Below are 136,368 nucleotides of genomic sequence, written 5' to 3'. Positions count from 1 at the left end.
AGGAGAGGTGTACAGGTTAAGGGGCGAAACACCGGTGACCCTGAGATGCCTGCTGAGGATGCAGAAGGGGGCCCTAGGAACACCACAACACTCCACCAGTTCGATCTTTAACTTCCACATCCTTAGCTGCTCCTGCAGTCTCTGCTTGTAGCAAAGCATCTTCGGTGTTTATTTCATCTCACAACCGTGGTGAGCAGAAAAGCATCTCAGCATACAACAGAAAACAGAAGACCACACTGGGTTCCACTCCTGCCAGCCAAGAACGGGAATCTTAAAACCCTGGACATATAAGAAAATAATAGAGAATTTTATAATAAAATATACGTCTGTTTGATTCTCAAATTGCTTGTCTTGCCTAAACTTTATTTTATTTAAAAAAAAAAAAGAAACCATACTGAGAGGTAGTGGCTTCATCCTGCATGTATGAGCAGATAAGCAGATCGACTCCACTGAGAAATATTCAAACGTGCAGCTTTAATTAAATGTGAAGCAGGGAATACATTCTCTGTGCATGAAATCATTGTGTAGACACAGAGGAAAGAGAATCCCTCTTATTAGCATTACCGGATCATTTGAATTTCTTATCCAAAGACTAATTACGAGCGAGCGATGCGGTCTTTATATTCATATGAAAAATCTTTCAATTGATTCAATCCATCTGAAAGTAACACAATGTGGATTGCATGTGAGGAAAGTCATTTAATTCCCCCCACACGTCCCTCCTTCACTTCGTTTGATGTTACATTAGAAAATAATGACTTTCTCCATGAAGAATGCCTTTGATATTGCAATTAATGAGAAGCAGCAGGGGAAGGAGTCGGCATTTGAACTTCAGACCCAAGAGCAGCTATTCATCTGCATTACTTTGCCTATGTTTTAATTTAGATGGAATTAACATTTTCAAACACACACACACACACACACACACACACACACACACACACACACACACACCTGGCACTTTGATGCAAACAGATTCCAGTGAACTGAAATAACACCATCATTACCACCAACAGAAATTTGCTCTTTGATTTAAATGGCATGAGAACGCTGTGTATTAAGGCCAAGGTAAAGTCATAAAAAATTTGGGATACTTTTGAAACTGAGATACCCTTGCAAGGTGCTATGACTGCTCGATGGTCTTTCAGGTTTTTCTTTTATGCTTTAGGTTGGAAGCAAACACGAGAAGTGGAATATTAATATTAATATTCCTCACATATTCCTCTTCAACATACCTACTACTTACTGTACTATGAAGTCCAGGACTTGGATGAGTACGTGGAGGTTGGGTGCAGCACATCAGAATCGTCTTCAGTTTTTAATAATTAGTTTGGTGGTGCAGTGGTTAGCACTGTCGCCTCACAGCGAGAAGGTTCTGGGATCGAACCTCATGGCTGACAAGGGGCCTTTCTGTGTGGAGTTTGCATGTTCTCCCTGTGTCTGTATGGGTTTGCTTCGGTTTCCTCCACAGTCCAAAAACATTCATTCAGTGGTCCCTGTCAGTTCAATGATGGGGAACATGTGGAGCCACTTCTTGCATCTCTCTTCTGCCATAGACGTCAGCCTGGCTTCACAGAGTTGCATTCCCTTATAGAGCTGTGATCTCCAGGCCTTTCAATCCAAGGAAGTTCTAAACCAGGACTGGCCATCAAATCCAAAGATTTTGAGATCTTCCTTAGTGCAGTCTTTCCATCTCTTCCTTGGTATTCCCCTAGAACGTATGCTGTGTCTCAATTCTCCAAACAGCAATTGCTTGGGAATTCTATGGTCATCCATCCGGGATACGTGGCTGAGCCGTCGGATCCTGTTGCCTCTGAGAATGGTCTCTATCCTTGTTGTTTTTGTCTGTTGCAGCACTTCAGCATTGGTCACCCGCTGCCACCATTTCACATTTAGGATCTGATGGACAGATCTTTGATGAAACATCTCAAGACGATGTAAATGATGGGCTAAGGTGGGCCATGTTTCCGAGCCATAGAGAAGATACAGATAACTTGGTGCGTATAGTTTGGTCTTGCCTCTCCCAGCACCTGGATTGTAAAGCATTAAAGGTTGCCGCACTTTGAGAAACTCTCCTCTGGATCTCCGCATCAAGTGATGCGTCATCGGACACATTGCCTCCGAGATATGTGAATGTATGGGCACGCTTTAGGCCAAGTTTACATTAGACCGTATCTGTCTCGTTTTCTTCGCGGATGCACTGTCCGTTTACATTAAACCGCCTGGAAACGCCGGGAAACGGGAATCCGCCAGGGTCCACGTATTCAATCCAGATCGTGTGTGGTCCGGTGTTGTGTAAACATTGAGAATACACGGATACGCTGTGCTGAGCTCTAGCTGGCATCGTCATTGGACAACGTCACTGTGACATCCACCTTCCTGATTCGCTGGCGTTGGTCATGTGATGCGACTGCTGAAAAACGGCGCGGACTTCCGCCTTGTATCACCTTTCATTAAAGAGTATAAAAGTATGAAAATACTGCAAATACTGATGAAAATACTGCCCATTGTGTAGTTATGATTGTCTTTAGGCTTGCCATCCTTCCACTTGCAAGTGGTAAGTGATATGCACTGAGATCACACACACAGCGGCTCAGTCCCGAATCACGGCTCGTGCGCTATACTCGCGCGCTCTGTGAGCTGCACAGGGCCGGAGTGCGCACCCTCCAGAGGGCACTCGCTGTTCAGGGCGGAGTGATTTGGAGCGCAGGATGCCTGCGGAGCCGAGCGTATCCGTGTATTGGTGTTGCTGTGTGCACGCGAATCGTGTATTGGTGTTGCTGTGTGCACACTAATCGTTTTAAAAACGTTAATCTGATGATCCGCTGATACGGTCTAATGTAAACCCCACCTTAGTTGGAAGTCATCAATCTTAATGGCTGGAGGATGGTCACACTGGACATGCATTACCTCTGTCTTTGGTTTGCTAATTGTGAGATCCCAGGCGTTGCAAGAGTTATTCAATGCCGTGACACCTTCCTGTAAGGATTCAGTCCAGAGACATGCAGTTTGGCTAACTGGCTACTCTAAATTGTCCATTGATCAAGCTTGTAGAGGGATGGGCTCCACCAAGTTTAAAATGCTCTAGACACCCCAATGACGGACTGTTAAAAAATGTCATCAGTGGTGCCTTTACAGCCCTTGCTGGCTATGGGGAAAGGAAGGAAGAAGAAGAATTAGTTTGTAAAGGTGGCAGTGAGACATTTTTGATCCATGATGACCCATGAGACTAAACTACTCTAAAAAGCTTACTGCATCGTTGAAGCTTTCATTCTGGCTACTTCAATGTGCTTGGCAAATATTGGCCATTAACTGTAGCCATACTGTGAAATAAATAAAGAAATGGTATCAGAGAGAGAGCAAGAGGGTTGGTTGACTCCTGTATTTGGAGCATTGATATTGTGAACCAAAGTCCTTGTTGTTGCCAAGGATTCATAAAACGGTAGAGATACATGTGGGTGTGCTGTAAAATGTGTGATAAAACCTACAACTGTATTCAACTGAGTAGTACGTCCTACTCCGCCCTCATTTAAAAAGGATTTTATAGTGGCCAGGTGTGATTACGGGTGTGTGTCAGTGCTGGAGGAGATTGGAAGGAGGGGGCTGCCTGACACACACTTGTGCACACAGGATATTGTGCAGTCACTGAGTAGTTTTGGTCCTGAATTTCCCAGCTTGACCGTCTGCGCTGCAAAATAAGTTGCGCTTCGAAGTTCAATTCACTTCGACAGCTGCTTGGGTTATCGGATTGTAAATTCTGTTATACGTACAGTGCTCAGCGTAAATGAGTACACCCCCTTTGAAAAGTAACATTTTAAACAATATCTCAATGAACACAAACAATTTCCAAAATGTTGACAAGACAAAGTTTAATATAACATCTGTTTAACTTATAACGGGAAAGTAAGGTTAATAATATAACTTAGATTACACATTTTTCAGTTTTACTCAAATTAGGGTGGTGCAAAAATGAGTACACCCCACAACAAAAACTACTACATCTAGTACTTTGTATGGCCGCCATGATTTTTAATGACGGCACCAAGTCTTCTAGGCATGGAATGAACAAGTTGGCGACATTTTGCAACATCAATCTTTTTCCATTCTTCAACAGTGACCTCTTTTAGTGACTGGATGCTGGATGGAGAGCGATGCTCAACTTGTCTCTTCAGAATTCCCCATAGGTGTTCGATTGGGTTCAGATCAGGAGACGTACTTGGCCACTGAATCACTTTCACCCTGTTCTTCTTCAGAAATCCAACAGTGGCCTTAGATGTGTGTTTAGGATCATTGTCATGTTGGAAAAGTGCATGACGACCAAGGGCACGGAGTGATGGTAGCATCTTCTCTTTCAGTATAGAGCAATACGTCTGTGAATTCATGATGTCATCAATGAAATGCAGCTCCCCGACACCAGCAGCACTCATGCAGCCTCACATAAGGACACTGCCACCACCATGTTTCACTGTAGGCACCAGGCATTTTTCTTTGTATTCCTCACCTTTGCGACGCCATACAGTTTTGAAGCCATCAGTTCCAAAAACATTTATCTTGGTCTCATCACTCCAGAGTATAGAGTCCCAGTAGTCTTCATCTTTGTCAGCATGGGCCCTGGCAAACTCTAGGCGGGCTTTTTTGTGCCTGGGCTTTAGCAGAGGCTTCTTTCGTGGACGGCATCCATGCATGCCATTCCTCTGCAGTGTACGCCGTATTGTGTCACGGGAAATAGTCACCCCAGTTTGGCTTTCTACTTTTTTAGATAACTGCAGTGAACTTGCATGCCGATTTTCTTCAACTCTTCTCATCAGAAGACGCTCCTGTCGAGGTGTTAACTTCCGTGGACGACCTGGACGTATCTGTGAGATGGCTGAGGTTCCATCTTTCTTAAATTTTTGTACCACTTTTGCTACAGTATTCTGACTGATAGGTAAAGCTTTGCTGATCTTCTTGTAGCCTTCACCTTTGTGGTGTAAAGAAATTATTTTCTTTCTCAGGTCTTGTGTCATTTCTCTTCCATGTGGTGCCATTGCTGACAGCATGAAATGGGAAGGGGTTTTCTTTAAGGCCAAGTTTACATTAGACCGTATCTGTCTCGTTTTCTTCGCGGATGCACTGTCCGTTTACATTAAAACGCCTGGAAACGCCGGGAAACGGGAATCCGCCAGGGTCCACGTATTCAATCCAGATCGTGTGTGGTCCGGTGCTGTGTAAACATTGAGAATACTCGAATACGCTGTGCTGAGCTCTAGCTGGCGTCGTCATTGGACAACGTCACTGTGACATCCACCTTCCTGATTCGCTGGCGTTGGTCATGTGACGCGACTGCTGAAAAACGGCGCGGACTTCCGCCTTGTATCACCTTTCATTAAAGAGTATAAAAGTATGAAAATACTGCAAATACTGATGCAAATACTGCCCATTGTGTAGTTATGATTGTCTTTAGGTTTGCCATCCTTCCACTTGCAAGTGGTAAGTGATATGCGCTGGGATCACACACACAGCGGCTCAGTCCCGAATCACAGCTCGTGCACTTCACTCGCGCGCTCTGTGAGCTGCGCAGGGCCGGAGTGCGCACCCTCCAGAGGGCACTCGCTGTTCAGGGCAGAGTGATTTGGAGCGCAGGATGCCTGCGGAGCCGAGCGTATCCGTGTATTGGTGTTGCTGTGTGCACGCGAATCGTGTATTGGTGTTGCTGTGTGCACACTAATCGTTTTAAAAACATTAATCTGATGATCCGCTGATACGGTCTAATGTAAACCCCACCTAAGTAACACCCTTTTTTAGTCAACTGTCTGCTGGACACCTGTGTAATGACTAATTAGACTCACGTGTGATTGTATTCTTGTTAAATTAGACATTTGTAGTCTACAATTTAGCTTTACTCCAGAGACTTTCAGTGGGGTGTACTCATTTTTGCACCACCCTAATTTGAATAAAACTGAAAAATGTGTAATATAGGTTATATTATTAACCTTACTTTCATGTTATAAGTTAAACAGATGTTATATTAAACTTTGTCTTGTCAACATTTTGGAAATTGTGTTCATTGAGATATTGTTTAAAATGTTACTTTTCAAAGGGGGTGCACTCATTTACGCTGAGCACTGTACATCAGCACACTATAAGGGCTTTTCAATCTTCTGTGACATCATTCTCACAAATACGAACACGGATAAGGATTACAAACACTGATTAACGAACGATATATAGATGATATTACATGGTGGCGCGAAGATATGAATTTTATCTTCGAGTGGTGAATGTATATATGAGAAGTGAGCGAAGTGCGGAGTGATATATTTTCAACACAAGAAGATAAACTTCATATCTTTGTGCCACTGTGTAATGTTCTTTATATTATATAGACACATCCACAAAAAAAAAACGCAAGTTAAAGACGTCACGCAGTGGCGATAAAAGTCGCATTATTCTGCACCAGAATGCTTTCGAGATTCGAAATAAATTGACCGTCGATTTTTCAAAAGCTTCCCGCGGTTGTAATCGGTCCTTATTTGGTCATGCCCATCACTTGAAATTTCCCGCGTTCGCAGCGCCCCCTCTCGGTCAATGGAACAGCTGCGTGACGTCATACCAGTAACCACTCGGTGCAGTTGCAATGGCGGACACACCAGAAAATAGGAGCGATGCTGAGGAAATTAGCTTTGATTTTACCGATACAGAAGAAGAAAATGGCCCACAAGTAGAGATTTTGACAGCTGAATGTCCTGGTGGTATCCAGCCTTACAGATCTGAACCTGAGCGCTCATCTTCAGAAGAAAATGAGGACAGTTCTGACGACGACAGAAACTTAGACGAGAATGAAGAAGACCGGCAACTTGAAGACTTGTTTTAGTTGGTTTCTCTGACTAAATCACTACTTGTGTGTATTTTTAAAGACCATTTTCACTTGAATTAGAATGCTGTGTGATTAATCTATGATTATGTGTAATACTGATAGCTGTAGGGGGTGAAAGTATAGCTAGAAAGATTGAATTCTAGCAACTTGACAGCTTGCGATCTCGCGAAATGCAGTGGGCCTTCTGATGCAGTAGACCCCTTGATATTCCAGTTTTCATCATTTTCCTTTTATTGCGGTTGATTTTAACTTGATATTCAGTATGTTATAGGCTGGGAGTATTGAGCTTTGTATTGTATTGTTTAGTAAACGTACAATCGTCAGTAATAAGTGATAATTATTAGTTAAAGGCAGCTCTGTGGCATAAATCTTTCAATTAATCTTCTGTCATCCATTTGCTAAAATTATGTGCCACATGTTATCAAGACAACACTTCATGTGACAAAGAAAGATATGACAAATACATAAATGTATGAAAATCATTTTGTACAATTAATGATTGATACATAGAAACACTTAAAACGTGTTTTTAAAAAAATATTTTTTTCTATCAATACCTAGCCATGACCTTGAAATCAGATCCACTGATAACAACAGTTACAAATAGTGTTCAGTGTTCGTTGTTACAGCCAAACACAATACACCGATTAGGCATTTTGTATCACAGAATATTAATACATCATTTCATAGTGTTTTGAGTGTTCAAAACTATCCACAAACTGAATAAATCCACAAAATCCGCAATGTAAACAACTCTGGTAAACGCACGCTATAGAGAAAACATGGCGACAGGCCAGCATCACCCAAGGGAGGTTACTGGTATGACGTCACACATAAGTTGACCTAGTTAACGGCTGGCTGCCTAAATTTGGCTGTGCGCGTCAACTTTAAATGCTTGTAGTGGGCGCATCGTGACACTGAGATCGCGGGAAACCGAGGGGCTTGAATAACCCACCAAACCCGACATTTTGACACTTGATGTAGCCTGATTGCTGAAATTACCGCACGACGCCTTTAATCAAAAGAATTTTAATTTTGAACTGGTTCACCATTTTGACAGTGCACATGTGTCAAGTCAGCGGGAAAACACTGGGAGTGACGTCATCAGAGTGAAATATCAGGAATTGTTATACACACAGGACACCTTTTTGATGGAATAAAAACGTGTTCTATTCCTTTCTAGCGGGTTTCATTCATTTGTTTTGCTAGCATGCAAAGCGTATCGCTTATCCTGCATGTATTACGTCACTCTACCCAATGGAGAATGAGCATTGAATATGGTTGACGTTATTGCATGGTTGTCAAGACAACATGACGTCACATGTCGGCGCTGATGCGAATATCCAATGAGAGAGTATTCTGCTGAGCATGTGCAGAAGCATTTCTTTATTCACCGGTGGCGCCCACAGTAAACTGTAGCAGTGAATTGAAAATACCAGAAGATATGTGTTACACGTAAAACTTCCGCATTAGCGAGCGACTGTGACAATCTGTAAACAAACATGGCTGCCAGAAAAATTTATAATTGTTCCATCGAATGTGTCTGTATAATAATAATAATAATGACTGTCTTTTTTTCATGGTATATCAGATATATTCCATTCAGCAAGCATGATATTGACTCATTCAGTATGGAATATATCTGATATACCACGAAAAAGAGCCAGACAATATTATTAATTTTTTTTTTGCGGTCCGGTTTCCATCAAATCGTGCGCTCTGATTGGCTCGCGAGCGGTCCGGAATCCTACAATCCGGTCCCCGGTTACGGACCTTTGGCGACTCGCTCGTTCACAACAACAACAAACATAGTGGCAATTTTTTGTTAACATTTATTTTCGCATTTCTCAGTGTAATAGCATTAATTTTACAGCATGGATTTTACAGCGATAACGACAGTGTTCACAGCGAAAGCGAGTTTTACTGCCCTGATGAAGACGAAATAAAAGAAAACATTTCAGGAGAAAGCCAAAAACCTGTAACTGTTGCTAACGCCGAGCAAATCCAGCAGTTTATTGAGGAGCAAAGGGCAGAAAATACAACAAAAAAGACGACCTACGACCTCAATGTCTTTGGGAAGTTCTGTCGAAACCTTAATGAAGGTCAAAAGGTGGAAAACATACCTGGCGAAGAACTAAACATGTTGCTGTGCAACTTTTTCATGTCCGCAACAAAGAAAAATGGCGATGTGTAAGAGCCGTCCTCGCTCACGTCTTTCCAGAGAAGTATCCAGCACTATCTGAATCAGGTTTGTTCTAAATATGGTTTCCCTTTCGGGCGCTCTCATTTTCTGTTAGAATTTGGTAAAGAAAAAAATTAATATATTATTTACCAGCTTAAGGTCAGTCCGTATCGTGAAATACCATGACCTTGGCCTTGGTCAGTATTTTCAAGACCTCGGTCACGGTATTTCACGATACGGTTTCAACACGAGAAGATAAACTTCATATCTTCAAACCAACATTGATTTTCTTTTTATTATATCGACATGCAGGTTAGGTTAACTGGTGACTCTAAATTGACCGTAGGTGTGAATGTGAGTGTGAATGGTTATCTGTGTCTATGTGTCAGCCCTGTGATGACCTGGCGACTTGTCCAGGGTGTACCCCGCCTATCGCCCATAGTCAGCTGGGATAGGCTCCAGCTCGCCTGCGACCCTGTAGAACAGGATAAAGCGGCTAGAGATAATGAGATGAGAATGAGATGAGACACTAGGGTGCATCAGTTGCTCCCTAAAAATGAAAAGTTCCTCTGATCATGATGCATTTTTGTTTTTATTTTCCTTTTGGTAAGAAAACACACTGGGTGAAATATTTTGACAAAATTCAAAAGTGTAATGGTGGCACCAGGAGCTCAAAGTTATGGAAAAAGCTGCTATTTTATGACTTTTATGACAAAATTTCGATCACTTTTCATGAAACATTATGGCACCTTATAGAGTATACCAAATATCTTAGATACACATTTTTAGTACATATTCTAAATATATTATCAAGCACAGTTTGAGTTTTCGCTGTTCATTGAATCATTGTTCAACTACTTTTAAACAATACAAATGTATTATGAATCACATTAATGCTTCTCAATCCCTTGCAAAGGTTCTTAACATGATCTCTGGCTCACAAGAAACCAATAAATGGAGTCCAACATTGTGATTCAAACCTTACGCGAAAACATAAAATAAGCGTTTTTTGGCAAAAAATGAACCTCATGGTGCCGCCATTAGACTTTTGAATATGGTCAAAAAATTTTACAGGATGTCTTTATTGGTGAAAAGGAACACCCGGACAAAAATGCATCAGATTTTATGAAAGTGAGGGCAACTGATGCACCCTAATCGACACATTCACAAACAAAAAGTATCCAAATTTATCAAAACAATTCATCGAATTCCTCATGAGTGACATATAGAGATATATTTATGTCACGGTTTTGGTTCTCCATGTCCCGGCTGTAGCTCGTATGACAAATATGAGTGGTGTATTTCCCAGTAAAACACTCATGTCCATATCATATACAATATTACACTATGTAACACAATTTTGTTTGTTTATCCTCTGTTCCTGGGTAGTAAGTGTTAGTTCTTCATTGCTTATCATCCAAAAGTGTAAAAATGGCGATCAAGCTTTGCTTTTAGTCATGAGGACTTTGATATTCTGAAATGGGCCTATTTTCATTGAGAAAATGACCGAATTTGTGTCTTTTCATTTGCATAAAGTCAAAGAATTCCAGGTAAATTTCAAAGTATGTTCTTTATTTTTATCCTCAAAGACGATTACAAGAGCATCAAGATTAGAAGAGCACCTTGCTAGATGCCTTGAGGTAGGAGTACAGCTGAGGGGTCATTTCAGACTTCAAAACGCCTGCATTCCTGAAGCCTCTGTGCGATCTTTGTCTCTGGGACAGCTTGGACACTGAAGCACACTACTAAAGGCGGGACTGGCCACGGAGGACCGAGTTCAATGGTTATCTAACTTTTTGCAGCCAGAGGGCTTTTCTAGATCAAACGTTCAGCTGTACAAATCCTTGCCACAAAGTTGGAAGCACACACGTCTTTGTATACATTTCACAAACGTCCATATGCCGTTACAGAGCGATTTACAGACGTGCTTTGAAATCTCTCTCAAAAAAGACATCCTAATCCTGATTCACTAAGTATGGAAGCCGCGAGAGGCCCTTCATATAATCTTTTTTTATTCACCTTGTTATCCCGAGATAACGACATAATTAATTCAGGATCTCGAGAAAACAACACAACTAATTCGAGATCTCGAGAAAACAAAACAATTATTTCATGATCTCGAGTAAACAGCTGAGAAATGGAAGCCGGGCCAGTCTTCTGCGGAGGTGCCGCGGACTAATTTTGAAATGATCCCTTATTAAAAGACTTAATGCAATCTCTCCCTGTGTCAACCCCTGATCAAAATATTGCCTTATTAGGTGATCGATTATTCCAGACATTCTAATGACCAAAGTTGCGTCTATACAGAATGAGAAATAGCCCCAAAGTCAGCATATCACAAGTCTCTTGACGCACCTGAATGAACCATTTCTCAGCTGTTTACTCGAGATCATGAAATAATTGTTTTGTTTTCTCGAGATCTCGAAATAACGGTTTTGTTTTCTCGCGATCTCGAATTAGTTGTGTTGTTTTCTCGAGATCCTGCATTAATTATGTCGTTATCTCGGGATAACAAGGTGAATAAAAAAAAGGATTATATGAAGGGCCTCTCGCGGCTTCCGTAACTAAGAGTCAAAGAGTAACATCTATCAGTCTAAAAACCCTGTTAGGGAGATAGTATAGTATGAAAGACATGGCTGGGATCAAATGTTTCGGCATGTCATTGCACAAAATTAGATCCATAAAGATATGTTCTGCAAAGGTTGGAGTAGAAAAATTCGAGCGGCCTGTGCAGAGCCGTGACCTCAACGGTATCCGGTTATTTAGCACGTCTTTTAGCACAAGTTCTAAAGTCTCTTAGCACAACTCTATGTTCTTTAGCATAAGTCTGAATTATGGTCACAATCAGGGTGCGATTTGTCAAAAAACCAGAAGGGGGGATGTTTTTTTTTTTAATCATGAAACGTCACAAAATTAAGGTAACAATAGGCTAACGGCTCAATAACATCCGATGATATCAAATGAATAACACTAAATGAAAACGAACACTAAACAAGAGATAGTAAATTCATCTTCCTATCTCTCTGACTAAATACACGAACACTAACACAACAAAGTTCGCATTGCTTGTCGCGTTGCTGTGATGTTTCTCTCCCTCCGGATTAAATGGACAGTGACTCGAAAATCACTAACGCTACGTTCACACTGCAAGGCTTAATGCTCAATTCCGATTTTTTGTGAAATCCGATTTTTTTGTGAGGTCGTTCACATTAACAAATATATGCGACTTGTATGTGATCCTCAGTATGAACGAAAAGCGACCTAAAAGTGTTCCGCATGCGCATTGCGGGATACGACGACGTCACACGCAGTGAGCATGGCCAGTGTTTACGGAAGTAAAACCGCCCGGTTGCGGTATGACCCATCCAATCTAGCTTGAATAGCTGCATCCCCCCAAATGGAAATCAGCTCCCTAACCTCTGCGTCCTTCCATTGAGAAGATTCAGAACCTTCACAGCCCGAAGCGTCCCTCGCATTGATGTCATGCGCAGGGGCGCAGATACGTTTTTTGAACTGGGGGGGACAAAAAACTGGGGGGGACAAAAAACTGGGGGGGACAAAGCTGCCAGCAAACCAACCCCAACCCCGATATGCCTGTCAGACTTGTTGTGGGTTACCATAGCAACCAAGCTCGAGCTCGCAACCTGTGCAGTCTGCGCAGCTCAACCAACCGAATATCAGTCTTTGTTTTATGTGAGTTGTTGCAACTATGTATACACTGCTGTGCACCTCAATAAACCGAATGGTAATTAGTCTTTTGATTTTTCCGTGAGGTTTGCCTTATGCAAAGAAAGACAGCATAGACGTTTTTTCCTCCCTATAAGTGGGGGGGACCGAGCGAGGTGAATTTAAATCTGGGTGGGACGAGTCCCACCCTCTATCTGCGCCCGTGATTATGCGCCATGTTGTTGTAACTTTTTTTGAGAGACCCGCCGCCTACTTCAGCGCAGAATAGTGACGTTTGTGGCTTGTTGATGACGTGTAAGTCGGATGAATGCGACCTGGCGGTTCAGACTGAAGTCGCATATGAAAAGAGCGGATAGGAATCGGAATTAGGACCACATATCCAAACGGCCTGGGTCGGATTTGAAAAAATCGGATCTGTGTCGTTCATATTGTCAATAAAAGATCGGATACAGGTCACATATGGGCGAAAAGATCGGATTTGAGTCACTTAAGCCTGCAGTGTGAACGTAGCCTAAAATACATGAATACTAAATGAACAGTTTGCTCTGATGGCGCAGTTCACATTGTGCGCAGCTTTCCGATTTAAACTGTTTTTTTTCTCATCCTTATACTTCCTGTTTCATGGACTGTAACGGATTTGCTTATTTAGTAATTTTAATACAGAATTTACTTTGAAACTATAATCAGACACTCCAACGCCCCCCCTAAAAAAAAATCGGCCGTGAAAAAGGCGGCATCCGCCAAAAGGCGCGCTGTTTGCATCCCTGCATAGAACGCAAAGATATTGTTATTATCTACAATGTATCTATTTGCTGGGGACGTTCGTGAACATCAAAGCTGCCACTTCCGGTCATTTTGAAAGTGAGTGCAATGTAGACCATAGAAAACTGTGTCACAACATGCCTGTCATGTCAACTTTTTTTTTTTTTTGGTTTGTTTGTTTTATTGACGGGGTTGTCCCCGAGGATTTTTTTTCAGCAGAGATAAAAACCAGAGGGGGGGATGATCCCCACCATCCCCCCCAGCAAATCGCACCCAGGTCACAATAATTGAAAAAAAAAACCCTCATCTTGATATAGGAAGGGGTTTATTATGCTTGCTTAGGGACTGGAAGCCGAAATTTCTTATTGTTTGTGTGTGTGTGTGTGTGTGTGTGTGTGTGTGTGTGTGTGTGTGTGTGTGTGTGTGTGTGTGTGAAGTGAAATTCCTCTGACTGATGTACATTGTTATCTTTACGGGTACATGGATGGTACATTTAAGCTCGTCAGACGCCCATTTAGCCAATTATTCACCATTAATGCCTTTCACAGCAATTATCTAAAATGTAAATAGCTTAATAAAATAATTGAAATAGCTGTATATAGTTTTCCTTTCTTTCAACCGTTTTTCTTTTGTAAAAGATTCAAATAAAGAACAAAAATCTTTCTTTAAACTCTTATCTGGTAAATTTCGCTTCACTTTTCACTCTTTATCAAATTAGCAAATTGTAAATAATAAATATGATCTAATTTAAGCTTAGCACTTTAATAAAGACAAGACAAACTTGGAAGTTGGCCGTAGCAGTGTACTGTATCAGGGTACGTGCTGGGTTAAGTCATTTGGAGGGAGGATTGGTGACTAACATACGGACTACGTCAAACACGGCGGTTTCAAGACAGCGGAGTGGGGAAATACAATCGCTTGTTTTTGATCAGAATCTCTGCAACTTTCATTAAAAAAAAATCCATCAAACATCTTTAAACATGGGGCGGCACGGTGGTGTAGTGGTTAGCGCTGTCGCCTCACAGCAAGAAGGTCCGGGTTCGAGCCCCGTGGCCAGCGAGGGCCTTTCTGTGCGGAGTTTGCATGTTCTCCCCGTGTCCGCGTGGGTTTCCTCCGGGTGCTCCGGTTTCCCGTACAGTCCAAAGACATGCAGGTTAGGTTAACTGGTGACTCTAAATTGAGCGTAGGTGTGAATGTGAGTGTGAATGGTTGTCTGTGTCTATGTGTCAGCCCTGTGATGACCTGGCGACTTGTCCAGGGTGTACCCCGCCTTTCGCCCGTAGTCAGCTGGGATAGGCTCCAGCTTGCCTGCGACCCTGTAGAACAGGATAAAGCGGCTAGAGATAATGAGATGAGATGTTTAAACATGATCAGGAAGTATTCATAATAACGATTAAGTGTTCTTGGATCTTGTGCTAAAGAACTTAGAGTTGTGCTAAGAGACTTTAGAACTTGTGCTAAAAGATTTTGGGGCTAAATAACCGTAAACCAACCTCAACCCCAGTGAACATTTTTAGGATGAACTGAAATGACGGCTGCGCACCAGGCCGGCTCACCCAGCACCGGTGCCGGATCTCTTGGCGCTTTAGTGGCTGAATGAGTACAAATCCAAAATCTAGTGGAAAGCCTTAACCGACGAGTGCAGCAGTGGTAACAACGTTATAATTATTATTATTATTAATGTCCATGGTTTTGAAAAGGGATGTTCAGTGCTCAGTTGGAGCTTAACAGCTTTTTATTGATTAACCTTTCACCCACAGAATGCAAAGCATTGTGTATAAAATGTGCATTTGAAACATTTCACAACATATTGACACCAATATGTTTTTCCCGGCTGTTGCACTCGGGTTGACATTATTAGGGGCCCATGCACTCCAAGCACTAGTGCTGATTTTCTTTCTTCTTTTTATAATCATTATCACTCTTTTTTTTTTTTTTTTAGTAAAACAAATCACAGCCAAAACTGTAAAGCATATAGACCTATACCTGTATTTCAGTTGCTTTTCGGTAAAATGAAACGACCAAATTGCACCTCTTGGTTTCACTGAGGTCTCCGCTTTATCCTGTTCTACAGGGTCGCAGGCAAGCTGGAGCCTATCCCAGCTGACTACGGGCGAAAGGCGGGGTACACCCTGGACAAGTCGCCAGGTCATCACAGGGCTGACACATAGACACAGACAACCATTCACACTCACATTCACACCTACGGTCAATTTAGAGTCACCAGTTAACCTAACCTGCATGTCTTTGGACTGTGGGGGAAACCGGAGCACCCGGAGGAAACCCACGCGGACACGGGGAGAACATGCAAACTCCGCACAGAAAAGCCCTCGCCGGCCACGGGGCTCGAACCCGGACCTTCTTGCTGTGAGGCGACAGCGCTAACCATGCGCTACACCACTGTGCCGCCCCTTCACTGAGGTCATATGCACAAATTTCTGCCATGAGATATTTTTTTTGCCTAACTTGCACAAAATGTATTGCATAATTGATCTCCACCACTCAACATCACACATCACATCACATTATCTCTAGCCGCTTTATCCTTCTACAGGGTCGCAGGCAAGCTGGAGCCTATCCCAGCTGACTACGGGCGAAAGGCGGGGTACACCCTGGACAAGTCGCCAGGTCATCACAGGGCTGACACATAGACACAGACAACCATTCACACTCACATTCACACCTACGGTCAATTTAGAGTCACCAGTTAACCTAACCTGCATGTCTTTGGACTGTGGGGGAAACCGGAGCACCCGGAGGAAACCCACGCGGACACGGGGAGAACATGCAAACTCCGCACAGAAAAGCCCTCGCCGGCCACGGGGCTCGAACCCGGACCTTCTTGCTGTGAGGCGACAGCGCTAACCATGCGCTACACCACTGTGCCGCCCCTTCACTGAGGTCATATGCACAAATTTCTGCCATGAGATATTTTTTTTGCCTAACTTGCACAAAATGTATTGCATAATTGATCTCCACCACTCAACATCATTCAAAAAACAAAAACAAGACGCATTGACTTCTGCTTTTCAGAAAGATCAATTCTGTTCCAGTTTACCTGCTTTTTTGTGTGAGCACGCCTATACATTGTGTATGAAATTCCCCAGCCAAATGATTGCAAAAGATTGATGACTGTCATGAAAATCTGCATCAAATTCTGTTTGCTGCTGTGACAGAGCACGAGCTAAAGGTCATCCTAAAGCAACACACACATTTGTAGCCCATGTCAGTGGGTTTTTGGGCTCGCGAGGCTCTCCAGCACAATTATATCGAATAAACAGGCACTTCTGAAGGCTTATAAATCTTCATCATGTAGACAGCCGGTGAAATATGTGACTGTCCCTGGTGCGTAAATTAATGCGCTCCAGCAGCCCGGACAATAAAGGGAAGCGCGCGGCGGGCGAGTGGCCGTGGACGCGCTCGCGGCTCCACATAAATCACGTGACGGAGCGGATGAAGAGCGCGAGCGGCGGTCAGTGGCGGCCAGCTGGCGTCTTCAATCACAGGGCAGACAGGTCAACCGGCAAACACACCAAGCTCAGGTACAGAGAGCTTTTCACACCCTGCCAGTCCACCACCACATTAAAGGTGTGGTTAGATAAATATATCTTTAAAAGATAATAATAATAATAATAATAGGCGGCACGGTGGTGTAGTGGTTAGCGCTGTCGCCTCACAGCAAGAAGGTCCGGGTTCGAGCCCCGGGGCCGGCGAGGGCCTTTCTGTGTGGAGTTTGCATGTTCTCCCCGTGTCCGCGTGGGTTTCCTCCGGGTGCTCCGGTTTCCCCCACAGTCCAAAGACATGCAGGTTAGGTTAACTGGTGACTCTAAATTGACCGTAGGTGTGAATGTGAGTGTGAATGGTTGTCTGTGTCTATGTGTCAGCCCTGTGATGACCTGGCGACTTGTCCAGGGTGTACCCTGCCTTTCGCCTGTAGTCAGCTGGGATAGGCTCCAGCTTGCCTGCGACCCTGTAGAACAGGATAAAGCGGCTAGAGATAATGAGATGAGAAGAGATGAGATGAGGTCACAGCGTAGCTTATGACCACAACTTCCCAAAATCACAGGTTTACCCCAAGCGACACCATTTTCCTTTATTTAACTCCAGGGTCAAAATGTCTTCCTCTCCACTTTATACTTTTGGTCCATTTTCAGAAAGTCTACTGTATTTCCCTTCCATTATTTGTTCACCATGTTTGCTTTTCTTTCTCCTGTGCAAACCTGAGGAAGCAAAACATACCATGGCTGACTTGCTTTTTGTTACTGAACTGTGTAATTTCCATCCATTATTCTTAACCGCTTACAGTATACTGTAGGCAAGCTGGAGCCTATCCCAGGGTTCACCCTGGACAAGTCACCAGGTCATCACAGGGCTGACACATAGACACAGACAACCATTCACACTCACATTCACACCTACGGTCACTTTAGAGTCACCGGTTAACCTAACCTGCATGTCTTTGGACTGTGGGGGAAACCGGAGCACCCGGAGGAAACCCATGCGGACACAGGGAGAACATGCAAACTCCGCACAGAAAGGCCCTCGCCGGCCACGGGGCTCGAACCCGGACCTTCTTGCTGTGAGGCGACAGTGCTAACCACTACACCACTGTGCCGCCCATTGTGTAATTTCTTTCTCCTCAGTGCTGTGCAACAGATAGGTCAGAGGTCATCTGCTTGCTTGGTCCATGCTTTTGTACATGGATAAGAACTCAATTTTGGAAATGACTGTTTAATTGTGTTCCCCCCGACATGAAATAATTTACTTATTTGAGTCACCATACAGTGTATACACAGAAACTGTTAATGTAATAAGAATGTATTGGGATATTTTCCATTTCAATCTATATTCCAAAGTTTTAATGAATATTATCCATTATTATACATACAGGGCGGCACGGTGGTGTAGTGGTTAGCGCTGTCGCCTCACAGCAAGAAGGTCCTGGGTTCGAGCCCCGGGGCCGGCGAGGGCCTTTCTGTGCGGAGTTTGCATGTCCTCTCTGTGTCCGCGTGGGTTTCCTCCAGGTGCTCCGGTTTCCCCCACAGTCCAAAGACATGCAGGTTAGGTTAACTGGTGACTCTAAATTGACCGTAGGTGTGAATGTGAGTGTGAATGGTTGTCTGTGTCTATGTGTCAGCCCTGTGATGACCTGGCGACTTGTCCAGGGTGTACCCCGCCTTTCGCCCGTAGTCAGCTGGGATAGGCTCCAGCTTGCCTGCGACCCTGTAGAACAGGATAAAGCGGCTAGAGATAATGAGATGAGATTATACATACAGGACACTTTTTCGATGGAATAAAATCATGTGTCCTATTCCCTTCTAGCGGGTTTCATTCATTTGGCTTGGTAGCATGCAATATTGTTAGCATATCGCTTATCCTACGTGTATTACGTCACTCTACCCAATGGAGAATGAGCATTGAATATGGTTTACGATATTGCATGGTTCTCAAAACAACATGACGTCACACGTCAGAGACGTAAAACTTCTGCACTAGCAAGCGTCAATTTGTAAACAAACAAATTGGCTGCCAGGTTTGCTTCGTTAAATATGAAAGATTTTGAAAGAATTTTGAAAGAGAAAGATGCACTGAACACCCGAAAGAAATGTGTATGTACAATAATAATATTAGCCAGCTTTTTTCCATGGTATATCAGCTATATTCCATTCAGCGAGTCTTCAACTCGTTCAGTATCATGCTAGATGAATGGTATATATCTGGTGTACCATTCAATGTCAGCCAATATTATTTAATTATTTCCCTGATCAAAAAATTCCCATGCAGGGATTGGCCAAAGATGGCTCATGTGACATAAAATAGTTCTATCACTGATGAAGCAATGTATCTCGTGATGTTAAAAAAAAAAAAGGATATGGTGTGAGTCAGTCAGTCATGGTATATCCTGGATATACCATGAACTGATGTCATAATTTCAAGCTATATGCCTGACTCGAGTCACAGCTATGGCTCTGCGAGCATTTCTGTTTGTGTAGCTCTACGTACAGCCCTGATTCCAAAAAAGTTGGGACAAAGTACAAATTGTAAATAAAAACGGAATGCAATAATTTACAAATCTCAAAAACTGATATTGTATTCACAATAGAACATAGACAACATATCAAATGTCGAAAGTGAGACATTTTGAAATTTCATACCAAATATTGGCTCATTTGAAATTTCATGACAGCAACACATCTCAAAAAAGTTGGGACAGGGGCAATAAGAGGCTGGAAAAGTTAAAGGTACAAAAAAGGAACAGCTGGAGGACCAAATTGCAACTCATTAGGTCAATTGGCAATAGGTCATTAACATGACTGGGTATAAAAAGAGCATCTTGGAGTGGCAGCGGCTCTCAGAAGTAAAGATGGGAAGAGGATCACCAATCCCCCTAATTCTGCACCGACAAATAGTGGAGCAATATCAGAAAGGAGTTCGACAGTGTAAAATTGCAAAGAGTTTGAACATATCATCATCTACAGTGCATAATATCATCAAAAGATTCAGAGAATCTGGAAGAATCTCTGTGCGTAAGGGTCAAGGCCGGAAAACCATACTGGGTGCCCGTGATCTTCGGGCCCTTAGACGGCACTGCATCACATACAGGCATGCTTCTGTATTGGAAATCACAAAATGGGCTCAGGAATATTTCCAGAGAACATTATCTGTGAACACAATTCACCGTGCCATCCGCCATTGCCAGCTAAAACTCTATAGTTCAAAGAAGAAGCCGTATCTAAACATGATCCAGAAGCGCAGACGTCTTCTCTGGGCCAAGGCTCATTTAAAATGGACTGTGGCAAAGTGGAAAACTGTTCTGTGGTCAGACGAATCAAAATTTGAAGTTCTTTATGGAAATCAGGGACGCCGTGTCATTCGGACTAAAGAGGAGAAGGACAACCCAAGTTGTTATCAGCGCTCAGTTCAGAAGCCTGCATCTCTGATGGTATGAGGTTGCATTAGTGCATGTGGCATGGGCAGCTTACACATCTGGAAAGACACCATCAATGCTGAAAGGTATATCCAGGTTCTAGAGCAGGGGTGCCCAAATTGATCCATAAAGGGCCATGTGGCTGCAGGTTTTCATTCCAGCCATGCAGCAGCACACCTGATTTGGCTCATTCAATCAACTGAACTGTCTTCACACAGTCAAATACTTGCAGCCACACCCACCCTTGATTAAAGGGTGGGTGTGTCAGTTGATTGAATAAGCCAAATCAGGTGTGCTGCTGCATGGCTGGAATGAAAACCTGCAGCCACATGGCCCTTTATGGATCAATTTGGGCACCCCTGTTCTAGAGCAACATATGCTCCCATCCAGACGACGTCTCTTTCAGGGAAGACCTTGCATTTTCCAACATGACAATGCCAAACCACATACTGCATCAATTACAGCATCATGGCTGCCTAGAAGAAGGGTCCGGGTACTGAACTGGCCAGCCTGCAGTCCAGATCTTTCACCCATAGAAAACATTTGGCGCATCATAAAACGGAAGATACGACAAAAAAGACCTAAGACAGTTGAGCAACTAGAATCCTACATTAGACAAGAATGGGTTAACATTCCTATCCCTAAACTTGAGCAACTTGTCTCCTCAGTCCCCAGACGTTTACAGACTGTTGTAAAGAGAAAAGGGGATGTCTCACAGTGGTAAACATGGCCTTGTCCCAACTTTTTTGAGATGTGTTGTTGTCATGAAATTTAAAATCACCTAATTGTTCTCTTTAAATGATGCATTTTCTCAGTTTAAACATTTGATATGTCATCTATGTTCTATTCTGAATAAAATATGGAATTTTGAAACTTCCATATCATTGCATTCCGCTTTTATTTACAATCTGTACTTTGTCCCAACTTTTTTGGAATCGGGGTTGTATCATGATCATGCTTAGCGAGGTAGGTGATAGCATGGTACATTGCACACGCGCAGGTCGAAGGTCGCGCCGATGTAAACAACAAACATGGCTGCCTCCAGTGAGTTTATTCCAAGATTCGAGCTTAACGCTTTTAGTTTGGAATTTTCTTTTTTTAAGATGAGCGATATAAACAAAATATACCATGCACTGAGAGGCACCGGGAATTATGGATTCTTTTCGGTGACTGCCGTAGTACTATTTTCTTCTAGGCTATGCCTCTCAGTCACCTCAGAGAATCCATAATTTCAACCAGAGCCTCTCAGTGCATGGCATATTTGATTATTATACAAGTGTGACAAAGAAGTAAGCCAACAACGGTGAACTGAGGTGTAAGATATGCAGCCTATATCATGCAAAATCTACATAAAACTCCATGCTAATTTTTGTACTACTTTTATGACACTTATCAGCTTTTAAATCACCTTAAATGAAATCTTCAAACTGTTTCAGAAAACTTTCTGGACAGCAGATCATTACTGCCACCTACTGTCATAGTGCTGCTGAGTTTTTGGAGGAAAAGTCCAAGGCTGCACCATGAAGATGAATTTCTGTCTCCAGCTTAAGGACCTTTCCAATCCTTTATAAGCAGAGGTGAAGTTTGTGAGATGAGCTCTCGCAGGGCCGAGACATTAAATCAGCTGGGATTGACTGGAGATGTCTGGGACATAAAAAAAAAGATCAATGGACCAAGATTTTTCTACACATACCACCATATGAGAGCTTCTCAGCGCAATATTTATTACAACAAATAGCCTATTTCAAGAATGATGGTCTAGAATGCTGATGCATTGCCGATTTCTATTGCACAAGAGGCCCATCAGTTGCTATTTACTGTCATGTGATTGAATGCAAATTTCTTTTGAAACAATATTTCAGAAATTTGCAAGCCTCACCAAATGGCCAACATAATCTACATCTGACAGGGTAGCTTTATTCTTGTTCATCCCATAGCCAGTCACGGGCCGTAGAGGCACCACTGATGACATTTTAACAGTCCATCATTGGTGTGATTAGGGCTAAAACTTGGTGGTGCCCATCCCTCTTCAAACTTGATCAATTTAGAGTAGTCATTTAGCCTAACTACATGTCTTTGGACTGTGGGGGAAACCAGAGCACACCCATGCAGACATGGAAATTAGATTAGACCATGCAAACTCCACACAGAAAGGCCCCCGTCAGCCACTGGCTCGAACCCAGAACCTTCTTGCTGTGAGGTGACAGTGCTAACCACTCCACCACCATGCCGCCCGGTAACTTAATAACTGGTCCCTAATTAGTATCATAGGATAATAGATTAGTGATATCTTTGGTTACATGAACACCTATTTGACAAAGATGGCAAATGTAGACACCTTAAACTTTTATGTTGCCTCTCATTAATAAATCCATCCATCCATCCTCTCATCCATTATCTGTAGCCGCTTATCCTGTTCTACAGGGTCGCAGGCAAGCACGAGCGAGAGACGGGGTACACCCTGGACAAGTCACCAGGTCATCACAGGGCTGACACATAGAGACAAACAACCATTCACGGTCAATTTAGAGCCACCAATTAACCTAACCTGCATGTCTTTGGACTGTAGGGGAAACCGGAGCACCTGGTGGAAACCCATGCAGACATGGGGAGAACATGCAAACTCCACACAGAAAGGCCTTCACCGGCCTCTGGGCTTGAACCCAGGACCTTCTTGCTGTGAGGCAACAGTGCTAACCAGTACACCACCGTGCCGGCCTCATTAAAAAATCTTTTTGAGATATTTACATATATATGCAGTTAAGGAAACCTTATATTATAATAAGGAGGAATGATAGTGCAAAGAGTATTGTAGTGAGAAGAAGAAACCTTTATTTGTCACATGCACACTTCAAGCACAGAGAGATTCATCCTCCGTGTTTAACCCATCTGAAGCAGTGAACACATGCACACACACAGAGCAGTGGGCAGCCATACTACAGTGCCCAGGGAGCAGTCAGGGATTAAGTACCTTGCTCAAGAGCACCTCACCAAAGACCATCATAAAAATAGTACCTGCTGCCATCTGGCAAGGCACGCTGCAATACAGATGTGAGTGGGTTGTCAAACTTTCGCGGTTACCAGACGACTAGCCCCCCACTGTAACCCTAGCTATGTAACAGGCGAGAGGCCGAGGGCTACAGAAACGGAGATTAGCGCCGCCCTATGCACCACTTGGCGTGGGAAGGACTTTGGCTTTGGCAAGGGCACCTCAACCCAAGGCCGTCCCATGTTAGCCTAACTGCATGTCTTTTAACTGTGGGGGAAACCGGAGCGTCCAGAGGAAACCCACACTGACGCAGGGAGAACATACAAACCCCACACAGAAAGGCCCCCGCTCGAACCCAGAACCTTCTTGCCGTGACTTGACAGTGCTAACCTCTACACCACCATGCCTCAGAGCACCATGATACCTAATTTGATCCTTTAATGAGCTTGAGATGTTTTGTGAGCTATGCATGTCATCTGTGCATTCATATGGCAAGGCAAGGCAAGGCAAATTTATTTATATAGCACATTTCATACACAATGGCAGTTCAATGTGCTTTACAGAAGTAAAAACAAAAACAGTAAACAATAGAGAAATAAAATTACATAAAATAATTTTATTTTTATTCTAAAACAATTAATTAAAAGAAAATAATAAGAATTAAACAATAATAAAAATAAAATAATAAAATGAAGTAGTAGTTCAAATAGGATGAGAAGAAAAAAACCCCCAGCAGAATAGAATAAAGAATAAAATAGGATAAAGTTAAAGTAAATTTAAAACATGCAGAGAAGATTATAAAGAATGTAAAGAAGACAATATTAATTATTTAACAGAAAGCATCTGAAAACAGCTTGGTCTTTAACCTAGATTTGAAGCTGCTAACAGCAGGAGCATTTCTACTGTCCTCTGGGAGTTGGTTCCATAGCTGCACTGCATAGTAGCTAAAAGCTGCTTCACCACACTTTGTTTTAACAACAGGTTTTAATAGTACATTTTTCTGTTTCGATCTGGTAGATCTGATTGGGTTAGGCCACTGCAACATATCAGAGAGGGGCCCTGTACCATTTAGAGATTTGTACACCAGCAGCAATGCTTTAAAGTCAATTCTGTAGCTTACTGGAAGCCAGTGAAAGGACCTTAGAATTGGAGTAATGTGCTCTGTTCTTTTTGTTCGTGTGAGAACCCTCGCCGCTGCATTTTGAACCAGCTGAAGTCGTTTGATGGTCTTTCTTGGCAGGCCCGTGAAAAGGCCATCGCAGTAATCAACCCTACTAGAGATGAAGGCATGTATTAGTTTTTCCAGATCATTTTTTGACATAAGTCCTCTTAGTTTGGAAATGTTTTTTAGGTGATAAAATGCCGTTTTAGTGATTGCTTTCATGTGACTGTCAAAGTTTAGCTCGCTGTCAATGAAAACGCCAAGATTTTTAACCATTTCTTTCGTTTTAATCCCTTTTGTGTCAAGAATAGTGGTAATCCTGAGTCTTTCAACTTTTTTTCCAAATAGAATTACTTCTGTTTTATCTGTGTTCAGCTGAAGAAAATTTTGTGACATCCAGCTATTGATTTGATCGATACACTGGTAGAGACATTCAAGGGGGGCATAATCATTAGGTGATAGAGCAAAATAAATTTGGGTGTCATCTGCATAGCAGTGATACAAAATTGGGTTTCACCCTACCTCCTAAATACATGCAGGTAGGTGGACTGACTAGTCTAAAACTGCCCATGTGTATCCATGGTGTCCTGCCATCCAGTGTTTCTGCATCGACTTTCACCCTAACCAGGATAAAGTGAAGAATGAATGACCTTTATGTGTAATGAAAAATAATAATAATAAAAAAAATCAAGGATATATGGTTTGCATCTCAGTGCATGGGTGAAAAATAAATAAATACACATAAAAGCAGTTCTTCACTCTGGGTTAAGAACCACGTGCAAATGAGTGAAGATACGCCTCGCACTGAGCATGCGCAGGTCCACTGAGCATGCGCAGTACGATGTAAATACAAAGGCGCTGCCGAACTGGAAAAATGACAGGAATGAAGGAATGAGTAATGGAACAAATCTCATTTTACCACAAAGTCTTCGTGAGACTTTATTTCAGATAGCGAAGCGTGGTTTCGGTTCACACGTCTGTATCCGTCGCGGCTCTGAGGTATGTTTTAATTCGTTTACACGCAACTTTTGCGTGATACTGTAAAACTTGTGCATGCTAATTGTGCGTGCTAACTCCAGTTCCTGAAACTGAAACGATTTGAGTCATTTTTACTGTTATAATTTTATATTTGAAAACTATACAGCAAATGAAAAGGTAAATAAGCTTGGTTAATAATAATTTGATCAACATTTACTTTGGGAATTTCATTTAGAAAGTGTAGAAATGGGACGGACGCGTTTTACCGTTTGGACTGAAATATCGCGATATTTCAGTCCAAACGGTAAAACGCGTCCCTCCCAATATCGCGATATTTCAGTCCAAATGGTAAAACGCGTTCCTCCTATTTCTATTTCATATCGCGATATTTCGTAATATTATCTCGGACCACATTGGAAATAAGTGTTTTCACTTCACTTTCATGTGTTCTACTGGTTCTTAATGTCTTTCATATTTATGTTTTCATTACTTATTGAATAAATCAAATCAAATGGAAAAAAAATACACAGATTGTTATTTTCAGACATGAGGGCAGTATGAACCAGAGGATTTCGACTCTAATTTAAAAAAATATATATCTCTAGGCTGGGCGGCACGGTGGTGTAGTGGTTAGTGCTGTCACGGGGTTCTAGCCCCATGGCCGGCGAGGGCCTTTCTGTGCGGAGTTTGCATGTTCTCCCCGTGTCCGCGTGGGTTTCCTCCGGGTGCTCCGGTTTCCCCCACAGTCCAAAGACATGCAGGTTAGGTTAACTGGTGACTCTAAATTGACCGTAGGTGTGAATGTGAGTGCGAATGGTTGTCTGTGTCTATGTGTCAGCCCTGTGATGACCTGGCGACTTGTCCAGGGTGTACCCCGCCTTTCGCCCGTAGTCAGCTGGGATAGGCTACAGCTTGCCTGCGACCTTGCAGAACAGGATAAAGCGACCAGAGATAATGAGATGAGATGAGATATTTCTAGGCTCATGAACTCATGCTTATTGTTTGATACTATTTCTCATCTCATTATCTCTAGCCGCTTTATCCTGTTCTACAGGGTCGCAGGCAAGCTGGAGCCTATCCCAGCTGACTACGGGCGAAAGGCGGGGTACACCCTGGACAAGTTGCCAGGTCATCACAGGGCTGACACATAGACACAGACAACCATTCACACTCACATTCACGGTCAATTTAGAGTCACCAGTTAACCTAACCTGCATGTCTTTGGACTGTGGGGGAAACCGGAGCACCCGGAGGAAACCCACGCGGACACGGGGAGAACATGCAAACTCCGCACAGAAAGGCCCTCGCCGGTCACGGAGCTCGAACCCGGACCTTCTTGCTGTGAGGCGACAGCGCTAACCACTACACCACCGTGCCGCCTTGATACTATTTATTATCCGTTAATATCATGTTGTATTAAGATATCCCTTTAATATTCCTTAGGGTTCAGTATAATGGAGGCAGTCCTGAACAGGCTGCAAAGCCTGACCCCAGATGAGCTGCGGAATGAGCTCACAAAGGCAGGACTGAAATGTGGACCTATAACTGCTACCACAAGGGGCATCTTTGAGAAGAGACTTGCCCGAGCCCTTGTGGAGGATCAGCCGGGAGAGTGCAGTAGGTCAGAGGTGGAAGGTGGAGAAACTGGTAGCTCTTCAGACGACGCTCAGTCTCCACCAGCTCCTTCGGATGTGCTGAGGTCGGACGCGAGTCCATCAACGCATCTTTCTGAAGATGCTACTCAGCAGACGTCTCCTGAATCTCCCCCTTTATTTTATGGGGTTTTGCCACCTCTAGATGATCCATTGCTCGATGATGGTATGTATGTAAGAGACATGATTGAGCCTGAGATTATTACTAATGATTCTTTATTTGGTTTTCAAGCAGAATTATATTGTTTTTCCTAACAGGTTTCCTCCATGTTTACGATGACAGGCAGAAAGCACTAAAAGCAGTGATGAAGATCAAAGGTGCACGGTTTAAAGCTTTCCATAACAGAATGGATGCTGAGAACTTCGCGAAGGGCTTGTCTGATGGTGGCGGGACACCCAGCAAAAATTCAACGGACAAACTCCAGGTTACATCTCCAGGTGGGTTTATTCACCTCGTATGATTATTTGCCATTAAAAGACAGAATAAAACACTAAAGGACATGCTGTTACTGGAAAATAATTAACTTTGGGGTTAATTAAAGGTCTGCTTCATGGCTGACTGCATGACACCACTGTATCATTGATTACTTTCCTATAACAGCATGTCCTATTGTGTTTTATTCCTTTTTAAAAGCTTACTTTGCTGAAATAACCATAAGTATTAAGTGCAAGGCACAAACAGGATGAATCAGCCAGGATAGATCACTTGGCTATAAATATTTCACATTTATTATTATGGCCTACTTTTGTGAAGAATAATAATACAAGTAGAATTAGACTACATTCAGACTGCACCCTGAAACGACCCATATCCGATTTTTTTGCCCATATGCGACCTGTATCCGATTTGTTATTGACAATCTGAACGACACAGATCCGATTTTTTCACATGCGACCCAGGCCGCTTGGATATGTGGTCCTAAATCCGATGCATATCTGATATTTTCACATGCGACTGCAGTCTGACCGGACAGGTCGCATTCATGCGACCTACACGTCATCAACAAGAGACAAACGTCACTATTCTGCGTTGGCTAATCCCGCCTCTTTGGTGGAAAACAACAACATTTGTACAGTTTTCAGAATTTAAATAGACTTTTATAGAATTGATCAAGCTAATGGTGGATTTGGTAGGGACCTGGATGTTAAACCATCCTGTATTACAAGATTATAAGATTGTTCTGGAAATTTCCAGTAATTTGACACCTTCGGTCTCATTACTCTGCTGTTAATCAGATTATTGTGTGAGTTCCGCCGCCGCCACAAAAACCACATCGCCAGGTCTCGCCTCATCTCCATAGCAAACTGCACTGGTGTTTCTGCACCTTGAGCCAGCGCTGAGAGAAGTTGCAGAATTCATCTGGCTATAAACAATCTAAGTAAATATTTATAAAAATGTAGAAAAAGTTTATTAATATGACGAAATAAATATGTGCAAATTATTAAGCCTGAATTAAGAGTTTGGTAATCCAGCGGCCGTATCCCAAATGACTGCCTACTGAAGCTCGAGTGCACTATATAGAGTTTAAAAATCCATTACTTCCTAGTAACATGCAGTGCACTTATATAGAAATTTGAGAGACATTTAGGAGTCAACCCTCGTTACCAGGCTACACGTTTTTATTTCAGTTCAGAAACAAAAACACACACGAGACCTCACACTTTAACACTAACCAGATAATTAAACAAACAAACAAAAAAAGAAATCATTAAACTTGAAGAGTGCGCTTTTTTTTTTGTTTACATATTACGTAGATGTGCTTTTTACGTGTCAATTTGCGCATGCGGGACACTTTTGGGTCGTTTTCCGTTCATATTGGAGATCGCATGCAAGTCTCATATAATTGGTAATGTGAACGGCCTAACAAAAAAATCGGATTTCACAACAAATCGGATATGGGTCGTTTCAGGTTGCAGTCTGAACGTAGTGTTAGTCACGATGATCCAATTGTGTTGTTAATAGGACCCTATTAGCATTTACTTATTTTTAACAAATGTGTTTAATATTTTTATTAGAAGCATATTCTTAAATCCATGGCATTATTAATTTGCGCTATTATCAACTAAGTATATCCTGGTTGTATGATAAGAAAGTAATTGGTGAAAAAAAAAAGGCACATCTATTAAAAAAAATTATTTATATATAATATAAAATATACACGCAATGGCATGCAAAAGTTTGGGCACCCTTGCTGAAAATGTCTGTTACTGTGAATAGTTAAGTGAGCAGAAGATGAACTGATCACCATAAGGGTAAAGATGACACATTTCTTTAATATTTTCCATAAGATTACATTTTTATTTCCATCATTTACAGGCGTAAAATACTAAAAAATGAAAAGGGCCTGAAGCTAATGTTTGGGCACCCTGCATGGTCAGTACTTAGTAACACCCCCTTTGGCAAGTATCACAGCTTGTAAACACTTTTTTTTTTTTTTTTTGTAGCCAGCTAATAATCTTTCAGTTCTTACCTGGGGGATTTTCACGCTTTTGTCCTTGCAAAAGGCTTCCAGTTTTACAAGTTTCTTGGGCTGTCTTGCATGTGCTGCTGTTTTCAGATCTATCCACAGATTTTCAATGATGTTTAGGTCAGGGGACTGTGAGGGCCCGGGCAAAACCTTCAGCTTGGGCCTCTTGAGGTATTCCATTGTAGATTTTGAGGTGCATTTTGGATCATCGTCTTATTGTAGGACCTGTCCTGTTTTTAACTTCAACTTTTTTTACAGATGGTGTGATGTTTGCTTCCAGAATTTGCTGGTATTTATTTGAATCCATGCTTCCCTCGACCAATGAAATGTGCCCTGTGCCACTGGCTGCAACACAACCCCAAAGCATGATCGATCCACACCCATGCTTCAGAGTTGGAGAGGTGTTCTTTTCCTGGCATTTGGCACCCTTTTTTCTCCAAACGTACCTTTGGACATTGTGGCCAAAAAGTTCTATTTTGATTTCATCAGTCCACAGGACTTGTTTCCAAAATGCATCAGGCTTATTTAGATGTTCATTTGCAAACTTCAGATGCTGAAGTTTGTGGCTAGGATGCAGGAACGGTTTTCTTCTGATGACTCTCCCATGAAGGTCATATTTGTTCAGGTGTCGCTGCATAGTAGAACAGTGCACCACCACTCCAGGGTCTGCTCAATCTTTCTGAAGGTCTTTTGCAGTTAAACAGGGGTTTTTATTTGCCTTTCTAGCAATCCAACGAGCAGTTCTTTCAGAAAGTTTTCTTCATCTTCCAGACCTCACCTTGATCTCCACTCTTTCTGTTAACTGCCATTTCTTAATAACATTACAATCTGAGGAAACGGCTACCTGAAAACACTTTGCTGCGTTCTTGTAGCCTTCTCCTGCTTTGTGAGCATCAATTATTTTACAACCCCGATTCCAAAAAAGTTGGGACAAAGTACAAATTGTAAATAAAAACGGAATGCAATGATGTGGAAGTTTCAAAATTCCATATTTTATTCAGAATAGAACATAGATGACATATCAAATGTTTAAACTGAGAAAATGTATCATTTAAAGAGAAAAATTAGGTGATTTTTAAATTTCATGACAACAACACATCTCGGGCGGCACGGTGGTGTAGTGGTTAGCGCTGTCGCCTCACAGCAAGAAGGTCCGGGTTCGAGCCCCGTGGCCGGCGAGGGCCTTTCTGTGCGGAGTTTGCATGTTCTCCCCGTGTCCCCGTGGGTTTCCTCCGGGTGCTCCGGTTTCCCCCACAGTCCAAAGACATGCAGGTTAGGTTAACTGGTGACTCTAAATTGACCGTAGGTGTGAATGTGAGTGTGAATGGTTGTCTGTGTCTATGTGTCAGCCCTGTGATGACCTGGCGACTTGTCCAGGGTGTACCCCGCCTTTTGCCCGTAGTCAGCTGGGATAGGCTCCAGCTTGCCTGCGACCCTGTAGGACAGAATAAAGCGGCTAGAGATAATGAGATGAGATAATGAGACAACACATCTCAAAAAAGTTGGGACAAGGCCATGTTTACCACTGTGAGACATCCCCTTTTCTCTTTACAACAGTCTGTAAACGTCTGGGGACTGAGGAGACAAGTTGCTCAAGTTTAGGGATAGGAATGTTAACCCATTCTTGTCTAATGTAGGATTCTAGTTGCTCAACTGTCTTAGGTCTTTTTTGTCGTATCTTCCGTTTTATGATGCGCCAAATGTTTTCTTTGGGTGAAAGATCTGGATTGCAGGCTGGCCAGTTCAGTACCCGGACCCTTCTTCTACGCAGCCATGATGCTGTAATTGATGCAGTATGTGGTTTGGCATTGTCATGTTGGAAAATGCAAGGTCTTTCCTGAAAGAGACGTCGTCTGGATGGGAGCATATATTGCTCTAGAACCTGGATATACCTTTCAGCATTGATGGTGTCTTTCCAGATGTGTAAGCTGCCCATGCCACACGCACTAATGCAACCCCATACCATCAGAGATGCAGGCTTCTGAACTGAGCGCTGATAACAACTTGGGTCGTCCTTCTCCTCTTTAGTCCGAATGACACGGCGTCCCTGATTTCCATAAAGAACTTCAAATTTTGATTCGTCTGACCACAGAACAGTTTTCCACTTTGCCACAGTCCATTTTAAATGAGCCTTGGCCCAGAGAAGACGTCTGCGCTTCTGGATCGTGTTTAGATACGGCTTCTTCTTTGAACTATCGAGTTTTAGCTGGCAACGGCGGATGGCACGGTGAATTGTGTTCACAGATAATGTTCTCTGGAAATATTCCTGAGCCCATTTTGTGATTTCCAATACAGAAGCATGCCTGTATGTGATGCAGTGCCGTCTAAGGGCCCGAAGATCACGGGCACCCAGTATGGTTTTCCGGCCTTGACCCTTGCGCACAGAGATTCTTCCAGATTCTCTGAATCTTTTGATGATATTATGCACTGTAGATGATGATATGTTCAAACTCTTTGCAATTTTACACTGTCGAACTCCTTTCTGATATTGCTCCACTATTTGTCGGCGCAGAATTAGGGGGATTGGTGATCCTCTTCCCATCTTTACTTCTGAGAGCTGCTGCCACTCCAAGATGCTCTTTTTATACCCAGTCATGTTAATGACCTATTGCCAATTGACCTAATGAGTTGCAATTTGGTCCTCCAGCTGTTCCTTTTTTGTACCTTTAACTTTTCCAGCCTCTTATTGCCCCTGTCCCAACTTTTTTGAGATGTGTTGCTGTCATGAAATTTCAAATGAGCCAATATTTGGCATGAAATTTCAAAATGTCTCACTTTCGACATTTGATATGTTGTCTATGTTCTATTGTGAATACAATATCAGTTTTTGAGATTTGTAAATTATTGCATTCCGTTTTTATTTACAATTTGTACTTTGTCCCAACTTTTTTGGAATCGGGGTTGTATTATTCAGAATGCGAGGGAGTTGCTTAGAGGAGCCCATGGCTGTTGATTTTAGGGACAAGTTTGAGGAGTCAGAGAATTTATACAGCTTTGAAATCTGCATCATCTGACCTTTCCTAACGAAGAATTTGAACAAGCCACAGCTCAATAAGCTAATTAAGGTCTGGAACCTTGGTATAAAAGTTACCTGAGAACTCAAATGCATTAGGGTGCCCAAACTTTCGCATGGTGTTCCTTTTCTTTTTTCCACTATCCAATTGTACAAAACAAAAATAATACACAAATCTTGCAGAAAATGCTGAAAAGAAATGTCTCGTCTTTACCTTTATGCCTTTTAGTGATCAGTTCATCTTCTGCTCACTTAACTATTCACAGTAACAGACATTTTCAGCAAGGGTGCCCAAACTTTTACATGCCACTGTGTGTATATATATATATATATATTTCATTTGGCTGTGTGTAGGCTACTTCACTTGAATGCTTCTTTTTCCAACCCCAATTATAAATAAAATTGGCAGTAGTCAGGATTTTCTAATTTGCATAATGTAACACACCGCTTAGTAAAGCATAGTAAGAACTTTATGTATTTGCCAGGGAAGTACAGTATGCTCATTAATCTTCATTATGACCTGATTTTAGCTTTTGTTGCTTAAGTTATTAGGCAAGAGCCATAAAACGGGGCCATAGCTAAAATTAATGTCACTTGGCTGTCAGTGCCTAAAATGATATCCTTTAATACATAATTAAAATGGATGGTTAGTGTGGTATCATTTACATAATGCTTACTGAATACATGTTCTTAAACAATTTTGTTGCTGCGTACAAACTTTTTGTTTACGTTTTACAAAATAGTAGATTTCAAAAGATTACAAACAGCATACAGATTTAATAAATAAATAAATACAACCCCAATTCCAAAAAAGTTGGGATGCTGGGTAAACCATCAGTAAAAGCAGAATGCAATGATTTGCAAATCACTGAAACCTGATATTTCATTGAAAATTGTACAAAGACAACATGTCAGATGTTGAAACTGAAAAAGTTTGTTTTTTGAAAAACGTGCTCGTTTTGAATTTGATGTCAGCAACACGTTTCAAAAAAGTTGGGACAGGGGCGTGTTTACCACTGTGTTGCCTCACCCCTACTTTTAACAACACTCTGTAAACGTTTGGGAACTGAGGAGACCAATTGCTGTAGTTTTGAAAGACAAATGTTGTCCCGTTCTCATCTGATAGACAATTTCAGTTGCTCAACAGTTTGGGATCACTTTTGTCATATTTTGTGCTTCATAACGCGCCAGATGTTTTCAATGTGAGACAGGTCTGGACTGCAGGCAGGCCAGTTTAGCACCCGGACTTTTTTAGTACAGAGCCATGCAGTTTTAATATGTGCAGAAAGCAGTTTGGCATTGTCTTGCTGAAAGAAGGGAGGCCTTGCTTGGAAAATATTTTGTCTGGATGGTAGGGCTGCACAATTAATCGAATTTAATCGAAAATCGCGATTTTGGCTGCCACGATTAAATTAAATGAAAATCGCGATTTATTTCCATTTAAAATGCGAGCTCTGCTGCATATCTGATCAAGCACTTTTTGACCAGTACTCCGCTAAACCATTAGGGGGCGAACCGACGCATGTAAGGTTTCATTACTCCGCCTAAATAAGCAAGCAAGCCAAGTGCGCAGAGCTTCAGTGCAGCGGTATCCAGTGTTGCCAGTTTGGGCGGTTTTAAGTGCATTTTGGCGGATTTGAACATATTTTGGGCTGGAAAACGTCAGCAGTGTCTGGCAACACTGGCGGTATCTTCTTCAAGGGGTGATAGCATGAGAGTAGGTAACAGATTGAGCGTATTTAGCACTGGAGGCAATGTTGTGACCTGCCTTCGCTCATGTTTAAAGCCAGAGCATGTTGATAGGCTGGTCTTTCTAGCTAAAAACTTGTAGGCCTCAGTATAATGCTATGTAATTGTTGCAATCGAGTTTTCAGTTCCTTCATCCTTTGGTAATTTCTTGGATAAAGTTCATTTATTTGTCATTTGGAAATCAGAATTTCTCTTTTTTAAATTTCATTCTGCACTGAAAGCTGTTCATATTGTTTGTTTGAATATAGTGAAATAAAATTTAAGTGATTTCCCTAACATCAAGAATAATCGTGATTAATAATCGTGATTACAATTTTGATCAAGATAATCGTGATTATCATTTTTTCCATAATCGTGCAGCCCTACTGGATGGCAGTATATTGCTCTGAAACGTGTGTATATCATTTAGCGTTAATGATGCCTTTCCAGATGTACAAGCTACTCATGTCATGTGCACTAATGCACCTTCATACCATCACAGACGCTGGCTTTTGAACTGTGCACTGATAACAAGCTAGATGGTCCCTCTCCTCTTTAGCCTGGAGGATGTGGTGTCCATGATTTTCCAAAAAGAATATTTACTTTTGATTTGTCAGATCTTGGGACAGTTTTCCACTTCGCCGCAGTCCATCATAAAAGAGCTCGGGCCCAGAGAAGGTGGTGGTGTTTCTGGATATTGTTTATATCTGGTTTTAACTTGCATTTGTGGATGCAGTAATGAACTGTTTTCACAGACGATGGTTTTCTGAAGTGCTCCTGAGCCCATACAGTGATTTCCACTCCAGACACGTGTCTGCTTTTAATGCAGTGTCTCCTGAGGGCCTGAAGATCACAGGCATCCAATGTCAGTTTTCAGCCTTGTCTCTTGCATACAGAGATTTCTCCGGATTCTCTGAATCTTTTAATGATATTATGGACCACAGATGATGTGATCCCCAAATTCTTTGCAATTTTATATTGAGGAATGTTATTCTTAAATTCTTGCATTGTTTGCCCGCGCATTCTTTCACAGAGCGGTGAACCCCTCCCCATCTTTACTTCTGATAGACTCCGCCTCTCTGGGATGCTCTTTTTTTTAATACCCAGTCATGTTACTGACCTGTTGCCAATTTACCAAATTATTATTTTTTTTAAGCTTTACACAACTTTTTCAGTCTTATGTTGCCCCATCCCAACTTTTCTGAAATGTGTTGCTGACATCAAATTCAAAATGAGCGTATATTTTTCAAAAAACAATACAATTTCTCAGTTTTAACATTTGATCTGATGTCTTTGTACTATTTTCAATGAAATACAGGGTTTCCATGATTTGTAAATGATGGCATTCTGTTTTTTTTTACAGTTTACACAGCGTCCCAACTTTTTTGGAATTGGGGTTGGAAATGAATTTGAATACATCATGGTCTAATGGTTAGAGAAGCAGCTTTGGAACCAAAAGGTCACTGGTTTGATTCCTTGAACCAGCAAGAATGGCTGACATGCCCTTGAGCAAGGCACCTAACCCCTAACTGCTCCCCAGGCTGCTCTGGGTACGTTGTACTGTACAGTACATCACTCTGGATAAGAGCGTCTGCTAAATGCCTACAATGTAATGTAACATCACCTTCTGACTTTTCCCGGTAATGAATCAAAGTAGCTTTGGTCAGCATTTGTGGAGCGCTTCATATACCGTCTAGCTTTTGTTCATCAATAACAAACTCGGCATAGCTGTGAAAGATCCATTTAATTCACAGAGAAATCACCAAATCTGGAAACGGCCCATCTGGAGAAGGCTAATGAGTTCAGAAGTCCACGCATACAAGATCTAACAACAAAACTTAGAAGAGCTGTGGAGAAAGGAGACACGGAGGCTTTTAAAGAGCTTGTCCGGGATAACCCAAGATACCTTATAGGACCTGGAGACACCCCAACCATTGTCCAGGTAGAGGGTAGCGTTTTGAAAACCCACACCACTTTTTGTCCAAACAATACAGCGTTAATGGACTTTAAGATGTAATATGTGATGCAGGAAGGCTGCAGATACAACGTCCTTCATGTAGCAGCAAAAGAGAACCAAGCAGAGATGGCATGCCTCATATTGGAGACCCTACAGAGTCCGGAGTTCATGCGTCGCATGTATCCTGATGATCAGGAAGACATGCTGTGGCAACGAATCGGCTACATCGTGGATCTGTACCTCAACACACCCGATAAAGGGGTTAGTACTATACAGACGTGGTGTTTTCTTTCTGATTGAGCTCTTTAGGTAACAAGCTATGATGGTCTTTCTACAGAGCAATGAGACGCCACTGCACTTCGCTTGTAAGTTTGGATGCCCAGAGGTAGTGAACGTTCTTTGTTCACATCCAGACGTTGATAAGAACTCCAGGAACAAGTATGGACAGATGCCACTTAGTGTACGTACAGTATATTTCTTTCCGTTTTAAATACAGTATTAATAAAACCTCACTGGTTACATTCTGGCTTCAAGCATAAGGTTTGCAGTTCAAGTCAGGATGCTCACATTGGGCTGTATTTAGAGTCGAGTCATGCGCACGTAGTGAGGATTAAATACCAAAGTTACGGAGGTGCGGACTATACACGGGTCGTTTGCGTAATTTGAAAATCTCAAAACAAGCATGTGTGTAACCGGACTTTGAACATGCGTGGTTTTTCCCGCGTAAACAAGAACATAACTTTTTTGACTTAAGTCGTCCTCTCTGAATACGGCCCATTGATATCTGTTTTAACCGCATGACAAACACTACGTTCAGACTGCAACCTGAAACGACCCATATCCGATTTGTTGTGAAATCCGATTTTTTTGTTAGGCCGTTCACATTACCAATTATATGAGACTTGTATGCGATCTCCAATATGAACAGAAAACGACCCAAAAGTGTCCCGCATGCGCAAATTGACATGTAATAAGCACATCTACGTAATACGTAAACAAAAAAAAAGCGCACTCTTCGAGTTTGCAAGTAAAGCATGGAGATGAGGCGAGACCTGGCGATGTGGTTTTTGTGGCGGCGGCGGAACTCTTACAATAATCTGATTAATGTGGGCAGCAGACTAATGAGACCGAAGGTGTCAAATTACTGGAAATTTCCAGAACAATCTTATAATCTTGTAATACAGGATGGTTTAAGTTATAAATCAGTTACAGAAACTGTTTTATTTAATCAGGCTAACAGATCAACATCCAGGTCCCTACCAAATCCACCATTAGCTTGATCAATTCTATAAAAGTCTATTTAAATTCTGAAAACTGTACAAATGTTGTTGTTTTCCACCAAAGAGGCGGGATTAGCCAACGCAGAATAGTGACGTTTGTCTCTTGTTGATGGCGTGTAGGTCGCATGAAGGCGACCTGTCCGGTCAGACTGCAGTCGCATGTGAAAATAACGGATATGCATCGGAATTAGGACCACATATCCAAGCGGCCTGGGTCGCATGTGAAAAAATCGGATCTGTGTCGTTCAGATTGTCAATAACAAATTGGATACAGGTCGCATATGGGCAAAAAAATCGGATATGGGTCGTTTCAGGGTGCAGTCTGAATGTAGTCAAAAAGACCACTGTTCCATCCGTCATATGCACAGAGATTATAGTTGAGACAAAATTTGAGCTTTGTGTGTTTGCTGCTGCTGTTGTTTATCACCATATTGTTCCTACTTTAACAGATAATATGTCAAAGGAACAACAAAAATAAAGAAACTAAAGAAAGGATTCAAGGATATTTGGAGGGTAAGTTTGGGAGTGGAGGAAGCTTACTACAAAATGCTGAAGGAGGGAAAAAAAACCCCACTGATTTTAATTATTATGTTTTGTCCCAGATCGTTTTTTCGTACCTTTACTGAGAGCCACAGATAACACCCTCAACCCAGTGATTGGTGCAGCCTGGGCCCCTGGCACCTCTAAATATTGGGATGTGTCACTAAGCCCTGGGTTGATAGAAGATCCTAAAAATCCATTGATGACCATTAGGGCGTTTGTAGGCCCTCTGAACTTATCGAAGGTAATTCCAGCCCTCACTTTTATTTTAGGATCCTGTTCTGTTTGTGGTTACTTAAAGTGCCATTCCACCATTGGATGTATTCTTTGGCATAAAAAACAATATATTTTATGACAACATGACTAGACAGAGAAATCTTTTAGCTTCAAAATGATATATCAAACATAATTTTTTGACAACGACAAGTATATTCATTTTACGACCAAAGTCAGCTACCCTTTTAATTTCCGCGCGGTAGTGAAACGTGATGTCATCGGCAGGTTCCCCTTCTTGTGTACCACGTGTCGGTCTATTTTTAGACCGGGAAACCCCCAAAGTGAGAGAGTCATTTCTCCTCGTATATGGGGGCCAAAAAAATTGCGAAAAATTGAGTTAATCTTTCAGTTAGCTAGATTTATTGGTATTAGCTAGATTTATTGGTATTATTTTTATCGCGTTCTATCCGCCATTGCTGATAATATGTGCCACGTCACGTGGTACACAAGAAGGGGAACCTGCCGATGACATCACGCGCGGAAATTAAAAGTGTAGGTGACTTTGGTCGCAAAATTAATATACTTGTCGTTGTCAAAAAATTATGTTTGATATATCATTTTGAAGCTAAAAGATTTCTCTGTCTAGTGATACCATTTATATATGTTGTCAAAATGTATTGTATTTTATGCCAAAGAATACATCCAATGGTGGAATGGCACTTTAACCAAGCTTCTTTTTGCAGGCAGAAGAGTTTCACAAGCTGTGGAAAACACCGTCTCGTGATCGAGCAAGATACTTTCATCACATTTTAAAATCGGATCCTGATCGAGGAGCAGAGAGAGTAGGAAGGTAGGAGTGTAATTTTAAAATTTATTATAGAGCAACCTTTATTTTGAAGAACTCAATGCTGAAACACAGTACATATGTTTGTATTTGGAATTTTTTTTTTTTTTAAATGGGGGGTATACTGTTTTTTTTAAACCTCCGTCTGTCCGAAACACCCTTTTTTTCAGCAACCACAAATCATAACTACTTGGTACCAAACTTCAGCTTGGGGTTCTATACTGTGTATACCATTTTCAGGTCTGTCGCACATCGACTGCCTGTTTACCGACTGAATGTATTTACGAAGGGCGGCACGGTGGTGTAGTGGTTAGCGCTGTCGCCTCACAGCAAGAAGGTCTGGGTTCGAGCCCCGTGGCCGGCGAGGGCCTTTCTGTGCGGAGTTTGCATGTTGTCCGCGTGGGTTTCCTCCGGGTGCTCCGGTTTCCCCCACAGTCCAAAGACATGCAGGTTAGGTTAACTGGTGACTCTAAATTGACCGTAGGTGTGAATGTGAGTGTGAATGGCTGTCTGTGTCTGTGTCAGCCCTGTGATGACCTGGCGACTTGTCCAGGGTGTACCCCGCCTTTCGCCCGTAGTCAGCTGGGATAGGCTCCAGCTTGCCTGCGACCCTGTAGAACAGGATAAAGCGGCTACAGATAATGAGATGTATTTATGAAACCTATAGGGTGGATTTTGACGCTATTTCAAGAAACAAATTTCTATTTCAAAATGGCAGTTTATCAGGATGCTATTTGAAATCCCTGGCGAGACACTGCTCTTTACTTAGTCGTTTCAGGGTTAATTATTTGTTGAAGTCAACGTTCATAATAAGTGTCCTATTCCTTCGATTGCTTGCGTTCTGATAAAAGCGAGAGCAGGGCGATACGTAAGTGAGCAGTAGCTCACAGTTGATCTTATTGACTGGTGCTGTATTTGCGTTATTCCTGTGACAAGTTAACAGGTGTCTGTTGATCTGACACAGCATTCTGGGAAATGTATGACGGTAATTTTGAAAGTTTTAAGCCTCTGGTGAGATCTTAACCCTCAAAGGAAAAAATCTAAATGCATATTAATGTAATTTTTGTTGACAGGGAATTGGCGCATGAGATGGGGTACCCCTGGGCTGAATACTGGGACTTCTTGAATTGCTTCACTGACCTTTCCACAGAGGACGGCTTGAGCGTGATGGAGGATTATTTGAACAAACAGAAGAATGATCCAGAGAAGAGGTTTTCAGACTTAAGAAGTCCTGAATCACTCACTGGTGAGAGACAGTTTCAGAGGTTTTGAAAACAAAATCTAAAACAGCGTTTATGGATGACATGTACCTTTTGAAACGACATTCTGTTTTCAAGTGGCTTGTTTAGGACCTACAGTGGTGCTTGAAAGTTTGTGAACCCTTTAGAATTTTCTATATTTCTGCATAAATATGAGCTAAAACATCATCAGATTTTCACACAAGTCCTAAAAGTAGATAAAGAGAACCCAGTTAAACAAATGAGACAAAAATATTATACTTGGTCAATTATTTATTGGGGAAAACAATCCAATATTACATATCTGTGAGTGGCAAAAGTAAGTGAACCTTTGCTTTCAGTATCTGGTGTGACCCCCTTGTGCAGCAATAACTGCAACTAAACGTTTGCGGTAACTGTTGATCAGTCCTGCACACCGACTTGGAGGAATTTTAGCCCGTTCCTCTGTACAGAACAGCTTCAACTCTGGGATGTTGGTGGGTTTCCTCACATGAACTGCTCGCTTCAGGTCCTTCCACAACATTTCCATTGGATTAAGGTCAGGACTTTGACTTGGCCATTCCAAAACATTTACTTTATTCTTCTTTAACCATTCTTTGGTAGAACGACTTGTGTGCTTAGGGTTGTTGTTTTGCTGCATGACCCACCTTCTCTTGAGATTCAGTTCATGGACAGATGTCCTGACATTTTCCTTTAGAATTCGCTGGTATAATTCAGAATTCATTGTTCCATCAATGATGGCAAGCCATCCTGGCCCAGATGCAGCAAAACAGGCCCAAACCATGATACTACCACCAACATGTTTCACAGATGGGATAAGGTTCTTATGCTGGAATGCAGTGTTTTCCTTTCTCCAAACATAACGCTTCTAATTTAAACCAAAATGTTCTATTTTGGTCTCATCTGTCCACGAATCATTTTTCCAATAGCCTTCTGGCTTCTTTCGATTACGTTCATTATGTCTTATATTAAATATAGTTAGTTTTTTTTTTTTTTCTTTTTTATCAGACATCTAATTATCTAATTGTTAACACACCTGTCAAACCACACACAACACTCCGTCAGATCCTGGTTCATCCCAAAGACAGAATACATCCGGACAACAGATGCAACACCATATATGAGATTCCATGTAAATTATGCAATAAAACTTATATTGGGGAGACAGGAAGGAGTTTCAGCACAAGAAAACATGAACATAAGAAAGAGTGCGAAAAGGAGACAGCTACAAGACAAACCCGAACAATAAAAGAAAAGGCACAACAGGAAAATTATAAGTCAGCTATAACAGATCACTGTAAAAGGGAAAATCACATTATGGACTGGGGGAATGCCAGAGTCATCCGCACAGAAGATAACAAACATCAGCGCTGGATCAGGGAGGCCATGGAGATCCGTAAGCGAAGCCCGAGGACCATCAACCGGGATGAGGGAGCATACATGCTCTCCCACACCTGGAGTGCCATCTTGCAGGGGACAAACAGACAGTAGAAGGCGTGACCGACCTGTCAAACCAGACAGGAAGGCCACGCCTTCAGAAACAGCAGCTGATAAAAGATGCGTCACCAATTAACATCCGGTGACACTCTGAGGAAGACGGAAGTTGTACGTCGAAACATGTCAGGTAAACAAACCCAAAAATTAGATGTCTGATAAAAAAGAAAAAAAAAAAACTAGCCTTCTGGCTTGTCCACATGATCTTTAGCAAACTGCAGACGAGCAGCAATGGTCTTTTTGGAGAGCAGTGGCTCTCTCCTTGCAACCCTGCCATGCACACCATTGTTGTTCAGTGTTCTCCTGATGGTGGACTCATGAACATTAACATTCCTACAAACAAAACGAAGTGTCCCTAGCTCTGCAAGTGCACGGACAGAGTGTGTAGAAGAGTAAATGCAAAGCCAGTACCTTACCTGAAGTTGTTCTTCTCCAGATGCCATCTTCGGGGGAAAGTCCGTAAAAGTCGAGTGCCAAGTGCGGAGCCCATCCCGCTGGAAATACACAATTGTGGTTGCTTCGTTTTGTTTGTAGGAACCCTCTACTCACTTCCACAGAACTGCCATGTTGTTTTGAGCTTTGCAATGGTTTTAAAACTAGCGTTTTGTATCGGCAAAAAGACATGCCCCTCGCACTGCCGTGTTGGCGCTTTCCGGTTGAAATCGCAAAAAACAAACTGTCTCAAAACACATCCAATTGACGTGATCGTGGTAGCAACTCAACGTATGCACTCCCAATAATGTGATAATAGACCTAGAAAGCATATCACTCCGGATTATTCCTTTAACTGCTAATCCTAGAGGTTCACATACTTTTGCCACTCACAGATGTGTAATATTGGATCATTTTCCTCAATAAATAAATTACTAAGTATAATATTTTTGTCTCATTTGTTAACTGGGTTCTCTTTATCTACTTTTAGGACTTGTGTGAAAATCTGATGATGTTTTAGGTCATATTTATGCAGAAATATAGAAAATTCTAAAGGGTTCACAAACTTTCAAGCACCACTGTAACAGAGTATAACTCTCAACATTTTTGACTTGTTAACTGTGAAGTGACACTAAATTGTCACCTGTGATGGCACTAAATTGCATGGAATAAGAAAACGAATTAGTATAAATTTATAGTCGCGTAACTGTAAATAAGGTATTTCTCTATGTGGTCATTTTGTGATGTCATCAGACACAGGAAAAGGCTCAGGACGCTTTTCCATCTTTAAAAAATCAGCAGATTATGTGAAATATGGGGGGGGGAAAAAACTCTCCACGACTTGCCCCAGCACCTTCCCCTGGTAGAAAGCAGAAGAATTTTTACATTGTCTGCACTGACATACTGGAGCGTGGTAGACTCGGACATTTAACGCTTTTCAACATCTATTCAACACTATGTTCTTTCTGCTGATTAATTCTGCATGAATTCATGATCTAATAATACAAAAACACAAAGCTTTTTATCCCACAGTGTTGTTAGTCTTAAATCTGATTGGTCAGAAGGTGTTGATTGATTAATTTTCTGTAACACTAATGCAGGATTGGCTGGCGGATGCTCCATATTATCTAAAGCTCTTAATTAACAGATGGGAAACAAGGGTTGTTGTTTGACGATTAAAAGTTTGTAATCAATGATGTGGCAAAGATTTCTGTGAGGAGATGTTTATTTAAAGCCTCGGTCACAACCGGCCGTACGTGCTCCTACGGCCGGTCTACGTGCAAGAAACGCACGGAGGGCGCGCGTGTGACGTGCTGATTTTCGAGCCATAGACTGGCCGCAGACCGGCCGCAGAAGTTCTTTATCATGTCAAACAAACTCTACGGGCGCTTACGTTTTTTTCAGGTTGCAAGACAAACTTGCGGCCAATGCACGTCTTTCTCCATGAACAAAAAAACCGCAGCGATTTGGGAAACACCAAAAATCGCACGGCCAAAAAATCGTACGTCCGGTTGCAGGGCTCTACACTTTTTTTTTTTTTTTTTTTTTCAGGAGCACACGTGTTCCTAAGTTAAAAATTTTAGGAGCACAGGGTAAAAAATGGGGGCACAAGCACAAGTAGGTTTTCATTTTAAAGGTTTATTGCAGCGCAAACCTTAGACACAACACATAAAATGCAAAATTCAATTGAGAATGAATGAATGAACAAACAAATGAATAACGAACAACTGAATGAATGAACAAACAGTAGCTAAACAGAGAGCAGAGCTCAGCAGAGCTAACAACATTATCAAGGACAGCTCCCACCCTGGCTCTGAGTTCTTTGACTTGCTGCCCTCAGGCAGGCGTTACAGGTGCATCAAAGCAAGGACCAACAGACTCAAAAACAGTTTTTTCCCCACAGGCCATAACCACCTTGAACAATTAGCCTTTTTCACATTTACGTCACTTGCAGGGGAACTCGTATCCGTTTTCAGCCTTTTGAATGGAAGAAGAGGTATACGGCGGCAACATATGTTAACAAAACTGTGTCATTCACAGATAAGATTGATAATAATATTGTGCATTGTTGTTTATCATTACGTATTGTTAGCGACCATTCCAGTCACCTATCTGCCTTGTTTTGGGAAGGAAGTTTACTGACTTTCTATGGTTGCTACTTGTTAGCCAGCAGATTAGCATGCCGCCTCTTCTTCCATTCAAAAGGCTGAAAACGGATGTGAGGTTCTTCTGCAAGTGACGTAATGTGAAAAAGGCTAATTACATGCACTGACTGATGCCACTTCTGGCAGGTGCAACAATGCACCAACAAGGACCTAAAAGGACAATATTCTCACACTTACCTGATACAGTGCAATACTTATTACAGTGCAACCTCACAGAGCAACTTTTTAGTTTTTATAGCTTTTGTATATTTTATATTTATATTTCTACACTTTTACATCCATACCCAATACAATGCAATACCAAATACAGTACAATATCCTGAGTTTTGTAGCTGAACTGAGTTTCTATAACTAACTAGAGACAATTCCCCTGTGGGAAATTGTGAGAGTGATGCAGTGCGCGTAGCAGTTTCTGGAGCTGAGCTGTACTGTGTGAATGTGTGACTTGCCTTGATGCTACAAGCCGGTGTCTCTCTGAGAGGGAGCAGCCCCTCCCTCCTGTGTGTGTGTGAGAGAGAGCGAGCAGCCCCTCCCTCCTGTGTGTGTGTGTGTGTGTGTGTGTGTGTGTGTGTGTGTGTGTGTGTGAGAGAGCGAGCAGCCCCTCCCTCCTGTGTGTGTGTGTGTGTGTGTGTGAGAGCGCGAGCAGCCCCTCCCTCGTGTGTGTGTGTGTGTGAGAGCAAGCAGCCCCTCCCTCCTGTGTGTGTGTGTGTGAGAGCGAGCAGCCCCTCCCCCACCCGCGCGCTGAGCGCAGAGTGTCACACAGAAAGTGCAGGATTTTCTTAGAGCGCTCCCTCCAAACAACGGGGATTTACATGAAACCAGAAGGAGATATTCACAAAATTCTTTCACATTGAGCACTACAAGGCTCTGATGAACACATTGATGTAATTTTCTTGTCTGTAGTGTAAAAAATGATATTAGGTAGGCTATCCAGCACTGGATTTACATACTTTGCAGTTTAATGTTTGATACATTTTAGAATGTTAAACTCGTCGCGTCTGTGCTCAGTGCTTTCCTAAATTGTCGGCCGCAAGAAGCCCTCGCACGAATGCACGTGTTTTTTTTCGTCGTTCACATGCCGAAAAATTCGCTCGCAAATGCGAGTGAAATGTGCGCACTGTAGAGCCCTGTCCGGTTGTGACCTAGGCTTAACGTATATGGAAGGAGTCTCTAGTGTCAGTGCGAAAAGAAACATGGTACAAGTAATTCATTCACTACAGTTTTCTCTTCCTTTTTTTCTTTATTTCTTTGCTTTGCTTTTTACATTACTTTTTTTCTTTTTCCTTTTTCTCCATTTTCCTTTTTTGTTTTCTTTTTTTCCTTTTTACAGAGTTCTGCTCATGACATGAAAAGAAAATATATATTGCGGCCATTCGGGTGCATCAGTTGCCCCCTAAAAATGAAAAGTTCCTCTGATCATGATGCATTTTTGTTTTTATGTTCCTTTTGGTAAGAAAACAGACTGGGTGAAATATTTTGACAAAATTCAAAAGTTTAATGGTGGCACCAGGAGCTCAAAGTTATGGAAAAAACTGCTATTTTATGATTTTTATGACAAAATTTCGATCACTTTTCATGAAACATTATGGCACCTTATAGAGTATACCAAATATCTTAGATACACATTTTTAGTACATATTCTAAATATATTATCAAGCACAGTTTGAGTTTTAGCTGTTCATTGAATCATTGTTCAACTACTTTTAAACAATACAAATGTATTATGAATCACATTAATGCTTCTAGCCCTGTGATGATCTGGCGACTTGTCCAGGGTGTACCCCGCCTTTCGCCCGTAGTCAGCTGGGATAGGCTCCAGCTTGCCTGCGACCCTGTAGAAGGATAAAGCGGCTAGAGATAATGAGATGAGATTAGATTAATGCTTCTCAATCCCTTGCAAAGGTTCTTAACATGATCTCTGGGTCACAAGAAATCAATAAATGGAGTCCAACATTGTGATTCAAACCTTACGCGAAAACATAAGCATTTTTTGGCAAAAAATGAACCTCATGGTGCCGCCATTAGACTTTTGAATATGGTCAAAAAATTTTACAGGATGTCTTTATTGGTGAAAAGGAACACCCGGACAAAAATGCATCAGATTTTATGAAAGTGAGGGCAACTGATGCACCCTAGCGGCCATGTTTTACTAATTAATTCCCACAATATATAATATTAATTCTCTTGCTTTAGTTAAATTGTGGCCATGATTTTAATTTGTTCCCTTGTTTTAAACATGGCCATGATTTTAACTAAAATGAGGGAACAAGTAAATATCGGTGGAATGAATTCGCAAAACGTGGCCTTGATTTTCATATTTATTTATTTTTTTAGGATGTAAAAGGAGCATTTATTATGCAAAAAATTAAAATTGTTTACAGGGTAGGATTATTACTATAAACGTGTGTGTGTTTATTTATTTATTAAACAGCTTGTAAAAAGGCACCTAAAATCGACACACTGCTCGATGATCAGCTGTCCCCTGGGACATCGGTGGCCCGAGACAGCTGGACGGAAGGAAACGCCTCTGCGTCTTTCAGTAACAGGTTTCCGGTGTGTGACCTCAGGAATGAATTTGAGAAGGTTGCCCTGGACCTGGCTCCTGGTGCTGAGGATTCAGCAGATTCGGGTTTAGGTTGTCTCGCTGCGTCTGGTTTAGATGGAAGCTCTTTAGAAGCGTGGGGCCGGACAGAGAGAGAGGAGGACGACTCCGGCTCAGAGGAGTACCACACAGCGGATGAGGATACCGACGCCGTCTGCCAGACCCACAGCAGTGGAGTGCCAGTGACACGAGCACGAGGGATTCTGGACCATACCAGTTCCTGCAGCTGTGAGGACGAAGATCTGAGCAGTTCTGTGTCTTCCTGCTCCTCTTACAAATCCACACACAGCACACCTGACCATGCTGAGGAGTTTCAGCCATGTGTTTTTCTCGCCGGGTAAGCTCCCCATTTATACAACAGAATGTCATGTGTAGTGTTTCGGGGGGGGGAGTATGAAATAAAAAGCTTAAGCTACAATTAGAAGTTCATAAGTTTTAATAACTGCACTTTTTGTTTCTTCTGGTTCTTTTGTATTTTTCCTTTTTTTTTCCTTTCTTTCATTTTTTGATATTTTTCTTTCCCTTTTTTCCTTCTTTCATTCATCTTTGATGTAAGGGCAGCACGGTGGTGTAGTGGTTAGCACTGTCGCCTCACAGCAAGAAGGTTCTAAGTTCGAGCCCAGAGGCCGGCAAGGGCCTTTCTGTGTGGAGTTTGCATGTTCTCCCCGTGTCTGCATGGGTTTCCTCTGGGTCAGTGGCGGCTGGTGAAAAAAATTCTTGGTGGGGCTGGTGTGCCAATAGATTTCCCTGCCTAGTCCAGTATAAGCATTCAAATGAACAGTTAGAAAATGATGACAATTCCACAATAATTTAATTTCCTTCTTAAAGGGGAACAGAGGGCAATATATAGAGTAAATATAACAATAAAACACACATTAACGAACCTTATTCAAGACTTACAAAAGTTTTTTGTTCTAAGGTTGGAAAGTTAGTGTTTTGAAAGTAGCTCGAGCAAACTATTCCCGCAGTTTGAACAGCCCGCCATGATATTAATTTTATCCAATCAGAATGCACGTTCATTTTCTCTGCGTAACACTCATGACGTATGTATGTGCCCAGTTGTGTTGGCTCATTGAGGTTGGGAATAGCACGTGCGACGATTTCGCAAGTCCACGGGTGGCGCCTATCTCATTGCAGCAAATAAATTTTGCTGGACTCGTGAGCAACTCCACGTTACATTTTCCGCATGAGCACCACGCCGTGTCACCTGCACGCAGACGCTCTGCCCCACGCTCGCCATGCCCATGGTCAGCATCAGTCTCATCCTCGCCGTCATCCGAGCTTTCTTCTCTTATTTCATCACCGGAGTCGAGAGTACCTCTCCTAGGTTCAAACTGGTACCCTTCTAAGCCATAGCCTGCTTGCAGTGTGTCTTGCGGGATCTCTTCGTATGATTCGACAGAGCTGTCGCTTTCACTTGATGCGCCCGACGCCATGATTACACGCTTATCTCCTCTATTTCGGAGAGTTCCGCTAGTGCAGTGGGTAGCGCTGACGTCACGGTCTTTTAAAAATGGCGACTCTTGTGCGGTTTAGCGTATAAAGTATTATATTTACAATTACCAAGATATTTCGTTGTTTTCTAGTATATAAATTTGATAGAATACTTAAGAATACGTTACTTTGTCACATCAGCAACTGTATATATTATATTTGGTACCCCTTTAAAATCATCAGTTTCACAGATAAAGTAAATTAACAATTTGCAGCTACATTTATGCTTCGGAAAGGAACGGTATCAAATACAATACAATACTCAAATGCCTCTTCATTGTGCCTTCTTACAGCAATGCGGTGCCCATCGTCTAGCTGCGCCGCTATACTAATCCTTCCGAGCACAGCTAGCTTTACGCATTTTTCCATGTGAACTCTTGATCTTTCCTGCTTCTTGATGCGTTCGGAGAGGTGCTTTTAAGTCAGTTTGTCCAGTCTGTGTCCACGTCAAATCACACCTGTCACTTTTGAAAAGGATGCAGGGGAAACAAAAAAGTGCATTGGCTGTTCCACAGCCTGTCAGCCACGACTTGCGCTGGAACCAACTCCTGCAAAAAGTCCTGTTGTAGGCTTTAACTTTCTCCTTGGTTGGCTGGGTGATGTTTATTTCGGGCTTGTCGGGTCGCAGCTCCTTAACATGGATTTTTTCCACCATCCTTCTCATGAAAGGGTAGTTCAACAAAGATCTCACCGAATTTGGTGGAAGCTGCCCCTCAACTGTCGTCATCGCCATCATCTCTCTGACTGACCGACTTGAGACCTCAAGTTTATCACCATAGCAATCCAAAACTTTCCCACATTTTCTGTAGCATGGGCGAAATTTCCAGCACCCCAAAACCATTAAATTCGGCGATGCTGATTGGCCAAATATTTATTATTTTTCCCTAGCAACCATACACGATTGGCTATTTTGCTGCACTTCTGGGGCGCTTTGACGAGCACCCAAGAAGAGAAATGCTACGAGTCTGTCGGTGGAAATTCACTGTTGAATGAGAGTCAGTTCGTGGAAATGTTGTTTAAAGAATTCAGATTGCATGTAGGCACACAATGTTAAGTAAAACTGACATTGATGATAAAATTTGTAAAAAAAATATATATATATATATATATATATATATATATATATATATATATATATATATATATATATTAGTGCTGTCAAGCGATTTAAAATATTTAATCGCGATTAATGTCGCGACTGTAATAGTTAACTCGCGATTAATCACAATTTAATCGCACATTTTTGTCACATGAAAAAACATTGTAATTCTCTTATCAGCATAAAAAAGTGAATGGGCTTGCTTTGTACCAATGTGTTTTGTTTTTTTTTTTAATTGCAGAGCATAACACGTCTTGTCACAGCCACTGACATCCATAACTTCCATATTAGATGAGAAAACCAAGGGATGAAAAATAAAGTGCATATCACTGTGAAAATAAAAAAAATTTTTTATTTTACTCATTAGTTTCTTTTGAAGAGAAGTATTTGCCATAAAAGAAGAAAAAAACAGATAACAAAAATAAAAACGTTCATCATAGTGTGGCGCTGTATTCTCTAATTCTCACTGCTTATAACTCTACACCTACCCGGTGGAGATGAGCTGGGAAACTGAAGACTGAAGGAACAGTATTGAAAAGTATTTTTCCAGTCTCACCTGTGAAAGGTAATCCCATGTGATCTCGTTTGGACGGTAAACGTGTTGGTACAGTTAAACACAGCACATGAATGAGGCGTCTTTATTCTCGGCTACTGTCTAGACACTATACCAGAGACGGTTGAAGAATCTCCACTTTGCCCCATCCAATATGGCGGCGAGGATGTTTATATGTCTATGCCTTTCTCCATCACTCACACGTACTCTTATTGAAGCAGCGCGTGACAAGCCTCAACAGGAACTATGGGTGACTCGCAGGGCCAAATTAGAATTTGCGTTAACGGCACTATTTTTTTTTAATCACGTTAAATTGAGATCGGGCGGCACGGTGGTGTAGTGGTTAGCGCTGTCGCCTTACAGCAAGAAGGTCCTGGGTTCGAGCCTCGGGGCCGGCGAGGGCCTTTCTGTGTGGAGTTTGCATGTTCTCCCCGTGTCCGCGTGAGTTTCCTCCCTCCGGGTGCTCCGGTTTCCCCCACAGTCCAAAGACATGCAGGTTAGGTTAACTGGTGACTCTAAATTGAGCGTAGGTGTGAATGTGAGTGTGAATGGTTGTCTGTGTCTATGTGTCAGCCCTGTGATGACCTGGCGACTTGTCCAGGGTGTACCCCGCCTTTCGCCCGTAGTCAGCTGGGATAGGTTCCAGCTTGCCTGCGACCCTGTAGAACAGGATAAAGCGGCTACAGATAATGAGAATGAGAAATTGAGATCGTGTTAACGCGTTATTATCGCGTTAACTTTGACAGCACTTATTTATATTTTTTATATATATATGTGTGTGTGTATATATATATATATATATATATATATATATATATATATATATATATATATATATAGGGTGTCTCAAAAAAATGTACTCGCACTTTGAATGATGAGAGAACCTTTATTTATGAACATGGAGTGAAATGGAATAGCTTCAAATACAGAAGACAAATGTAATTGAAGAATCATGTTCGCAAATGTTCAAATTGATGACCATTATAGTCCAGACAACGCTGATAACGCGCACCAAGGGATTCGCAAACGTCAAGAAACAGGTCATTAGGAATATCGCGACATTGTCTTTCAATTTCCAATTTCAATGCATCAATTGTTCTTCGTTTGGTGCTATAATTTCCTGCCATGCTGTGATTAATTAATTACACCTGCAACACAAAAAAGGCAGCATGTTAGGGACAGTTAAAGTGTGAGTACATTTTTTGAGACACGCTGTGTGTAAAATATATATAATATATATTTCCCCTCCACATCTAGGAGGGCAGTGCCCGAGCGCCCCCTATAGGCCAGCCACCACTGCTCTGGGTGCTCCGGTTTCCCCTACAGTCCAAAGACCTGCAGGTTTGGTTAATTGGTGGCTCTAAATTAACCGTAGGTGTGAATGGTTGTTTGTCTCTATGTGTCAGCCCTGCGATGATCTGGCGCATTGTCCAGGGTGTACCCCGCCTCTCGCCTATAGTCAGCTAGGACTGGCTCTAGCTTGCCCGTGACCCTGCACAGGATAAGCGGTTACGGATAATGGATTAATGGATTTACAGTATCTTTTGACGTTTTCTTTTTTCCCCCCCTTACCTTTCTTTTCCCTTTCCTCCCCTTTGTTTTAATTCTTTAAAGGTTTTACTGTGTCAATTTTAAAGATGATGTTCTTAATGAAAATGGCTTGTACTTGTAAAAATATTGGGAAATCGTATTTTTGTTCATTTTAAAAGCATGTTTTATTGAGCTTTTATTTTTCATTAATTCTTTTAAAACCAGGGATCCCAGACGTCCGCTATTTAGCGGAATTCCGCTATTTTCTAGCGAAAGTGGGATTATTTATTTATTTATTTATTTATTTATTTATTTATTTTTAAATCTCTTGTATATCCATTAAAAATATGTTTAAGTAAAATGACCAGCAGAATACGTTCTGATTTGGTTTGCTTGTTTAGCGATGTTTTCGTCGGCTTCGTTTGTTCTCATTGACATTCGGGAACACTCGGAAGTTAAATTGATGTAAATACCGCGAGCAGTGTTGCCAGATTGCGCGGTTCTCCGCCCAGTTGGGGAGTTTCAAGTGCATTTTGGCGGGTTTTGAACATATTTTGGGCTGGAAAACGTCAGGAGTATCTGGCAACACTGACCGCGAGACTGTACGCGATAGAACAAGCGCCCATTTGCTAGAAAACATGTTTTAACTCCGTTCGTGCTTTTGTTTCTAATGCGTTGAACTTAATTCAGAGCACTGCAGGAACATCAGAAAAGCAGAAGGAAAGATCAGAGAAACAAAAGCAGAGAAAACGGGAGGAAAGATCACAGAATGCACCCCAGAAAAGAGCATGAAATTCCTCTGCAGTGAAACCTTTCAAAAAGAGAAAGGTTTAAATCAAATATCTCCAGTATTTGCTGTACATATGTATATATCTAATATTACTGAATCATTGATTTCTGCTCATATTCATGATTTTTGAAAAATGAATATGGCTTATATTAGACTAGTTTTGACATTAACTTGAAACAAAAAAAAAAAATGAGATGAACTATGGATACTATTGTTATAACAAAATCAGTGGAATATTTAGGCAAGTATATTCTTCAAAGCTACATTTTCGTCTAATTTTTATAATTTTTTTTTTTTTTTGCCACTTATGTCATTGATTACAAAATATGGTATCAAATAGATACACATTATGGTTAAATTCTGTTGCTTTTCTATGTTAAATCTATGTAAAAAATGTGTTCTATAGCATCTTTTAAATGTTAAAATCTCAACAGCTTCAGGCAGCCCCCTTGACCCCTGCTGATAGTTTCTCATCTCATTATCTCTAGCCGCTTTATCCTTCTACAGGGTCGCAGGCAAGCTGGAGCCTATCCCAGCTGACTACGGGCGAAAGGCGGGGTACACCCTGGACAAGTCGCCAGGTCATCACAGGGCTGACACATAGACACAGACAACCATTCACACTCACATTCACACCTACGCTCAATTTAGAGTCACCAGTTAACCTAACCTGCATGTCTTTGGACTGTGGGGGAAACCGGAGCACCCGGAGGAAACCCACGCGGACACAGGGAGAACATGCAAACTCCACACAGAAAGGCCCTCACCGGCCACGGGGCTCGAACCCGGACCTTCTTGCTGTGAGGCGACAGCGCTAACCACTAGCCTACACCACCGTGCCGCCCGGTGATAGTTTCTTACATTCCTCTATTTTTTTCAATTACTGCTGGGATCCCTGTAAAACCATATTTAGTGATTTACTGTCCAGTACATGTGTCTGAACAGAGAATTTATTGGGAGCTAAAATGAATACTTGATGTTTGATAACTTAAATGCAAATAAACTCTCTAAACTGGAGGTTTGTTTATTCTTATAAGGAACACCAGAGAGAACTTTACTGTGAAATTTGTTTGCTGTTTTTGCTTAGTGACTCTCCCAGTAAGCTGGACAGTGAGGTTTGGTTCGCAGTGACTGGAATAGACATCGATGAGCAGCGCTTCCCTTGCATTAGCAGATGGAGGAACGTTGTTGGTTCTTATCCTGAATCTCAGAGGCACCGGTAGGCAAAGCCAGATGAATCGTTCCTCTTTGCAGTCATCTTTATTAAAATGAAGAGTTTAATTCTGGTTTGGTTTATCAGATGGCCGAGTGTTACAGTGACAAACCGACACACGACGAGCCAGACATCTACTCCTCGCAGAATTACACACAGCTGGCTAACAGGCTCGCCCAGCTTCCTCAACATGAACAAGTTCATCCCTGCATCATGTGTGTATAACGGCTCGCCCAGCAAACACTCCACATGCACTTAAACGCTAATTCGATAGTGTACTTTCTATATTGCTTATGCAAGTTATATACAATTATTTTTAAAAAATGCACTTGTTAATAATTGTTGTTCAATTTGAATTTTTTTTTTTCCCCCCATATTTTTCTTATTTTGGTCTTTGCCATTTCTTCCCCATCTCTCCTGTAGCATGTGACGGCTATCAGCCAGATAGGGTGTAGGTTATAACTAGTGCTGTCAAAAATGTCGCGTTATTAACGCGTTAACTTGACTCAATTTTAACGGCGATAATTTTTTTATCGCGAGATTAACGCTCTGTGACATGATGTAGGTTTTTCATAAGCTTTTGAAACTGCCAGGAACTTGGAACAGAGACTTTGCTTAGAAAAACGATAGCAGCTAGACTGTAATGCCACGCCCCGCACAGCCAGAGTCCTCTGCCCTCCCCCAAAGAGCCACGGTGCTCGGCTTAGGTTTCATTTTCCCATCAGCGGCTCCAGCCCCACTTTGCAGTGGCTGTGACAAGACGTGTTATGCTCTGCAATAAAAAAAAAAAAAACACTGGTACAACCAGTGTTCGAACTATGGCGATATTTTCGGGAGGGTCCCTTTTTTTCCCTTGGCGGGGGGTTGGGGTGCTTGTGCTTGTCTCAGAGCGCGGATCTCCATCGCGTGCTCACTTCGGATATGCAAATGCTTCCCGTTACACACGATTGCTATGTCAATAAACATCATTTTGCCAATATTTTAGAGACCCCCCAACATTTCCCAAATCATGTTTTCAAGGGATCTCATGTCTGTTTCAGGGGATCTCGGATCCCCCGAGTACCCCGTAGTTCGAACGGTGAGCAAGCCCATTCACTGTTTTATGCTGATAAGAGAATTGCAATGGTTTTTCATGTGACAAAAATGTGCGATTAAATTGCGATTAATCGCGAGTTAACTATGACAGTCGCGACATTAATCGCGATTAAATATTTTAATCGCTTGACAGCACTAATTATAACACATGCTTTCTCCAACACATGTAAAGCCAAATAACTACATCTCCATTACAAGGTGGCTGGGCTTCCAGATGCCCATGATTGGTTAGTGTCGCTGTGATTGACAGGAGATATATACAGTACTGTGCAAAAGTCTTAGGCATGTGTATAGAAATGCTGTAGACTAAAAATGGAATGAAAGGTTTCAACATTAAAGGAATAGAAAATGTAAAGTAAATACATGCATGGGTTGGTAGCTTGTAATATTGAGAGCCTGTAAGAAAAGTTTCAGGCATGTTTAACCATTATAAGAAAGTTGTGAGCGTTTTTGTATCGCTACTCTAATGCTGCCATGTTGCTTGTTGGAAGGGCGATGCGTGACGTCATTTGGGCGCAAGGCTGAGTGTATACTTCAGTACTGAAGGGGCAAAGCAAATGGCCTACTAAAGTGACGATGTCGTGTGTGTTTCCCCCCCTCCCCCCCACTATACATCTGAAATAGTGTATTGATGAGCCGCAACCCTGAATTATGGACAAACCCGAACTCTTTACCTGTAAAATGAGGCTGAAACTATGCGTTATACTATTCGTTACCATGATCTCGACTCATTCATGAAAAACTTCATCAAGACATCCTCAGGTTAGCCTACTGTAATTACCGTAGTATGCAGTCCAACCCCCGCGGCAACGCCGAAAGAGGGTAAACAAACACTGCTTTACTATACAGGTTTCATGCGAACATTACAGCAGGATGCATTTGTGCGGAAATATTGCCAGAAACACCCGAGCTGCTGGTATGGTATGGATTTATTCGGTAAAATTCATACATGTAAAAGATACAGTATAAATAGCACCAAGGACAACACAAAGTATAAAATACACTTATTTCCAATGTGTTCGTCTTGATGACAGCAAGAAAGAATAAAATATAAGAGGTGATGATAAATTGACAAAATTGTATAAACAGTGTAGCCTGGCAAGCCAGACTAAATGTGAATATTTAGTCTGGCCTCGCTCGTAGACATTTCCGAAGGGTGTGGGCGGAACAACCCGCTGTCTTTCAAACTGTCTCTGTGCGTATAGGCCAACGCTCTGACCAATCAGCGCAACAGTGACTGTGACGTAGTCAGAGCGACAGAAAGCAGTGGGGGAGGCCTTGAAATAAAAAAAACAAACCAATGCTGGCCTCTACCTGTTCACCTGCGGTCTTTTATTAGGCCTACTAACGCCAACGTTCTCTATCTGCAACAAATCAAAGCTTCTTGTGAGTACGCATCATGCTCATAATAATACCGCTGATCCTCTGGGCATTCTGACAGAGAAAACACAACTGAACTTTCTTGGATTAGGATATCACACCGTTTTCATACGATTTTCGAAGAATGGTCGGGTCTTTACGCAAAGCAGCAAAATCAACACCGGGAAGAAGGCCAACCAGTCATCAGCCAAAATGCTGCTACTAATGTTGCTGTTAATATCAGGAGATGTCCATCTAAATCCAGGCCCTCTTTGCCATCCAGAGCCTGACCCAACAGCGCATAACATCACCCCGTCCCGGTCAGAACCATCGGTAGCGACTACACCTGCTCCAGATACTACACACACGCAACTCACCCTGGCTCCGGTGTTGGAGAGCGTCTATCATGGGGGAAGAGTGGCGTGTGGGCCTGCGGCGCTTGGAGGTCATCTGACCGAGTGGAATGCCGGTTGGCGGGGCTCTCTTGCCGAGTCCAGGGCGGAGAGGCTGGTGAATTCGCCAGCTGGCATCGGAAACGGCGAGCCAATGTTGGATTCGGTGACCCGTATGGACTTAACATTACGTGACATCTCCCCAGCCATGGAATATCATCCTCGGGAGGAACCGACTGCAACAGCGGACGAATGTCATCTAAGACGGCAACAAGTGAGTGCCCAAAAACATTTTATTAATCGCGCTGTGCGGAAACAAGGACAGTTCAGACTTTTCCAAACTGGGAATCATGTCTAAATGAATGCGGATGAACCGACTGAAACGAATGAATGTCAAATAGACTTACGGCATGCTGTGAGTGCCAAAAAACATCTCACAAATCGTGCAGCCTTGAAACAGAGACAGTCGAGACTTTTACAAACTGTGAATCATGCCCAAATCATTTGGAATCCAGATAAAAAACCGAACGGAATTATGGGAGGGCATATAAACATAAGAAGCCTTTTACCAAAAATAGATCAGATACAAAATTTACTTATAGAGTCAAATTTGGATTTTTTGTGCATATCTGAGACTTGGTTATCCAGTAACATTTCTACTGACCTGGTCAATGTACCAGGATATACATGTTACAGGAGAGATAGGCACAAGGGAAGGGGAGGGGGTGTTTTGATCTACATAAGAGAACAGTTTAAGGTCCTACAGGTTGACCTGAATGTGAACTTGGAGTGCCTGGGACTAAATGTAATACTTTCACCAAACATGAAATTCAACATAATTGCACTGTATAATCCTCCATCCTGCGGTGTATATTTTTACAATGATCTGAAAAATCTTTTGAATGTTGTTGATACCTCTTGTGAATGTATGTTGTTTGGAGATTTTAATATTAATTGGATAGACAAAAAGGGGAAAACAAAACTCAAATCAACGATGGACAAATTTAAATACAAACAGCTGATTGATAGACCTACACGGATTACTAGAAAAAGTGAAACACTTATTGACCTGATTTTTACAAATAGACCAGAGAGAATAATAAAGCTGTATAATCTCATTACTGGTCTTTCAGATCACAACATGACACTGATTATAAGGAAATTAACCAAAAAGCGTCTAGTCCATCACAACAAAATACAAAATCGAATTTCAACAACTGGAATCCCCAAGTCAAAAATGGCTGATTTTGAACATGATCTGAAAGAAGTCAACTGGGAGATGACAATGAAAGAGTCAAATATAGATCATAGTGCGGACATTTTTGCATCTACCCTTAACGACATAATAACCAGGCATACAAAATCCTGGAAAAGTAAACCGAAGAAAAACTCTCTCCCATGGTTTAACAGTGATATTTTAAAGCTCACCAAAGAGCGCGACCTTGCTCTCAAAAGGTCATTGATTACTAAAACTAACACTGACCACCTTACTTACACCAGTTTAAGAAACAAAGTAGTGTCTGAGCTGCGCAAAGCAAAGACCAATTATTTTCACAAACTTATTGAAGAGGCCAATGGAAACAGCTCTAAATTGTGGCAACAGATAAATAGATTAACTAACACAAGTAAGCACAAACATTTAAACATGAACAAAATATTCAATAAACCTACTGATAGCAATGAATCAATTGCAAATGATTTTAATATTTTTTTTATTGAATCTGTAAGAGAATTAGCAAAACATTTCAAATATACTGGTCCGCCTCCTGTCCAGTTTGACTACGACGACACAGACTCCTTTCGCATAAAAGAAATATCTCAGGACAAAGTTAAAAAGGTGATTGCAAACCTGAGAAACTCTATGGCAAAGGACAACCAGAATTTAAACACTGCTTTTATAAAGAAATATCACAGTTGTCTGGTGGAACCAATTACTTATTTAGTGAATTTGTCAATTCAAACTTACACTTTCCCTGAGAGCTGGAAAATGGCAACAATCACTCCAGTCTACAAATCAGGAGAAAAGGACTTAGTAAGCAACTACAGGCCTATTGCCATTCTTCCTGTAGTATCTAAAGTTCTAGAAAAAATTGTAGCTGAACAATTAATGGAGCATCTGGAGTCTAACCAACTGCTTTATTCACAGCAGTTTGGATTTAGACAGAAACATTCTACAGAATCAGCAAATGTTTATCTAATTGAGAAGATCAAAACTTCACTTGACAAAGGAAATGTTGTAGGGGCAGTGTTCCTGGATTTAAAAAAAGCTTTTGACACTGTGAATCACAAAGTTCTACTGAACAAATTAAATCAGTTCAAAATGTCAGCTGACGCCATGAAGTGGTTTAAATCATATCTGGAGGGAAGACAGCAGTGTGTTAGGATTAATGGGGTAAAGTCTGATGTACATGGAAGCAGCATGGGTGTACCACAGGGATCAGTGCTGGGCCCATTGCTGTTTTCCATGTATATCAATGACCTACCAAGCTGCTGCCCAGGTGTTAACTGCCAGATGTATGCTGATGACACAATTATCTATGTGTCTGCCAAAACACCCAGTCTGGCTAGCGAACGCCTGACGCAGGCTTTGGTTCATATATCTGAGTGGCTTGAGCTATCTCATTTAACCCTTAATGTTAAAAAAACTGTGACCATATGTTTTTCCATCCATAATAACCCCTCTAACCATGATGCATTTAAGGTCATGATCAAGGGAGAAATCATTGATGCTGTAAATGAGGTGAGGTATCTAGGTATTATCCTGGACAAATATTTAAAATTTGATAGTCAGGTTAAACACATTTGTGATAAGGTCAAACCAAATCTGAACTGCTTCCGCCTTATTAGAAGAAACCTGTCAATGAAAGCTGCAAAGCTATACATGCATGCAAGGATTTTCTCTCATTTATCATACTGTATTACCTCATGGTCACAGGCGTCCTCTACCACTATAAAACCCATAGTCTCAATATTTAAGCAAACAATTAAAATCATGGACCAGAAACAAGTGAAATGGCATCATTGCCACATATTAAAGAAACATAAGCTTTTTACCTTTGATAATTTTATTAATTTTAATATTCTTACATTCTTCTTCAAATGCTTAAATAATCATATGCCAACACTGTTCTCTGAGTTGGCCATTAGGTGCCAGAGTTCTCACAGAGTTACGAGAGCTGTCACTAGTGGTGATTGTTTAGTTCCAAGATGCAGGACTTCTTTCTGTCAGTCTGCCCTCTCTGTAAAGGGGGCAAAACTCTGGAATTCTCTACCCACAGAGTTGAAGCTGGAAACAAATAGAAATGTTTTTTACAAAGGACTAAAACAATGGCTAAAATGTACACAACAGTGTACACATTAAGTCTTGTAGTTGGCTGACTGGTTTGTTCAAAATGTCTTTGCTTCGAAATTTGTCTCTCTTTTTCTCTTTTATCTCTTTCCTGGTTGTTTTTTTTTTTTTTTTTTTCATATTTGAATGTTTTTATTTTTATAAAAGCCTCCTGTGGACTGGTGTTGTAAATTAGCACTTGTGCTAAAACACTCAAACAATGCATCTGGTTTGTCCAATGTTATTGCTATGTCCATATCAAATAAACATTTAATAAAAAAAAAATAATAATAATTTTTCAAAATGCGTATTAATTAATAAACAGGTTCTAGATATTAAGAAGTTTGGAGATAATGACCACAAGTTCGGAGTCTGTACCACATACTGTACTTAACATTTTTTTTTTTTTCAAGGGTTTGCTTAAACTGTTTTTGAGAGTTTTTGTTTGGTGAAATAATTTCCCTTAAATTTAAAATAACGGGAAAATAAGAAACAATCAAAAAGTAATGTTTCAAAGCTGTTTATTAATTCTTCGTACTGCACAAACTAGCCCCATCCTTTTGGCTACGAGCGGAGCCAGCTGGTAGATCAGACTTTTGCCATAGCCGGTCGGCAAAACAGCGAAAACGTCCTTCTTGAAAAGGAATGAGCGGAGAGCCTCTTCCTGCTCATGTTTCAACGAAAACTCCAAGTCTAATTCTTCTAAAACTGATTCCAAAGCGGAGTCAAACGTGCGCTGTTCACTAGCCGTAGCCATCTTTCCTGTTGTGCTTTCTCCAGCGTCGCGCAGCTTTGTCGTCACTCCTGCAAAAGCCCGCCCAAAGAATCCAAACAAAAACCTTGCGTTGTGATTGGCGGGCACGATTTGATGCCCGGGGTGTGTTGTTGATATGGTGCGAGGCTAGACCCACTCGTAGGCAAAAATATTTTTGGCCGCTAGGCAGGTGGGTCTAGTTTGCTAGGCTATAAACAGTGATGAAAAAGTCATATAAAAAAATATATGCTAACTGTAATTATCACAGAGTACAACTAGATTATGGAAATGGCACCAAAATGATTAAAAATGAGTTATATACACATCATAAAACTGGGTTTGGAATTTACTCCATTAAAAACCGTTTCACCGGTTTCTTAAAATGATCACGTGTTTGACTAGATTGCACTGATCGAGGTCGGCTATTCCACAAACAAATCCCTGTGAACCTAAAAGAACTCCGAATGGTTTCCGTAAAGTGTGACTTCATTTACAATACACGGCCGTATTCGAGAAAATGGACTCCAGCGCCATTTCTTCACTGATTTCCTCGAGTGTTTTGGACAACGACACGAATAACGATGATGATGATCATGATAAACAAGCATTACCGTATCAATTAGTTACACACAAGTGAACAATATTTATAGAGTTGTTTTAGTTAGTCCTTACCGAGGCTTTTTTGTCAACGCTGAATCAAAGCAAGACACCCAACAAACAAGCTGCTTAGCTGCATCAGCAATTATTACGTTTATGCCCAAAGGAACTCAAAATAACATATCACGCTTAATAAAAACTTAGGGAAGCCATAAAAAGTGTTTTTTGTTACCCTTTGAAGTTCTCTTTTGCGGACTACTGACCGTGTTGTCTCGTTTGTCTTGTCTGCTTTTTGGCTGAAGGTTGTGGGAACCGCGTCTGGATTCAGCGCTGGCTTGTACGGTATTCCTAATGCCCGGTGCATCCGAATTATTTGAGCGAAACAATTTTCTTCAAAATGTTCCGAGCGCATGAGCAGTGTTTGTTTACCCTCTTTCTGCGTTGCTGTGGGGGTTGGACTGTCTACTACGGTAATTACGGTAAGCTAGCCTGGTGACATCTTGATGATGTTTTTCACGAATGAGTCGAGAGCATGCTAAGCGTGCTAACGAGTGCTTATGCTGCCAGGAACGTGTAAAAACTCGCGCACTAGCCTCTTCAACAGATTTAGGTAAGTCAGATTGTATGCAGATGTTTGTAGGTTGTCTAGCGAGGTTACAGTCCACAGAACGAGACCGTCACGGCAGCACTACTTGTACCGGGGATATAAATATGAAAAGTTGCCTCCCCTATTCAGTCACATAGGAGTAGATCAGCTGTTCGCTATTCCTTCGCTGTTTATCAGCAACATCAGTATTATCTTTCTCTTCCACTTTTTTGTTAGACAAATGGAATTTCAATTTTTTTTTTCATATAAATTTTTAATGAAATAACCTCCAGCCAGGGGCAGCTTCAAGTCTTACTCACTATGCTGAACTTCCGTGTCTTGCGCCCAAATGACGTCAGAGCACTGCCGGAAATGATCGGGGGGCTTTTTCTGATTGGTTAAAATATTTTCAATGGTGGCCTCCATGAAATCGCCCATTCTGCATAGAAGTTGACTTCCGGAGATGGATATTTTAGTTGTGTGAGCAGCTTATTTTCAATTATTCACATGAATCGTTAGTTTATATCATAATCTATTATTGTGGTGTAGTGATTAGCACTGTTGCCTCACAGCAAGAAGGTTCTGGGTTCGAGCCCAGTGGCTGATGAGGGTCTTTACGTGTGGAGTTTGCATGTTCTCTCCGTGTCCGCGTGGGTTTCCTCCGGGTGCTCCGGTTTCCCCCACAGTCCAAAGACATGCAGGTTAGGCTAATTAGTGGCTCTAAATTGACCGTAGGTGTGAATGTGAGTGTGAATGGTTGTTTGTCTCTAATACCCCTTTTCCACCAAATCAGTTCCAGGGCTGGTTCGGGGCCAGTGCTGGTGCTGGTTCACAACTCGTTCAACTTGCGAGCCAGCTGAGAACTAGTTTGCTTTTCCATAGCTCGCGGGGCTAAGCGGAGCCACGTCATTACGTCGCTGCATACGTCATTACGTCGCTGTATACGGAAGTTACGTCGCTACATTTGCATAAACCTTGGCGCGAATATCAAAGCAAAAACAACACGGAAGAAACAGCAGCGGCAACAACAATAATAAATTACTTCGCATTTGTACAGCTGCTGCTTCTCGTCGCTTAAAAATGGCGATCTGTCGTGGTCTTGTTATTGTTGTTGGTCTTAACAACTCCGCCCCCCCCCCTCCCCCCCGCTGACGTAAGCGGTTCTTTCCTCTGGCCCAGCAGAGAGTTGGTGCTAGCCTGGAACCGGTTTTTCTGGCCCCAGAGCCAGTTCTTTGTCAGTGGAAACAGAAAACCCGGTTCCAAACTAAGCACTGGCCCCGAACCAGCCCTGGAACTGCTTTGGTGGAAAAGGGGCATATGTGTCAGCCCCAGATGATTTGGCTACTTGTCCAGGGTGTACCCCACCTCTCGCCCATAGTCAGCTGGGATAGGCTCCAGCTTGCCCGCGACCCTGCATAGGATAAGCGGCTATGGATGATGGATGGACGGACCATCAAGGTTGAAATGTAGACTATAAGCTTTCATTCAAGGCATTTAACAAAAGTATTGCAATAACTGTTTAGGAACTACAGCCATTTTTATATAGTCCCTCCATTTTCACCTGCTGAAAAGTAATTAGACAAACTAACACAAAGATGAGCATCATTTTTAATACGTGGATGCAAATCTTTTGCAGTCAATAACCACCTGATGCCTACAACCCATGGACGACGTGATACGTTTTGACATGCTTCGACAGGCCTTTACATACGTTTTTGGTCATTATCCAGCTGTATTGTGAAGCACCATCCTGTCAGTTTTGCAGCATTCAACTGAATCTGAGCAGAAAGTATAGCTCTGTATACTCCTCAATTCATCCTGCTCCTTCTATCAGCAGTCACATCATCAATAAACACCGGTGACCCAGTTCCATTGGCAGCGATACATGCCCATGTCCACCATGTTTTGACAGATGATGTTATGTTTCCTTTCCTTCTGCGTATTCTTCTCTTCCTATCATTCTGGTACAAGCTAATCTTGGTTTCATCTGTGCAAAGAACCTTGTTCCAGAACTGGGCAGGCTTTCTAGCAAAACCTAATCTGGCCTTTCTGATATTGTGTGTTACCGCTGATTTTGTATCTTGAGGTAAACCTTCTGTATTTACATTCATGAAGGTGTCTCTTGATTGTAGACTTCTTTATTGACCGTGTTATGGCTGCCTCTTCAAGAGTGTTTTTGACTTGAGGGGTTTTTCTTCACCGAGGAAAGAGTTCTACGATCATCCACATTAGTTGTCTTCCAGGCCTTTCGGTGTTGCTGAGCTCGTCAGTGTATTCCTTCTTTTTAAGAATGTACCACATTTGTTGAATTGGCCACTCGTAAAGTTTCGGCTATCTTTCTGATCCATCTGTTTTGTTTGTTCAGCCCTAATCATGGCCTCCTTCACTTGCATCAACACCTCTTTCGACCGCATATTGAGAATTCCCATGAACAGGCGCCAAATGCAAATTCAGCATTTGGGATCAAGTCCAGAACTTTTTATCTCCTTAATTTGTCATGAAATAATGAGGAAACGGGTCACGCATGGCCGTGAAATTGCTGCTTATCACTCAGTTGGAGGTCACGCCTGGAGGACGCTCTGGACTCCTGCAGTGGTGCTTTTGTGGCTGGGGACTGCAGTTGACTTGCTGACTTTGGGACTGCGGTTGTCGTGAACGGTTTTGCACTTGGGTTTTCGTCGGTGGGGGGTTTATAGCATCAACGAAGCTGACTTTATGTTAGGACTGTTAATGTTATAGTCATGTTGTCTGTTGTTGCCCGGATGGGGATGGGTTCCCTTTCGAGTCTGGTTCCTCTCGAGGTTTCTTCCTCATGTTGTCTGAGGGAGTTTTTCCTTGCCATTGTTGCCATGGGCTTGCTCATTGGGGATAGATTAGGGATAAAATTAGCTCATGTTTAAAGTCATTCAAATTCTGTAAAGCTGCTTTGCGACAATGAGTGCGTTTACATGTACAGAGAGAAAATCGAATTTCTGCCGTTGCTCGACTGAAATCGAAGTTCTAAATGCCATGGAAACACCTTAGCTCGGCTGAAATTGAACCGAACTTGATTTCTCGTAATCGAGCTACACGACCTAGATTATGCGATTTTTGCCGAGCTACTTAGTGCATGTAAACCCTATCGAGCTACGCAGTCGAGCTACTTAGTTCAGCACTGCCCCTTCCAGAAGTGATGAGGACGAGACCACAAGCGGGAAACACGACAGCCTCGGTCGGCATGACAACAGTAGTAGCGAGCAGCAGAAGAGAGGAGGAACACACGAAGAAGAGAAAATGGCGAGCAGAAACGTGCACTTCTGGAGCAATGAGGAGACAGAGTTCATGCTCATTCAGCTTAAGGAGTTGAATATATTAAAATTCATGGACGGGAGAAAAATGCGCAACGGAGAACACGGAACTGATAACTTTGTTTACACTCTTGAATAGCTCTTCTTCATGACGACAACCGGAAGTGTACCAACACGATGGGGCGTGTAGCGCCACCTGTGGCTCGGGTGCACAATGTACCTCACACAATAGCTCGATTTCCTTGTGTGCATGTAGGATTGGATTTTTCTGGGACCCTTAGCTCGATTACCGACAGTAGCTCGATTTGGATGTGCATGTAAACGCACTGAATGTCTATTGTTAAAAGCACTATACAAATAAACTTGACTTGAGTTGTCCAGTGACCTCGATATTTTTGTTAAATGCCTCAAATTAAAGCTGAACGTCTACACTTCAATCATGTCTTGATTTCTTCATTTCATACAGAGGAACAATCACAATAATTGTGTTAGTGTCCAAATAAATATGGACCTGTGGTGTTGTGTGTTTTTTTTTTTTTTTTTTTTTTTTTTTTTTTAAATACACAGTATAATTTTGATCCCTTGTACTCCCAGTCCACCTCATGATCTCCACACTATAGAAAGAACACTTTCTGTTGTGCCACTTGGGAGCCAAATCCAAGTTCTGGGGGAAAAATGGTTGGTTACATTTGAAATGTAAAAACAAATTCATTAAAAGATGAATAAAATTTTGTATGGTTTGTGTAAAAGGTACATTTTGTGCTACTTTATTCACTGGAAAACACAAATGGTTTAAAGAACACTAATTAGCACCTCAGTTGACCAAATATTTGCCTGATAAAGATTCATATCCCTTTACTGAGCTGTTTGATGGTCTTTAGTGCTCTGTATATGGATGATAAACTTTTTTGCAGCACTTTCTCTCCTATGGTAGCTTACTCAAAGCCTTTATGAAGTTACTGAAACTTTGCTGAAATATTTACAGTATATTACATGCATGTGCTACAGTTTATATGGGTTTTTTGTATTTAATGAATAATTCACACTGCATTGCCTTACTATTCACTGTCTCGTAAATTTTATATATATACTTAAAGAATTGCACTATAATTTTTCTACTTTGTCAGTATTTGGCAAAGAGAGTAAGCATAATTTTAAATGAAGAATAAACTGATTACACAGGCTTCCTATGTTTTTCATGTCTTTTACAGTAAACAGCTTGTCCAAGTTGTTGGCAAAGTCATTCGTTTTGTGTGAAATGACCATTAAAGATCAAATGTTGACTTCAGCACTAGTCTCTAAAGAATTAATTACTTCTGTATGATCCCTTTAGATGTGTTGCTGGATCTTGCTCTGAAGGTAACGTGTAGTGTAAAATTGTACATCACACTGTGAAACCTGGAAACAAAATGGTTCTGAATACATTTTTCATTCATACAGTGGTGCTTGAAAGTTTGTGAACCCTTTAGAATTTTCTATATTTCTGCATAAATATGACCTAAAACATCATCAGATTTTCACACAAGTCCTAAAAGTAGATAAAGAGAACCCAGTTAAACAAATGAGACAAAAATATTATACTTGGTCATTTATTTATTGATGAAAATGATCCAATATTACATATCTGTGAGTGGCAAAAGTATGTGAACCTCAAGGATTAGCAGTTCATTTTAAGGTGAAATTAGAGTCAGGTGTTTTCAATCAATTGGATGACAATCAGGTGTGAGTGGGCACCCTGTTTTATTTAAAGAACAGGGATCTATCAAAGTCTGAGCTTCACAACACATGTTTGTGGAAGTGTATCATGGCACGAACAAAGGAGATTTCTGAGGACCTCAGAAAAAGCGTTGTTGATGCTCATTAGGCTGCAAAAGGTTACAAAACCATATCTAAAGAGTTTGGACTCCACCAATCCACAGTCAGACAGATTGTGTACAAATGGAGGAAATTCAAGACCATTGTCACCCTCCCCAGGAGTGGTCGACCAACAAAGATCACTCCAAGAGCAAGGCGTGTAATAGTCGGCGAGGTCACAAAGGACCCCAGGGTAACTTCTGAGCAACTGAAGGCCTCTCTCACATTAACATTAGCCAATGTTCATGAGTCCACCATCAGGAGAACAACAATGGTGTGCATGGCAGGGATGCAAGGAGAAAGCCACTGCTCTCCAAAAAGAACATTGCTGCTCGTCTGCAGTTTGCTAAAGATCACATGGACAAGCCAGAAGGCTATTGGAAAAATGTTTTGCGGATGGATGAGACCAAAATAGAACTTTTTGGTTTAAATGAGAAGCGTTATGTTTGGAGAAAAAAACCCACTGCATTCCAACATAAGAACCTTATCCCATCTGTGAAACATGGTGGTGGTAGTATCATGGTTTGGGCCTGTTTTGCTGCATCTGGGTCAGGATGGCTTGCCATCATTGATGGAACAATGAATTCTGAATTATACCAGCAAATTCTAAAGGAAAATGTCAGGACATCTGTCCATGGACTGAATCCCAAGAGAAGGTGGGTCATGCAGCAAGACAACGACCCTAAGCACACAAGTTGTTCTACCAAAGAATGGTTAAAGAAGAATAAAGTGAATGTTTTGGAATGGCCAAGTCAAAGTCCTGACCTTAATCCAACCGAAATGTTGTGGAAGGACCTGAAGCGAGCAGTTCATGTGAGGAAACCCACCAACATCCCAGAGTTGAAGCTGTTCTGTATGGAGGAATGGGCTAAAATTCCTCCAAGCCGGTGTGCAGGACTGATCAGCAGTTACTGGAAATGTTTAGTTGCAGTTATTGCTGCACAAAGGGGGTCACACCTGATACTGAAAGCAAAGGTTCACATACTTTTGCCACTCACAGGTGTGTAATATTGGATCATTTTCCTCAGTAAATAAATGACCAAGTATTATATTTTTGTCTCATTTGTTTAACTGGGTTCTCTTTATCTACTTTTAGGACTTGTGTGAAAATCTGATGATGTTTTGGGTCATATTTATGCAGAAATATAGAAAATTCTAAAGGGTTCACAAACTTTCAAGCACCACTGTACATCTTCAGTAAGTGCTTTATCCTGGTCAGGGTTGTGATGGCTCCAGAGCCAATCCTGGGAACATGGCATGAGGTGTGAGAATATACTCTGGATGGGAGCACACACACACACATCTAAGGTAACGTGTTTTTGGCAGATGGGAGGAAACCAGAGCACCCAGATGAAACCCAAAGGGACACCGGAGATCTTGTGAAACTCTGAAACAGTTCAGGATTGAACGGGTAACCCTAGAGCTGTGAGGTAGCAATGGTATTATAATAATCTTTTGGCTGCTCCCAATTAGGGGTCGCCACAGTGGATCTTTTGTCTCCATTGCTCCCTGTCTTCCGCATCCTTCTCTATCACACCTGCCGCTTTCATGTCCTCTCTCACCACATCCATGTATCTCCTCTTTGGCCTTCCTCGTTTTCGTTTGCCTGGCAGCTCCATCCTCAGCATTCTCCTTCCAACATGCTCTGCATCTCTTTTCAGGATGTGCCCATACCATCTCTCTTAGCTTAATTCCCAAGCTCTCCACATGTGCTGTCCGTCTGATGTGCTCGTTCCTTATCCTGTCCAACCTCGTCAGTCCCGTCGCAAACCTTAACATCCTCAACTTTGCCTCCTGTCTCTTGGGTACGGTCTGCAATCCATACATCACAGCTGGTCTCACTACTGTCTTGTACATCTTACCTTTCACTTTTGCTGAGACTTTCCGATCACAAATGACTCCCGAAATCCTTCTCCAACTGCTCCACCCTGCCTGCACTCTCTTTCTCACCTCACTATCGTAGCCCCCATTTTCCTGCCCAGCTGACCCCAGGTACTTGAATTCACCAACTTTCTTTACATATAATAATAATAATAATAAGTGGCTGTCGTATAAATCACCAAATGACCTGTAATCTAAATAATATTTATCAGTAAAAGGTAAATTGTCTCACAAGTATTGAGAATGTCTGTCTTAATTATTGAGGCCCAATCTGGCAACTCTCGTCTGTGTTGCAGTTTGAGCTGTTAGCCACCAGAGGGCGCTGATGTGACCCATTCTGCTCATCAGTTTATATAAAGAAGACAGCTGGACAGTACATGCACAACTGGACGCAGTTTAGACACTAGATTTATTTCATATTCTCTCTCTCATTATCTCTAGCCGCTTTATCCTTCTACAGGGTTGCAGGCAAGCTGGAGCCTATCCCAGCTGACTACGGGCGAAAGGCGGGGTACACCCTGGACAAGTCGCCAGGTCATCACAGGGCTGACACATAGACACAGACAACCATTCACACTCACATTCACACCTACGCTCAATTTAGAGTCACCAGTTAACCTAACCTGCATGTCTTTGGACTGTGGGGGAAACCGGAGCACCCGGAGGAAACCCACGCGGACACGGGGAGAACATGCAAACTCCACACAGAAAGGCCCTCGCCGGCCCCGGGGCTCAAACCCAGGACCTTCTTGCTGTGAGGCGACAGCGCTAACCACTACACCACCGTGCCGCCTATTTCATATTCAGTAGCAACAATTTAAAAAACAACTTAAAACATTTACAGATATTTTTACAGAGTCATATCCTTTGAAATTAAATGTGAAGCATGGATATTTCTTATTATATTGTAAAAGTTGTACAGGCTTGTACTTTGGGTTTGTTTCACATTAAGGTCATCAGTGACTACCAGGTGAAGAATGTGTGAGATGTGGATCTTTTAATTTTGAAAATATCCTTTATTCAGATATCAGTAAATTCAGAATGTGCTGCGCAAAATTTCTTCTTCATTCTTTTTACACGACTTTTTAAACATACAGTGGTATGCAAAAGTTTGGGATGAAACCCCTGGTCAAAATTGCTGTTACTGTGAACAGTTAAGCAAGTTGAAGATGAAATGATCTCCAAAAGGCATAAAGTTAAAGATGACTCGTTCCCTTTATATTTTAAGCAAAAATTTTTTTTATTTTCTTCTTTTACATTTTCAAAATGACAAAGGAAAAAGGCCCGAAGCAAAAATTTGGACACCCTGCATGGTCAGTACCTAGTAACACCCCCTTTGGCAAGTATCACAGCTTGTAAACACTTTTTGTAGCCAGCTAATAATCTTTCAGTTCTTACCTGGGGGATTTTCACACATTCGTCCTTGCAAAAGGCTTCCAGTTCTACAAGTTTCTTGGGCTGTCTTGCATGCACTGCTCTTTTGAGATCTATCCACAGATTTTCAATGATGTTTAGGTCAGGGGACTGTGAGGGCCAGGGCAAAACCTTCAGCTTGGGCCTCTTGAGGTATTCCATTGTAGATTTTGAGGTGCATTTTGGATCATCGTCTTATTGTAGGACCCGTCCTCTTTTTAACTTCAACTTTTTTACAGATGATGTGATGTTTGCTTCCAGAATTTGCTGGTATTTATTTGAATCCATGCTTCCCTCGACCAATGAAATGTGCCCTGTGCCACTGGCTGCAACACAACCCCAAAGCATGATCGATCCACACCCATGCTTCAGAGTTGGAGAGGTGTTCTTTTCCTGGCATTTGGCACCCTTTTTTCTCCAAACGTACCTTTGGACATTGTGGCCAAAAAGTTCTATTTTGATTTCATCAGTCCACAGGACTTGTTTCCAAAATGCATCAGGCTTATTTAGATGTTCATTTGCAAACTTCAGACGCTGAATTTTGTAGCTAGCACGCAGGAAAGGTTTTCTTCTGATGACTCTCCCATGAAGGTCATATTTGTTCAGGTGTCGCTGCATAGTAGAACAGTGCACCACCACTCCAGGGTCTGCTCAATCTTTCTGAAGGTCTTTTGCAGTCAAACAGGGGTTTTTATTTGCCTTTCTAGCAATCCAACGAGCAGTTCTTTCAGAAAGTTTTCTTCATCTTCCAGACCTCACCTTGATCTCCACTCTTTCTGTTAACTGCCATTTCTTAATAACATTATAATCTGAGGAAACGGCTACCTGAAAACACTTTGTTCTTGTAGCCTTCTCCTGCTTTGAGAGCATCAATTATTTTATTATTCAGAATGCGAGGGAGTTGCTTAGAGGAGCCCATGGCTGTTGATTTTAGGGACAAGTTTGAGGAGTCAGAGAATTTATACAGCTTTGAAATCTGCATCATCTGACCTTTCCTAATGAAGAATTTGAACAAGCCGCAGCTCAATAAGCTAATTAAGGTTTGGAACCTTGGTAAAAGTTACCTGAGAACTCAAATGTATTAGGGTGCCCAAACTTTTGCATGGTGTTCCTTTTCTTTTTTCACTCTCCAGTTGTACAAAAAAATAATACACGAATGTTGCATAAAACACTGAAAAGAAATGTCGTTTTTACCTTTATGCCTTTTGGTGATCAGTTCATCTTCTGCTCACTTAGCTATTCACAGTAACAGACATTTTCAGAAAGGGTGCCCAAACTTCTTCTTCTTCTTCTGCTTATTATTATTATTATTATTATTATTTATAGCCAACATTGGAAACTCATCATATATTTACAACTATAAACATTACAAGACAATAGCTGTCAACTAGAGTATATGTCAAATATTATTTGTTATATATTGTTATGAAACCATCATCATAAAAGAAAATGTGTATAATATGATGGTTGGCTACGTCATGCCTCTATGCTCCGCCCCCAAGTTCAGACTAATGATTCAATTCTACAGGCGAATCAAATTGCGTGGATTTGATTCATTTGTTTCATTTATAAGCGGTTTCTGGATGTTCGTTATTTAAAAAAATATATAATTTATTAAGATGTTGAGATGCGAATAAACATCAAGCGTGTGCTTTATTCGTCTCAGTTCTTTCGAGCCTGTGAATCGTTTCACTTGATTCATTTAAGAGTTGTTCATTAAGGAACCGATTCGTTTGTGAATCGTTGGTACTTTGGCAGGAGAGCCAAATTAAGTTTAGTTTGCGGGAAGAAGAGAAGCAATGAGCCAGTTCTGTCCCTTCCGTCGGTGAGTTTACAGGCTTTAAAATGTAAAGAAAAATAAATTCAGTATTGTTTGGTGGAAATATGTTGCGTTTTTGGGACTAAGAGGCTGAAGTGTGTGGAAAGAGCGGAAATGGCCCCTGGGAGCCGGGAGCGCGTGAGGGTGCGCGCTTTCATCCCCGTGTCCATCAGTGTCAGTGCGCTGCTGGTGACCTCCACCCTCTTCTTCACCTTCACGTGAGTCAGTGCAACTGTTCATGGTGCGAAGTGCAGTGGGACTTCAGGGTTTGGGTACAAAGTTTGTGTCACAGGGGTCCAAAATTGAAATTGATTCAAACTGGTTTAAAAAAAAAAACAACTATGAAATCTGCACTTTTGGAAATTAATACACATATGAACATAGGCATGTGTAATAGTTTATATTATAACAAGATTAAGTGTAGCTTTAAGCAGGGCTGGGAGAAACAAATGAAGTGATTCTCGGAGAGGACTTTTTTTTTTTTTGACAATTCAGAATCCGCTACTTCCATAGTGCTTTTAAATATAAGGCTGTAAGCTTTGTGTTAGTTGTCTGTAATATTTATGTCCCAATATCTTGACCACATTTTAGGATGAAAATAATCATTTTAGATTTTGTATTGAAAAATTAGCTGTCTCGGAGAGGACTTTTTTTTTGACACAATTTGATCAAAATAGTCTGAAAACTTACTGGCATTCAACATTAAAACTTAACTATGTTTCCGATGATATGGAACCAAATATTTGTTTTATGGTAGAAAGAATGATTTAGGGTGTAGTGGTTAGCGCTGTCGCCTCACAGCAAGAAGGTCCGGGTTCGAGCCCCTTGGCCGGCGAAGGCCTTTCTGTGTGGAGTTTGCATGTTCTCCCCGTGTCCGCGTGGGTTTCCTCCGGGTGCTCCGGTTTCCCCCACAGTCCAAAGACATGCAGGTTAGGTTAACTGGTGACTCTAAATTGACCGTAGGTGTGAATGTGAGTGTGAATGGTTGTCTGTGTCTATGTGTCAGCCCTGTGATGACCTGGCGACTTGTCCGAAAGAGCCGGCTCCTTATAGTAAGAAGAGCCAAAAGAGCCGGCTCCCGAAAAAGAGCCGAAATTCCCATCACTAGAAGCTGGTAAAAGGAGCGTCCTGCACGCTGTCCCTGTCTGTTGTGGCAGCCCACAGCACAACAAGCAAACACCATGGTTATTTATAGAGTGCTTACTGACAAATTAATCTATTCTAGGTGTCTGTAACACGTTTTTTTTTTCAAGCTGGTTCTCCCTCTCTGTCTGCAGCGTTAGTATGTAGCTTGACGTTCAAAATGGCGGACACCGGGGCATCACGTGACCCTGTGACGTCAGGTGAAATACCTCAATAATTACGTGTTTGCCAAATTAATTAACCAGGAAATTATGTCTCTTGCCGGGTAGCACGGTGGTGTAGTGGTTAGCGCTGTCGCCTCACAGCAAGAAGGTCCGGGTTCGAGCCCCGTGGCCGGCGAGGGCCTTTCTGTGCGGAGTTTGCATGTTCTCCCCATGTCCACATGGGTTTCCTCCGGGTGCTCCGGTTTCCCCCACAGTCCAAAGACATGCAGGTTAGGTTAACTGGTGACTCTAAATTGACCGTAGGTGTGAATGTGAGTGTGAATGGTTGTCTGTGTCTATGTGTCAGCCCTGTGATGACCTGGCGACTTGTCCAGGGTGTACCCCGCCTTTCGCCCGTAGTCAGCTGGGATAGGCTCCAGCTTGCCTGCGACCCTGTAGAAGGATAAAGCGGCTAGAGATAATGAGATGAAATGAGATGAGATGAGAATGATGTAAGTGCATCCCTTTTGGAGCTACCTGTGGTCAAAAAAGCACTTTTTCTAAATGACACGAGTAATTTTGCTAAATATGACATATATTGCCATACATTCACCAAAAATAACGTAATCACCAAATTTTTTTTTTGCATGGTAAATAGAGCTATCACAGGGCTACAATAAACAGCCAAGTTTATTTAGTCAAGCCTTTTGATATTGAAGATAATAAGTGTTAAATGTGATTTTTAGCTTGCGTACCCTGATTGTAAAACAACCCTTCAGTGAACACTGTAAAACATTTACAGCAGGTTTAAAGTACTGTACAGTTTATAGTCAACAACTGTGAAACATATTTACAGGAAAGTAGTGGAGTATAAAAGAACACATCATTTGGCTGATGCTTTTGTCTCTACCAGTGTATCGACCAAATCAACAACTGGATGTCACAAAATTTTCTTCAGCTGAACACAGATAAAACAGAAGTAATTCTATTTGGGGAAAAAAGATGAAAGACTCAGGATTAGGGTGCATCAGTTGCCCTCACTTTCATAAAATCTGATGCGTTTTTGTCCGGGTGTTCCTTTTCACCAATAAAGACATCCTGTAAAATTTTTTGACCATATTCAAAAGTCTAATGGTGGCACCATGAGGTTCATTTCACACATCACATCACATTATCTCTAGCCGCTTTATCCTTCTACAGGGTCGCAGGCAAGCTGGAGCCTATCCCAGCTGACTACGGGCGAAAGGCGGGGTACACCCTGGACAAGTCGCCAGGTCATCACAGGGCTGACACATAGACACAGACAACCATTCACACTCACATTCACACCTACGGTCAATTTAGAGTCACCAGTTAACCTAACCTGCATGTCTTTGGACTGTGGGGGAAACCGGAGCACCCGGAGGAAACCCACGCGGACACGGGGAGAACATGCAAACTCCGCACAGAAAGGCCCTCGCCGGCCCCGGGGCTCGAACCCAGGACCTTCTTGCTGTGAGGCGACAGCGCTAACCACTACACCACCGTGCCGCCCTTGAGGTTCATTTTTTGCCAAAAAATGCTTATTTTATGTTTTCGCGTAAGGTTTGAATCACGATGTTGGACTCCATTTATTGATTTCTTGTGACCCAGAGATCATGTTAAGAACCTTTGCAAGGGATTGAGAAGCATTAATGTGATTCATAATACATTTGTATTGTTTAAAAGTAGCTGAACTTTTAAAAGTAGATGAACAGCTAAAACTCAAACTGTGCTTGATAATATATTTAGAATATGTACTAAAAATGTGTATCTAAGATATTTGGTATACTCTACAAGGTGCCATAATGTTTCATGAAAAGTGATCGAAATTTTGTCATAAAAGTCATAAAATAGCAGCTTTTTCCATAACTTTGAGCTCCTGGTGCCACCATTAAACTTTTGAATTTTGTCAAAATATTTCACCCAGTGTGTTTTCTTACCAAAAGGAACATAAAAACAAAAATGCATCATGATCAGAGGAACTTTTCATTTTTAGGGGGCAACTGATGCACCCTACTCAGGATTACCACTATTCTTGACACAAAGGGGATTAAAACAAAAGATATGGTTAAAAATCTTGGTGTTTTCATTGACAGCGAGCTAAACTTTGACAGTCACATGAAAGCAATCACTAAATCGGCAAAAAATGATCTGGAAAAACTTATACATGCCTTCATCTCTAGTAGGGTTGATTACTGCAATGGCCTTTTCACAGGCCTGCCAAGAAAGACCATCAAACGACTTCAGGTGATTCAAAATGCAGCGGCGAGGGTTCTCACACGAACAAAAAGAACAGAGCACATTACTCCGATTCTAAGGTCCCTTCACTGGCTTCCAGTAAGCTACAGAATTGACTTTAAAGGAACAGTCCACCGTACTTCCATAATGAAATATGCTCTTATCTGAATTGAGACGAGCTGCTCCGTACCTGTCCGAGCTTTGCGCGACCTCCCAGTCAGTCAGACGCAGTCAGACGCGCTGTCACTCCTGTTAGCAATGTAGCTAGGCTCAGCATGGCCAATGGTATTTTTGGGGGCTGTAGTTAGATGCGACCAAACTCTTCCGCGTTTTTCCTGTTTACATAGGTTTATATGACCAGTGATATGAAACAAGTTCAGTTACACAAATTGAAACGTAGCGATTTTCTATGCTATGGAAAGTGCGCACTATAATGACAGGCGTACTAACACCTTCTGCGTGCTTCGGCAGCACATTGATATCTGAGCTCCGTGTCAATGCGCTGCCGAAGCGCGCAGAAGGTGTTAGTACGCCTGTCATTATAGTGCGGACTTTCCATAGCATAGAAAATCGCTACCTTTCAATTTGTGTAACTGAACTTGTTTCATATCACTGGTCATATAAACCTATGTAAACAGGAAAAACGCGGAAGAGTTTGGTCGCATCTAACTACAGCCCCAAAAAATACCATTGGTCATGCTGAGCCTAGCTACATTGCTAACAGGAGTGACAGCGCGTCTGACTGACTGGGAGGTCGCGCAAAGCTCGGAGAGGTACGGAGCAGCTCGTCTCAATTCAGATAAGAGCATATTTCGTTATGGAAGTACGGTGGACTGTTCCTTTAAAGCATTGCTGCTGGTGTATAAATCTTTAAATGGTACAGGGCCCAATTACCTCTCTGATATGTTGCGGCGGCCTAACCCAATCAGATCTACCAGATCGCAGCAGCAAAATGTACTGGGAAAACCTGTTGTTAAAACAAAGTGTGGTGAAGCAGCTTTTAGCTACTATGCAGTACAGCTATGGAACCAACTCCCGGAGGACATCAAAAATGCTCCTGCTGTTGGCAGCTTCAAATCTGGACTAAAGGCCAAGCTGTTCTCAGATGCTTTCTGCTAACTGATAAATATCGTCATCTCTACATGCTTTAAACTTTACTTAACTTTTATTCCATTTTATTCTGCTGTTTTTTACTGAACTTTTACTTCATTTTATTACTTTATTTCTACTATTGTTTAATTCTTATATTATTTTTATTTTTCTCTCTTCTTCCCCCTTTATTTTATGTAATTTTATTTTCTATGGTTTACTGTTTTGCCTTTACCTCTGTAAAGCACATTGAACTGCCACTGTGTATGAAATGCGCTATATAAATAAACTTGCCTTGCCTTGCCTTTAAAAATGTGACCCTTGATGCAGGACACAACTGAACTGAAGGTTAAAGGTCTTGCTCGAGGACCCAACCGTGGCAGTTTGGCAGTGCTGGGGTTTAAACATTTAACCTCATCTTACAGCAAGAAGGTTCTGGGTTCGTACCTCCTTTCTGTGTGGAGTTTCCATGCTCTCGCTTTGGTTTCCTCGTCCAGTCTAAAGGCTACACTAAATTGGCCATAGGTGTGAATAGATGTCTCTTTGTTAGCCCTGTGATAGTTTGGCATCATGCCCTGACTCTTGCCTGAAGTCAGCTGGGATTCCCCCCAGCTTCCCCTACGACCCTGATGGATAAGTGGTATGGATAATCTCATCTCATCTCATTATCTCTAGCCGCTTTATTCTGTCCTACAGGGTTGCAGGCAAGCTGGAGCCTATCCCAGCTGACTACGGGCGAAAGGCGGGGTACACCCTGGACAAGTCGCCAGGTCATCACAGGGCTGACACATAGACACAGACAACCATTCACACTCACATTCACACCTACGCTCAATTTAGAGTCACCAGTTAACCTAACCTGCATGTCTTTGGACTGTGGGGGAAACCGGAGCACCCGGAGGAAACCCACGCGGACACGGGGAGAACATGCAAACTCCACACAGAAAGGCCCTCGCCGACCACGGGGCTCGAACCCGGACCTTCTTGCTGTGAGGCGACAGCGCTAACCACTACACCACCGTGCCACCCCTGGTATGGATAATGATCATGGTAATATAATACTATTACGTATAATTGTCATAATAATAAAATCATCTTCTTCTTTTGGCTGCTCCCAATTAGGGGTCGCCACAGCGGATCTTTCGTCTCCATTGCTCCCTGTCTTCAGCATCCTTCTCTACCACACCTGCCACTTTCATGTCCTCTCTCACCACATCCATGTATCTCCTCGTTTTCGTTTGCCTGGCAGCTCCATCCGGGCAAACGAAAACGAGGAAGGCCAAAGAGGAGATACATGGATGTGGTGAGAGAGGACATGAAAGTGGTAGGTGTGGTAGATTGTGTGATTATTATGTGTCATAATACTAAAATAAATAGAGAAATCCCTGTGGCTATAAGACTGGTCTATTGCAGTAGCAATGTAGCATGTTATCATCAGTTCCAGAGTTCTGTCAGACTAAAGAACTCTTTCTTTCCCTCCGCCATCAGACTCCTGAACAGCTGACAGGAGTCTAGAACCATGGACTACCTCCCGGTAAACTGTCCTTGACTGTTTACATTTGTTTGCACACATTTGCACATTACTGCCCTTTCTGCTGCTACGTCCGATCATTGCCTTATTTTTGTATTACACTACAAATTTTGCACTACATTTACCTTTATTTTGTACAACCCCGATTCCAAAAAAGTTGAGACAAAGTACAAATTGTAAATAAAAACGGAATGCAATAATTTACAAATCTAAAAAACTGATATTGTATTCACAATAGAACATAGACAACATATCAAATGTTGAAAGTGAGACATTTTGAAATTTCATGCCAAATATTGGCTCATTTGAAATTTCATGACAGCAACACATCTCAAAAAAGTTGGGACAGGGGCAATAAGAGGCTGGAAAAGTTAAAGGTACAAAAAAGGAACAGCTGGAGGATCAAATTGCAACTCATTAGGTCAATTGGCAATAGGTCATTAACATGACTGGGTATAAAAAGAGCATCTTGGAGTGGCAGCGGCTCTCAGAAGTAAAGATGGGAAGAGGATCACCAATCCCCCTAATTCTGCGCCGACAAATAGTGGAGCAATATCAGAAAGGAGTTCGACAGTGTAAAATTGCAAAGAGTTTGAACATATCATCATCTACAGTGCATAATATCATCAAAAGATTCAGAGAATCTGGAAGAATCTCTGTGCGTAAGGGTCAAGGCCGGAAAACCATACTGGGTGCCCGTGATCTTCGGGCCCTTAGACGGCACTGCATCACATACAGGCATGCTTCTGTATTGGAAATCACAAAATGGGCTCAGGAATATTTCCAGAGAACATTATCTGTGAGCACAATTCACCGTGCCATCCACCGTTGCCAGCTAAAACTCTATAGTTCAAAGAAGAAACCGTATCTAAACATGATCCAGAAGCGCAGACGTCTTCTCTGGGCCAAGGCTCATTTAAAATGGACTGTGGCAAAGTGGAAAACTGTTCTGTGGTCAGACGAATCAAAATTTGAAGTTCTTTATGGAAATCAGGGACGCCGTGTCATTTGGACTAAAGAGGAGAAGGACAACCCAAGTTGTTATCAGCGCTCAGTTCAGAAGCCTGCATCTCTGATGGTGTGGGGTTGCATTAGTGCATGTGGCATGGGCAGCTTACACATCTGGAAAGACACCATCAATGCTGAAAGGCATATCCAGGTTCTAGAGCAACATATGCTCCCATCCAGACGACGTCTCTTTCAGGGAAGACCTTGCATTTTCCAACATGACAATGGCAAACCACATACTGCATCAATTACAGCATCACGGCTGCGTAGAAGAAGGGTCCGGGTACTGAACTGGCCAGCCTGCAGTCCAGATCTTTCACCCATAGAAAACATTTGGCGCATCATAAAACAGAAGATACGACAAAAAAGACCTAAGACAGTTGAGCAACTAGAATCCTACATTAGACAAGAATGGGTTAACATTCCTATCCCTAAACTTGAGCAACTTGTCTCCTCAGTCCCCAGACGTTTACAGACTGTTGTAAAGAGAAAAGGGGATGTCTCACAGTGGTAAACATGGCCTTGTCCCAACTTTTTTGAGATGTGTTGTTGTCATGAAATTTAAAGTCACCTAATTTCTCTCTTTAAATGATACATTTTCTCAGTTTAAACATTTGATATGTCATCTATGTTCTATTCTGAATAAAATATGGAATTTTGAAACTTCCACATCATTGCATTCCGTTTTTATTTACAATTTGTACTTTGTCCCAACTTTTTTGGAATCGGGGTTGTACTATACTGGGTGTTTTTTGCTTTTATTTTGCACTATATTGCCTTTACTTTGTATTATTTCTTCCACCTATTCATTTATTTGTAATTGGCATTCATGGTAGACAGCAAACTAAGAATTTCTTTGTCCTGACTGTGCATATGACAAACACTCTGAACTTGAATTAGCACCTATGGTAACCAAGGCTATAAGAAGATTGTAGAAAAACAGTCTTACAAATGAAAGATTAGGTTTCTTATATTTTCAATGTAAACTAAATAACCACAAAGATCCTGTTGTTGTTGTTTTGGGGTTTTATTTTATTTTTTTAATCAGTGTGGCGCGTCTCATGTAGATCAGATACAGTGCACTTAAATGCTTCTTGCTGTGTCATTAAGAATGAAGACAGGAGCTTAATGAACCATTATTTTTTTTGGTCAATTTGTATGAAATCTCTGTTATTCAATAGATTAAATTACACACCGAATGCTAAACGTAAATTCGCTCCACATAACTCCATACTCACACTGGCAAAACCGTGTGTTTTTAGCTCATCGTGATCGAAATGCAAATATTTAATTTAAGAGAGTCACTGTTGTATGTAAATGTGTCATCAGGTTATAATGTGTATTCATAAGCAATCTGCGCTGCAGAAACTAGGGCAGTGTACTACATTACAGCCTGGAAGCGATTATATCCGGCTAAAGGGATCAGTTGATGAGGGGCGTTTGACAGAATGCATGTCACAACGTGTTGCACTGAACTACTGAACTCGTACTGCAGTGCTGAATAGAAAAGCATGCGTCGACTTTTAATTCACAGTGTGGCTTTTAACTCGGCTAGTGTTGATGCTGTGTGAGGAGAAGGGCGAGATAAAGCAGCATTTGCTCTGTAACCTTTGCTGCCATGTTTATCCCAGGGTAGGTTCAGGATTGCCTGACTGATTGAAATGTCTGATGACTCTAGCAGATGGCAAGTTGGGGATTAGGATTTGCATCCAGTGCTGTTTGATTTCCCAACTGGAGAAGGCCAAGAGTCATTTTGGAGTCTCTCTGATTAAAACCCCTGTGTATTAGGGTTTAGATCTCTGTAGAGGATCATATCTGTTGTGTGTAGGCGCTCGCTTCGATTCAAATGAGGGATGCCTCACTGACACGAACTTTCTTTTTTATTTTATAGGGATAGTATTGTTAAATGTATTTAAAACAGGGTCGTAATATACAGTTCTGTCTGTGCATAGGCACATGTAGAGACATGTTATAGACCAAAAATAGCTTAAAAATAATGGAATTAAATGTTTCGATGTTAAAAAATACTATAATCAGTGGGCCATAATAAATGAAACAGTCAATATTTGATGTGAGACGACCCTTTGGTTTAAAAAAAAAAAGTAGTAGTAAAGAAAAAAATCGAATGGTTATCGAGATCGGATTTAATACGGAAGCCGAGAGAGGCCCTTCATATAATCCTTTTTTTTATTCACCTTGTTATCCCGAGATAACGACATAATTAACTCAGGATCTTGAGAAAACAACACAGCTAATTCGAGATCTCGAGAAAACAAAACCGTTATTCCGAGATAACGACATAATTAATTCAGGATCTCGAGAAAACAACACAACTAATTCGAGATCTCGAGAAAACAAAACCGTTATTCCGAGATAACGACATAATTAATTCAGGATCTCGAGAAAACAACACAACTAATTCGAGATCTCGAGAAAACAAAACCGTTATTCCGAGATAACGACATAATTAATTCAGGATCTCGAGAAAACAACACAACTAATTCGAGATCTCGAGAAAACAAAACCGTTATTCCGAGATAACGACATAATTAACTCAGGATCTTGAGAAAACAACACAACTAATTCGAGATCTCGAGAAAACAAAACCGTTATTCCGAGATAACGACATAATTAATTCAGGATCTCGAGAAAACAACACAACTAATTCGAGATCTCGAGAAAACAAAACCGTTATTCCGAGATAACGACATAATTAATTCAGGATCTCGAGAAAACAACACAACTAATTCGAGATCTCGAGAAAACAAAACCGTTATTCCGAGATAACGACATAATTAATTCAGGATCTCGAGAAAACAACACAACTAATTCGAGATCTCGAGAAAACAAAACTGTTATTCCGAGATAACGACATAATTAATTCAGGATCTCGAGAAAACAACACAACTAATTCGAGATCTCGAGAAAACAAAACCGTTATCCCGAGATAACGACATAATTAATTCAGGATCTCGAGAAAACAACACAACCAATTCGAGATCTCGAGAAAACAAAACCGTTATCCCGAGATAACGACATAATTAATTCAGGATCTCGAGAAAACAACACAACTAATTCGAGATCTCGAGAAAACAAAACCGTTATTTCGAGAGCTCGAGAAAACAAAACAATTATTCCGTGATCTCGAGAAAACAAAACAATTATTTCATGATCTCGAGTAAACAGCTGAGAAATGGTTCATTCAGGTGCGCCAAGAGACTTGTGATATGCTGACTTTGGGGCTATTTCTCATTCTGTATAGACGCAACTTTGGTCATTAGAATGCCTGGAATAATCGATCACCTAATAAGGCAATATTTTGATCAGGGGTTGACACAGGGAGAGATTGCATTAAGTCTTTTAATAAGGGATTATTTCAAAATTAGTCCGCGGCACCTCCGCCGAAGACTGGCCCGGCTTCGTCTCTACCGACGGAGATACAGTGATCCAGCTGAGATCATGAAATAATTGTTTTGTTTTCTCGAGATCTCGAAATAACGGTTTTGTTTTCTCGAGATCTCGAATTAGTTGTGTTGTTTTCTCGAGATCCTGAATTAATTATGTCGTTATCTCGGGATAACAAGGTGAATAAAAAAAAAGATTATATGAAGGGCCTCTCGCGGCTTCTGTAGATTTAAGAAGAAGAAGAAACCTTTATTTGTCACATGCACACTTCAAGCACAGTGAAATTCATCCTCTGCATTTAACCCATCTGAAGCAGTGAACACACGCACACACACCCAGAGCAGTGGGCAGCCACACTAGAGCGCCCGGGGAGCAGTCAGGGGTCGGGTACCTTGCTCGAGGGCACTTCAGCACAAGGCCGCCCCACGTTAACCTAACTGCATGTCTTTGGACTGTGGGGGAAACCGGAGCACCCAGAGGAAACCCACGCAGACACGGGGAGAACATGCAAACTCCGCACAGAAAGGCCCTCGCCGGCCACTGGGTTCGAACCCAGGACCTTCTTGCTGTGAGGCGGCCGTGAAAGAAAAAGTGACCGAGTGTCATCTGTATTATAAACAGATATGAAGTATGATGTGCTGTTCTTTAGTAGACAGAAATGTAACCACTGAGAGCTTGCTGTGGTATAATAGAAACTAATAAATAAAACTCCTTAGTACTTGCTGTAATAGGAAAATAATCAACTCTGGGGTGGTTATAGTAATTCTGCTGAACATTGGGCTTCGTCACACCACCTCGTTGTTGATTATTTATTACAACAGCATGTCCTCAAGTGTTTTATTCCTTACTTAATTCCTAACAAGATAAACAAAATCCCTAGAAAATAATAAGAAATTGAGGAAATGTGACTAAACAGTTTCACCTCTCGGGTCAAAATAACCCAAATTGCTATCCTGGAGCAGTAGGCATTGGATGCGACTTTTTTCCTCTTGCATGAATAATCCCTGGGACGTAGGACAAGACAATGGGGTCGTAAATCATTTTAGATTTCACATCACCTAATTACAGTGTAAGATACAGTGCTTCATCTGGAGAATAAATAGTCTTGAGGGGCTTGGGTGCGTTCAATGAAACAATACTGCTGTTGATGAATGAATATCAAAATGGAAAAAGATGTGTGAAGTTTTTTTGGTTATACTGCCAAGCCTGAGGTGATGATGTCCTAAATATGGAAATAATACAGATTCTGAAACGTTTCTAAAACGTAACATAATTTTGCAACCAAAAAAACCATCAAAATACAGAACAGGCAAGGACAGTAATTAAATACATTTTGAAATCCATTTTTCACTTTTAAGTTAACCTGTGTGGGATCTCCTGAGTCATACTGAAATTCAGTTCAAGCCGATTCAAGTTTATTCGCTCACTGGCTGTAGGGCCGATGAGCTGTTGCCATCACGCCGCGTCCGTCGTCCGTCCACAGTTCACAAAACTCGCTACTCCTCCCTGAGTTTTCACTGGATTTTGATTCTGATTGTTTTGTTTGGAAGATCTAATCAGTGTGCACAAAAGTTCCTCCTTGATTTTGTGATTTCTCATTAACAAGCTGCTAATTAGGCCAGTTAATGAATTTTGAGGAAAATCGCTACTCCTCCTTCAGTTTTCAATGAGTTTTGATTCTGATTGTTTTGTTTTGAAGATCAAATTGTTCTAATTGTTCTCATGAAGAACAACTTGGCTAATTATAAACGAGTCTGGTTTCTCATGGTACGGCCGTGTGAGCTACTGCGTCATCGACGCTCTGGTTGTCACACACCAGCCTTAAAGAAATTCAGATCTACAGTGGTGCTTGAAAGTTTGTAAACCCTTTAGAATTTTCTATATTTCTGCATAAATATGACCTAAAACATCATCAGATTTTCACACAAGTCCTAAAAGTAGATAAAGAGAACCCAGTTAAACAAATGAGACAAAAATATAATACTTGGTCATTTATTTATTGAGGAAAATGATCCAATATTACATATCTGTGAGTGGCAAAAGTATGTGAACCTTTGCTTTCAGTATCTGGTGTGACCCCCTTTTGCAGCAATAACTGCAACTAAATGTTTCCGGTAACTGTTGATCAGTCCTGCACACCGGCTTGGAGGAATTTTAGCCCGTTCCTCCGTACAGAACAGCTTCAACTCTGGGATGTTGGTGGGTTTCCTCACATGAACTGCTCGCTTCAGGTCCTTCCACAACATTTCCATTGGATTAAGGTCAGGACTTTGACTTGGCCATTCCAAAACATTAACTTTATTCTTCTTTAACCATTCTTTGGTAGAACGACTTGTCTGCTTAGGGTCGCTGTCTTGCTACATGGCCCACCTTCTCTTGAGATTCAGTTCATGGACAGATGTCCTGACATTTTCCTTTAGAATTTGCTGGTATAATTCAGAATTCATTGTTCCATCAATGATGGCAAGCTGTCCTGGCCCAGATGCAACAAAACAGACCCAAACCATGATACTACCACCACCATGTTTCACAGATGGGATAAGGTTCTTATGCTGGAATGCAGTGTTTTCCTTTCTCCAAACATCACGCTTCTCATTTAAACCAAAAAGTTCTATTTTGGTCTCATCCACCCACAAAACATTTTTCCAATAGCCTTCTGGCTTGTCCATGTGATCTTTAGCAAACTGCAGACGAGCAGCAATGTTCTTTTTGGAGAGCAGTGGTTTTCTCCTTGCAACCCTGCCATGCACACCATTGTTGTTCAGTGTTCTCCTGATGGTGGGCTCATGAACATTAATATTAGCCAATGTGAGAGAGGCCTTCAGTTGCTTAGAAGTTACCCTGGGGTCCTTTGTGACCTCGCCGACTATTACACGCCTTGCTCTTGGAGTGATCTTTGTTGGTGGACCACTCCTGGGGAGGATAACAATGGTCTTGAATTTCCTCCATTTGTACACAATCTGTCTGTCTGTGAAATGGTGGAGTCCAAACTCTTTAGAGATGGTTTTGTAACCTTTTCCAGCCTGATGAGCATCAACAACACTTTTTCTGAGGTCCTCAGAAATCTCCTTTGCTTGTGCCATGATACACTTCCACAAATGTGTTGTGAAGATCAGACTTTGATAGATCCCTGTTCTTTAAATAAAACAGGGTGCCCACTCACACCTGATTGTCATCCCATTGATTGAAAACACCTGACTCTAATTTCACCTTCAAATTAACTGCTAATCCTAGAGGTTCACATATTTTTGCCACTCACAGATATGTAATATTGACTCATTTTCCTCAATAAATAAATGACCAAGTATAATATTTTTGTCTCATTTGTTTAACTGGGTTCTCTTTATCTACTTTTAGGACTTGTGCGAAAATCTGATGATGTTTTAGGTCATATTTATGCAGAAATATAGAAAATTCTAAAGGGTTCACAAACTTTCAAGCACCACTGTAGATTTAGATCCCTAATGAGAAATGGCAAGGAAAAACCTCCTGAGAAGACATGAAGGAAGAAACCTTGAAAGGAATCGGACCCAAAAATGGTAACACCAAATAGCGGGATCATCCATTCACTCTTTTGTAAACTGCAGAGTCAAAAGAGTATGAAGTGTTTTAAAGGATGCTCAACATGAGCAGTTAGTTATAGTAAGTCTTCATGATTAAAGCATCAGTTCTTGAGTACAAATCTACAGCATCAATGAAGACCAAATGTATTATGGTCTGTAGAGAGCAAGGTAGAACTTGTAAAAGGTATTTTTGACCAAAGAACACCATACTGATGGTGAAGCATGGTGGTGGTGGCGGCGGCGGCGGCATCATCCTGTCATCAGAGACATGGGCATAAAGTGCAAATCTTTAAGGTGTCCATGCAGATCCATCAGAAAGTGAGTCACAGAAAGTCAGTGAAACAATGATGGTACCTCGAATTCCATTTTTTTCACTGGCTATAAGTAGAAAATACAGTGTTACACAGGAGACTTCTTGATTTTGATACACAGCCGTCTCTGGAAAGGAGGAACAAGAAAGTACTTATTGTCTTTTCCTCTCGGGGAAAAGGCTATTTAGAGCCCTTAAATAAAATAACCGAGATTCTAACCTGAAGTGGAGCTCAGCAGAAATGTGCCTTTGGAGTAAGAACCCATCTGAGCAGAGAGAAAATTTGATTTATAAGCACCTGTAGAAAGCGGCGTTTCCAAGTAGCAGTATAAAGACAATCTTAAATGGAACTCATAATCCGCTTTTTTTTCTTCTGTAATGTTACGTTTTCTACTGAAACGAGGATAAATAATGTATGGCTGAATTTAGATTGGATTGAAACCCGTAGGCTTTCAGAAAAGGACATGGTCAGAGTCAGTCATTGAGGACTTCTCTCACTCTATTATTATCTCATCTCATCTCATTATCTCTAGCCGCTTTATCCTGTTCTACAGGGTCGCAGGCAAGCTGGAGCCTATCCCAGCTGACTACGGGCGAAAGGCAGGGTACACCCTGGACAAGTCGCCAGGTCATCACAGGGCTGACACATAGACACAGACAACCATTCACATTCACACCTACGGTCAATTTAGGCCCTGTTTACATTATTTCAAATCAGCGGATCATCAGATTAACGTTTTTAAAACGATTCGCGTACACACACAAAATTTCTGTGCCCGCAACAAAACCGTTCCCCATGCACACAGCAACGCCAATACACGGATACGCTAATCACATGACTAATTAGACGGCACGTCACATGATCCCAGTGCATATCAGGCATGCGCAAGTCACTCACCACTTGCAAGTGGAAGGATGTCGTTGTAAAAAATGAAGTATGCCAGTCTGTTATCGGCGGTACTGGTACTACAATGACGCCTTTTTTACACCGTGTATGGCCTTCGTGTTCATGCTAGAAGGATCTAACAGTGTTCGGTACACTCTTCACCTCGCAGAACGGCCGTTTTTTGCGATTACAACAAGACTATTTAGTGCTACGGTAACCAACACACTTCCTGTATTGCTCATTCACTTAATGACTTCCTCAACACACTTCCCGTATTGCTCATTCACATGACCAACGTGGCATGACCAATGCCAGCGAATCAGGAAGGTGGATGTCACAGTGACGTTGTCCAATGACGACGTCAGCTAGAGCTCAGCACTGCGTATCCTCGTTCCTCAATGTTTACACAGCACCGGATCAGATACGTACTGGGTTGAATACGTGGGCCCTGGCGGATTCAAACTGTTCCGCCTGTGGAGTCGTTTTCCGGCGTTTTATTGTGCACGGACAGTGCATCTGCAATGAAAACGATACGGATACGGTCTAATGTAAACACCACCTCAGAGTCACCAGTTAACCTAACCTGCATGTCTTTGGACTGTGGGGGAAACCGGAGCACCCGGAGGAAACTCACGCGGACACGGGGAGAACATGCAAACTCCACACAGAAAGGCCCTCGCCGGCCACGGGGCTCGAACCCAGGACCTTCTTGCTGTGAGGCGACAGCGCTAACCAATGCACCACTGTTGCCGCCTCTATTATTATTATTATTATTATTATTCCCAATTTGGATGGCAGATTACAGAAAACCTTTCCCCCCGTGTTTTATAATGGCCTTAAAAGGAAAGAGTGCCCCATTCAGGTGTGTTGGTACATAACGCTTTTTCACTCTGCAGTGGCAAGCTGTTATAAAGCAGCCTTTTAACGCACACTCATTTATTATATTAATCTTGTGAGCTTGCCATTGAGATGGATTGTTAAGTGGCAATGTTAATTCAACGACTGAGAGCACCGGAGTCCATCTGCTCAGTGTGCGTGCCACCATCACTCCTCTTTATGGAGAATTAATGTTGCTTTTTTGGTTGGATGTGCGCTCGTCCTTACCAGACCTTTTTCTGCTTTTGAGGCAGAGACATGCATCTTCCTGGAGTCTTATTTATTTGTTAGTGTGTATATTCTTTAGGCAGTACGCAAATGATTAACCTCTGAAACTCTCATGAGCTGTCAGAAGGTCTGGGCTCTACTCCTTACACTCATAGTTATGGATATTTTCTGTAAATTTCACTGTTATTACTATATAATAATGTTTAATGTTAGGTTTTAGGATAAAAACTGAATAAGCTGAGATTTTAAAGAGTTAAACATTAGCTGTGCTATTTTACATTTGTATTATTTTTTTTTTTTAAATATTTAAAATATTATATAATTGTGTTTGGGCGGCACGGTGGTGTAGTGGTTCACACTGTCGCCTCACAGCAAGAAGGTTCTGGGTTCGAGCCCAGTGGCCAATGGGGGCCTTTCTGTGTGGAGTTTGGATGTTCTCCCTGTGTCTGTGTGGGTTTCCTCCGGGTGCTCCGGTTTCCCCCACAGTCCAAAGACATGCAGGTTAAATTAATTGGTGGCTCTAAATTGACCGTAGGTGTGAACGTGGGTGTGAATGGTTGTTTGTCTCCATGTGTCAGCCTTGTGATAACCTGGTGACTTGTCCAGGGTGTACCCCGCCTCTCGCCCATAGTCAGCTGGGATAGGCTCCAGCTTGCCCGTGACCCTGCACAGGATAAGCGGCTACAGATAATGGATGGATGGATGGAAGTTTGGTACCAGCCCATCCCAAAATTGCACCCATTCAGCTGCTATTCTGATTTCCATGATGTGTAAAGATTAGTCATGGAACAAGGCAATGAATTCATGATTCGATTTGATTTGATTCACAATATCAGGTTCATGATTCGATTGTCTCACAATATGTTTGAAAAGAAAAACATTAAGTGAAAATTTTATTCTCAAAAAATGCAGCATTTATTTTCCTATTCTTTATCAACTTTAAATATTCCTTCTGTATAAATTAAAAAAAATCCTTTTGTATCATTTTCATAATAACAAACAATAATCATTTACCCACATTTGTAAAGGTTGGAGTAAAATATACCAGCCTATTAAGTAAAATATTCCTTTTATTAAAAATGAAAAAGTTAATAACAAATGAACCTTTTCTTAATAAAGTTTTATGAACATTTGTACTACCTCCATTTGCTTCTCTTTTCTTAAGCTTTCAGCAGTCTGTAAAAAAGAGAGCTCTGATTTCTTATTAAATCTATTTGTACAGTCAATCCACAGCACCTCTTTACCATTTTAGATCTGTTTTGTGTGTGTGTGTTTTCACAGAGCTGTGTTAGCGTGTGTTACCGCTGTGTTACTTCCACCTACTGTGAAGTCAGGTGTATTTGCGCTATTTTACGTCTATTAAAAGTATTTCATGTTTACAGCCTACAGGAAAAATTAAAGCCATGTCTGTATACTCATACCGACTAGTGGCCTAGTGGTAGCATGTCCGCCTCTCGATCGGGAGATTGTGAGTTCTATTCACGGTCGGGTCATACCAAAGACCATCATAAAAAATGGTACCTACTACCATCTGGCAAGGCACGCTGCAATACAGATGTGCATGGGGAGTTAAACTCTTGTGGTTACCAGAGGACTAGCCCCCCACTGTAACCCTAGCTACGTAATAGGCGAGAGGCCGAGGGCTACGGAGATCGGCGCCGCCCGATGCGCCACTATCAGAGTTGGGCCTGGTTAGTACTTGAGTGGGAGACTGCCCAGGAATACCAGGTACTGTAAGGCGTGGGAAGGACTTTGACTGTATACTCATACTTTTTTCATACCATTTAGTATCCAAAAAGCAGTATGTTTCCGAGTGTTTCCGAACACTCAATAGGAATTTAATCGTAGTGGAACAGAAACTGGATGATGTACTGCATCCATTCTATGCAAACATACCACACAATGATATCCTATAATTCAGCTGGTGCCTCCAAAGAACAATGATTCCTGTGGGGAAAAATAGAAAGAAGATGGCTGTCTGAAACAAAGCTGGCGGTAGCAGCAATGTATAAGGAATTGTTTAAACATTTCTGCCGTTGCAAAAATATACAGTATGTGTGGTATATGTGGGTACACATCATCTGTAACAAGGGAGTAACTTTGATTTTGACATTGGTGGGGACACAAAAGTGATCCAAGGCAGTTACCAATATTCGTCTGTAGGTGGCAGTAAAGGACCATGGATTTGTTGTATCTAGCCTAGCCTAGTAGTAGTAGAAAGAGGTCTCTGTAAAACGGTGAATGCAGCAGACTAGCAGCAGACTCAGCGGCTGTCACGCTGTTGATTCTGTAATGCAAGTCGCACATCTGCATGGCCATGCAGTAGCCTACATCTGACTACTTACATTCTGTAAAACCATTAGGTCTATAAATTTAACATTCATTCATCGAGGATATTATCTAACACCAAGTTACATTGCTCCAGCATTCCTTTTCTCTGAAGCTATGCAGTAGCCTAGCTCTGATGCGTCCTGTCACGTTGCTAAACCTGCCTAAGGAGCCGCAGCAATACTTTTATGAAGGGTTTCCATACATCAAAAGGATTTTGTTGAGTTTTTAAAGCTCAACGGAAACCCTGCACATACATTCTTGACTTTGAAGAAGAATGAACGAATGTCTCGTTTCTTGGGAGGGGGGCCGTCATCCATGATACTCAAGTCAGCATGCGAGTCGTAGGGCAAGCATGCATGGACATCGAAGTCCAGCTCAATTTGTAGGCTGACGGAGAGTGGGGGGTGCGTGGGGTAGGTCAGGTACGTACGTGTGAGATACGGGGGGTTGATGGGCGGGTAGTCACGGCTGCTGTGGGAAGTGTGCTGCTTTTACAGCAGATGGAGTGACAGCTGGGATAGCCAACCATGTAAGTTAGCGAGAAACAGGTAGCTAATCAGAGAAGGTAGCTAATCAGAGAATGATATCTACGTTAGAGGGGGGATTATTAGCAGTGTCATACATTTAACCCTTTGTGTGCCATATAATCATTGCTCAGGTTAGGACATCGGTTTTATTGATCGTGATTACACAGTAGCGGCTGAATATTGGTAGGGACACGTCCCTAGCGTCCCTACCCAAAATTACGCCCTAGATCTGTAAACATTTGGGTTAGAGGACGGGTAAGATATTACCTAAGAGATGACAGCTTGATAATAATCGCGATTCATTTTTTATTCCATCGATTTGAATCGTCATAAATTTGTATCGCGATTTATCGTTGTACAATATGTCGTTACGTGCCTAGAAAAGATAGTCACTGCTCTGGAACAAGACCCTTAGCCTTCATCATTTCAGCTCTGTTATTTGTTTGAATTCTGCTTCACTTGAGATAAAATGGCTACCATCAGAATCTGCGAAATGAATCAATATAAATGTGTGTACCACAATGCTCAGGCTTGCGCACAAGCCGGGAAGGAAGCTTAGATTTAAAGAGGCTTTGCTGTTTTTATTTAGGAGACGAATCTCATCAAGATACGCTGCGTGTAATAAACTCGCTTTGCTATCCAGATGGCCAGAAATCAATGTTGGTCCGGTTTTAAAGAGGTATCCAGAGTAATCCTTATACGTTCTGAAAGGGAATGAGCTTTTGCACTTGTGATTTGTCGATTAATGTGAGTGGCATATATTATTAGTGCCTTGTGTGGGAAACTATGTAATGGGCCTCCAGTGCATAAATCCGCCTCAAATTTGCACGCACATATACAGTCTTTTCACTTTGTATGTTGTAACTGATAAAAATATACAACACACCAGCTACTTTATTAGGTACACCCATCCACCTGCTGTTTTATGCCGTTTTCATTATCTCTAGCCGCTTTATCCTGTTCTACAGGGTCGCAGGCAAGCTGGAGCCTATCCCAGCTGACTACGGGCGAAAGGCGGGGTACACCCTGGACAAGTCGCCAGGTCATCACAGGGCCGACACACATAGACACAGACAACCATTCACACTCACATTCACACCTACGGTCAATTTAGAGTCACCAGTTAACCTAACCTGCATGTCTTTGGACTGTGGGGGAAACCGGAGCACCCAGAGGAAACCCACACGGACACGGGGAGAACATGCAAACTCCGCACAGAAAGGCCCTCACCGGCCACGGGGCTCGAACCCGGACCTTCTTGCTGTGAGGCGACAGCGCTAACCACTACACCACCGTGCCGCCCCTGCATCAAATCACGCAGATACAAATCAAGAGCTTCAGTTCATGTTCACTTCAAACATCAGAATGGGAAAAATTGTGTTCTCTCAAATTTGACTTTCACTGTGGCATGGGTGTTGGTTTGAGCCAGATGGGCTGGCTTGATTTGAGTATTTCAGAAACTGCTGCTCTCCTGGGGTTTTCACACACACACAGCAGTCTCTAGAGTTTACACAGAATGGTGCGAGAAACAAAAAACATCAAGTGAGTGAGTGACAGTCCTGTGGGTGGAAACAAACGCCTTGTTGATAAGAGAGGTCAGAGGGAAACGGCCAGATTGGTTCGAGCTCTTTTGCCAGGAAGGATATCGTAACTCATAGCAACTCTTTACAACCGTGGTGAGCAGAAACGCATCTCAGCATGCAACAGCGGAAGAGCACATTTGGGTTTCGCTCCCGTGAAGAACAGGAATCTTGGAATCAAGAACAAGTTCCTATTAAAGTGGCCGGTGCGTGTATACAGTATTTATGTAAAAAATAAATTCAATTTTAGATGCAAGTTCTAAGGGACAACGTTATTCAACGGTATTGGAATGGAAAAAGCTACAGAGCCATAGCAAAGACCTTAAACTAAACATCCCTTAAACTAGAGTGCAGCTGCTTCCATAACATGAAGGTGGAAAGTTCATGGAAGCGCAGCTAATCATCGCTGGACAGATCAGAGAGAAACCAGCAGTCACTGGGAAAGAGTTGCAGGCCGACCTGAAAGCAGCAGGAACAACAGAGAAACAACGGTTTACGGTTATTTAGCACAAAAGTCTTTTAGCACAAATCCAAAGTCTTTTAGCACAAGTTCTAAAGTCTCTTAGGACAACTCTAAGTTTTTTAGCACAAGATCCAAGAACACTTGATCTTTATTATGAATACTTACTGATCATGTTTGATAGATTTTTTTATGAAAGTTGCCGAGATACCAATCGAAAACGAGCGATTGTATTTCCCCATGCCGCCATCTTGAAACTGCCATGTTTGATATGAAAACAGTAATATGTGATATCAAATGGACTTTTAATAATTTGAGTAAGTTTTTAGGAATCAATTCCGCTCTTAGTCGGCAAAACACGTTGTCAAGCAGGGCAAGAGACATAATCTCTCATCTCATCTCATTATCTCTAGCCGCTTTATCCTTCTACAGGGTCGCAGGCAAGCTGGAGCCTATCCCAGCTGACTACGGGCGAAAGGCGGGGTACACCCTGGACAAGTCGCCAGGTCATCACAGGGCTGACACATAGACACAGACAACCATTCACACTCACATTCACACCTACGGTCAATTTAGAGTCACCAGTTAACCTAACCTGCATGTCTTTGGACTGTGGGGGAAACCGGAGCACCCGGAGGAAACCCACGCGGACACGGGGAGAACATGCAAACTCCGCACAGAAAGGCCCTCGCCGGCCACGGGGCTCGAACCCGGACCTTCTTATTGTGAGGCGACAGCGCTAACCACTACACCACCGTGCCGCCCGGCAAGAGACATAATCTCCTGGTTAATTAATTTGGCAAACACGTAATTATTGAGGTATTTCACCTGACGTCACAGGGTCACGTGACGCCCCGGTGTCCGCCATTTTGAACGTCAAGCTACATACTAACGCTGCAGGCAGAGAGGGAGAACCAGCTTGAAAAAAAAACGTATTACAGACACCTAGAATAGATTAATTTGTCAGTAAGCACTCTATAAATAACCGTGGTGTTTGCTTGTTGTGCTGTGGGCTGCCACAACAGACAGGGACAGCATGCAGGACGCTCCTTTTACCGGTTTCTAGTGATGGGAATTTCGGCTCTTTTTCGGGAGCCGGCTCTTTTGGCTCTTCTTACTATAAGGAGCCGGCTCTTTCGGCTCCCAAACGGCTCCTGAGATTTTATTTTTGATTTAATTGCTGCAATTAACTAGTTAATTAATTGCATTATTATTTATATTTTATCAATAGGATGTTTTCCATTTTCGAGCCCCAGGGCCGGCAAGGGCCTTTCTGTGCGGAGTTTGCATGTTCTCCCCGTGTCCGCGTGGGTTTCCTCCGGGTGCTCCGGTTTCCCCCACAGTCCAAAGACATGCAGGTTAGGTTAACTGGTGACTCTAAATTGACCGTACAGTGGTGCTTGAAAGTTTGTGAACCCTTCAGAATTTTCTATATTTCTGCATAAATATGACCTAAAACATCATCAGATTTTCACACAAGTCCCAAAAGTAGATAAAGAGAACCCAGTTAAACAAATGAGACAAAAATATTATACTTGGTCACTTATTTATTGAGGAAAATGATCCAATATTACATATTTGTGAGTGGCAAAAGTATGTGAACCTTTGCTTTCAGTATCTGGTGTGACCCCCTTGTGCAGCAGTAACTGCAACTAAACGTTTCCGGTAACTGTTGATCAGTCCTGCACACCGGCTTGGAGGAATTTTAGCCCATTCCTCCGTACAGAACAGCTTCAACTCTGGGATGTTGGTGGGTTTCCTCACATGAACTGTTCACTTCAGGTCCTTCCACAGCATTTCGATTGGATTAAGGTCAGGACTTTGACTTGGTCATTCCAAAATATTAACTTTATTCTTCTTGAACCATTCTTTGGTAGAACGACTTGTGTGCTTAGGGTCGTTGTCTTGCTGCATGACCCACCTTCTCTTGAGATTCAGTTCATGGACAGATGTCCTGACATTTTCCTTTAGAATTCGCTGGTATAATTCAGAATTCATTGTTCCATCAATGATGGCAAGCCGTCCTGGCTCAGATGCAGCAAAACAGGCCCAAACCATGATACTACCACCACCATGTTTCACAGATGGGATAAGGTTCTTATGCTGGAATGCAGTGGTTTCCTTTCTCCAAACATAACGCTTCTCATTTAAATCAAAAAGTTCTATTCTGGTCTCAACCGTCCACAAAACATTTTTCCCGTAGCCTTCTGGCTTGTCCACGTGATCTTTAGCAAACTGCAGATGAGCAGCAATGTTCTTTTGGAGAGCAGTGGCTTTCTCCTTGCAACCCTGCCATGAACACCATTGTTGTTCAGTGTTCTCCTGATGGTGGACTCATGAACATTAACATTAGCCAATGTGAGAGAGGCCTTCAGTTGCTTAGAAGTTACCCTGGGGTCCTTTGTGACCTCGCCGACTATTACACGCCTTGCTCTTGGAGTGATCTTTGTTGGTCGACCACTCCTGGGGAGGGTAACAATGGTCTTGAATTTCCTCCATTTGTACACAATCTGTCTGACTGTGGATTGGTGGAGTCCAAACTCTTTAGAGATGGTTTTGTAACCTTTTCCAGCCTGATGAGCATCAACAACGCTTTTTCTGAGGTCCTCAGAAATCTCCTTCGTTCATGCCATGATACACTTCCACAAACATGTGTTGTGCAGATCAGACTTTGATAGATCCCTGTTCTTTAAATAAAACAGAGTGCCCACTCACACCTGATTGTCATCCCATTGATTGAAAACACCTGACTCTAATTTCACCTTCAAATTAACTGCTAATCCTAGAAGTTCACATACTTTTGCCACTCACAGATATGTAATATTGGCTCATTTTCCTCAGTAAATAAGTGACCAAGTATAATATTTTTGTCTCATTTGTTTAACTGGGTTCTCTTTATCTACTTTTAGGACTTGTGTGAAAATCTGATGATGTTTTAGGTCATATTTATGCAGAAATATAGAAAATTATAAAGGGTTCACAAACTTTCAAGCACCACTGTAGGTGTGAATGTGAGTGTGAATGGTTGTCTGTGTCTATGTGTCAGCCCTGTGATGACCTGGCGACTTGTCCAGGGTGTACCCCGCCTTTCGCCCGTAGTCAGCTGGGATAGGCTCCAGCTTGCCTGCGACCCTGTAGAAGGATAAAGCGGCTAGAGATAATGAGATGAGATGTTTTCCATTTTATTTTTTAGTTTTTGTAGACATTGTAAAGCTTTGTAAAGTATAGCAGTGTAACAATGTTCTAGCTATAGAAATAAAACTTACTTACCAATTAATAAATTATTTTCTCACAAACATAATGCAAAACTGTGTTATATTACCAATATAAAATACACAGCTGATTTTCCCCTCCTCAGGTGCCTCACAGACTCCTCTCCCCTGCGCGCCACAGCTTTAAGCATTACACCAATTTTCGTATTTTCGCAGCTGTGAATGACATCAACCCCCCCAACCAAAAAAAGTAGGCGTACACCATGCTACTTTTTTTCCTTTGAATGGTAATAGACAACACAAAGACGCAATCGGACAGCAACTTTTTTTGTGAAAGTCTCTCTCTCTCTCTGAGGCACCTAAGGACAAAAAACTAATTCGGCTCCCCAACTCGGCTCCCACCGAAGAGCCGGCTCCCGTCGTTCACTTCAAAGAGCCGGCTCCCGTCGTTCACTTCAAAGAGCCGGCTCTTTGAACCGGATCGTTCGCGACCGACACATCACTACCGGTTTCCTACTGACCCAGACAAGAGGGCCAAATGGATTGCAGCTGTGAAGAGACAGGATTGGGAGCCAACAGAGTACTCCAGACTTTGCAGTGATCATTTCATTTCAGGTTAGTTTATCAGTTAACGCAATTTTGATAAAATATATAGCAAAAAGTAAATGGGTCAGTGTTTGTTAACCCATCTGAGCAGTGAAACAAGGCAGTGTTAATTTGTCTAGGGTTGCATGTAGCAGACATCAGACATAAAACGCAATAACAGAGGCTAGAAAGAAACGGGACACAGAAATAAATAAACAGGGCTCCATACCACACTGTAAAAAAAAAAATCCGTTGTTTTTACGGAAAAATACTGGCAGCTGTGGTTGCCAGAATAATCCTGTTAAAAATACAGTGAAATGTAAACAACATTACAGAATAACTTGTACATTTCACAATTCCATGTACAATTAATGATAACAATGTAAATTTTGCAGGTATTCAATGTACAATAATCAATACATAACTGTTAATTTTACGGATATTCATTGTACAATAAAAAAGCATCTAGGAATGAATTGCGAGTGTTCTCGATTATTGTTTTTTGTGGCTCCAAAATGATGGTTACAAGCAATAATCTACTAGACAGATATTTTATTTGATTTAGAGTTTTACGAAATGTGCCGGAGAGCCTCTACTGACATTTTTTTATTTTTTTAACAGGGCAATGATGTAATTTTAACTATCACATTCTGTTTTAGTATTACAGTTTGTGTTTAAACTACAACAATTTGTAAATTCTACAAAAAAAATAATCAATTCAACATATTCTTACTGTTAAATTAATTAGGAGTTTTACGGTATATTGATGTAAATTACACACTGCTTCATTGTTTTTGTATTTACAGTTTTTTTTATGTCATGATTTTACATAAATTCACTGTTAATTCTATGGACATTTTTTACAGTGCAGGGCTGGGTACAGTGTTTGTGATAAAAGACAGATCCAATTTAACACGAATCACAGCTTACTTTCTTGTTAAAATGTGCAAAGGTCTCCACCATCTCATACCGCCTTGCACTGACGTGCCGTCCAAAATGGCTGCGTCACGTGACTTGGTCACGTGGGTGAAATACCTCAATAGACAGTCAGTTGAATTTGTGATGTGATCAGAAGTAACTGAAGTTATCTATGAAGGTGCGCACAATTCAATGTTTGTTATGGCTTAACTACAAATATCCAAAAACACCAAAGAATCAGATTTTCAGTCCACGTTTCAGGGATCAACAACTGATCCTTAAAGGAGATACGCAGAACCTTTATTTTTAAATACATTTCTGAGTGGATAGTATCTCCATCCTTGACTCTTGTATGCTGCATAAATGGGAATAAAAATATATATATTTTTGAGAGTTAAAATCGACCGCAAAGTTGGCATTCGAGCTGCCCCTCTGAGCCAGCCAGCCCTGAGTGGGTGACGTCACAGCGGGAACCGGTGCTATAGACCAAAGCCGGACTCGGCAGGCGAGAGTGGTTGCACTGGCCTCTTTGTTCGGATTTATTGGAGATTCTTCAGATTCCTCAGATAGTAATACATCTGACTGTGATAGTCCTGAAATTGGAGCGTGTGTACATGCTACTGCTATACACATAGAACCGTATCAGTTCGAGCCATCGGAAAGTGAATCCGATAGTAACTCGGAGGCCCCCACCTTACGAAATAAAGCCAGAGAACAAAGCCATCTAGAGAACTGGATGGAATTGAACTGACAGTCTCATGTGACTCTCATTAAAACAGGATGGGTGTTATAACTTATGCAACATACATGTACATGCATGCATTTTCACTGATAAAACGTAAAAGGCTAATTAAATAATCAGATGAACTGAGACGATCACATTCTGAAGCAAATTAAATAATCTTATACTGGTAACTTAAAGGAACAGTCCACCGTATTTCCATAATGAAATATGCTCTTATCTGAATTGAGACGAGCTGCTCCGTACCTCTCCGACCCTTGCGCGACCTCCCAGTCAGTCAGACGCAGTCAGACGCGCTGTCACTCCTGTTAGCAATGTAGCTAGGCTCAGTATGGCCAACGGTATTTTTTGGGGCTGTAGTTAGATGCGACCAAACTCTTCCGCGTTTTTCCTGTTTACATAGGTTTATATGACCAGTGACATGAAACAAGTTCAGTTACACAAATTGAAACGTAGCGATTTTCTATGCTATGGAAAGTCCGCACTATAATGACAGGCGTACTAACACCTTCTGCGCGCTTCGGCAGCACATTGATATCTGAGCTCCGTATCAATGCGCTGCAGAAGGTGTTAGTACGCCTGTCATTATAGTGCGGACTTTCCATAGCATAGAAAATCGCCACGTTTCAATTTGTGTAACTGAACTTTGTTTCATGTCACTGGTCATATAAACCTATGTAAACAGGAAAAACGCGGAAGAGTTTGGTCGCATCTAACTACAGCCCCCAAAAATACCGTTGGCCATGCTGAGCCTAGCTACATTGCTAACAGGAGTGACAGCGCGTCTGACTGACTGGGAGGTCGCGCAAAGCTCGGAAAGGTACGGATCAGCTCGTCTCAATTCAGAGAAGAACATATTTCATTATGGAAGTACGGTGGACTGTTCCTTTAATCTAAATGCAGGTAAACAACAAATGTTGTTGTTATGTAACCAAATGAGAGTCGCATCTTACCCGTCTGTGTTCTCGCTTCTTGAAGCCGAGCTTGTGGCCGATTGTTTTGAAACAATCTGACTTTCAGTTCTTTGTTTGTTCACTTCTTCCACGTAAGGGTGAGATATTGCTGCTGAGGCAAGCATATCCAGCGGAGAAATCTGACGACTGGAACACTCATTCTCCATTTTCTCCATACTGAGTACTCCGCCATTACTGCTCAGCTCGCACTCTGGGAGAACTGGTGCAACTGAACTTACTTTCCTTTTCTTGTAGTTTTCTTTTCCTTTAATTGTTGGTACTGCACCCTCTTTCAATACGGGCTTATAGCCAACGCTCCTCAACAGATCAGAGGTCGCGTACAAGTCATCAGTAAAATGTGCCCGTGAATTTCTCGCAAAACACGTCCAAATCTTTGCAGTTTGAACATTCTTCGGCCATGAATGCAACATAAATTTTATGTTTTAAACCTTTTATCTTCATCCCTGTCTTCCTGTCCTGTCTACCCTATGTCAATTGTATGTTGTATATGTACGGACAGGTTGACGGCTAATTTCGCTGGTACATGTGACTAGTAACAATAAAGGGCTTATCATCATCATCATCATCATAAATCCACCTTCTGTCGTGTTGCTGCACCCACCAGCAACACATCTACGTGGCATGGCGATAAATTAGCTCAAAATGGAGGATCGGAATTGCAGTCAGCTCTGTGTTTTAGTATAGCGGAAAGGGCGATGAGACCGATAGCGTTCCTGCTGTGATGTCACAGCTGTCAAGGTCATTCACTCAGACCACTGCCTATATGAATCATTTTAATTGTAAAAATTACTATATTCGATTTATTGTTCAGGGCGGCATGGTGGTGTAGTGGTTAGCGCTGTCGCCTCACAGCAAGAAGGTCCGGGTTCGAGCCTCATGGCCGGCGAGGGCCTTTCTGTGCGGAATTTGCATGTTCTCCCCATGTCCATGTGGGTTTCCTCCGGGTGCTCCGGTTTCCCCCACAGTCCAAAGACATGCAGGTTAGGTTAACTGGTGACTCTAAATTGACCGTAGGTGTGAATGGTTGTCTGTGTCTATGTGTCAGCCCTGTGATGACCTGGCGACTTGTCCAGGGTGTACCCCGCCTTTCACCCGTAGTCAGCTGGGATAGGCTCCAGCTTGCCTGCGACCCTGTAGAAGGATAAAGCGGCTACAGATAATGAGATGAGATGACTATATTCGATTTGTTGTTCAGGGCGGCACGGCGGTGTAGTGGTTAGCGCTGTCGCCTCACAGCAAGAAGGTCCGGGTTCGAGCCCCGTGGCCGGCGAGGGCCTTTCTGTGCGGAGTTCGCATGTTCTCCCCGTGTCCGCATGGGTTTCCTCCGGGTGCTCCGGTTTCCCCCACAGTCCAAAGACATGCAGGTTAGGTTAACTGGTGACTCTAAATTGAGCGTAGGTGTGAATGTGAGTGTGAATGGTTGTCTGTGTCTATGTGTCAGCCCTGTGATGACCTGGCGACTTGTCCAGGGTGTACCCCGCCTTTCGCCCGTAGTCAGCTGGGATAGGCTCCAGCTTGCCTGCGACCCTGTAGAACAGGATAAAGCGGCTACAGATAATGAGATGAGATGAGATTTATTGTTCATGCTTAAAACTATTCCTATGCCATTCTTGAGGTCTCAAGACATTTATAAACAAAAAGTGAGGCCATGGTTCTGCGTATCTCCTTTAACATGCACAGCAGCAGAAATTCCAGCTTCCAGTCCCTAAGCAATCATAATAAACCCCTTCCTATATCAAGATGACTTTTATTATTATTATTATTATTATTATTATTATTGTGACCATAATCCAGAGTTGTGCTAAAGAACATAGAGTTGTGCTAAAAGACTTTTGTGCTAAAGAACCGGATACCGAAACAACAATAAAACAAAAATAAACCCCTAACAAACCAGTCCATTACTAAGAACCTTTTATTTTATTCATGTACTACATAATTTTATCAAATTCATACTTTTCCGTTACATTATGTAAAGCAGTGAGTTTGAGAAGTCCCTCAGCGTCTTGTGATATATTAATGAAGAATGTTACAGCTCTTGGTCGTGGGCTGAGTCCTGCTTTATCTGAAAAAGAGAATACCGTCCAACTCGAGGAAAAAAGACAGAATTAATTGGTCGTGCAGACAACGTATATTACCAGCAAAGCCTTGAAAACACATCCTCATACAGTGTAATGATTAAACTGTACATAAATGCTCCTAACATTAAACAGAATTCAATAGGATTTAATAAGCTCTCAGGACACTTGAAAACCGTTGGCCCTGTGCCATTGTTTTCTTTCCACTCTAATAAATAAATTCTCGAGCGATGAACAGCATTAGTTGGATTCTTGACTTGATGAGGATTCATGAGGTTCAGCTCATTACGCGTGTCCCCCAGATGCCAGAAGGAATCTAAATCCCAGCACAAAGGACAAGCATGGAGGAAAACGGAATAACTCTACGAAATGATTTTGAAATGTTTTTTTTCCTAAAGACACATTAATTTGGAAATCGATCATCATGTACCACTACGTTCTCACAGTAAGTGGTGATGCTTTATGCTTTTCGCATGCACATGCACATTTCCTTGGATAACCGGCCTCCTGTGTGATCCCTGATCCCGATTCGGTAATCTGGGGATTATGGAAATGCGGTTGGCATAGCGCAGAAATGTATTTAGTCTCTACCGTCCTCCTCTCTTCTGTCCTCCATTCCTGGACATAGCCACGATTTAAAAGGTGGACAACAAAGCTGTGGCGTCCTGTGGTTCCTGGAACTTAATGGACACTTTGTGGATCTGGATCATCTCTTAGTGTCCTGTAATGCTAAATCATGCTTCTCATATTCTGTTAGTTAATTCCTTTCAATTCAATTTTATTTGGATAGCACTTTTAAGAGTAGAATTCCTTTGTCACAGAAAATCCATAATGAATAAATGAGTGGTGCCATGAGGACCACATGAAGAAGACATATACGGTATGGAGAATACTGGATGCAGAAACTGGAACCTGTAGGCTACTCCTTGGGGTGACACTGGATAGTGGGATTATTAATAGTTAATCTTCTATAACAGTTATTCCACGAAATTGAGTCGTACATGAGTTGATCGCCAACGAGGTGCATAATGCCGAGTTGGCTATAAGCCATGTATGACGAGATTGAGTGAAATAACTGTTTTATTCTATCAACATTCATTGGATTTTGAGAAACAGAGCATTTTTATTTTTATTTTTTGCAAATTCGATAAATAAAAACTTTATACAAAACGTCTGACAAAATAATTTCCGCTTAGAATGTAAGCAAACCAGCGAAATGACAGGAGCAATTTGTGAAAAATGCTATAATAATAATTCTTGAAAAACGAAACAAAAAAGATACGTTCTTACCATTGAATACGTTTATTCCATATTTTGTTGGGTTTTTTTGTATTTTTTTAGGTTTTGTTTTCAAGTAGAGTTTTTATTTCGTCCTCGGTCGGTTCAGCAACATGCTCCGCCATTTTGTTTCTCTACTCATGGTATATGAGCTGATATCCTAGTAGTAGAGTAGGCAATCAGAGCGTGCGATTGCTCATATCCGGTCAATGTGGATAGAGTAGAGAATAATATAGTCAGGATAGACTTTGTGTGTTGAAAAGCTGCTCAGCATATTATGAATAAGAGTCCTGGCATGAGTACAGGACCATTTTTATGATTACAGCAGCATTTCTTTGGTACTGTACTTGGGTATAACGTCAAGGTGAGATTATCCGTTGAAGCAAGGATGAAATTTTGGCGTTAAATCCAATTAATACTTTACTTCAGGACATGGCACTAAAATATTGTACTTGACAGCAAATTATCCTCGCTATTGGATGTTATCAATTCAATTAATTGTTCACCTTGACATTAAAACCCGGTGTCCTCTATTCTGTACCTAGTACACATAGATCTGTATAATCCTAATGTGTTTGTTTAATTGATCTACCACACCATCAGCTGTCGAGTGGATTTGTGATTACCTTTCCATTTAATCTTCTCATTGAATCGTCCCCTTGCCTAATCCTTTTTTTTTTTCATCCACACTTTCATCTTCATACCCGAAACATATATTGTAACCACAGGCTCTAAGAGCAGATGAAGTGTTAGATGGCTAGAAACTTCACCGTGATCTGATCAAAGGAAGATTAAAATTCGTGATAGTCCCATACACACCTCATCACATGGAACTGAAGTAGCCATGAAGGAACACTTGTCTGTAATCTGTAATTGTAAGCACGACTCCATTCTTCTCGTGTCTTGTAGGTGTCCTTGGCTTGCTGAGAACGTGTCCCTTGCTTTCCCTCCATGCGTCAGCATTACATTCCTTTTTGTCCTGGCGAACTTCACCATGGCAACGTTCACCGATGCCGGCGTGCTGCCGAGAGGTCAGGGAAACTCAGTTTACCAGCTCACATTAGCATGCATTATAAAAAGGCTGGCTGTTATGATTTAAGAATAATGCATGAGGCTGATGATATTTATTTGATGAAAACTCACTGTATCACTTGCTCTTTCTCTCGTAGCTAACGAGGATGAAGATAAGGACGATGACATCCGTGCTCCCCTTTATAAGGACGTCGAGGTTCGGGGAATCCAGTTTCGGATGAAGTGGTGTTCCGCGTGCAACTTCTACAGACCCCCTCGCTGCTCCCACTGTAGAGTGTGTGACCACTGTGTGGAGGTGAGTGGAGAGTGTGTACTGTATATGACCTCGAACTTTTTTAAATGTTGCAACCTGGAACTGAAATGGACTTGCATGGCATGAATCTATACAAAATAGCCCATAGTATCGAAGCGATGGAAATAATAAAAGTTGTGATTGCATAAGTATTCACTCCTGTTTATGTATAAGCTCTACCTAATTAGTTCAGGTGCAGCCACATCATGGAAGGCCCTGGTTATTGTTCGAGAACATACCTAAACGAACAGCACCATGAAGACCAAGGTGTTATAAAAGCAAGTCCTGGACGAAGATCTGGAAACGTATCAGTCAGGGTTTTTAAAAATGATAAAAGAATTATCCCAAATTTTGAACATCCTGCCCATCATGCCAATCCATTAAGTCCATCCTTTCTGTTTTCCAGTCGATTATTAAAAGTGGAAAGTATACTGTATGGCACAACAGAGACTCCACCCAGAGGAAGCCATCCACCAAAATTCAGTGACTGGGTGAAAAGGGAGTTGGAGGTGAAGTAAGGTTGTAATCAGGGCTTTGAACCGGTTCAAGGAACAAAAACGAAAACCGGGAACTTTTTCTATTTCCCATGGAACAGAAACGAAACCAGAAACTTTATTATTTTTTATGTTCCGGAACAGAAACGCTTATTAAAAATAATGGTAACCGGTTAATACCGGTTTTTATTTCGTTCCTCAAAGTTTCCGTAGCCTACAAATAAAAAAGTCATTCTTCTCCTGCGCAAGTTTCTATGACCCACTGGGGTTCACTTCCTGTGTGACGTTCGCTGACTGAATGGAGAGAGCGGGAAGGTGGACTGCTATCACGTCTCCATGTGATAATAAGTGAATTACTGAGTGTCTGAGCAAAGAAGAGCCTGAACAATGCAACCTCCCTATTGGCTGTTTGTAAAAATGTATCAGTTGTTGCCCTTCCCACGGGAATCATCGCGGGCTCGAGAGACGAGACCTGACGAGTTAGTTCGTTGGTAGCAGAACAAAATCTCTGGACACAAATCGGGTTTTCAGAAAAGGAAAGAAAATAAACGGAGGGTTGAAAATACAAAAAAGGAGGCAGAAAATGCAAAACGAGTTAAGGTAGGACAAATGGTTACTTTTTAAGGCAGCCCGCTGTGGCTGCAGGCTTTCAGTTGTGTCATTGAATGGTTACTTTTCTGAGGCAACCCGCCGTGGCTGCCTGCAGGCTTATTTATTATAGCCCATTTAGTTAAAATAGTTGATATAAAATGTTTATAGTTATAGTTATGTGATGGTTGTCCTGATTTAGACTGGTGGGGTTTTTTTTGGGGGGGGGGGGGGGGGGTTGCGCGATGTTGCACCCGGGTCCAGATTAGGGCAGAACCGGCCCTGGCTACATTTCAGGTGTAGTTTGTTTTATGTATGTATGTACTTGCATAGATGTGTACTTGGTCTTCCAATATGGCGCCTAACAAAATCTCGCGGCGCGGTGACGTCATGCGGTAGCCCTCTATAGGGCCTGACTAGCCTTTGGTAACACACTAAACGAATTATCTTTCATTTTTGGCACTTTTTCTGTTTGTGTAGATGGGAAGACATACTGAGAATCCAAATCACCAACATTTGAAATAATAATTGTTTTGAATTATTTCTTGTCTTATTTAATGAAGGTTGTAATAGAATTAGCCTACATTTGGCTTAAGCTGGATGAGACAGAGACATAATTTTATAGCCATTTGTTAAACAGCTGACAGGGAACGTAATTAACCGTTCCGGGAACGAAATTTTTTTGTTCTAACCGGTTCGGGAACGTCTATTTAATGGTGGAACCCAAAACCGGAAACGTTAAAATTCCATTTCTGTTCGGAACGAACCAATAGGAAAAAAATTCTGGTTCAAAGCCCTGGTTGTAATAGTACAATATGTAGAAAAGTGGCTGCACAGTGGTGTAGTGGTTAGCGCTGTCGCCTCACAGCAAGAAGGTCCGGGTTCGAGCCCCGTGGCCGGCGAGGGCCTTTCTGTGCGGAGTTTGCATGTTCTTCCCGTGTCCATGTGGGTTTCCTCCGGGTGCTCCGGTTTCCCCCACAGTCCAAAGACATGCAGGTTAGGTTAACTGGCGACTCTAAATTGACCATAGGTGTGAATGTGAGTGTGAATGGTTGTCTGTGTCTATGTGTCAGCCCTGTGATGACCTGGCGACTTGTCCAGGGTGTACCCTGCCTTTCACCCATAGTCTGCTGGGATAGGCTCCAGCTTGCCTGCGACCCTGTAGAACAGGATAAAGCGGCTACAGATAATGAGATGTAGAAAAGTTCAAGGGGGTGAATACTTATGGAAGTCACTAGGTTTAGGAATGAGAAAGACAGACAGACATGTTAAGTCACTTTGCCTTTATCATCTTGTTCCTTTTTAGATGAAATCTGCACACAGTCAGCTGTATTTAGGAAGCCGACCCAGTATTATGCATTGTGTGCCATTTGTTAGTCAGTGTGTGCTCAGAAAAAAGAAAAAGAACAAAAAAAAAAACTGCTGCTGCTTAAAATTCCTCGCAGCAGCCTGCTGTTTGCCTGCATTAGAAATGCAAAATAAGTGAGAAACTGATTGCGGATACAATTGGCTTAATATTATTAAAATAATGCTAATTCTGCTTTTATGACAGCATCCAATGGACATGAAATTTGCCTGTGTTTTGTAATTGTCTTCCAATTATCATGTTTCCTGATTGGATTCTCAAGCCTGGTTAAATGTTTGCGAAATAAATTGTTTCCAGGACTTTGACCATCATTGCCCCTGGGTGAACAACTGCATCGGGAGACGGAACTACCGCTTCTTCTTCCTCTTCCTGCTGTCACTCAGCGTGCACATGGTGGCCATTTTCTCTGGGGGTCTCCTGTATGTACTGGACCACCTGGAAACCCTGTGGGAGCTACGTTCAACTGTCACGTATCCTGACTCCTAACAGCTCCATGAATTAATGATCTTTTTCTTTTTTGAAAGTGGCAGATGAACATTTAAGCAAACAGCACCAGTTTGCATGCATAATATACTGGTTTAAGTGTTAACACACCCAGTTTAGCTCCCAGGATCCATCTGTGCATCCAGACTTACACTATTCACACTTTACATGAATTTCCTGTTTGTTTCATGTTACGTTAGAGTAATTTAGTCATTCGTGAGTCAAGTTAGCAGTAAATAAATAATCTGTTTTCATATTCTGTATAAGGCAGTGGCTAGCTGTTACTATTAGAGATGTAGTCAGACACACCAAAAATGTAACAGGGCAAAGGATTTTGCAAGGGATTAGCAGCAGGGTGGCAGGTTGTGTGTAGCTGGTGTTGATTTTAAAAGTAACTAAGTAAATTACACAGGGAAATGAATACTTAAGTCTGAGTGAAAAATACTGTAGCGAGCGTGCAGCGTGGAAGAAGAATCTGGAGACAGAAATCTTAGTTTCTCGGTTGTTAGCTTGTGCTACTTGCTCTCGATAGCACTGGCTTGATTGCTTTATTAGCATTTGCTAACACTCCTGATGAACGCTACACCAGCTGGAAGGTGACTTCACTGCTGTGCTGACGGCACCGACTCACAGGTAAGCTCGTGTTGGCCTTCGAGAAGGCCGAGGGCGATTAAATTTTTGGTCCCTCCCATTATAAATCAAAATCTGATTGGCTAATTCATCTGTCACTTCCTACATAAACATACACTGCCATGGCCTTCTGTCCTGGCAATGAAGTCCTAACCAATGAGTGAGCCAGCTCTAAACTCTTCTCAGCCTCGAGACAACAAACAAAAAAAATCTCACTGGATAACTCTATTTTAATGTTTTCATGACAGTAACCCTTTCATTTCTGAAGCAAATTTGATAGAAGAAAATAATTATCATGAAATTATGGAAGCAATTAAAGAATGAAAGAAATTAAATATACCATTTGAAATGCTGATATGTTTGGGCCTTCTCTGGAGGCCTAGAAGGCCCTGACGGTTCCCCTCTGGTATAAGGGTTCAATGGTAATGGTTAACAGATGGTGTTTGAAAAGTTGGAAATGTTTAATATAATGGGTCAGTTTAGATTTTTTTTTAATCTAATCAACCTAATGTTGCAAATTTGAATTGAAAATTCCTTGACTTTGCTCGCTAACAAACCTATCTAAGAATGCTTTGAGTAATGCAAGACAACACATGGAAACGTTAATGTGTGGTACTCTCATATCTTTTAAACAATGACTGAGCTTTAAAACCCAACATTTAAATCTAAAGCTTTTACATAAGTCTTCACAACTGAAACGTATAAAATGTGACACATCTAACATTTCTCGAAGACATATTTTCAATAGAAATTGACTTCACATCCTGTGCATAGCATGCATTATCAGTCATGTTATTTCTCTGGTTGGTCAAAGTCTTTCCCATGCCACAAGGCATTCTTGGCCTCAGCCTCTTGGCTATTACATAGCTAGGGTTACAGTGGGGGGCCAGTCCTCTGGTAACTGCGAAAGATTGACTCCCTACACACATCTGTATTGCGGCGCGTCTCACCAGATGGCAGTAGGTACCATTTTTATGATGATCACTGACTACGTTTACATGCACATCCAAATCGAGCTGCTGTCGGTAATCGAGCTGAAGGTCCCAGCAGGGTGCCAGAGAAATCCAATCGTACATGCACACAACTGAAATCGGGCTATTGTGTGAGGTGCATTGTGCACCCGAGCCACAGGTGGCGCAACACGCCCTATCGTGTTGGTACACTTCTGGTTGTCGTCATGAAGAAGAGCTATTCAAGAGTGTAAACAAAGTTATCAGTTCCGTGTTCTCCATTGCGCGTTTTTCTCCCGTCCATGAATTTTAATATATTCAACTCCTTAAGCTGAATGAGCATGAACTTTGTCTCCTCATTGCTCCAGAAGTGCACGTTTCTGCTTGCCTGTGGCAGTGGGGCGTGGTCAAGCGCCGGTCTGTGACAGGAGGGCGGAGCCAGGGAAGGTGAGTGGCAGAATTACTACACCTGACGGTAATTAACCTGTGTTTGTGTGTCTTCCCAGTAACCGCGCCCTATTTAAGGAGGCAGAGGGAGAGCAGAGGGGAGAGCTCATCCCGGGACTAGAACACAGCGCGCGCGTGTGTGTGTGTGTGTGTGTGTGTTTCTCTGAAGAATAAAAGTAGGGTGTTAAACTGAAAAGTCTGACAATAAAAAGCCTATTAGTACCAGAAGCTTTGTCCTGCCGTCCTCTGTGCTCCACCCACACTTCAGAGAGCTCTACATCGCCATTTTCTCTTCTTCGTTTGTTCCTCCTGACCTCTTCTGCTGCTCGCTACTACTGTTGTCATGCCAACCGAGGCTGTTGTGTTTCCCGCTTGTGGTCTCGTCACTCGTCACTTCCGGAAGTAGCTCGACAACTAGCTCGATAGGGTTTACATGCACAAAGTAGCTCGGCAGAAATCGCATAAACTAGGTCGTGTAGCTCGATTCCGAGAAATCAAGTTTGGTTCAATTTCAGCCGAATTAAGGTGTATACATGGCATTTTGAACTTCGATTTCAGTCGAGCAATGGCAGAAATTCGATTCTCTCTATGTGCATGTAAACGTAGTGATTGGGATGACTTGACCGTGAGTAGAACTCAGTCTCCCGGTTGACAGGCGGACACGCTAACCACTAGGTCAACTCGCAGTTTCTATGGTTGGACCTCCCTGAAATTGAGCTATCGTACCATCACTCTAATAATTGTTAGTTAGTTCAGTTTGGATCATTTCACCAGTGATATGAGTTGCCCCTTGACAACACTGGGTCAGTTTGTCCATCATGAGCATGTCAGGCCTTTTCTTCATCCCCGTTATGGGATTGGCATGCTTCCATATGGTCCTGGTGGCAACAGGACGAACCACGAACGAACAGGTGAGACGAGGGAAATGTGTGATCGTTCACCAGAAAACTTGAAACTTAAGATCATAGTGTGAACCAAGAGAATAGCAGGATCAAGTTATTGGTCAGAAATCCAGTGCTGCTGAGGTACTAAAATTTTCATTACAGATGAATAGGAAGTTCCAAGGAGGAGAAAATCCCTTTACACGTGGCTGCTGTGGCAATGTGGAGTTTGTTCTGTGTAGTCCTATTACTCCAAGGTACTGTACAACACTGTCCTCATGTGGCTCTGTCATGTCCAGTCCTTCTTTGGTCATGCATTGAGCTGTAAATGTGCATTTTCTGCTTCTTTTCACTGGCAGATACACCAGGAAGATGGGAAACAAGCAGACTGTTCACATACAACCACCGTTCCAAATACCAGAGTCCCTCAAAATGTCATCCATTAAAGTTGAAGACAATGGAATCCAAACTGAAATGCTTTCTGTAAAGGTAATGCACATTCTCAAACCTATTTTAATGTACAGTTCAAGAACAAAATTGAGCATGAGCAACCCAATGAACCACCTTAGGAATATGAGTGGGCAGTTCTGTGAATTGAAACCTCTAATTTAGCAGATATTTACCACCTCTCTTTTTGTTCTCTCAAATTACACCTTATAAGCTGGTGAAGAGCCTATTTAAAGACCTTAATCAAGGCATGCAAATTTGACATGAGCATTAACTATCTGCCCACTGGCTTTTGCTTCCTCTGTAACTGCAAGAGAGAGATATCGTAGTGTCTGTGATGGTGCCTTAACTGTAGAAGTGAAGACCCATTTACTACTCTGACACTTATAATGGATAGGTCCATGTTTGTCCTCTGCTAGCGACAGTCTGCAGGAGAACTGGATATCTCTGGGTGTAAACAGCTGAGCACAGTGCCCCCTCTGCCACCCAAACCTGACCCAGTTCTGCTCAAGAACCACCTGGCCACGTTGCAAGGTGGATACTTATTTCTGTTTTGCACCCTTGATATTATATTAATCAATGTGAAATATGGTGATGTTTTAGAGTGCAAGCCTAAACTTCATATTGGAGTTAGGTTAGAAAGTCAGAAATGTGTTTTTCTGCTTTAGAGAGCTTACTGCAATCCAAAAGTGCAGTGCTGTCTGTCCAGAGCGCCATCGATCAGACGGTAGAGTCATCTTCCAGAGTGCATTATCAAGTTCCCAGGGAGCAGGTGAGTGGACAATAGGGTTGAAGTCAAGCAATCTTCAAGAAGACCATTCAATACCAGGATGGACAAATATTGAGTCCCCTTCAAGATCAAGCCATAAAATAATTGCTCCAGCATCCAGGGCAGCGGTAGCTCAGGGGTTGATTGATTGGTAGCTTGTAAGTTCAAATCCCGATGCTGCCAGTCTGCCAGTTTTGGGTCTTTGACCAAGTCCACTTCAAGATCAGGCCTTAAAAGAAAATGTCAAGCAGCCAGGGAAGTGGTAGCTTGTGGTAATTAGTCATGAAGCAAGCCCTTAACCTTCAACTGCTCAGTTTCATGGATCCATTTCATTACTGACTTGTACAGACTAATCTTCCTCATTCACTTTGAGCTACATTGACTATATATTTACAGTATATCCCTCATTTACTTTGTACAATGAATTTGAACATATAAAAGGACATCACCATTGGTTGAGTTGGGGGTATACATTGATGCAAGATTGATGCAAGATTATATATAGATTATATATAATCTATTATATATAGATAGGTATAGATTGATGCAAGTTTGACATAAGAGGTACAGTGGGGCAAAAAAGTATTTAGTCAGTCACCAATTGTGCAAGTTCTCCCACTTAAAAAGATGAAAGAGGCCTGTAATTTTCATCATAGGTATACCTCAACTATGAGAGACAAAATGAGAAAAGAAAAATCCAGAAAATCACATTGTCTGATTTTTAAAGAATTTATTTGCAAATTATGGTGGAAATTAAGTATTTGGTCAATAACAAAAGTTCATCTCAATACTTTGTTATATATCCTTTGTTGGCAATGACAGAGGTCAAACGTTTTCTGTAAGTTTTCACAAGGTTTTCACACACTGTTGCTGGTATTTTGGCCCATTCCTCCATGCAGATCTCCTCTAGAGCAGTGATATTTTGGGGCTGTCGCTGGGCAACACGGACTTTCAACTCCCTCCAAAGATTTTCTATGGGGTTGAGATCTGGAGACTGGCTAGGCCACTCCAGGACCTTGAAATGCTTCTTACGAAGCCACTCCTTCGTTGCCCGGGCGGTGTGTTTGGGATCATTGTCATGCTGAAAGACCCAGCCATGTTTCATCTTCAATGCCCTTGCTGATGGAAGGAGGTTTTCACTCAAAATCTCACGATACATGGCCCCATTCATTCTTTCCTTTACACGGATCAGTCGTCCTGGTCCCTTTGCAGAAAAACAGCCCCAAAGCATGATGTTTCCACCCCCATACTTCACAGTAGGTATGGTGTTCCTTGGATGCAACTCAGCATTCTTTCTCCTCCAAACACGACAAGTTGAGTTTTTACCAAAAAGTTCTATTTTGGTTTCATCTGATCATATGGCATTCTCCCAATCCTCTTCTGGATCATCCAAATGCTCTCTAGCAAACTTCAGACGGGCCTGGACATGTACTGGCTTAAGCAGGAGGACACGTCTAGCACTGCAGGATTTGAGTCCCTGGCGGCGTAGTGTGTTACTGATGGTAGCCTTTGTTACTTTGGTCCCAGCTCTCTGCAGGTCATTCACTAGGTCCCCCCGTGTGGTTCTGGGATTTTTGCTCACCGTACTTGTGATAATTTTGACCCCACGGGGTGAGATCTTGCGTGGAGCCCCAGATCGAGGGAGATTATCAGTGGTCTTGTATGTCTTCCATTTTCTAATAATTGCTCCCACAGTTGATTTCTTCACACCAAGCTGCTTACCTATTGCAGATTCAGTCTTCCCAGCCTGGTGCAGGTCTACAATTTTGTTTCTGGTGTCCTTTGACAGCTCTTTGGTCTTGGCCATAGTGGAGTTTGGAGTGTGACTGTTTGAGGTTGTGGACAGGTGTCTTTTATACTGATAACGAGTTCAAACAGGTGCCATTAATACAGGTAATGAGTGGAGGACAGAGGAGCCTCTTAAAGAAGAAGTTACAGGTCTGTGAGAGCCAGAAATCTTGCTTGTTTGTAGGTGACCAAATACTTATTTTACCAAGGAATTTACCAATTAATTCATTAAAAATCCTACAATGTGATTTCCTGGATTATTTCCCCCCATTCTGTCTCTCATAGTTGAAGTGTACCTATGATGAAAATTACAGGCCTCTCTCATCTTTTTAAGTGGGAGAACTTGCACAATTGGTGGCTGACTAAATACTTTTTTGCCCCACTGTAAAACGTGGGCCTGATTACTACAACCTGTACTTGCTACATTCTGTGTTTATTTAGACGGAGTGCATGACGAACCCCCAGCGCCACATAAGTGGTTTTGCCCAGGATCCATTTTTTGAATCTGGAATGGAGCAAACGGAGAACCATACTCCCGTCTCTACCCATCTAGTCCTGCAGTCGAGTACACTTCCCATGAATGCACTCATTCTGAACTCCCACTCGCTCACTTTGAAACATGCCCACTGCAGAGGAAACAGAACCCATCAGTGTCCCAATTCTGTGCCAACTTCCTCCGCCCAGGGCATCCTCAGCCTCTCTTATGACAGCCTTCTCAGCCCAGCACAACGCGGGACCTTCAAAGTGAACTACCTGCCATCTTTCCTTCCCTTAGATCCGAGTCTGGCCATCAGGTGCCCAGCAGGTGCCCAGCATGCACCCTCCCGTACCTGTAGCCCAAGTTTTACTGGCACGAGCAGGCAGTCTCCTGTGCACTACGACAGCCTTCCCAAACCTGCCATGAGTGCTATCCAGGAACGCCATGAACTGGAGGAACTAGAAAAGCAGCCATCTTTCCTTCCCATTGAGGATATGTCTGTCTATGACACACCCAGTGGGTACAGCCTGCCATCCCGGAGGCCCACTCCACCTGCCTATGGCTCTCGAGAATTCCTCTTGAGCAGTGCAGCGTATGGCTACGCCTCCTCGATCCGACGAGCATCCAGGACTTCCAGCTCATCCATGCATGCCAATATGGCCCTCCAGAGTTGCTCAGTCTCACCCTTGGCTTGTAGTTCTCTAGAGCACCATGCTCAGCACTCAACTTTGTCTATTCCATGTCTGATGCCCAGCTCCTCCTACACAGCGCAGAAAGCTCTGGCTTTAATCACTACCTCAGAGAGAAAAGACTCAAATCCATAGTATGAGCCCTTGATTCTCCCAGTCTGTGAAGAATGTCCCATTTATCATTGTTTGATTTCACATGCTTATATGTCTCACCTTTTTTTTTTTTTACAGCTTTATTATAGAAAGCAGTTAAACTTTTTCAGATATTGGCTCTAATTGGCTTTTGCGATTGTAACCAATATCTGAATTGGTTGATAAGTTGAACTGTTAGCAGTGTAATACTTCCCATTAGTAGAAAACGTATAATAATCTTCATTGATAGACATATAACAGTTGCTGTTTGTTCTCTTCTGAACAGAAGTGAAGAACAGTTTCATGCTATACAATATTCTTTTTAGCAGTTTAATGTGCTCGGTGTAATTTATTGTTTGTTTGTTTGTTTGTTTGTTTGTTTGTTTGTTTTTTTGCATCTTTTGTTGTTATAGCTATAGCCCAGTTATAGTTCTGTACATTTTGGCAAAATTCTGATCACATATTTGTAGCTGTCAATAAAATATCTACTCCAAGATTAAACTCTGGTCTCTGTGGCATCCCACGTTCTGCAAACAGGAGATAAAAATGCATGCGGATTAACAAAATCCAAACGATCAGGACAAAAAGATGTATCTCATAATTGCCTGTCAGATATAATATACTACCCTTTCTATTCAGAAAGCTTTGTGAGTGTGAAGGGACCTGAAGGAAGGAGGTGAATTTGTTTGGATTTTGAATGTCAAAGCAACTAGTTTCATCAAACTTCTGTGAAAATGACTACATACAGTGTAAGTCAGAAGTTCTTAGAACGCCACACTCTTATTTTCCCTGCTCTAACTAAAATGTGTATTTTTTTTTTCAGTACGAGTTACTTGTTTCACCGAGTAGCTACACCACATTTTTGCTTTTCACAAAATTAATTATTTTTGAATTTAAAAATGCAACCATCACATTGTAAGGCCACCATCCTGCTTCCACCTTGTTTGTCCTGTCCGTGATAATATATTTATTTAAGAATTCCTCCATGTTTTCTGAAATTACACTTCTCCTTTATTAGCCTTTGTGTGGTTAGAGCTCCCACTTCTGTTTATGGGAAGAAGTAGATCTTGGTTATGGCTTGTTCTATTAGGAACAAGGATGCTCTTTGGTCCAGAGTCAAGTCAAAGTCCCTCCCATGCCAGGACCTTGTCTTCCCAGGCAGTTTCCCGTCCCCGTACTAACCAGTCTTTTGAGGCACACTGGGGGGTGCCAATCTCCCTTTCTATAGCCCTTGGCCTCTTGCCTATTACATAGCTAGGGTTACAGTGGGGGGCTAGTCCTCTGGTAACCACAAGAGTTTGACTCCCTACTCACATCTGTATTGTAGTGTGCCTTGCCAGATGGCAGTAGGTACCATTTTTATGATGGTCTTTGGTAGAACTTGCAGTCTCCCGGTTGAGAGGCAGACACGCCAACCACTAAGCCAGCTTGCGGTCTTGGTCCAGAGTAATGCTCATTAATAGACTTGATGTACACTGAACAAAAATATAAACGCAGCACCTAAAGATTTTATTTATTTTGTACATCTGATACTGATTTTTTTTTCTGCCCACATCAAATGATAGTATAGCATACCAGTAAACATTTTTTGAAAAAAAAAATGTCCCTCTACTCAAGTTCTGAGCAGTGCCCAGACTTGAGATAATCCATGATCCAGTCAGGAGTGACCATTGCAGACAAAAATTTCACTGAGTAATGCATGTCATGACCATCCTTTATGTGGAGCCAATAAAAGGCCACCCTAAAATGACAAAAATGTTCAAATGTCAAGATGCCACAGATGACCAGAATCAACCGGGAACGAGCCATTGGTATGCTGCAGGCTGGAATGTCCATCAGAGCTGTAGGGCGTCAATTGGGGGTGCTATTCCACGATAGTCCGCCTCCGACGATGATTTCAGCAGCATGGCACCACAGACAACATGCCACATGCACGCAGGCCACATGTCACCACTCCAGCACAAGACCGGCATATCCATCTGACCCACCTGCGTGATCGGTGCTGGACTGCAACACGGACCGCAGATGAGACCATGGGGAGACACAATCGCAGGGTCAGCAGTCAAACTGTGAGAAACCGACTCAGAGAAGCTGGCCTCCATGCACGTAGACCTCATCGAGGATTGGACCTGACTGCTGGGCGACGACGTTCTCGTCTGGACTGGGCTCGGGCACATAGAAAATAAAAATGAAAATGAATTTCTATCTGAACATTTGTATTTCATAAAATATGGACCGCTGCATTTATATTTTTGTTCAGTGTATATTTACTTCAATTATGTCTCATATACCATATATTACTATTATGTCACTGTAATGATGAGCCATCATCTTGCAACAAGGGTTGCCAGCTGTTGGAAGATAGTATTGCAAAGAAGACTTTACACCAGGAAGAAGCTCGTTTTTTAAAATGTAGTTTTGACATGTCACAGTGGTATTTGTCATTATAAAGTTAACCCTCATCTGCATAATATCAAAGACCCATTGTTTCTCCAGCAAGTGCCAGTTACAGACAAAAAAAGCTTTTGGTCCACGGATTCTTGTCTCGGCTCCATCATCATTTGTAGTTTTTTTGAGTTATTCAATCTAAATGGTATTTACCATGGCTTAGCTGTCAAGAAACTGTCATTCTTTAAATTGATTGTTTTCTTGCATGCGCAAATACACAGATGCAATTTCCCAGTACATCTTTCATCTCCGTAATCCAAAATCTATCCGAAGACAAAACGGAGTGCTCTGCAAAGCTGGAGCAGAGTACACAGAGATAAAAAGGCTAGATCTAATTAGTCTGAATCTTTTTTTTTTCCTCATCAAAGAAAGAAAATGTAATGGTCTGGTGATCTATACTGTGAGCAAGTATCTGTAGTTCTTATTATATAAAGGCATAGGTGTCACATTTCAGTCCTGTAGAACCAGAATCTAGTATAAGCATTCTCCCACCATGTAACTTAATTCATTAATAAGACTTTTATGAGCTGAATGTGTTGGCAAAACGAAAAAGCTCTGCTGAGATATTGCCCTTTTAGTGTCTGGTAGAACTGGTTAAATATGCATATGCGAAATGGAAGGAGTGAATAGTTGGGATAAATCTAGACAGTATATTAAGTTTTATAGAAGACTTCAGTTGAAGGCAGTTCAGACTTGGCAATTAGCTGATGAGATGAATCAGATATAGGAACAAGGAAAACGCTAATTTGTGTAAGAGAGATGTTCCAGAACCAGGATTGAGAAACTCTCATATACGGAATAAGTTTGGAAATTAGAAGAAAGAAGAAGAAACCTTTATTCGTCACATGCACACTTCAAGCACAGTAAAATTCATCCTCTGCATTTAACCCATCTGAAGCAGTGAACACACACACATACTCAGAGCAGTGGGCAGTCACACCAGAGCACCCGGGGAGCAGTCAGGGGTCAGGTACCTTGCTCAAGGGCACCTCAGCCCAAGGCCGCCCCATGTTAACCTAACTGCATGTCTTTGGATTGTGGGGGAAACCAGAGCACCCGGAGGAAACCCACGCAGACACGGGGAGAACATGCAAACTCCACACAGAAAGGCCCTCGCCGGCTGCTGGGTTCGAACCCGGAACCTTCTTGCTGTGAGGCGACAGTGCTAACCACTGCACCACCAATTAGTGTCATAGTTCATGCTGGTGTTCTGAAATTGTCGGAATACAAAGCATACACTAGTGCCAACTTTACACTGTATAATTATCAGCCTGATTTTGCTGACAAGAATCACACATTGTAAGAAAATTCTTTGATCATTAGTTAAGATTGACGGTCTTAGAATGTATAATGTGATTGCTAATTTAGTGCCACCTCAAGTGGAGGAACAGAAAAGTGTTTGCACTGATGTTCGAATCCTGACAAGGTCGCAGCCTTCTGTGGCCAGGAGTCAAGAGAGCAAAGACTGGTCATGCTACTGGGTGGGAAAGAAGACACTAGCCAATCACAGGCACCTGTAAGCATACGTATGCAGAAGAGGGCAAACAGCACTTTCCTCCAAGTGTATGACCACTGTCTAGTGATGTAACATGAGCAGCAGTTCAAGATGCAGTTGCTTTTCCTGACTGGTACTTGGTAGTCATGTGATAGTCAAGAGTTAGCCACCAAAACCAGGATTGCATAGGATTATCCGAAACTTGGCAATGGTGCAAAAAAAAGTAAGGACGCTTACAGATAGAAATATATGCTTGTTTTTTTTTTTTTACAGCAAATGTTTGTTTATGTGACTCCATTTTCTACATGAGCGCGAATCCGACTGATTGATTATGTAAACATAATGTCGTAGTTTTGTTTAATTGCAGATTCTATCGTGAGAGGATCTTCCACAGAGAACCCACGTTATCTCACAGTCGATTATAGAATTTGGCCAAGAATTTATAGGGTTTGTCTGTATAGTGTGACAAGTAATAATCTTAAAAGATTGCTTTACTTGCACCGTGTAAATGGCCAAAAGTGAGAGTGTGAGTACAGACCACACCCTTAGCTAAAGAATAATTGTGGAAATGAAAAAAAATGTGCGGGTGGCATGGTGGTGTAGTGGTTAGCACTGTTGCCTCACAGCAAGAAGGTCCGGGTTCGAGCCCGATGGCCGGCGAGGGCCTTTCTGTGCGGAGTTTGCATGTTCTCCCCATGTCTGTGTGGGTTTCCTCCCTCCGGGTGCTCCGGTTTCCCCGACAGTCCAAAGACATGCAGGTTAGGTTAACTGGTGGCTCTAAATTGACTATAGGTGTGAATGTGAGTGTGAATGGTTGTTTCGTGTCAGCCCTGCGATAACCTGGCGACTTGTCCAGGGTGTACCCCGCCTTTCGCCCGTAGTCAGCTGGGATAGGCTCCAGCTTGCCTGCGACCCTGTAGAACAGGATAAGCGGCTACAGATAATGGATGGATGGATGGAAAAAAATGTGCAGAGGCTGAAGTTCTGTGTGGTTAAGTCCTAGATATCCAGACCTGCCACGAAAGACTCTTGCTCAGGAGTTCTTGAATACTAGCGAAGAAACGGGGACGTGATGGGTGTGGAATCTTCGCCAGTCATGGAGAAAGAGAGATGGGAATTTATAGGATGTTACCTTGGAAGAAGGTGGACCTCCAGGTATGTTTTTTTTTTCTCCCAAGCTCTGCTTTGTGTGTCTTTATAATTTCTCTCCATATATTAGCACTTGATAACTGTGGAAAATGATCTTTGCAAAAAAAAAAAAAAACAGGAAAATGTTTGGAAAAAGGAAGAAACCTAAACATAAAATGATATATGCACCAACTAGGTGTGAGAAAACGTGTTGCCCTCATATGAGCAAGCATGGTTTTAGGAGGTTAAAGTGGCATTGGAATTACAGCAATTTGAACAGTTAAGACATGTCAGAAGGCGAGAGAGTGCACAGCATTGCTTAAACTGCCTTTGATCAAATATTAAAAGCAGCAGTCTCACTAGCAGCCTGTTATCTGCACATTCAAGAGACTGTTTTTTGGGGAGTCTGTCTGATGTGCAGCAAAGGCCTGTGGTGGAATGATAATGAAAGGAACTGCTAGAGCTCAGGGCAGTCTGAGGTTGGAGAAGTGTTCGAATGCTCAGCCCTACATAATACTGTAGGACACGGTGTCACTGTGCCTTTAATTGCTGGTGCTGTCGGGCCATGTTGGAGTATTATTTCAATGCATACATGCTGCACATGCACAGCAAATCCCCGGTGATAAATTAACAGCTACAATGCTGAATTAACACCTCCGGCGTTCATTTCATTCCAGCTGGACACAAATGAACAGTGGTTAGGGGATTGTACTGAAAATTAATTACTCTACTGTGATCTTAATTATTACATAAACGTTTCCAAGACAGTAATAAAGGATGCTGTGCTGAGTGGCCACATGTTTATTCCCAACATACCTTAACCAGAAAATACTGACTGTCTTATTCTTCTGTTTTGAATAATGTTGGAGTCGGACCAGATATATGAATCGGCAGCCAGATCTTAAGGACTGATTTGGGAACTACTGGTCTGTATCAGAGAAACAGTAAGCCTTTGGCTTAATTATTCATTGCAGTAATAAAGGCTATGTGGCACTGATGTCAGTAAAAATAATTTTATAAATTTGTAACTTATATAGATCTTCCGGAGGACATATCTTCTCATCTCATTATCTCTAGCCGCTTTATCCTGTTCTACAGGGTCGCAGGCAAGCTGGAGCCTATCCCAGCTGACTACGGGCGAAAGGCAGGGTACACCCTGGACAAGTCGCCAGGTCATCACAGGGCTGACACATAGACACAGACAACCATTCACACACCTTCATATTCACACCTACGGTCAATTTAGAGTCACCAGTTAACCTAACCTGCATGTCTTTGGACTGTCGGGGAAACCGGAGCACCCGGAGGAAACCCACGCGGACACGGGGAGAACATGCAAACTCCGCACAGAAAGGCCCTTGTCGGCCACGGGGCTCGAACCCGGACCTTCTTGCTATGAGGCGACAGCGCTAACCACTACACCACCGTGTCACCCAGAGGGCATATCTTCAATGACTAAATAAATTTCAAGTCATTTTTAAGGGTTTTTATACAACAGTGCTGTTGATTAGTCATAAGCTGTTTCCTGTATTTTCTATACCAGAAGCTATGACAATAGTTCTGGCTGCAAGGCAAATTGAAGGTTTATATTAATGCACATGTTCTAATGTCATTGTTTCTATAGTAACAACTCATTCAGGGATTTGTATGATGGATGCTCCATATAACCTAAAGCTAATAATAAACAAATTATTAAATGTGCAGTATAAAAATGTATACTAGTTGATATGGTAATGTTTTCTGTCAGGAGATGTTTTCGACATTTATGGAAGGAGTCTCCAGTGCAAGTGTTTTGCAACGTTCAGTAAATTTTCCACCATAGTAAAAGCTTCAGGACAGAGAACTTTGTGCTTTCCAGTTTAACAGCATGCCCCATTGTGTTTTATTCCTTAACCAGCAATTTGTCGTTACAGGTTTGTTAAAGGACATGGGACATGAAACATAAATGCACGCTATATCAGTTTCTTTCCATTAAAAATATGAAATAATTGCATCAACAAATACAAAATTATCTATTAAATTTAGCAAAATTGTTATATTCGTGATGATTATATGGCATTTCTGCTCGAGCTCCGATATGCATATTTTACAACCGGAAGAGCCGCTGTCACGTGATCATACGTCACAAAAACTTTCGGGTACAGCACAAGCGGGTAGATGAATATGGAGAAGTGTGAATCGTGATGATGACGAATGCGACAAAATAGTTTTTGTGTCTTGGATGACAAGAAAATTGTTTCGTTTTTAGAGTGTTTAACGTACATTGAACATCATGGTGTATTGCGACCTCCCAGTCAGTCAGACGCGCTGTCACTCCTGTTAGCAATGTAGCTAGGCTCAGTATGGCCAATGGTATTTTTTGGGGCTGTAGTTAGATGCGACCAAACTCTTCCGCGTTTTTCCTGTTTACATAGGTTTATATGACCAGTGACATGAAACAAAGTTCAGTTACACAAATTGAAACGTGGTGATTTTCTATGCTATGGAAAGTCCGCACTATAATGACAGGCGTACTAACACCTTCTGCGCGCTTCGACAGCGCATTGATACCTTCACTCGGAGTTGTACCATTTTTTTAGACAGGGCGGACGGACCAGGGCATTCGCCCGCCTGGCCGTGCCCGATGAGGAGCGCTCTCGGCCGGCTTGGGAGGCAGACGGCAGCCCCTCCTGGAAGTGTGGTTTTACCATGGGCCTCATGCGGTAAGGATTAGTATTATAATTTTGGGTGTATCAATTATTGATTATCATAATTCTGACTTGTTTCGCCATTTTGAATGTTTTCATCTCGGACTCTGGAAGCATTGTATCTCAATCAATCTCGAAAAATATCAGCAAAAAAAAACTAGCTTGCAACGGACTTTAGCTAGATCTATGATGAACTTTCAATGTATGATACAAAAATAATACTTCTTTCAACAGATCATTAGCCTTTGAGCAGAATTGTTTTTAACTTACCAGGAAGTGTTATCGAGCCGACCGCTTTCAGCTTCATGGGGATTGAATGAACTCTCACTCTCAGAGTCATCTGACCCGTCAGAGTAAAGACAAGACCCATGTTCATGTGAATTTCCAGCTATCGGTTCGAATTGATAGGGTCTAACTTCACATCTCTGTGAAACATCGGGAATGTCACTGTCGATGGTGTCCATTTCGGTAACCTGTTTACATTAGATTCCCAAGCACTGGCTCCTTGGAAAGTTTTTGTGACGTCACGGGTCACGTGACTGCTTAGCTAATTAACGAATCATTGTTTTACGCTGATGTATAAAAAAGTTGAATAATGTGATGATTTTCACATTTTTGACGCCCTGCAGTGATTTAGATGGCATTTCTTATGTCCTTTATACATAATTATACCCAGAAAAAAAATCCATGTCCCATGTCCTTTAAAGAGTTTCTCTTTCACTCACGATCCCACTTTTCCCTCGAAGTAAATTACTGTCCGGCTGAATTCGTTCTTCGGCGTTTATGATGACATGCCTCCTTCCAACATCAGTGGACAGAAAAAAAGCAGATAAATCATCATGACCGGTAGCTCCTCTATAGGGAATATTGTCTTACATCTATTATTAATCACAATTCAGGGAGAATCTACACCATTCATTATTCATTATAAAGGCTGCACTGGGCTACTCATCCAGTGGTGCACCACCTGAGGGGGAAAACTATTCCACAAGTGTCTTTAGCCTGTTATTCTCAGTGATGGTGTCTGATGAAGCTTGTTTTCTAATACGAGTCAACTACTTTACCTTGATCATGACTTATCCCTTTTGCTCTGTTGAGGTTAAAATAACCTGTTAAATTTTTAAAGGTGGCCATATAATTAAAACCTGAATCATATTTCCTCGTGTTGGATGAAGCACTTTGCTGTACTGTGATAACATTGTTCATTAATTAAAAAATGACTCCCTGGGCAGTACAGTCCATTTACGGAAACTACTCTGTGAGGACAACCTGTTTTTCTTAATCACAACCATGACCACAGCCTAGTTATTTCAGCCTACAACGGTTTAGCACACCCAATCATGTTAAAGTGTTATGTTAAAGTGATCAAAATTATCGTTATACCAGACAGCAAGCCAGATAAAGCATTTTACAGTAGTACTTTTGTGTTAATATTCCAAAGTGTCTCATGATTTTTGACAAGCCTAGCAGTTTGCACAGCACATTTCAGCCTAATCTGGTTTTAAAACTGAACAAAGACAGGGTAGGCTTTGTGAGAAAGATTTTGCTAAAGGACAAACCTGTTCCTACTGCATTAGGTCCAAGAGCAAACTTGCAAACCATGAATAGTCTATTTCCTTTTAACACTTGACACTCTCATTTGGAACAAGGGCACTTCATCTAGGCTACAGAGGCACCATTAGTACTATTCTAGCTAGTATCAATAACAGCAAGTTATATTTTGACTATATTTTTGTCCATGTTTTAACAGGTTTCAACAAGCAAGACAGGAATATAAAGCTCTGACCTCTGTATTAATATTCTAGCTAAAAGGCTGCCTCAGGGTGCAATTTGTAAAGTTGGAATGCAGGAGTTTTTGTCTTGACTCAGGCCAAATGGACCCAAATGCAGAACTTAACAGTGAACAAAGTCAAATAGAGTTACTGGTATTTAGTAACAAATAGTGAGGGATTGGGGAAGTGGAGAGTGAAGGAGAGCAAATGAAGCTGGTAGGTGGCTGAGGCCAGAATCAAATCTGGGTTTCTGTGTTGAGAGTGCAGTGCTTTAACCACTGGTCCAGTGGGGAGTCAGAGGTGGTCAGCGGCTCAGGGAAGCTCAGCTCTGGAGAGGGGGTGAGTGAAGAAGGAAGTGGTACTCAGGCAGGTGGAGAATGGACAGGAATCTGCCAGTCTGGGAGCAAGCTAGGAGGTGTCTGAGGATCTGGTGCACATGATGGGAGTATTCCTGGGGATTGCGAGAGATGGATGTCATCCAGGAAGATGAAGGCACAATGGTTGATTCAGCAGTGCCTGGAAGACTGCTAGGGTGTTCGTAAGGCCAAAGTGCATGACTAGGTACTCAAAGTGCCAGAGAGGGGTGTTGAAAGGTAGCCTTCCACTTGTCTCCTTCCTGAATCCTGACTGTAGACATTCCACGTGTCCAACTTGGTGAAGAGGCTCGCTCCATGGAGAGTTTCAAAAGCAAAAGAGAGGAGTGGCAGGGGGTACTTATTCTTAACTGTGATATTGTTGAGGCCATTGAAGTCAATACGTGAACAGAGCGAGCCATCTTTCTTGCCAATGAAGAAGAACCCTGTCCCCACTGGGGATGAAAAGGGGCGAATGATGCCAGTCACAAGGGAATCATTTATGTACCTCTCCATAGCTTCCCTCTCTGGTTGGGGCAGTTTGTAGAGATGGCTAGAGGGAAGTGGCACCCCTGGGAGGAGGTTGATGGCGCAATCATAAGGGTGATGAGGTAGCTGGGGGAGGGCTCAAGTCTTGCTAAACACCTCCCCCAGGTCATGCTACTCAGCTGAGACCAAAGACAGGTCTGGGGGCTCTGCAGCTGGTTGGATGGTGGGAGGGCCAGCTGGGGAACAGACAGACCTGAGGCAGCAGAGATGGCAGTGAAGACTCCAACTGCCTTAAAAGCGAGGTTGGGGGACAATGGGATCAAGGCGAGGGCTCACCAGGGTCCTCACAGCTACTGGTGAGCCTCTGCTTTTGGCCAGAGGGGACAGGCAGGGAGAAAGTGCCTAGACTGTCTGTAGTATAGAGCCCTGATCTAAGCTTCTGGGCATGCTCATTGTATGAGAGGTAGGTCTGACTCAGCTACATGGGCTCTTCACTGGGGGTGCTGGGCGAGCCAGGGCCCAGAGTACCTCGGGGCACGGAGAGACATGAAGAAGGTGATGGGTCAGCAGGAACTGGTAAAAATCAGGACAGAATGGTGGTTGACTGTGGAGTACCTCCTTGTTTCTCCATATGATGCTCCTAGAGGTGGTTATCAAGTGAGGTGGCCAGGGAAATCAAGGAGTTTAACCCTTCTGGTCCATCCCTAGCCACTGCATCATCCTTGATATGGTTGTTTAACCCCTTCAGGAAGACTTCTTGGAGTGCCTCATCATTCCTCCCTGCGTTTGCTGCCAGTGTCCAAAACTCCACTGCATACTCCACTGTACTTGTGTGGCTCTTGATGCAGCACAAAGAGGTTTTTGGCAGCTTCCTTGCCCCAGATAGGGTGGTCAAAGACACTTTGCATATATGATATGAACTCCTGAAAAGAAAACCACATCTTAGTCTGGTTACCCCACACCACCATGACCCAGTCAAAAGCTTGGTTCCTGAGTATCCCCATAATAGAAATGATTTTAGACTTATCTGTATGGAAGATCAGCAGTTGCTGGTCAAAGTTCAGGGATCACTGGAGGAGGAAATCCTAGCATCTCCCTAGTTCTCCGGAATACAGGGCTGGTATCAGCAAAGCAGACTGTCTGAGCTGTTGCGACAGTGGAGAAGAGGATGGCACTAGCTAGACAGGCTGCAGGGGTGGACTCTCTGGGGCAGGATTTGGAGAGACTCAGGCCACTTGGGTCTTGATTTGGGTGATGAGAACAGTCAGATTACAGAGGCTGTCTCTGAGCCATTGAAGACACTGTTCATGGCACCCCATCATTGCCCTTTGGTTGGAGAGAGCCTGGTGGAAGGAGCTTGCATCTGCTGAATGGCCAGTTCGCTTTGACATGACAAATAGATCAAAATATAGAACATAGCAGTGGGAAAAAGTCAAATAGTGGTATTTATTAACAGTTAGTAAGGGATTGGGGAAGTGGAGAGTGAGTGAGAGCAATTGAAGCAGGTGGGTGGCTGTGGTCAGAACACAATGCTTTAAAAATTGTTTGAGTGGGGAGCCAGAGGATGCCAGTGGCTCAGGCAAGCTCAGCTCTGGAGTGGGGGTGAGTGGAGGAGGAAGTGGCAGGCAGGCAGGTGGAGAATGGACAGGAGTCTGGCTGATGATGGCGAGGATTGTTCCTGGAGGTAGAGGCGAGAGAGAAAGAAGTCAACAAACAAAACAAACACTTAACTAGCAAAAAATTTTAAAGTGGCCAAGAGCGCATGTTACCACTGTGACTGGAGCAACAAACTCATGTTGAGCAGGAGTAAAATCAGGGTTTATGAGAGCAGTAATACAACTTTGTGATTTGATTTTTCTATTAATATTAAGTTGCAAAAAAACCGAGAGAAAGATATATAACATTTTAAAATGTAATTGGATTGTTACTGAATATCTTGCTTGTGAATGATTCAGAGCCTCAATGTACACGTTTAGTGATGCTAGGGAGCCAAACATACATCACATATGTTTTTGTCTGAGGGCTGAACGTATTTTCTTGAGGGTGTAATGGCACATAATACCTGTATAAAACCATTTTGGTGTGTTTGTCGAATGGCCATGTTATATTTTGGATTTGACAGCTTAAGTTTTTTCTTCTTTCTTTTTTAAAAAAGAGAGAGAGATCAAGGTAAAAGCAGAGGATTGTATTGGACAGCACCAGCTGAGCCACCCTGGCCCACCAATTGGGAAGCTAATAAATAAGGCATTATCACATAAAAGAGAAAGATGTCGAATAATGGAACATAACATGCTTGCCATGGTAATAGATCCATTACTGTATGCGTGGGTTTCTGTTTACAGCTTTCAGTGTTGGTTGATTTTTTTTAACCTTACCCCCCATCGTTCTGTTCTCCTGCTCGGTAATTTGAATATATCTCTTTTAGGGATGTTAATATTACAAAAGAAGACATTTTGGGAAGGAGACAGAGAAAGGGAATGAGACAAAGACAGTCTATAATCTTAATTACTATTTTGATAAGTAGCTTATTTAACATATGTGAATGTACCATTCGACGAGGATTAATCGCTATTTGAACAGAATTAAATTACAGGCTGAATTATTCTGTTGGTGGTAATTCTTCTCTCAGGAATGGAGAAGAATGGGTAAAGGGTTATGGCTGGTGTCTTGAAAGCAATAGTGCTTGGAAGTATTTACAAACCATTATTTTGGCTAATCCATGAATCAGTGTTGGTACAAGGAACATGGGTAAGAGTAAACCAACACAATGTTACAAACAAGCTTGGTCATTAACATGAAAGTCCACCCAGGAACCTTGGGGAGATTATCAACATCCAACAAACCTTCCTAAACTACATTGTGGTGATCTCTTTTGCATAATGTCAGGAAGATCAAACCATTCCTTTTAGAGCATCACAACACCTCATCAAAGCTATCATCGAACAGCTCGACAACAGCAAATCTCTGCTGGCTGATCTACCAGCTTATACTTTTGCATGAATAAAAAGCAACAGCGTGTTTGGTCTTCAATCAGCCTAAACGAGCACACATATCTCCCCTCTTTATCTGCCTCCACTGGCACCCTGGAGCTGCTCATCTTTGATGCTTATCTATGGAGTAACCATTTAGTTTTATATTCATCCAAACAACTTGCAAATGAGACAGAATCCAATCTAAACATGGAGCTAAGTATCTGAAAGTTATGGCTGTTGCTCAAGGGTGCAACTCTTTGTTTGGATCAGCTGTAACTGTAATGCATGCTTGTAAATAGTGTATGCATAGTGTAATTGTGTCTAGGTTTCAGAGTGTGTGTGTGTGTGTGTGTGTGTACATAGTGCTTGCCATGGATTGAGGTCCCATCCAGGGTGTATTCCTGCCCCATGCCCAGTGTTCCCAGGATTGGCCCCAGAGCCATTAAAGTCCTGACCAGGATAAAGCGGTTACTGAAGATGAATGAATGAATGGACTCACTGGTGTCACTTCCCATATTTGCAGACACTGGCTGTGAATCAATTAATAGCAACTCTGACTAAATACAACTAAACTGTAGCCTACCTCGTGTCTAATCTGAACTATTTAGCTAATATGGTAGAGTATAGCATCACGCAAAGTGGAAAATGACCAACGGATGCAGTCAATTACAAGTTCAAACATACTGAACTAACTGTTTTATCCTACTCAGGGTTGTGGTGGATCTGGAGCATATCCCGAGAGCATCAAGGAGTACATCCTGGATGGGATGCCAGTCCAATGTATTACACACACATTCACAAACTCATTGACATCTAGAGGCAATTTATAGTCATCAATCCACCCACTGGCATGTTTTTGGGAGGTGAGAGGAAGCAGGAGAACATGCAGAGAACCCATGCAGACACAGGGAGAACATACAAGAACAATGCACATGCAGCAACCTGAGTGAGTTCAGAATGAAAGAGGGGCCCCTGAGGCTGTGAGCCAACAATGTCAGCCACTGTGACACTATGCCACCCTATATTAATTATAATTAGCCCACTTATCGTGTGTCTCGTTACAAAGAACCTAAAACGACTGTTGAGAGTGTGCTCTCTTTAAAGTCCTGTACATTCTGTAGTTATTTCTGAACACAGACTGTTCTGTGAATTTCCAGTGTGTTCACCTGACTAGGGAATTCACCACTCAGAAGGATAGAGGAAACATCAGCATCTTTGTGCTTTGGGTACATGTTCATGTGTTGAGATACTTTCATGTGATATTTGTGCCATATTACCAGAAATAACCAAGGTTAAACTGTAACAGCAGTAACACCTGATGATGTTCAAATGAACCAAAAAGAAGAAACAGCTTGTGGTTCATCAAACACTTCAACTGACTGGATATCAAGCAATACATTAGCTCATATACCTGTGCAATATTAGACATTATTATACATACAGGACACTCTTTCGATGGAATAAAAGCATGTATTCTATTCCCTCTAGTGGGTTTCATTCATTTGGTTTGATAGCAGGCAATATTATTAGCATATCGCTTGTCCTACGTGTATTACGTCACTCTATCCAATGGAGAATGAGTGATGAATATGGTTTATGATATCACATGGTTGTCAAAACAACATGACGTCACACGTCGGTGATGTAAAACTTCCGTGCTTGCGAGCGACTGTGACAATTTGGAAACAAACATGGCTGCCAGGATTACTTCGTTAAATACGGAAGATTTTGAGAGAATTTTGAAAGAGAAAGACGCATTGAACACCTGAAAGGAATATCTCATCTCATTATCTCTAGCCGCTTTATCCTTCTACAGGGTCGCAGGCAAGCTGGAGCCTATCCCAGCTGACTATGGGCGAAAGGCGGGGTACACCCTGGACAAGTCGCCAGGTCATCACAGGGCTGACACATAGACACAGACAACCATTCACACTCACATTCACACCTACGGTCAATTTAGAGTCACCAGTTAACCTAACCTGCATGTCTTTGGACTGTGGGGGAAACCGGAGCACCCGGAGGAAACCCACGCGGACACGGGGAGAACATGCAAACTCCGCACAGAAAGGCCCTCGCCGGCCCCGGGGCTCGAACCCAGGACCTTCTTGCTGTGAGGCGACAGCGCTAACCACTACACCACCGTGCCGCCCCTGAAAGGAATATGTTGCTTATGGCAATCCATCATGGTCGACGATGACGTTTCATCTTCCTCCCCTCCGACGTCCATCCCCTCGATGCCTTCCATGGGCCTGCATGTGAAAATGTGTATGTACAATAATAATAATAATAATAATATTGGCTGGCTTTTTTTCATGGTATATCAGCTCTATTCCATTCAGCTACTTGTCTTTGGCTTGTTCAATATCATGCTAGCTGAATGGAATATATCTGATATACCACTCAACGCCAGCCAATATAATTTCAGTATATCCTACAATATACAGTAGGCATTTTGGCATGATGACAAAGGCACACCAGTCATGAGATCAATATAAAATAATATAATTTCATGGAGAACCGCAGAACTTTGCCAAAGGTTGTAACTTCCTTTGTCTGTTTATTGACAACTTCAGTCACACAATTATTTAATTTATAAATGGGGTTGTTAGCCCTATAACACTCTGTGACGCTGTATAAATAGTATGCTGTCTCTGGTATATTTATTTAGACAGTAACTCAATTAAAGAGCCTCCACACATCCTACAAAACCCAATATATTCAGTCGAGCAGAACATCTTGGCATCTCAGCTGAACAGAATAATACATTTTTGGACCTTCTAGCTAACCGGGGTTGTCTATCACTTTAATTAGTAGACAGTATTTCTCTGTGATGGATTGTGGAAGCTTAGCTGGAGTGTGATGGTGGATTTGACTGGCTTGCTTTCATCTGTCCTTCACTCATGTGTGTTTGGTAAGGCTAAGCTTGAGCTGAGCTCCCTTTCTCTATCTCACTCACTCACTTACACTTTCTGTCCTTCTCTAGAGAAAGAGACTTGAATCCACATGTATGTGCCTGTGTATCTAGCATGGAAACGCCTCCTTTTTGATTAGCTGTGCTGGATGATGTCTTCTTTTTTACACTAATGATGGTCCTGACGACTCATTTTAGTGATTCGATTCGTTTGAACAAATCTTGTTCAAGTGAGTCGAGCTAAGGGAGTTTTGGTTGGTTTGATTCAGTACGATAGGATTAAATCTGGTTCCTCAAACCGACTTTCACAACTTATTTTTGGCTATGAAAAAGATTTTTCTCCCCTCCAAACACTGAAAAAAGATTAGTTTATAAATAATGATATGTCCAGGTATGGGGTGGCAAAGACGGGGGGGGCAAAATCCCAATCAGGGGTTGCACCATCTCCTTATGGATGTATAGCAGCTGTGAAGCAGCAATCACTACATTTACATGCATAAAGTATTCTGGTATTTGCTCGTTATTTAAAAAAAAGACAGTATTACTACTAAGTTATTGACATAGCTAATGAAAATGAACATTATTCCTGTTTACATTGTTTAGGGCCTGAAAGTCAACATGGGGAAGACCAAAGTCATGATCTCTGGTAATGACCTAAACACACTGAGAATCTCTGGAAAATACCCTTGTGGTGTGTGCAGAAAAGGTGTTGGCCAGAATTCAATTTTCTGTAGTGGTTGAAAAATGTGGGTACACAAGAGATGTTCTGGTGCGCAGGGGAGGTTAGTTGAAAACCCAGATTACAAGTGTCAGCGTTGTCTCAGAGGAGCTCGGCCGACTGATGCAAGACCTTGCAGTGAGGTAATGTTGGCAGGTACCAAACTAGAGGTCATCGATAGGTTCATATACCTTGGTGATGGTATCTGCCCAGGAAGTGGTTGTGAACTGGCAATGATTATCGGAACTCGTTCTGCCTGGGGAAAGTTTAGAGAGCTGCTGCCATTGTTAACCTGCAAAGCTGTCTCACTTCATACCCGTGGTCAACTATACAGCAGTTGCGTGTGTAGCACCATGTTATACGGATCTGAATGTTGGGCACTCCGAAGAGATAACCAAAAACGGCTCGAGTGTAATGAAAGAGCCATGTTTTTATGGATGTGCAATGTCAAAAGAGGAATGCGAATTAGCACGTCTTCTCTTCTGTGGATGCTGAACCTCCGTCGCCTTGACACTGTCCTCAGATCCAATCGTCTCCGTTGGTTGGGACACGTCCAACGCAGTAATTCTTGGATCAACAGATGCACTACCTTGGAAGTTGAAGGAGCGAACAACCGTGGCCGACCTCGAAAAAGCTGGAAAGAATCTGTCTGTGCTGACTTGAAGCTATGGAATATCGCAGAGGAGGCAACTCAAGACCGTGCTGAATGGAGAGCTCTGCTGAAGACTGCTAGTCACACACAAGTCTGACATTTCAACTGACTCAAAACGGATAGAGTGAGTGAGTGTGACATGCAGTCATGCATACTCTGAAAGTTTGATTGTACACTGTACACAAACCAAACACATATCCCTCATGTCTTAAATCAGAAAATGCTAAATTGACAATAAGGCCAAATCTGAAATTTCCAAATGGACGATGCTGTTTACATGACCTGTATCAAAGTCCGAATATTGTCATATTAAAGAAGAAGAAGCCTTTATTTGGTCACACGTACACTCAAGCACAGCAAAATACCTCCTCTGCATCTGAAGCAGTGAACGAACACACACACCTCAGAGCAGTGGGCAGCTAAGCTACAGTGCCCAGGGAGTAGTTGGGGATTAGGTGCCTTGCTCAAGGGCACTTCAGCCATGATACAGAGAAAGGGGAAAGTCCTGTCATATTTTTCCTGCTGGTCCCGGAAATTGAACCAGCAACGCTTTGGGCCCAAGGCTGCGTCTCTAACCTTCAGGCCATGTCTGCCCCAATTACATCCCAAATTAATTATCATCAGCTATCCATCCATCATCTGTAGCCACTTATCCTGTCCTACAGGGTCGCAGGCAAGCTGGAGCCTATCCCAGCTGACTATGGGTGAGAGGCAGGGCTAACACACAGACACACACAACCATTCACACTCACATTCTCCACACAGAAAGGTCCTCGCCGGCTGCTGGGCTTGAACCTTCTTGCTGTGAGGCGACAGTGCTAACCACTACACCACCGTGCCGCCCTGTCATGAGCTAGCCTTTGTGAATTACAAAAGATATGATCTGAGGATAGATTTGGGGTGGCAAGGGTACCAGGTGCCACCCTGTAACCACCCCACCTACTGTATGTAGCCACACCTCATTCTATGCTTCATGTTTATTTATTTACTTACAATCTGCACTTTACACATCAAACACAACCAGAGGCGATTCTAGAGTCTGTTGTGGCCCCAAGCAAAAATTTCCAGGGGGCCCTTCTGACCAGTGTTCATCACCAATATGTTATAAATAATCTGACACCAACGCAGAGCATTTTTTAAGGATTTTCCACTAGGAGACCAACTGGTCTGGGCAATACAATCACAGGCCCCAGAGTCCATGCGGCTGCACCGCTGCGGCATATTCTGTGATGCGAAATGGTTCACCAATCACCATACAGACAAACACACTACAGTGACTACACAGCTATCAAGAGCAATTACCAAGCACAAATGTTATGTCAAAGACACTCAAAGTTACACGGTAATGACATCGGATTCTGACATCAGCCAACTCAGTAACCAAATTTTAGTTTTGTTTTTCTTAACCAACATGATCTTGTGTGTATATCTTATAACATAGGGGTTGTTTTACAATCAGGGTACAAAGTTTGTGTCACAGGGGTCCAAAATCCAAATTGATTCAAACTGGTTCTTGTACCAATTTTTAAGTGAAGGACAAGTTAAAGAACAGATTTCAGATAATTTTTTTGACATATGTGTATGGTAGTTTTGTGTAATCTGCTATAAGATAAAGAAGATTAAGTGTAGCTTTAAGCAGGGCTGGGAGAAACAAATGAAGTGATTCTCGGAGAGGACATTTTTTTTTTGACAATTCAGAATCCGCTACTTCCATAGTGCTTTTAAATATAAGGCTGGAAGCTTTGTGTTAGTTGTCTCTAATATTTATGTCCCGATATCTTGACCACATTTTAGGATGAAAATAATCATTTTAGATATGTTATTTTATATTGAAAAATTAGCTGTCTCGGAGAGGACATTTTTTTGGACACAATTACATACTAATTTGATCAAAATAGTCTGAAAACTTACTGGCATTCAACATTAAAACTTAACCATGTTTCCAATGATATGGAACCAAATGTGTGTTTTATGGTATACAGAATGATTTAAGTGCATCCCTTTTGGAGCTACCTGTGGTCAAAAAGTACTTTTTCTAAATGACACGAGTAATTTTGCTAAATATGACATATATTGCCATACATTCACCAAAAATAACGTTATCACCAATTTTTTTTGCATGGTAAATAGAGCCATCACAGGGCTACAATAAACAACCAAGTTTATTTAGTCAAGCCTTTTGATATTGAAGATAATAAGTGTTAAATGTGGCAGCACGGTGGTGTAGTGGTTAGCGCTGTTGCCTCACAGCAAGAAGGTCCGGGTTCGAGCCCCGTGCCCGGCGAGGGCCTTTCTGTGTGGAGTTTGCATGTTGTCCGCGTGGGTTTCCTCCAGGTGCTCCGGTTTCCTCCAAAGACGTGCAGGTTAGGTTAACTGGTGACTCTAAATTGACCGTGAGTGTGAATGGTTGTGTGTCTACAGTGGTGCTTGAAAGTTTGTGAACCCTTCAGAATTTTCTATATTTCTGCATAAATATGACCTAAAACATCATCAGATTTTCACACAAATCCTAAAAGTAGATAAAGAGAACCCAGTTAAACAAATGAAACAAAAATATTATACTTGGTCATTTATTTATTGAGGAAAATGATCCAATATTACATATCTGTGAGTGGCAAAAGTATGTGAACCTTTGCTTTCAGTATCTGGTGTGACCCCCTTGTGCAGCAATAACTGCAACTAAACGTTTGCGGTAACTGTTGATCAGTCCTGCACACCGGCTTGGAGGAATTTTAGCCCGTTCCTCCGTACAGAACAGCTTCAACTCTGGGATGTTGGTGGGTTTCCTCACATGAACTGCTCACTTCAGGTCCTTCCACAACATTTCGATTGGATTAAGGTCAGGACTTTGACTTGGCCATTCCAAAACATTAACTTTATTCTTCTTTAACCATCCTTTGATAGAACGACGTGTGTGCTTAGGGTTGTTGTCTTGCTGCATGACCCACCTCCTCTTGAGATTCAGTTCATGGACAGATGTCCTGACATTTTCCTTTAGAATTCGCTGGTATAATTCAGAATTAATTGTTCCATCAATGATGGCAAGCCGTCCTGGCCCAGATGCAGCAAAACAGGCCCAAACCATGATACTACCACCACCATGTTTCACAGATGGGATAAGGTTCTTATGCTGGAATGCAATGTTTTCCTTTCTCCAAACATAACGCTTCTCATTTAAACCAAAAAGTTCTATTTTGGTCTCATCCATCCACAAAACATTTATCCAATAGCCTTCTGGCTTGTCCATGTGATCTTTAGTAAACTGCAGACGAGCAGCAGTGTTCTTTACGGAGAACAGTGGCTTTCTCCTTGCAACCCTGCCATGCACACCATTGTTGTTCAGTGTTCTTTTGATGGTGGATTCATGAACATTAACATTAGCCAATGTGAGAGAGGCCTTCAGTTGCTTAGAAGATACCCTGGGGTCCTTTGTGACCTCACCGCCTATTACACGCCTTGATCTTGGAGTGATCTTTGTTGGTCGCCCACTCCTGGGGAGGGTAACAATGGTCTTGAATTTCCTCCATTTGTACACAATCTGTCTGACTGTGAAATGGTGGAGTCCAAACTCTTTAGAGATGGCTTTGTAACCTTTTCCAGCCTGATGAGCATCAACAACACTTTTTCTGAGATCCTCAGAAATCTCCTTTGTTTGTGCCATGATACACTTCCACAAACATGTGTTGTGAAGCTCAGACTTTGATAGATCCCTGTTCTTTAAATAAAACGGTGCCCACTCACACCTGATTGTCATTCCATTGATTGAAAACACCTGACTCTAATTTCACCTTCAAATTAACTGCTAATCCTAAAGGTTCACATACTTTTGCCACTCACACATATGTCATATTGACTAATTTTCCTCAATAAATAAATGACCAAGTATAATATTTTTGTCTCATTTGTTTAACTGGGTTCTCTTTATCTACTTTTAGGA

General features: G+C 42.0%; 1 protein-coding gene across 3 annotated transcripts; it reads left to right on the top strand.

The window, feature by feature from the left end:
- The first annotated feature begins 25,415 nt into the window (after positions 1 to 25,415).
- LOC132873312 (ankyrin repeat and LEM domain-containing protein 2-like) lies at positions 25,416 to 115,138 on the top strand. Of its 3 annotated transcripts, XM_060908710.1 has the most exons (21): positions 25,416 to 25,565; positions 26,988 to 27,362; positions 27,455 to 27,634; positions 36,160 to 36,347; positions 36,435 to 36,623; positions 36,700 to 36,822; positions 38,092 to 38,155; positions 38,245 to 38,426; positions 39,142 to 39,248; positions 40,316 to 40,488; positions 47,003 to 47,510; positions 53,727 to 53,858; positions 53,940 to 54,067; positions 104,510 to 104,667; positions 107,410 to 107,582; positions 110,431 to 110,533; positions 110,669 to 110,760; positions 110,863 to 110,992; positions 111,370 to 111,484; positions 111,619 to 111,722; positions 113,949 to 115,136. In XM_060908710.1, the coding sequence occupies exons 2-21, from the start codon at positions 26,999 to 27,001 to the stop codon at positions 114,807 to 114,809; spliced, it is 4,074 nt and encodes a 1,357-aa protein (XP_060764693.1). In that variant the 5' UTR covers positions 25,416 to 25,565; positions 26,988 to 26,998; the 3' UTR covers positions 114,810 to 115,136. The 3 variants fall into 3 exon arrangements, with proteins under 3 accessions (XP_060764693.1, XP_060764694.1, XP_060764695.1); XM_060908711.1 differs by lacking the exon at positions 25,416 to 25,565 and having other exon boundaries at positions 27,284 to 27,362; positions 27,480 to 27,634; XM_060908712.1 differs by lacking the exons at positions 25,416 to 25,565; positions 26,988 to 27,362; positions 27,455 to 27,634 and having other exon boundaries at positions 36,270 to 36,347; positions 36,439 to 36,623; positions 113,949 to 115,138.
- The last annotated feature ends 21,230 nt before the right edge of the window (positions 115,139 to 136,368 follow it).

Source organism: Neoarius graeffei, chromosome 25 (assembly GCF_027579695.1).
Source record: "Neoarius graeffei isolate fNeoGra1 chromosome 25, fNeoGra1.pri, whole genome shotgun sequence".
Taxonomy (NCBI): domain Eukaryota; kingdom Metazoa; phylum Chordata; class Actinopteri; order Siluriformes; family Ariidae; genus Neoarius; species Neoarius graeffei.
The sequence above is the reverse complement of the archived record's forward strand: the minus strand, read 5'-3'. Positions and strand labels throughout refer to the sequence as shown.

Excerpts from the sequence above, each read along its gene's own strand:
- LOC132873312 (XM_060908710.1), top strand. The coding sequence starts at position 26,999 with ATGGAGGCAGTCCTGAACAGGCTGCAAAGCCTGACCCCAGATGAGCTG. Across the intron at positions 36,823-38,091 it reads ATGGACAGATGCCACTTAGT|ATAATATGTCAAAGGAACAA; the intron begins GTACGTACAGTA and ends CTACTTTAACAG. Across the intron at positions 111,723-113,948 it reads ATCAAGTTCCCAGGGAGCAG|ACGGAGTGCATGACGAACCC; the intron begins GTGAGTGGACAA and ends GTGTTTATTTAG.